Raw genomic sequence first — 144,179 nt, 5'->3', positions numbered from 1 at the left:
TAAACACATTTTAAACACATTTGGTATAATTTTTTGACTCAAGAACTGCATTGCAAAATCCAGAGAGGTGCAAAATGCAAAAGATATTTACATTTCTGATCCGCCCATTAGCCCAGGATGTGCAGATGGGTTCAGTTTGCAGCAGAACTCACAGGAATTGAATTCCTCAAGCACCCCTAGCCCCAGGCATGCCATATAGCAATCAGGGGATGGGAATGGACAACAAGGTCAGAAAAGGAGAATAGAGAGAATCCAGAGGTGTCCTAGATCCTGCTGTGTTGAGAGTTTTAAAGGTTTGTGGCCATTCTCCAGGCTTCAGTCTGTCTCCCCTAGTGGAGGGCAAAGGACTCTCTCTCCTAGCTTTGTTCACTTTCCTTCCCCCTTGGTTTCTTGCAAACCCCTGCTTGTACATCTAAATTACTCCAACTGGAGTCAGAGTTGTTTGGTTTTTGTTTTGTTCTAAGTCCCAAAGTGCTTAACTACTGTTGCCGCTCTCACCGGCTGAGATGAACGAGTTTGAATCAAACAATCAACTGAGTAGCAACGCACAACAAACGTGCGGTTGTGAATGTTGCCAAACTGAGTTCTGTCGACGCTCCAGCCAGAGCCTGTTCCAAAACTGTGAAGGCCTTTTGCTGACAGCTAAGCTGCCAATCCTCTCTGCGCATGGAGCAGCTATTTGCAAAGTGCTTAGGAATGTAAATACAGGGCTTTTGGGAAGTGCTGACTATAAAGCATTATAGTAGATGGCATAATGAACCTCTCTGTGCACAATGAATTTGGCAACCTCCTTGCAAACTGCCTTGTGCTGGGTCTATTTTTATCTTTATCAGTTTGATAGATAGACTAATGTACAAAGTAGGAGGAAAAGAATAAAAAACGAGGCTCTGGCTGTAATGTTCAGATTTGGAATTGGCACATCCCTGCATTATGTGTCTGGCTGAATACTAAGCGGTTGCTCTGATAAGGAGAAAATACTTTATATTAGACTGGGCAAGTGCCATGCAATGTGTGTCTAGCATGTACTGGTTCAACATCACATACGGCCCTTGTGTTTTGCTGCAGCTGATGGGATGTACAGACATGATATCTAGTGTGAACCAAATCCTACATGAATACATTAGTATGTGAGTTGATCCTACTGATGCAATTAGGTAAAGATAAAGGGACCCCTGACCATTAGGTCCAGTCGCAGACGACTCTGGGCTTGCAGCACTCATCTCATTTTATTGGCTGAGGGAGCTGGTGTACAGCTTCTGGGTCATGTGGCCAGCCTGACTAAGCCGCTTCTGGCAAACCAGAGCAGCGCACAGAAACGCCGTTTACCTTCCCGCCGGAGCGGTACCTATTTATCTACTTGCACTTTGATGTGCTTTCGAACTGCTAGGTTGGCAGGAGCAGGGACCGAGCAACAGGAGCTCACCCCATCGCGGGGATTCAAACCGCCGACCTTCCAATTGGCAAACCCTAGGCTCTGTGGTCAAGGTTTGCTCCTGCACCATGTTATGTGTGAGACAGATTGGCTGGGTCCTTGTATGAACACGCCATGTGTGCTAAGGTTCATTCATCTTTCTTTGTGGCAGAGTCACTGTAATACAGAACATGGCATTTAAGGCACAAGGTGTGGCAACTTTGCTGATACTTGCTAGTCAGTGACTGGATGGGAGAAAAAAGTGGAGCCCAAGAAGCTGGCGAGGATGACTACCCAGTGCCTGAAACTGGTGTGCTCACAGATTTTGTTTTTAAGAGAAGTACTTCCTTTCACCTTAAAAAGAAAAACTTACTGCATATACTTTGCCTAAACAACACCACCAGCAAACAGCTGTCAGGTGCATAGCAGGCAACCTCTCCAGTTTCCGCTACTTGCAGGAAAGCCCATCCAAGGGTGCCATGAGGTTTTCAGGAAGTGTAGACACCTGGGGAGACTGCAGAATACAGTGGTACCTCAGGTTAAGAACTTAATTCGTTCTGGAGGTCTGTTCTTAACCTGAAACTGTTCTTAACCTGAAGCACCACTTTAGCTAATGGGGCCTCCTGCTGCTGCTGCGCCGCTGCTGTGTGATTTCTGTTCTCATCCTGAAGCAAAGTTTTTAACCCGAGGTACTATGTCTGGGTTAGCGGAGTCTGTAACCTGAAACGTCTGTAACCCGAAGCGTCTGTAACCCGATGTACCACTGTACAGTCTTTGTGTGACCAAAGGAAGGACATTTAGAAAGCCACATGGCCACTGGCAAAAGAAGTAAGCATAACCAGAAAAACCACACGAAAAACCTCAACCCATATTTCTCTAAAAAAATTCTTTCCAATCTGATAATTTTTGAATGCAATAACTTTTTTTCATAATTTTTGAATACAATGGCATTTTTTAAATAATTGACAGAATGGTTGGGAAAAATGATTTATTTATTTTTTACAGCTCTACATTTAATACAGATGTGATACCATATTTATGCCTAGTAAACTAGATAGCCATAGAGGAAAAGAAGAAAAGAAAAACCTGAACACACACTTTGTTAAAATGTAGCTTGCATAGTTGCCTGCAAGGTAGAGATACCTGTCCCGTTCCGATGCATAAAATTATAAAGCAATTGGAGCCAACGAGCTTGTGTGCTTCCTTCCTTCCTAAGAAGTTGCCTCCCTCAATTCTTTCAACAGTGGGATGTTGTTTTATCACAGAGGTAGCAACCCCCTTCCACAGATATGCAGTGCTCCAGCAGCTGTTTTTCACACTCATCCGCAATCAGCCTCTGTATCTGTTTCTTCTTCTTGTAGCCTAAAGATAATTCATTAAAGTTGCTCCCCTCCCCATTTTCTGATCCACCTCTCCACCTTCTAATACCCCCCCTAAAAACACCATCAATATTTCATAAACGCACAGTGACAAATGTATTTTAATGTGGTCCGCAGAGGACCCGAGATTGATTGGCCTCTCAGAAATATGACACGTTTCAAAGTAGGATATTCAGGCAGTGTTTTAGTGCCTACATTAGTCAGAGAGAGGCAGCACCTAAATTTATCATAGTTATGGCTTTCTCGGTATCTATTTTCTTTTAGCCACTGACAGCAAGTATCTGAATGGTCCCTATTGATTGGCTTTGTGGCTGGGTCCTCAAAATGCCTAGGCTGTGGAAGTTTTCAGATCAAATTAAGCCCTCGCTTCCTGGAGTTAGTATGTAAGTACATCACAAATGCAGGCAAACTGGCTTCATTCATGCTGATTTTCATTCACAAGGGTAGGGGTACAGGAAGGAAGAGTGGTTATTACCTGATCATTCTGTAAGTGAACTTCTCTGATCCAAGGTGAACTTCAAAGTTTTCAAGAGATGCAATATAGTGGGGATGCTAATGGCCCCTGTTGTTGATGCACTTACAGTTAGCTAATGGATACTTGTGTAGTCTGGGGTGGGTGCTGAAATCATGGCTGAGAGTCGCTCATAGATCCTTCAGTTTTCAGTTCTAGGTCACTGATAATCACAGCACAAATTTATAAGTGACTTGCTGTTTTGTCACAAGAAGATTCCTGCCAGCAAGGTCAGACAGTTTGTTTAGGGAAGTGTTTCTCAACCAGAAAGTGCGCCCTTCTGGCAGGGATATATGAAGATTTCAGTGTGCATGTGAATGTTTCCAAAAACATGTACAATAGAAGTTAAAAAAAAATAAAGTCACAAGATGCAAATCTATTTGAAAATTCTCACAAAATAATTATGGGAGTGAGAACCATAGTAATAGAACTATGTGTTTACTGAACTTGTATCCCACTTTTCTTTCATCCATAGGGGACCCAAATCTATTTACAGTACAAGTATAAAAGAAACCAAAGTGTAAAACAAAAATATTTAAAAAATCAATTTTGAAAGATAAAATCAGACCAAAACAATTATGCAAACCTATACTAAATAAAACTTCTTGTGAAAATCTGGCCAAACGAAACCATATTTACCAAAATATCTGTTGCGATGGCTTTTGACACACTTTCCACCCAGGAGGAACAGGGATCATATCTCAGTGATAGAGCCCCTTCTTTGTTTACAGAAGGTCCCAGGTTCAATCTTTGGTACCTCCAGTTAAAAAGGATCAGGGTAATGGAAAGACCTCTGTCAGAGACCCTCAATAGTAGGAGCTGCCCATCACAGTAGATCAGGATAGCCAATATGCTACACTCCAGATGTTGTTGGGCTTCCAACTTTCATCAGCTCCAACTGGCATGGCCAATAGTGAGAGATTATGGGAGTTGTAATGCAGAAACACCTAGAGGGTATCACTTCCATTACCCTTGGAATAAGCAATAATGGGCTGTGTATCTGACTCAGTCTAAAGCAACTGCCTATGTTCTTCAAAGATGTGGTGATGGTAGCTCTTTGTTGTTTCTCTTTAAAATTCAATGCACAGGCTGCTTATGTGAGGACAGACTTTATTGGTCAGGGTTAGAGCCCTTACTTGGTAATAATAATAATAATAATAATAATAATAAATTTTATTTATATCCCACCCTCCCCAGCCGAAGCCGGGCTCAGGGCGGCTAACAACAATAAAACAGTACAAAAGTACAGCATAAACAACAGTCTAAAATCATTCGTTATAAAATTAATTAATTCAAGCCACTGGCAACTATTGGGCCAGAGCTCCGCGAAGATTGCCGAGGGAGGGAGTCAGGCTGTGCCCTGGCCAAAGGCCTGGTGGAACAGCTCTGTCTTGCAGGCCCTGCGGAAAGATGTCAAGTCCCGCAGGGCCCTGGTCTCTTGTGACAGAGTGTTCCACCAGATCGGAGCCACAGCCGAAAAAGCCCTGGCTCTAGTTGAGGCCAGCCTAACTTCTCTGTGGCCTGGGACCTTCAAGATGTTTTTATTCGAAGACCGTAAGTTTCTCTGTGGGGCATACCAGGAGAGGCGGTCCCGTAGGTACGAGGGTCCTAGGCCGTATAGGGCTTTAAAGGTTAAAACCAGCACCTTAAACCTGATCCTGTACTCCACCGGGAGCCAGTGCAGCTGGTATAGCACCGGATGAATGTGGTCTCGCAGCGAAGACCCCGTAAGGAGTCTCGCTGCAGCATTCTGCACCCGCTGGAGTTTCTGGGTCAGTCTCAAGGGCAGCCCCACGTAGAGCGAGTTACAATAATCCAGTCTGGAGGTGACCGTCGCATGGATCACAGTGGCTAGGTCAGGGCGAGAGAGGTAAGGAGCCAACTGCTTAGCTTGGCGGAGATGGAAAAATGCCGCCTTTGTTATAGCTGCAATCTGCGCCTCCATGGAAAGGGAGGTGTCGAAGATTACACCCAAACTCTTAACGGACGGTGCTGGCACTAATTGCGCCCCCGCAAGAGATGGGAGTTGTCCCCCCAATCCCATATCGCCCCGTCCCAGCCACAGGACCTCTGTCTTCGAAGGATTTAGCTTCAACCGGCTCCCACGTAACCATCCAGCCACAGCTTCCAAACATCTGGTCAATGTGTCTGGGGCCGAGTCAGGATGGCCATCCATCAACAGATAGAGTTGGGTGTCATCGGCATACTGATGGCAACCCAGCCCAAAACTCCGAACAAGCTGGGCGAGGGGGCGCATAAAGATGTTGAAAAGCATCGGGGAGAGTATCGCACCCTGAGGTACTCCACACACCAAGGAGTGGCGCGATGACAATTCCCCTCCAAGCGCCACCCTCTGTCCCCGACCAGAGAGAAACGAGCGCAGCCATTGAAGGACTGTGCCCTGGATCCCCACGTCGGCAAGGCGGTGGTCCAGAAGTTCATGATCGACCATGTCGAAAGCTGCTGACAGATCTAGAAGAATCAGCAGCCCCGACCCGCCTCGATCCAGCTGTCTACGAAGATCATCTGTTAGGGCAACCAGAGCCGTCTCGGTCCCATGACCAGCGCGGAAGCCGGACTGGAATGGATCCAGAGCCGATGTTTCATCCAGAAACCCACCAAGCTGTTCAGCAACCGCTCTCTCAATCACCTTACCCAGGAACGGAAGATTCGAAACCGGGCGGTAATTGGATAGATCTAAAGGATCTAATGATGTTTTCTTTAAGAGCGGGCGCACCACTGCCTCCTTCAGTTCCCCTGGGAATGTCCCCGTGCCTAGGGACAAATTGATGATATCCCCCAGGAGGGCCCGCACCTCGTCTGGACATGCTCTAATCAGCCAAGACGGGCACGGGTCGAGAGGACAGGTGGTGGGCTTTCCAGCTCGGAGGAGTCTGTCCACATCGGCTGGGGATATCCGGTCGAAGTGGTCCAATACTGGACCCGAGGACAGTCGAGGGGCCTCCAGTTCCTTTATTGTATTCAAATTGGCCGGGAGGTCATGGCAGAGCAACAAGACTTTCTCCGCAAAAAAGCTCGCAAATGCCTCACAGCTGTGTGTCAAATTGTTATTTAAATTTGGCTGTCCCTCAAGGGACGTTAAAGACCTGATTATACTAAATAATTGTGCTGGGCTAGAGCTAGCGGATGCAATGGAGGCCGAAAAGTATGACTTCTTAGCAGCCTTCACTGCCTTCACTTCATTGGTAATGGATGCATGGAATAATAAAGAAAAACAAACACCAACATACTCTAAGGTAAATTGTTCAAGTGGCACTCTGCAGATCAGCTGATCAAAAGAAGAACAGTGAGAATGATTACAGTTTTGTTGCTTCCCAAATCACACATCAAGAATGTATCCTCTGTGTCATGAACCATTTGCTTTACCAATCAAAAGAAATAGCTCAGGGAGCCCACAGCTGTATTTTAGATGTGATCTCTGTAAAAGAGACCCTGCCAAAGACTCTATTTGAACTTACTGGGGACACACACACACACACACACAATTTATCTCTTGGAGCATTCTGTTTTTTGTGAGCTGTGTCTTCGCTTTTATGAGGAATGATATAACATGTCCAAGACACTGCAAATTTGGACTTCACTGTATGGTAGTATTTGACTGTAGGCAATCATTTCTACAAAGCAAGTCAAAGAAACGATCAGATACACTTTGTGAGCTGAGTCTGTTTGGAGCGCTGATGCTGCACTCCTAATTTCCTTTCTTTCTTATATCCCTCTCTTATTTTGGAAATATCAATTTACATGATGCTCCCTGGCTAAAAGTGGATTGGTTTGAACAATATCAACCATATTATGCACCCTGATACCATACTGAGAAATCTAGGACACTTCTAGGCTTACAAGCTTTTGACTTCAAAGTCTCTGGTATCTGGTAAAGGACAGAGATAGGGTCAATGTCAAATCAGGTCATGAAGCCTGGTGGGATCTAATAGCAGCAGAACAAAAAGGGCAAAAAGATTTGTTTGCTCCTGAGGCTAGTGGGGTAACATGGAGCATAACTGGTCCTTGTGAAAGAGATAAACAGGGAAGTGGAGTGGGAGCAATCTGGCCTGGATTGTTAAGAACAAGGTGAACAAGCTGGTTGGGGTTAGTTCTCCCAGCTGTACCCTGTATTGAGTTCTGCAGCAGCATAGACTTCATGATCAGGGTCGTGTGCAGGGATAGCCAGCTTCCAGATGTTATTGGACTGCAGCTGTCATCAGCACCAGCCACCATAGACAATGGTCAGGGATGATGGTTTGTAACAATGGTCAGGGATAACGTTTGTAAAGCACCATACTGGCTATTTTTGATCTGTAGCTGCTCCCTCTCTGTTTCTAGACTTCCTATCCATTTGTGATGGCCTGGGATCCGGGTTTGGATTCGGAACCAGAGCAGTCTCAGTCTGCACCAGATCCTTTGCCTCAGGCACCATCTGAACCAAGTCTGGGGCCTGATCCTGAAGAGTCCCAGTCTGCCCAGGTTCCCCTGCAACAAACACCAGCTGGTCCTGGCTCCAGATGCAGGGATTACCTCATTGGCTTGAGCTGGGCCATCACTTACAGCTGCTCCACTACCGGTTTGGTCAGGGGAGGCTGAGGCGGCCCCTGGGTCTAGTAACCCACCGACATCTCCCGAGCTGCAGAGACTAAGGTCTGAGAGAAGGAGAGACCTGATACTCGCAGGAGGAGTGCTTGCCTTCGGGCGAGACAGGGAGGTGAGTCACCAGGGGATCAGGACCGGCCGTTACCCTGACAAAGATAAAAGGCTGTCGGACCTCACCCCAGGTTGCGGGAGCAACATTGCTGTATGCCAGATCCTGCCTGAGATCCTGTACCTGTCCTTGCCTGGTTTCCTGCCTCGTGTCCTGCCTTGAGTCTGTCGGACTGACTCCTAGCGAAACCTTTGGATTCTGGACCGGACCTGGACCACACCATTTGACTGACAGTTTATATCTTGTGTTGGCCACTCAGGACAGATGAGGGGTTGTGCTTGACTGGATGGAGGTGGTATTAGGTTTAGTGCTGGGAACTCCCAGGATGGTTTTCCTGTGTAACTTCAACATTGTTGCCAGGACAGCTTTGTTCAGGGCGGCCCAGGACTTCATGGCTACTTTGACCATCATGAGATTATCCCAACATGTGATTGTCCCAACACATATAGCAGGACACATTTCTTAACCAGGTGGAAAGCAAGTGATCTGAAAGTGTTCTTTCAGCATCCATTCCACTCTCAATGGTCAGATCACTTCCTCTTGTGATTTGGCCTTATGGTGTTCTTACTATGTTGCATGGGTTGGTACCTCGTAGAATGATCTACCCCTGAAGACTAATGAAATCTGAGAGATTCCTGAAGCCTTGTGACATTTTCTGGCTCGTTTGGCTGGTCCTACTGTTGGAGCTCTAGTTGCTCCATGGAATTCAGAGATGACTCAGGCAGTTGACATGATTGCTCCCAAGTGCCATCTTTTTCTGATACTGTTCACCCTGCTGGTCTAGGCTCAACAGAACCAGTGGTTGTGGTGGGTTAAGGAAGTTCATACATTGCGTTCTACAGTCTTTTAAGCAACGGCTTATGAAATGATTACCAGGAACTGAGCTCAGACAGGGGAATGAGTGTACAACAATGTCTCTTTCTTGACATGAACTCTGGAAAGGAAAAAGTATTTGTTGTCTCCTGCCAGTATATAACTTAACACAGAAGATAGCATCTTCAAGCAAAAAGTAATTTTGAGGATTGTTCTTTTTCGTTCAAACTTTTTGTTCAGCTGAAGGATTACAAGATCACACTAATGAAGCAGATATCCAGGGAGTATCGTGAATGTTGGCATCTCCAGCCTGTTCTCCGTGGAAGTTATTGTGCTACTGAAGAAGAAGAAAATATTCTGGCACCTCTCAGACACCTTGGATCACACGTGCTTAAAGTTATGCTTTGTGTGAGGTACAAACACCCACTTAACACATGAAAACACAGCTCCTTTAAGCTTGGGAAAATATCATACAACCATGCAGAGAGAACCACAGATAACAATGGAAGATTCCCCCAGCCCTTCACCATCACCAGCGTGTTAATTCTCAATATCTGTTACTTACAGAGTGAGAAGTGATTCTTAATCATGCGATAAATGAAGTGATATTATTTTGACATTTTGCCAGATGGCAAGGTTTTCCCCCTTTTTTAATTGTTGTAATGTTGCAAAGAGTTTGGTTCAGGGAAAGCTGGAAGGAAGGGCAAATCAAGTAGGCTGAAGCATTTGAAATCTGCATATGCTTGTGTGTTGTGTGTGGCCTTTTTTTTTTTTGCCCTCCAGCTGTCAGGCATGAAGTGGGTACGGGAGCATGACAGAGCCATGTTAAGTGTCAGTCATCCCTAGAGCCTCCAACAATGAGCAAGGCTTAAGCAAGAAGATGGGGGGGGGGGAGATCTTTGTGCAGCTTTAAATAATTCATACACATTGCATCTATTTCCCTATTCTCTGCATTTAAAAGCAAGATACAAACTGCTCTTGCAAGCATTTTCTTCCTTGTTGTGATGTGAAGGGAAGTAATTGCAAGGCCGACTACCTCAACTTAGGGTTGCTACCCAATTCTGCCTGGACTGGAACTTGCGTTGGAATTTGGGGTTCTGCAAAATGTTTGGGTGAGTAACAGGCAAACCTATACAGAGCTTTGCTTTTTATAAACCTGTCCATGGTCATCCAAGAGATGGTTTCTCTTGTTTAAATTTAATACATCTTTAATTCAACAGCACCTATGGTACATTGGCCCAATGCAATCATATGTCAGTATATTAAACCACATTATGCACAAGCCTTTTGCTTCTTTGCTCCTGTCTATGTGTGAGTCATGATTAACCATCGTTTCCTGTTTCATCTGAACTGGAAAACTGTGGTTATTAACTTTGGAAGAAGCAAGAATATGAGAACTAATTAAAACTGTGGTTTAATATTTTGGCTTGTTCTGAAGTTTGTAATCACAGTTCAGAAAGGGACTATAATTAGAGACATCCTGGTTTAATTGCATAATGGGATGCATGAAGGGACAGTGTGTGCAGGCAAAAGGCTTGAGCATATCTTAGTTCAGTAAGCTGAGATACGATTGCCTGAACATGGCCGCTGCATAATCAAACAAAATGGAGAACTGTATGGATGACTAAGCAGATTTAAAACTACAAAACCCATGATGCTTTGTAACACCAAGTTAATGAATGTGATCAAATACACCCAAGGATTCAGATTATAGAAAACAATTCTTAAAAATAATTTAAGGACGAGATTTCAAGTCAGGTAATGGTAGTCAAAACAGAAAAATTGAATTCGGTCAGTAGGCTTTGCAGACCATTACCTCAAATATCTCACATAAATAATTACATAATTTTTCCATCAGAAGAAACAGCTGTTTACCACGAGATAGAGGGCATAGCACTCTAAAACATTTACCCTTCTGAGTAGCCACTGCATATAGAGAGGTGCAAGAGATTTGTAGTTGGAGTCAGTGAAAGGGACAAAAGTGATGGCATTTGTAGACAATTTCAGGCTGAAATCATATGCATGTTAACCTGGGAGTGAGCCCCACTGAATACAGTGAGACTTCTCTTCCAGCTGGTAAACAAGCTGTTAAACCTAATTGTCCTGATCTGGAAATCCTGGCCAATGCCACAAAGGTCTCTCTCCTGTGAAACAAGTGGTGATCAGCATTATCAAACTGACTGATGATTGATTTACAAAATGCATAGCCTACACCTCCAACAATACAGTGTTTCCAGGGTAAGTTACACATACGATAAGCAGCAACAAAATTAAGCAGTAGCGGTACCCAACAGACACAACTCAAAGGGGTTTTAACATTGTTTCAAAAAGAAGAAGAAGAAGAATAGTTTGGATTTGATATCCCACCTTATCACTACCTGAAGGAGTCTCAAAGCGGCTAACATTCTCCTTTCCCTTCCTCCCCCACAAGAAACACTCTGTGAGGTGAGTGGGGCTGAGAGACTTCAAAGAAGTGTGGCTAGCCCAAGGTCAGCCAGCAGCTGCATGTGGAGGAGCGGAGACACGAACCCAGTTCACCAGATTACGAGTCTACCACTCTTAACCACTACACAACACTGTTGGAGGGAGGAATAGGTTTCCAAGAATCTACTGGTATCCCCAATAGTGCTGAAAGTTGTGTGTGCTGAGAGGTGTAGCAAGGCTGCGAGCGCTCCAATTGGAGAACAGCCTTTACCAAAGGTGTCATGGGCTTTGAAGACACTTGAACTCAGGACGCAAGGGAGAAACAAGCTAAGAGGAAGGAACGTTTGGCAAACCCTCACCATGATCAACACATGCCCAGAAACCCATGTCCCCACTGTGGAAGGACTTGTGGATCCAGAATTGGCCTCCACACTTACTTACAGACTCACTTTTAAAACCATGTTTATGGAAGACAATCTTACTCAGCTACGAGTGATCGCCGAAGTAGAAGAAGAAGAAGAAGCAACCTGACCCTCCCACAGAGAATAAATTGGAGTTTTCTTGACAAAGAATCCTCCTGCAATTTTGTGTAGGTCTCTGTGTTTGTGTAAAGTCCAGAAGGGTGGTAAAAGCCTTTTTTCTGGACCAGGTTCTGGACCATTTTTTTTCTGGATCAGCGTCTATGTCTGTTATGGGAAACATGGGGCCTTTCAGACATTGTTGACTCTAACTCCCATCCGTCTTAGCCAGCATAGCTCAATAGTCAGGGATCATGGGAGTTGTAGTTCAAGAGCATCTGGAGATCCAGAGGTTTCCCATTCCTGGCCTATACGGTGCTGGCAGGTGTCCAGAAAATTGTAATTTATGCCCTGTAGAAAATTCCAAGTGGGTTTTACTTAGAAAATTATTCCAAAAGATAACAAAAACATGAAGGAAATGCTTCTTTGGAAGAAAAAGAAAAAGGATTGAATAGTTGACCTCTTGACAAATGAATTAATCATCCAGACTAAAGATATTCCATATGCTTCCCAGTGGTCATTTCAGTACATTTTTCATTGACAAAACGTAAGTGTTAATGATGCTGTAAGTCTCTTAACTAGGATGAAATCATTCATTTTTACATCCATTTTTTGTTTTTTGTTTTGAAAAAAGGATAACATTTCTCTCTCCCTGCCTAACCAGGCACTATTACTATTATTATTATTAAACCCTAAAGTGTTTTATTTTAAGGATTGGTACTTGTCAACCATTTTTACTTCTCATTGGCAAGCAAAATATATTTTCTTTTTGCTGAAATATTTAGATGCAATAAAAAAAGTATTCTTCATGGAAACTGGAACACTTCTGGTGTTAACACAGTGATTAATTATGGTAATTTTGAATGGGTCTTTACAGACAAACTCTTAAGAGAGAGAAAAAGGCTATCACAATTATTTTTATCCACACGCAACATTTATGCAATCCAAGAGAGAGATCTGTAAAGAGGAATGGGATTTTATGCAGGGGAAAAAAGATAATGATTCATTGATTATTAATTGTGTTCCTGACCACAGGGGCCTGATCCAGGTCACCATTAATTTAGCACCATTCAAATGGAACAAGATACTTGGTGGGTAGGTGCTTCGCTTCATATTTATTTGATCCCACAGTTGCCTTTTGAGAAGAATAAAAGTGAATGAGACAATGTGTTATCAAAGGGTTAGAATGGGCTGGGGGTGTTTCTGTTGTTGTGACATTGTGGAAGTGTCAAGAAGGGGTTTTGACTGTCCAGACATGGGGACACTCATATATGCCCAGTTTTTTGATCTGGGAGACAAGATGCAAGGCCTATCTGTCCATGGGAGGAATGAAGATGCGTCAAAAAAGCTAAAGGGCACATTCAGATATGGTGGGAGATCCGTGATTGGATCACCTGTGATTTATTTATTTTTAATGCTCAATGCAGCCACTGCCCCCCTCCTAGATTTTTTTAAAATTTTAAAATAAATTTTCATTTTTACAATTTCAAACAAACATTTTACAAACTTTAAAATATCCAATTACGTCCCTTATTCTCTTCCATGGTTCATTTTACATACCATACATCCCTGCATATTTTGCTATAACCATTCAAATAGGTTTTCCACTTTTACATCCATCAAAAATGATTTACTCTGTTGAATTTATCTCAATGCTGCCAGCGTTTTCAGCTGCATACAGTTATTTTCCAAATATTCAATAAACCTTTTTCCAGTCTTCATTAAATGGATGTTCGTCTTGCTCTCTTATTCTATATGTTAAATCTGCAAGTTGTGCATATTCTGTCAACTTAAGTTGCCAATCCTCTTTAGTTAGGACCTCACTCACTTTCCATTTTTGGGCTAACTAAACATGGGCCGCAATTGTTGCATACATAAATAACCTTTTCTGACACCTGGGAATTTCAATCTGGGTTATCCCCAACAAATAGGACTCTGGTTTTCTTTTTGAAAGAAGTTTTGAATATTTTTTCCAATTCATTATGAATCATTTCCCAATACACCTTTTTACATGTCCATTCCCCCACCGTCCTAGATTTAGATTGGAATTGCTGTGCTGGGAAATGAGGGTTTTGCTGAGTCCCCCCCCACCCTGAGTTGTTCAGGGGAAAAACAAACATCATATAGACTGAGCTCCATAGTGGTTGCATTTAGTCTGTGGTTCTATTATTCACTTGCCTGGGTGTGTGCATGTGTGCATTGTAGCACTAGATACCCGTGTAATGCTTGATGTGGTGGGGGCAGGGCAAAAATGAATTCCTGAAAGACAACACTCCATTTACTTAACCTGAAGAGAATTTGAGGTGGAACTTTCCGTATTATCTTAGAGGGAAGCATTTAGTTCAGAGCTGAATTTCATATCTTACAACCTGCCTTATTAAAATATATATTATGCCTTTATGAATCTTTAATAACAAGCACTTAGTAAAGTCTGCATAATAGACTCTATCAAGCTTACATTTTGAGCTGTTTGATGAACTCGTTCATGGGCTTCATATGGAGAGTGCAGTCTAGTTGGGGAGAAGAGTCCTATTGGAATGGAATAATGATGAATTGATTATTAATTGCCTTCAGGACAGACATCTGGGCCTGATTCATGTCCCTTTTAATTCAACACCACTTAAATAGAAAAGAAAAATTACTTGTATTTCACTCAATAGCCAGTGATCCTGTGGGAATACGAGGAGGCCTTTGGGTCTGTTTTAGTGCTAGGATATGTAGTACTTTCATTAGCGGCTGTGAACATAGGTCCATGGGGGCATTTTTACATTTCTCTAGGGGACAGGGAAAAAAATCCTCTTTCCTTTTTGGAATTCTTTTCAGTACTGGGACAAAATGAATTTGGGACTGGCTTGCAGGGTTGGTCTATGCTTACTTCAGAAGGTGTATCTGAAAGCAGGATTTTATTTTTTTATTTTTTTAGTAGAATCATTTGGTGATAGGTCATTCAACTCATTACTCAGCAAATTGGTTCCTTTCCAAAGTTTAGAGAAGGAAAATGGAGAGAATGCATTATCTGAATGCAAACCATTCTCAGCCCAATCCCTATTGTACAGTCTGGCCTGGCACGACAATTACAAAATATCTGTTTCTGGGAAATTCAGATTACATTGAGTGTGTGCCTCAAGAAAAAGAGATGGAAATGGCTTAACAAGCAGCCCTGAGCATATCATTGAACTCATTTGGAATTAGGGATGGGCAATTTTCTGAATTTGGTTTATCTGAGTTTCTCATTCTTCCAGTGTTAAGTTCAATTATCCACATTTCCACATCAGTTTAGAGTTTATTTAAAGTCCTCATGAAAATTCACTAGCATTTTAGTGTAAATTTATCTGTATACATGCTTATTTGTATGAAATTTTGCTTAATATACATGTTTCCAAAGCACATTTTCCTGATATGCATTTTGTACACTATTTTCACTAATACGCCTAGTACATGCATTCTTGTACACATTATTGGGCTTCACAACTGCATTGCAAAATTCAGAGAAGTGTGAATTTTGACGATTGGCTGTGTTTCAGTTGGCATATTATTTCTGAAATTGTGAATAAGGTAAGTTTGCATTCAAATGCAAGCTGCATTGAGTTCTTCCTCCATCCCTAGTCAGAATGAACATGCTTGGGATCAGACAAGCATACGATAACTGAGTATGGGCCTGGCTCGGACGGAGTTGCTAAGCTGTAACCCAGAGAATTGCTCTTTTCCTTTATGTCAACTGTGGAAGCAGGAGAAGAAGCAGACATGCTTTTATGTGCCTATACTTCCCCCTCACTGTTCATGTTTCTCCCACTCACTGGAGGCCCAAGTATGCATTTATGTAATACCATGCAATTCTAATATTGTGAATGGTGGTAGTGGTGGAATTAGCAAGGCTATACTTCCTGGTCCTGAGTCATCTGTTATGTCCCATGGGCTGGAAGGTATGCTCTTAAATGAGGAGTCCATTTTATAAGCGTAGGCTCTTCACATGGCTGGGGTTCTACATTGTACAGGGAGTCTGCATGTGTAGAACAGGCTTCCCACTTCTGATCTCTCCCGCCACACCCCACAATGTGTTGATGATGGCAGGTCTGGGTGATGGGAACACAATAGAGGATAGTGAGCCAGTGAGCAAAGCCCTTTCCTCTCATGAGACTGGAATTGGGTGAGGAGGAATGTCCAAGCGAAGCTCAAAATAAACAGAAATCCAGGTATGCCACAGAGCAAATGGGAAAGTGGATCAGGGGAGGGAACAGGTAGAAGAAACAGCAGTTGATTCATTTCACCACATCGTCAGTGGACTTAATGGTCTGGTTCTAGCCATGTAAGCAGAATGAAGTACTAGAATCCTGAGGTGGGAGAGTGGATTACTCCTCCATGTAAAACAACTCCCTGAAAGTAAAAGGAAAAAATATAACATCAAGGCTCTGGCACACATTCTTCTCTACGGAAATAAGATTCAGACTCGCAGGTACCGTATTTTTCACCCTATAGGACGCACTTTTCCCCCTCCAAAAATGAAGGGGAAATGTGGGTGCATCCTATGAGGCGAATACAGGCTTTCGCTGAAGCCTGGAGAGCGAGAGGCTCTCGCTCTTCAGGCTTCAGGAAGCTCTGCACAACCCTCCGGAGCCCAACGCCAAGCCGTGCCAGCCTCCGGAAGGTCGTGCAGAGCTGCCTGCACTCCCGGGCTCCGCGCAGCTCTGCGCGACCCTCCGGATCCCGGTGCCAAGCCGCGCCGGCCTCTGGAGGGTCGCGCAGATCTGCCTGCCCTCCTGGGGTCCACGCAGCTCTGCGCAACCCTCCGGATCCCGGCGCCAAGCCGCGCCGGCCTCCGGAGGGTTGCACAGAGCTGCCTGCATTTCGAAGCCTCTTCAGCGCGCCCGGGCTTCGCACAGCTGTCCGCAAGCCTGGGGAGACCGGCACGGCTCCCTAGGCTTGCGGATAGCAGGCTGTTCTGGGGGCTGGGGTTGGGGGAAGCTCGGGCTTCCCCCGCGCCAGCCCCGTGCCTGGGGGGGGGAAATAATTTTTTTTCTTTATTCCCCCCCCAAAAAAACTAGGTGCGTCCTATAGGGCGGTGCGTCCTATGGGGCAAAAAATACGGTACATTTTAACAACAAACACAGTAACCAATCAAAACTGTGGTTCCCCCTTGCAATCTGTAACATCACCATCTCATTCGGCTGCATCAGTAGACCAGACAAAAGGTACTAAAGTTCGAGCCTCTCGGTTCTGAGTTGGCAATCCCTTGGCCTGGCTCTGTCAGAGCTATAGGTGTCCTTCTCTCATCAACTGGGCCATTTATGTACTCAGAAAATGTTGGTGAGGATTAGTAAAGGGTTAATTAAAAGAGATAGATCTGTGCAAGGTCTTTCTGTTCAAGAATATATTTTTGGGCTCTTTTCCCTCCAGTAACTGTGATAGGGCAGATCTCATATGCTCCCTGACACCTTACTTCCTTGGCAATCTTGGAGAAGGGAGGAGAATGAGAAGGGGGGGGGGGAAGGTAATGGAGGGAAAAAAAAGAATCCTTACCTAGGCTTCACCAGGAGCAACATGAGCATATGCAATTATAAGATAGCTGGCAGATGACAGAGTTAGTTAATGTAACAAGCCCTGTAAAGCATTTAGCCACATTCCAGTGTTTAATCAGCTGTGTAAAGTGCAATATCTATCTTTCAATTTTATGCCATTAAGGGAGACAAGATTTTGATTAGGTACTTAATCTGGCCAAGAGGAAAACAGGCCCACAGCAAGCCCACAATAGGCTGTGAAAAGGGGCATTGGACGGAGAATTCGATAAACGAGAGAGACAGAAATTTAACATAAAAGAGAATTAGTGCAGCTCCTTTCAATTTAGTGCACAGGTTTTTATGGACTAATCAATTAGAGGCTGTGGCTGTGCTGCTGGGAAGTGGTGCCGTGTTAGTGGCTTTGCCATATTAATTCTGTTCATTATGCTGAGGTCAGACGGAGTGCTTTGGGGGAAGCCACCATCGCGGAGCAGGTCACATCCCGGGCATTTTCTCCATGCACTGGGGACAAAGAAAGGAAGCTGGACACTGGGGTGGAGGAACCAACAAGAACATCATGTGTGACGTAGTGTTCTCTCTGTTCTGGCATGTACCTGCTGGTATCAAAACATGGCAAGCATAGAGATCCTGCTTGAGAATTTTGGTGGTCCCTTGGTTTATGTCTGGGGCTCTCTAGACCCTATGGTTTCAAAGCTGGAAAAATGGCAAAAGTGGTTTTTCAGCTGAATTTGTAAAAACACAGACTACACATAATTTTATAAAGTTGTTGGATGTAAATTGCTTAATTTGTATTATCACAAGGGGGATTCATTTCTTTTAAAAAGAGAGGTGCTGGTGTTAACCTCCCCCGAAAGTTCACATTTCCTCTTAGAAGATTAACAACTGAAAAGCAAGAAAGCAATCTGTGTACACCCAGAGACACTTTCATCTTATTATTTTAATTATTACTATTATTTATATGCTGCTATTTGGCCCAAAGGTTCCCAAAGCACTGAACAGAGCATCAAAACATAATATTCAGTAGTGTACAATCAAATGCTACAAATCAGTCGGGAAGCAAAACAAAATAAAAAATGGAACAAATTAGATCCAAAAGAAAGTATTCCCAGGCCAGAGGATTAAAAGGTGCTCTCACTAACCATACACCCAACACTCTTACGGGCTAGAAACTTGAAGAGATAATAAAAAATACTAAAAAAGCTGATGCCAACAAGAATAATTAAGGGTGTTCTCAACTGCCATCATGTTGAAGTGATTAGTTAACACTAACAATGAAAATTGCTCCCAGTCTTGGTAGTCTACTTTAGTCAGAAGTCTGATGGCCCTATTGGGGGCTTACTATATCTGCAGATCTTGCTTTAACTGGTTTTCAGAAGGTGGTAAATGCAAGATCTTGCTATGTGGAGGCACTTTCAGAAGTAATAGTTGTTGTTTAGTTGTGTCCAACTCTTTGTGACCCCAGAGCACGCCAGGCACTCCTGACTTCTACTGCCTCCCACAGTTTGGTCAAACTCATGTTGGTAGCTTCAAGAACACTGTCCAACCATCTTGTTCTTTGTCATCCCCTTCTCCTTGTGCCCTCCATCTTTCCCAACATCAGGGTCTTTTCCAGGGAGTCTTCTCTTCTCATGAGGTGGCCAAAGTATTGGAGCCTCAGCTTCAGGATCTGTCCTTCCAGTGAGCATTCAGGGCTGATTTCCTTAAGAATGGATAGGTTTGATCACTACACATGTATCTCCAGAAAAAGGGAAATGCATCACCAAAAATAAGAATATCGATTTGCAAAAATTAGGCACATGCTGGCACATTTGCACATGCTAGTTTATCTGCATAGATCTAAACAGAAATGCAATGGGAGGAATTCAACATAGCACTAAGAAGATTGTTGCAAAAGCTCAAATATTTCTGCTTCCCAGATGGAACAATCCCCCCTCTCCTTCCCCCACATGCTGTTCTGAGAGTTCCACAAGCTCCCCAAGCCAATATGGGGAGCAGAGGTGGGTGGGAGGAAAGCAGGAATACCCCGCTGTGCTAGTGGAGGTCCTTTCAGTAGGCTTCTGCTAGCTAGATATGTTAGTTGGAACGCTTGCATTCAATTTAGTCCTACTCAGAGTGGACCCACTGGAATTAACGGGTCTAACTTAGCCATTTCCATTAACTTTGATGGGTCTACTCTGAGCAGAAGTCACATTGCATAGCACCCAATATACCTCACCATACTGGGGAAGACTCTAACGGGTGGACTGTCTGTCTGCTCAGTTTACTGTCCATGTGCAATTTCAGGGCTTAGTTGCCTACTCATTTCAGACATCTTCAAACAGAGAACTATCCTCTTATAAGGCAGAACACTTTCCACCCGCAAATTCAGAAGAAACACTCGCTGTGACAAAATGGTAAGTAAAAAATTTAGCCTCACGGTAAATTTACTATGTGAGAAATTATGACTGCTAGGCTTAACTAAAAGAAAAGAAAAATATTGCATAGCCATATATTTTGAGTTAGAGAAATTATTAACATGGGATAACGCGTCAAAGGGAGGCCATTTCTCATCCCACATGAAAGAGACGACTCTTTGCATCCTAATTGACTCTCAGGGTGCAGAAGCAATATGTAGCAAACTCTTCTGGGATAAGTCTGGTGGTTTTTTTTGGCTGTCCCACCAAAGCCAACAATATGGCAGCTTATCTCTAGATCTATATGCTTTACAGGCTCCTTTTTGCCTTCTGTAGAAATTGTTTGTGTCATCTGTAGTCTTTTTGCCTATTTTAATGAACGGTGGTGACATGGCAGTTAAAACAGCATGCTTAAGCCTTCCAAATCACAAGAATAATACAATGCTTCATCTCAGATTGCTGTTTGGGGTGTGTCCACTGTGTTTACTCTCTGCTGTGTGGTGTGCAGACTGAACAATTGCATGCAAAAGTCTGCATGCAAATACTAAAGCATGAAATCACTTGCAGTTAGAATTCTCTGAAATGCTGCGAAAGAAAGAAAGAAAATCTAGTGGTGGGTTTTTGTTGTGGTGGTGGTTTTTTGCATTCATATCCCACTTTTCTCTCCAAGGAGCTCAAGGTGGTGTATAGGGTCCTAAAAGTAAAGGTAAAGGGACCCCTGACTGTTAAGCCCAGTTGCGGATGACTCTGGGGTTGCGGCGCTCATCTTCACTTTACTGCCCGAGGGAGCTGGTGTTTGTTTGCAGACAGCTTCCAGGTCATGTGGCCAGCATGACTAAGCTGCTTGTGGCAAAACCAGAGCAGCGCATGGAAACACTGTTTACCTTTCCGTCGGAGTGGTAGCTGTTTATCTACTTGCACTTTGACGTGCTTTTGAACTGCTAGGTTGGCAGGAGCAGGGACCGAGCAACAGGAGCTCACCCCGTCGTGGGGATTCAAACCACCGACCTTCTGATCGGCAAGCACTAGGCTCTGTGGTTTAGACCACAGCACCACCCACATCCCATAGGTGTCCTACTCCTCCACATTTAATCCCCCAAACAACCCTATGTGGCATGTTAGGCTGAGAGGCAGTGACTGGCCCAAGTGAGCTTCATGGCTGAGTAGGGCTTTTTCTCTGGGTTCCTAGGTTCAAATAGTAATATGCCTCCTCTTTAGTGGGGCATCGTGCCAGAGGTCTCTGCTCTAGCAGTGCGGCTGTACTTTACAAACCAGTACCTCCTCTGCCTCCTCACTGCCTGGCAAGTACATTGGCTCCTGCTCCTTTTCTTAGTTGCCACTCAGTTGTGGAAGCCAAGCACAGCATTGTCCTATGTGGAGGTCCTCAGTGCCACAGGACCTCTTATTTGAAGCCAGATATTCCCAAAATAGGGCCTAGGAGGGGAAATGGGACATTATTTCCTCATCTGTCCCCCAAATTTCTGATTCAGACTTACGGAATCCTTCTCAGAAGTGTGTGGATGCAAGAGGGCTGTGCTTCAGTTCGAGCTCCGAATGGAAGAGGCTGGTAGACAATCAGACCTGACAGCTATTTATAACTCTCAGATATCAACCTGAGACCCTTTTATGGTGACAGCACATAAATCTGAAGGGCTACCTTGAGCTGCTGAATCATGTCAGTCTAACAAGACCTTTTGCTGCCTTGAGTTTTCCAGCCATTTCAGGCTCTTGTTATAGGAGGATGCTATAAGGGTATTCAGAGGTCTCAGTGGTAATATCCTTGTGCGTCTAGAGAGGCTTGTAACGTGACATCCTGGATTGCACACTCCATCTTCCTGTGAGAAAAACATAGATCTCCCCTTGATTAGCTCAGAAGCACTTCCTTGCCCAGCACAAAAAATTTGGAGTAACTCAGCATTGTCACAAGTTTTGCTTAGCCAAGTGCTCAAAACAAGAAATAAGTCAGCTTCTGCTGTTAGTTGTTAAAACTGCAATTCTAGACACACTCACAGAGCACTACTAAGTACAGGAAGCTGGAAGAATTTGCACTGGCTGAAATTAAGCCATCATAAATTACCCTGCTCCAAACTGCATTAAGGAACTGAGCTACTGTTGGCTGGAAGGGACTGTGAGGCTCATCTAGCCCAATACACTGAGATGTAAGAATCTCAAATACATCATACATGGATGGCTGTCCAACCTCTACTTAAACACCAACAAGCAGCACTGCTGAGTTGCACACAACATTGGGGGGGGGGGCTGTTGCACGTGCATGATGTCACACACGTGATGTCCCCCCTTACCTTTGCACAGGGCACATCCCTGGTGATTGTCAAAGGGATGTGCGGGGCAAAGATCCTTCTCCCTGCGCATTCCAGGCGATCCTCAAACTGACGTGAGGGGCTAATGATGATGATTGTATTGGGTCCCTTTTAAAATATTATTTCTATGCTAGCACTCCACTAACCAGGCAGTAGATCTCGACACCCTTTTAATTTCTCACAATGCACACAAACCAATGTTGCTCGAGGCATTCTGGAAAATAAAAGGGGAGCTAAACTAGGGGTGGATCTATCAGTTTTTGTTTCTCATTTTTCCAGTCTTTACGGGCACTTTGCATTTTTGTTCGCATTATTAGGCTGCAGAACAACACTGGGAAATTCAAAGAAGTGTGAATTTTGAACTGTAGTTGTGTTTTGGTTTGCATATTGTTTCAGAAAGTGCAGATTAGGTGAGTTCGCTCCCAAATGTGCACTGAATTGAATTTCCCTCCCATTCCTAGGCTTAGCATGTCCCACCCAGAGCTGAACCCTGCTCCTTCAGCAATGTAAGCCTGCCAGGGTCCTGTGGCAGAGAAAGGGCCCCAGCAGCAGAAATTTTGCCCATAGTGTCATCAAACTTGAAGCAACCCCCTGCATGTGGTGGGGAGGGACTTTTGCCTCCTCCTCTCCCCTCCAAGGCATCCACATGCTTCCCAAGAGCTGAGAAGACTTGTGAAATTTGTTAGCTGAAATTAGTGAGGGCCCCTCTCTAGCTTTCAGGGTTTTTCCTTTCCTACCCTGAACCCCTTTTTACCCCTTTGCAGAGTAGTGGCTCCTCTAAAACATGGAAATGCATGTCAGCAGAGGATGAAGTGACGGAGTATATTAGTTTATGGTAAGCTGCCGAAAACTTGAACTCCCTGACTGTTCAATTCATGCAGAGTTATGACAGGTTATGCCCGCAGGCTGCGAGTTAGGGAAATTATTTTCTGTTCAAACATTTCATTTCTCTGCTACTCTATAATTTTCTTTCCTCCCCACCCCTTCGCCCCCTCCCCTCCACCTTCTGCAAGGAAAGCTCTGTGATATGAAACACTCGGGCTCTTGATTGCTTCTTCCTTGCATCCATGTGTGAGGCTGGAGAAACAAGCCCCCTTTCCCCCCTTTTAATCATGCAGCCATCCTGTTTGCTAACCAAGTGCATCTTAGGGGCACCAAAGCTGAAAGGAAAAAAAGCAGCATCTGCCTTTTAAATTCCTCTGGGTCTGCCAGGATTTTGACACCTGGAGAATACCCTAAAAGAGCCACATGAAGGGGTTTCCTGCCGGGAGACTTCAATTAGTGCACTAAGGCATATTATCAAAGTAAGGAAGTCGAAGCTTTATTAACAACAGCCAGCATTTCTGGAAGGCTCCCTATAAGTGGCTGGAAATCTAAAGAGATATAGAGACTAGGTTTGCATCAGTTTCTTAAAAAACAAAATCAGATTATTCATTTCAAATCTCTTGATCTTCTGTGACAGCATCACAACAATTCTACATGGTGGGGGGTTTGGAACTATAGCTTTCTATACCTGCTCACGCTTGGCCTTAATAGCTAAAGATGATATATTTGGTGACAGGTTGCATTTTGTCACCGGCTGGTGTAACTAGGATGGGGTGAAGGTGACAAGGCTGCCTGGACCTGGACAGGAAATAGTGATGGGGACAGAGTCCGTGTTTGGATCCCAAGACTTCAAACTGCTGTATCAAAAGCCCTGTTTAATTCTTCAGGTGGTAGTGCAGCAGCTGCACACTCAGTTGGCTCATCCTCTTCTGACCCTGAACTTGAAACTGAAACCATGATAAGGGAAATGTGTCATTTTCCCATTCCTTCCTGCTAAGTGGAGGTTTTGAAACTTCATGGCACATATCACCTCAACCCTAATCCCCTCCACTCTAGGATACTTATTGCAAGCTTTTTGGGCTTTGGCATGTTGATTCTCTCTTCTACCCCACCACTCCATTTTATTTTCTTCCACCTCCCTAAACTGACACTTCATCATATTGGGCAACATCTAGACTAAATTTGTCATGCTTGCATTAAGTTCAATAGGATGATGAGTCATGACTAAGCTAAGTCCCATTGATTCACTGGGACTAAAGCATGACAAACTTAGTTCGGAACCAAAATTCTGTACTTTCTGGAAGCTCATGGATCCTTTTCAGACTACCTTTTCAAATATTTTAATTTGAAAACATAAATGCTTACCTGCTTAACTAGGGAACCCATATGCATGTATGTGTATCATCGCCTTATTTTGTTTCAAACTGTAGGCACTCAACCAGCTGAGTTTGTTATAGGAGGGAATCACTGAACAAAGTCATGGGTGATAAAGCTAGCAATGGCTATTAGCCATAATAAGCTAAACAGAACTTCCATCTCCCATGACATTATGCCTAGGATTCTGGAGTACCAGAAACTAGGGAGAAGCAAGAGGGGTGAACAATTCCTTTCCTGGTCTGCTTGCAAGCCTCTCAGAAACATCTGACAGGCCGTAGGTCTGAGAGATGTTGATACTATCCAGAAGGGCTGTATGGAGTCATAGGATATAGTTACAGAAGGCATCAGGTCCCCAGGGGCAGATAAATGTTTGCTACACTGAACACTAAACAGAAAGGTGGTGATAATGTTCCTGTAGGGTTTGTGTAACATGTGTTGCCACAGCAAGTATCAGGATGAAGCTCATCAGAAGATGCTAAACTCCTGACATGCATTTCCAACATGCAGCTAACATATGGCAGAATAGAACACTGCTGGAAGGTTTATATTCAGGCGGCAACAGTGGGGAGGGGAGGATGGAGTAGAGGGAGCGTAGGAGAATAGTTATTAAAAATAATAAAACTGCATGATAGGCTATATGAGCCTCTCGGCATGAGAAGCCGTATGATACTCCATTAACGTTATTAACAACCCTATCTACTTTTATTGAAAAGATGCTCTCTGTATCAGAATTTGCCACTATTTCAGCCCATTTATTAAGCCTGGAATAGCGGGAGTCACTTCAGACCGTATTTATTATTATTATTTGCAGGGTGAGTGCTGTGACTATTGCACTCGTGGGGATTCGGGGAGATAAAGTGTCATCTCTCAGTCTACAAGGTTTCCCCAGGGAGCAATGGGGAGAATGTTCTCTCTCTGTCTTTTCCTATTAGATTTCCCTCTAATTTCTATTAATGGGGTTCTTAGACCTGCTCTAGCACTTTGAAATTTATCTTTCCCGTTTCAAATAGCAATATTTAACAACCTGTTACAGTGTGCTGAGATTATTTTTCTTCCCCTCTTCATACCTCTCTCTGTTTCTGCAGTGCATGATACCAATGGCTGCTCCGTAGCTAAACTTCTATTATATTTGAAGGTTGTTTGAGAAAGGGGAGAGCTTATAGGTACCCATGATGGAGAAAGGTGTCTGCATTGTATGTCCTTTGAGATAACAGCAGTTTGGCATTCACATAATCATAGAATTGTAGAGTTGGAAGAGACCCTGCAATGCAGGAAGCTGTCCCATACAGAGAACGAATCTGCAACCTTGGTGTTATCCACACCACATTCAGGGGCACTGAACTGCCCCCCCCATTGGGGGGAGGGTGCATCACGTGACACATCACATGACACATCACGTACGCTAAGGTTACCAGACGTCCCCGTTTCCCAGGGACAGTCCCTGGATTTACACATCAGTCCCCATACAAAATCCATTGAAGCTGAAAAGTGTCCCTGGATTCATTGAAAACTTTACATAACGCCCCCGCCCCCATATAGCATCTGAGCACTCATGCGCCAGGCCAGGACACACAGGTGTTCTGTCCCCACCGCCGTGATGGGGAATGGGGAATGTAGAGCTGGGCTCCTTTTCCCTGCACAGCATCAAGTGGGGAGGAGGATGTGGAGTGTGGCTGAAGACCTCTCAGCCCCAACCACTCAGCGCCTGACCACGTTGTAACCAACCAAGTAACAGTGTTAATATTTTCTAAGGCCACCTCAGTTTGAAAGATCCAGTGGACTAATCTGCTGAAGATCTGTCTTAGCCTTAAGCTGTGGAGAAACACTCATATTTTTTGCTAACACTAATTATTGCCATGGTTGGGTATGGGGAGTCATGGAGAATTGGGCTGGGAAGAAAGGCTTAAGCTTAATTCTATTGGACCGACCCAGTAGTCTCTTCTGATGTTCTTATGGCTGCTCATTTTTACTGCTCCTCATTTTTGTTGCCGTATGTAAGGGATTTCAGATCTTTCAAATCTTTTGCAAACTGCTTTGGATTCTCAGAAGAGGAGTTCAAGGAGTGCTTACAGTTAGCTTCTCATTCACTGATTCTACCCGAACCTGTTATTGGTGGCAGTGAATAAGTGTGTTGGACTAACCCTATAAAAATAACATAGTTTTTGTGAATGTAAATGCTACTTACTCTCAGAAGACATTAACTTTAGATATCTGCAAGATCTAAACTGCTCCAAGCCTGCTTGGCCATCCCTTCCAAGCCTGTTTTGTCAGCCTCTAATGTAAAAATACTTCAAAAAAAGAAAAAAGAAAAAAAACACACCAAAAAACCCTGGATAGCTTTAAAAAGTCATTTCCAGGTTTATATGTACTCTGTTCATGATTATGGGATTAATCTGGGTCAAGATTAATGTGCAAATAAACAGTGTGGTATGTGAAGCATTTGTTTTGTATGCTCCCAGTTTGTCGGTTTCTTTGTTTCATTCCTTTAAGTGTTCCTTCTTCTGTTCCTTTTGAGTTTAATTGAATAAGATAACACACACACACACATACACACACAAAGCACACCAGCAACTGAGTAAACAGAGAGACTCACAAACGCGTGTTGAAAGTCTGGCAATGGACTTCCGTGCTTTCCTGTGCAGGAACAGCACAGACTATATCTGGAAAATAGATATAGAGTTAATCTAAGAGCATTGTTTGCAATGTTGAGGCCCTTGCATCTTATTCAGTCATGCTGGGAAATGCCAACAGGCATCTGATTGACACAACTGTTAAGCATCTGGTTGAATGAAAGAATCCAACCAGGATGCTGGCAGCCATGTTGCACCAGTGAGGACCATACAATTGGGGCTGAGCTGGATTTAGGGGCTAAGCAAGTCCCATAAACCAAAGGCAGATGTCCCAATGCATGGCTGGGGTCAGTCATGCCCCTGATGTCACACATGCCAAATGGTCCCAGACCCTGACATCTGCACAGATAATATGAATATCTGCAAGTTGGGAGCCTTCACACATACAGCTGTATACATGGAGATTCCTCTCTGAGGACATTTCTGCTGCTCACATGGAAGTCAGCAAGTTAGGACCACCCCACTCTTCTACTGAGACAAATCATGAGGGCAACATCTGAATTCAACTAGTGAAAGCAGTGAATGGTATGCCGCAGGATGGGCCCAGGGCAAAACAGATTAGTGACAATGTGGCAAATGCAGAGAGAAAAGGATCAAAATGCTCACCGGTAGAACATCAAAGGCTGGGGATGACTTGAATTGGAGCAGTTCCAAATGTGAAGAAAAAGAATTATGCAACAGAAAGCTTAATCCTGAAAAGAAAGCTCCCCGAAATGGAGCATTGATTAGAGCTGGCACGTCCAACAGGTAGATTGTGATCTAACAGTAGATCACTGGACGTTTGTGGTAGATCACTGGTAGATCACTGGCTCCCCCCAAAGAAGCTCAACAACTTTGCCCCCCCCAAAAGCTCAACAGTTCTGCCATGCACCTCCAAAAGCGGGGTTTTCCTCCTTCCTAAAAAAAGCTCTAAAAGGGGGGTCGATCACTGGCAGTTTTTAACTCTGTGAGTAGATCGCAGTGTCTTGGGAGTTGGCCACCCCTGGATTAGAGGGAGCATTCAAAATGCCACACCTGAATTCTGAATAGAATGCCTTGCTCTGAGGAAAGGCCTCCCTGGGTCTTTCCTAGAGTGAGGAAGCAGCTGGAGCTGAAAGGTCTCTCCCTCACTGTGCCTAAAGTGGTCGAGAAAATGTAAGCTGAGGGGAAGGGAGCTCTGCTACCCAGGGCCAGCCCACCCATGAGCCAAGGTGAGGAATCCACCTCATGTGGCTAGAACGACAGGGGCAGCAGAACCAACTCTAGATCTTTATTCCCCACCTTGTTCCTGATGTAGATATTTATTCACCCCTTCTTCCTTGGTAGGGAAAGGGATGCCATTTTGTGGGTGGCCCTGCTGCTACCACTGCCATTATGAAGAGGATGAGGGGTGGCAGAGGGAGAGACAATGCAGAGAAGCAGTGGCAGTGGCGTGGCAGTGGTGGTGACTTAGGCAGCACAAGTATTTATGCCAGGCTTGCCTCCTAAAATCATAATACACTAGTGCAAGGTTTCCCCAAATTTGGGTCACCCGCCATTTTTGGACTACAATTCCCATGATCCCTGACTGCTGGTCCTGCTAGCTGTAGTCCAAAAACTGCTGGAGAACCAAGTTTGGGGAAACCCTGCACTAGTGCTAAATATTCAGTAACTAATAATGTTAATAAATTAAAATGCATACATTATTCTACCTGGTCCTGCTAAATGTATGCCAGCTGTCATTTGCTGAAGGCATCTATAACATAATTTGTGTGCCACTGAGCTGTTAATCATCACATACTTGAAACTTTTTCAATGGTGTGTAAAATCAGGGCTCCTGCTCATTTAATAGTTCATTTACTGAACTATTCAGACAACGCTTTCAACATGAGCATAATGCAATCCAGGAAGGGAAAGAACCAAACGCAGGCTAACTGGTCTAGTGAATTAGCCCTTGTTTCAACTTGAAATAATACCCAAGAACATGGGTGACTGTGCTCACATTTTGAAAAGCTGCTTGAAGGAACTCAATAATGTGAAACCTACTTTTGACAATGTTCCAAAGCATTTTTTCATGGTTGAAAGATTTCCACACATATATACACACACACACCACCAAGTACACATTGTGATCAGAACTGAATGTGTCAAATGCCTCAAAACATATTTTCCCTCTGTCAGAGGTTCACACGGTTTGAACAAATATCCACCAAACTTCCTGAATGCCAATAAAAAGTGGAGCACTTTTAATTTGTCAGGTTCAAAGCCCGTACTTATGGGTTCCAGAATTGTGCATCTTTCAATGTAGTTCTCTTTTACTTCCCTAGCCCAACATCTTCCGAGTTATTCATCCTCAGAAGTATTTGTACATGATTTCAATCTCTTGCCTCTTCCTTCCTTTCCATTACTGCTGGCAATGGGCTTCTTCAAAAAACTGAAGGCAAACTGAACTTATAAGCAAGCTCAATATATTAAATGTATAAATAATGTATTCTGTGATCTTATTTATAATGCAGCAACATTGCTTATAATATAAATGTTAGTATTCCGCCCCCCCCATCCAATTTGACCCTTTCATCACTGAGCATGTTACCCTCAGCTGTTTCAGAATGATACTGCCATTCGTTTAAATGAAGGTTCCAAATACGTTGATGGGATGCATTTAATTGCACTTCAGGGGAAAAGGTGTGTTTCATTTAATAGGAAAACAGTTTAATTGCGAAAGTTCATTGGAAACCTATATGGATAGAGTTTTTCAAGAGAGTGACTGTTTTGATAAATATAATGATTTTGGGCTCCAGGTCTAAAGATGTACAGTAATAATGTCGCTGTTCACTTTCCTTGGATGAAAATATCTATCTTTGTATGTTTGAATGTGTAAATCGAAAGGTTTGGCTCACTACAACAACTGCCATCGAATTATTTCTGGTAAGTTGCTATAATGGTAACTGGCAGTGGCATGCAGTGGAATTTTTCATTGGGGAAGAGTTAGGGCGAGAGACACCATCCTGCAATGGTGATGGGGGGGAACAGATGTTGTGCCAGTGAGCATTGCACCTACTTGTGTGTCAAGGCCCCTAAGCCACCCCCAGGAGAAATAAAGACACAAGGACACGGAATTTTAGGTTAATGTTAATGGCCAAATTTAGGCCATAACTTTATTGGTTACAGAATGTGAGCGGTATTGGCTTAGGCATTGGCATCCATATCTGACTCCTGCCCGCCTTGCAGGAAGTCTGTAAGGGTAAACCACCAGTAGGGGGAGCCCTGCCAATGTGGATCTACTCAAGCATCCCCTGGGTTCCCGAAGGGGTCGTGACATGGCCCTAGCCGCTTCCCAGGCTTCGGACAGGATCCACACCCCTGGATTCCTGTAACAGAATACCCTTCTGCATGGAAGGGAAGGTGATAGCCGTACCTCCCCTCCCCCACATCGCTATTCCAATGCCTAACTGCCAAACCTTACAAAGTTGTGACAACTGCTATGAGGTAGGCGAAAACCAAGTGGCTGGTGCCAATTTGCCAAGTGGAAAAAATCCTACCAGGCCCCTTAACAGCGGCCAACTGAAGTTGTAGAGGTAACGCTCTGCTTTGCGAAGGCAAACCTCGCACCAGACATGCAACAGTATGTCCAGGAGCATTAAGCCTGCTTTCCCTGACCTTCTTGGCTAGAAAACAGGGTTCCCCCCCTGACCTTTTGTCCTCTCACAATTTGTTTGTTAGACATAACGCTTGGCTGGAGCATGACTGGGGACGCAGATGTAATCAAGTATCGGGGGGAACATCTGAGGGAAACACCTACTGGCACGTATATTTGCTAATGCTGGAAATGTGCTTAGATGGAAATACGTTAAGTTCAGGGTGGTTTCACTACTGTTTCCAATTGTTGACTTCTGCTAATAAAAGGAGCCTTGGGAGAGCTAGCTGGCAGCTTGCTTGGAGCATGCTTGCCAGCATGCTTCTGCACAGCTCACCTGCATCCAACCTCCTGTCATCTCCGTTACTCCTACACGAAGTCCATAGCAAGGCCAATGACACAACCTGAGAAAGGGACCTAAGAAAGGGTGGGAGGGTGGGAGATCCGTGGTGCGAGGCTGGAAAGAGGAAGCTACAGCATCACGCCATGGTTTAAATCGGGCCCGGCCATGTCCCAAAGAGAGCTGATTGGCTGCAAGGCCCCATGGCATTGCTGGGGTTGCTCCAGCATGACGCGGGTGTCCCCACTTGGAGGTGGAGCAGAGTTCCCTAAGCTGGGCAGAAGCTTCCCAGGCTTTGGGAAGGAGGAACCAGGGGAACATTTAGGGGATTAGCCTCTTCCTTCTAGTCCAACAACCACACGCCATTGGTAACTGGAAGCATCTAAGGCTACATTCCTAAGCAAATCTACCTATAAGCCTCACTGAACAGTTTGAATAAATATGCATAGGACTGTGCTGCAAGTGACAGGAAACATTTCTGTAGTGATTCACTGCTATTCAGGCAGCCAGCAGATGTCCTGAATACTTTCTTGCATGCACAGCCACCTCGGCCCACTCCCAATGATCTCCCAGAGACCTCCCAGACAGAGGTGTACAAAATTATGCATGGTGGAGAAAGTGGATAGAGTAATAACTTCATGAATATGAGTTGGGGGTGGCGGCAGGTGTAGGAAAACCACACAGGTAATGCACATTGGGTGAAAACATCTGTGTCCTCTCTTTGGTGTGTACAGCAATGTGCAAATACTACTTGAAATGCAACAGGGAAAAATGATACTTTTGTGTTTTAAGCCACTAATGTGTACACAGCCACAGGGATGGGATCAAGGGCATCTAGTTAGTTTCATGGCAAGTGGAGATTTGAATCTGGGCTTCTGGATACCATACTGGTTTTCTGTACAATATGGCTCCCTGCTCATGATCTGCTGATTGCTGGCTGCAATATTTGTCTTAAAAATCCTTTTTGATATGCCACAAAGGCAAAACTGCAACTAAAAAAAGAGAGACTCCATCTTCATACATTCCAGTATGCAGTAGTATACACCTTTAGACTCCAGGCAAAAATGTTTCTCTTTAACCAGGCCTTTGCCCGATTCAAAATGTGTTGGGGAGGGTAGTTGTTTTTGTTTTTATTATGTATTTTGTGTTTTTATATTGTGATTTTATGCTGTGAACCACTCTATAACAATGGTATAGGGTGGCATGCAGATTTGATAGAATAATAATAATAATAATAATAATAATAATAATAATGATGTCAGGAGCAGCAGTCAGTGATCCCTGAAGATCTGGGCTTCTATGATTATTTCCCCCTATACTTGAAGTTCATATGTTTTATATGCACAGAGTACAATTCTCCTTACCCCCTGCCTTTCTTTGTTGACTGGCTCAGGAGGGGGGGGGGAACCCATAACAATGAAGTGCAAAAAAGACAGAGACTTCGTAATCTCTTATTTAAAAGGCTGTGGAAATTTGAAAGGAAAGGAAGATGATAGCATCGGCCATACAGAGATGGCAATTATAAGTCCCGGGAGGAAATGTAATAAAGCCTTATTGAGTAGAGATAGCCGTGGCGGCTGCAGGGCGAGTGTTCTGTAAGGAAAAGGCTGGAGGAAAGCCTTATCAGACCTTTTATCCTGTCTCCGTCATTCCCATACAGATTAATGAGCTCCAGGATGCCCTCGGCCATGTTCAGACTAGTCTCCGTTTCCCAAAATAGAAGGAACCGTCTTGTGCCAGAGTGTCATATTCCCAGGCTATCAGCACCATTGTGTTTTATTACCCCATTGTATTCAGGGGTTACATCCGAACTTTTCCTCTTAGGTTCTTAATCCCTCGTTTTGATGGATTGATTCCCCGAGAAGAGGCACCGAAACATCTGACCCGAGTTACACATCATGTATAAAAGAAAGTGGCATGAAGCATTAACTCGTGGGTAGTTCCGCTGCCAGGGGGATCCGTGTGCAAGAAATCGCTTTCCATAGCCAGGGCAAGTCTTGTTTAGTGCTTTTTTGAGAAGGTCCTTGATAGACCAGGAAATCGACTGAGGCTTAATCCTGACAAAAGAGAAGTAACTGTTGTTGGCAAGTTTGATTATTAGTTGGGAGAGTAGGTTAGAGTTTTTCTGTCATGCAGCTTAAAAGTTCTGCTGGATCTGCTATCGCCCCTGGACCTCCCAATTAGGTTGGTGTCAAAGAGTGGCTCCCCCCACCCACATCCCGTTTGGTAAGGCAGTTACATTGCTACAGCCATATCTGACCCAGACCTTGCCATTTATTATCTGCACTTCATGACAATGCAGTGTACTCTGAGTGGGCTGACCACCCCAGGTGACACATACCAAATGCATTTAAGGTGGAAATGACTGATTTATTTAACATATTTTAATGTATTTATATTCTATATAATGGCCCCTGAGAAGATACCCTGGGGTCTGTGCGACAGTGCTGATCTCCCTTTCTGCAGACAAGCAGAAAGATCCATCTGTGTGGGAGGAAGGTCTGATGATGGAGGCTTCCCAGCAGCAGAAAGATCTCCTCCATCTCCTCCAATGCTAGAGTGGTATAGGGAGAAACAAGAAGGCATTTGGGGGACATATTGGAAGCAGATCGCGAGAGATGCACCCGGAATGGGGAGGCAATATGCTAGCCCTGGGGCTGTTGTATGGTTGCAACGGGAGGGAAAATAATTTTCCTAAGCTTCTGAAAGGAGGGGCTGTGGGAAGATCAACGCTTCTCTAATTTCCACCCTGTTGGCATGAGCCCAGCTTGTCTTGTGATTCCCATTATGCCTTCTTTATAGCAGATATTAATATTGCGCATCTTGAATCAGTAGGCTGAATAAAAACTGGCTCCTTTTGGAATAAAATTGTCCAGACCCCAAATATGGTTTCAAAGCTTTACTAGCAGAACTTATTCCAAAAACAGACACAAACCAATCAGTGTTACATCCAGATAGTTGCATAAAGCATATGGTTGTCAAAGCACAGGATCCACTTCTTACAAACATAGAATAATTACAATCAGAGCTAAAAACAAAGCTCTCTCTCTCTCTCATAGCCTGCACTCCAGCCTAAGGCATTCTCTTCTCCTGAAGAGAAACCATCTTCATATCCTTTGTCCTCTGTGGCTTTCAGAGAAACATACACACACACACAAAGGCAATTTGCAATTGAATACCTGGTCTATTTGCAATTGAATACCTGTCACATGGTCTAAAGTTAAACACCATGTGAGAAATAGCAGAGAACACCCTAAGTTAATTATCAACCCATTAGGCATTCAAGAGAGTCCTTCTTAGCTTCAGTGGAATTTCCCCAGTTAGCAATGCACATACAGTGGTACCTCGCAAGACGAATGCCTCGCAAGACGAAAAACGCGCAAGACGAAAGAGTTTTCCGTTTTTTGAGTCGTTCCGCAAGACGAATTTCCCTATGGGCTTGCTTCGCAAGACGAAACGTCTTGCGAGTTCTTGCGAGTTTGTTTCCTTTTTCTTAAAGCCGCTAAGCCGTTAATAGCCGCTAAGCCGCTAATAGCCGTGCTTTGCAAGACAAAAAAACCACAAGACGAAGAGACTCACGGAACGGATTAATTTCGTCTTGCGAGGCACCACTGTATAGGCATATACAGAGTTATTTTCCATTTCAATGTACAATTAAACAATTATACTTAACATTCCTTCCCCACCCAGTAGGGTTTTTTCTTTTAATATAAATTTTACTACTGGGAGAGCAGCATTTGTTTTTTGTCAGATTCCACAGGCATCTGGTGGATGCTGTTTATATGAACCAACCACAGTCAGGCTAGTGGCAGACCTACATTTTTGTGGCCATGAAGCTTGAACTGTTATGGAGGCCCCTTTGCAACCAGCACTGAGGTCTGGATAACCATTGTTATCTTCTTCAATGGGGTTGTTTACAACAATATATGGGCTACTAATGAGGGTGAAAGAGGAGAGCGCAAAATATGGTCTGAAGCTCAACATCAAAAAAACGGAGATCATGGCCACTGGGCCCCTCACCTCCTGGCAAATAGAAGGGGAAGAAATGGGGGCAGTGAGAGATTTTACTTTCTTGGGCTCCATGATCACTGCAGATGGTGACAGCAGTCACGAAATTAAAAGACGCCTGCTCCTTGGGAGAAAGGCGATGGCAAACCTAGACAGCATCTTAAAAAGCAGAGACATCACCTTACCAACAAAGGTCCGTATAGTTAAAGCCATGGTTTTCCCAGTAGTGATGTATGGAAGTGAGAGCTGGACCATAAAGAAGGCTGATCGCCATAATGCTTTTGAATTATGGTGCTGGAGGAGACTCTTGAGAGTCCCATGGACTGCAAGAAGATCAACCCTATCCATTCTTAAGGAAATCAGCCCTGAGTGCTCACTGGAAGGACAGATTGTGAAGCTGAGACTCCAATACTTTCACCACCTCATGAGAAGAGAAGACTCCCTGGAAAAGACCCTGATGTTGGGAAAGATGGAAGGCACAAGGAGAAGGGGACGACAGAGGACGAGATGGTTGGACAGTGTTCTCGAAGCTTACAAACATGAGTCTGACCAAACTGCGGGAGGCAGTGGAAGACAGGAGTGCCTGGCGTGCTCTGGTCCATGGGGTCATGAAGAGTCAGACATGACTAAATGACTAAACAACAACAACAACATGTGCTACTAACTCTCAAACTTTGGGAGTGTTGAAATCTATACAAAAAAAAATAAAAATAACCATTTTGAGTTATGCAACTGAAACTGGGTCTCCTAAATCCATTTTTTAAGCGATGTGGACTAAAGTTATTACTGGGGCCCCTCCAGGATTTGGGACCCTGAAGCTTAAGCTTCATTTGTTTCATGGTAGATCCACACCTGGATGACCTCCAATCCCTATATATTCTGACCATTGTCTATGCTAGCTGAGGCTGATGGGAGTTGGAGTCCAACAACATCTGAAGAGCTTTAGGTTAGATGCCCTTGCTACACACACCTACCTGAGAGTAGAGCCCCATTGAGCCCAATGGGTTTCACTTCTGATTCTGAGTAGGCAAGTACAGGACTGTGCTGTAAATGAATTCTAACATTTCAGAACCAAGTTAATTTAAATCACTGGAAGGTTTGCAATGACCTACTCAATCTTCAAATATTTCGTACTGTGTAAAAAAAACACACACCCCAAAATATGTTTTATCTTTGCTCCCCCAAATTGTTACTAGATGGGCAAAACAAGTGTCAAAAAGCAAATACAGATGTTATTACATGAGTAAAAATTCAAACGTTCTTGTTAAATAGCAATTTAATATATTTTTCGTGCAGGCAACTCTACATCAGGATTCATATAAAAGTAGCCTCTCCAAAATAGCATCCATAGTATTTCTTCCCCTACTCCTATAATATTGCTAACCACCCTTAGGCTAAGCATGGAAATAGGTTAATTAATACAAATTGTACTGTGCAATGAACACACATTCCCCTCCTTTTTCAAATAAAATAAAATAAATTTACTGATCATTCCAGAAGAAATCAATGATGGATCTATATGCTCAGAGAATCCACATTCCACCTCAGAATACTGGTCCGACTATGATCCTTTTGAAACGATGCCAAATAATTTAATCGAAGTGCCGCAACATCTCTGTAGGGAAAAAATGCTTTCATGCAGTTGTTTCCAAAGGCTCCTGAATGCTGTGCCATTTCCCTGCTTCAGTCCTGGGGAATTATCCATATCTCTGACAAGAGAATAGGTTACTAATGCACCAACACAGCTGTTTTGACACTTTTGATGAATAACATTCAATACTATTAATTGGAACAATTGCTTTTCATTTAACTAAATCACTAGAATTGCTAAACTAAATTGAAATGGAATGTAATTTTGCCTCACTCTCCTTTAATATGGGCCTCTAAATGTCTTCTCCCTGAAGGATTAGTAACTTAATCACCTAACAGTGATAACTGTTTCATAGCCCTCAGCTGGAAGGCTTTTCCTGCTAAGCAGTATTGCACGGGAACAGAGTGTTATAACAGGGAGGGGGCAAAATCCCATCTCCTTCCTTTCTTCCCCTTTTTGCTGCAATATTAATCATATTAAAAATGATTCTTTGCTTTCTTTTTTCCGCTCTCCCATCCAGATCTTTATATATCATTATAATTTCAGCCTCCCTCCCTTTCATTCGGCTTGTATCAATCACACACATCTAACTGTGTGCGGTGCAATTATATCTGTCCATTTTGTTAAGAGATAGATTTTCACTGTCATTGGCTGGAAAATAGGCTTGGACCTATACATATATATATATATATATATATATTGCATGTTACCGGTATACAGTTGCTAGCCAAGAGAGAGAGCACACATTGTAGCCTCATTGTGTACATGTTGGAAGTGGGCCTTACTAAATTCGGTGGTACTTTCCCCCAAGTAACTGCATTTAGGATCACATCCCTAGTCTAAAAATGTTAAGAAGTAAGCATTTTATGAACTTATTTTTTATTGTGTGATTATTCTCTCTCTCTCCTCCCCCTAATTTTTGTATAATCTACTACCTTTCATCCAGGTTGATCCTCAAATGTGATATTATTAATCCCACTATATCTGATTATGCACATTTCCTTGTCGAAGATCATCTACAGCTCACCCAACAGCTGCCTTTACTCTTGTGGTAACAGAAGCTCCAATAATGTTTTATTTACTCATCTTGCATAATTACTTGGCCAGGCTGAGAAGAATCTCACAAGGGCAAGTGTGAGTATAAAGCAATTACTGCAAGTCATACAGAAACATAGCATTTTACAGATTAAAACTCGAACTTTCAATAGCTGGCAACACAAGTAAGAGCGAAGGTAAAGAGTAAGCACCCCAAACACAAAGTGTGTGCTTTGAAGGGTGCACTGTTTGACTCTTTTGGCTAGCCCTAGGGACACCTATCTAGTAGGAAGTTCCTTTGAACAATCATGCACACAGTTAGGAAGATTCTATGGTGTTACGAGTTTGGGATGTTAAACTGTGTGCCAGGCTCCTCTAATCCCTGGATCCCGCACAATGGGATGAACTCCCATTGCTCTGTCCCAGCTCCTTGCCAACCTAGCAGTTTGAAAGCACACCAGTGCACGTAGATAAATAGATACTGCTGTGGTGGGAAGGTAAACAGCGTTTTCATGCGCTCTGGTTTCCGTCACACTCTGGTTCCATCAACTGCGCCAGAAGCAGTTAAGTCATGCTGGCCACATGACCCAGAAAGCTATCTGTGGACAAACGCCGTCTCCCTTGGCCTGAAAGCGAGATGAGCACCGCAACCCCATAGTCGCCTTTGACTGGACTTAACTGTCCAGCGGTCCTTTACCTTACCCTTTTTTTTTTAACCTAATCCCTGGATGCATAAAGTGTTGTTAGAGCACTTCTAGATTACAGCTATGTTTGAGTTTACCCAACTGCATACCAGCAAATTACTTCCCCAAAAGATGGGACATTTTCTGATAAGAAAAGTGACTGGGAAATAATGCACTGGAAGGTGTGGGATAATGCTTGATGCAACCTTGTCTACCTCCTCACAAACAAATTGGAAGGAGTGCTCAATAAATAGCCAGTATCGTCTAACCTCCCTGCATACAAATCAGGACGAAAGCTCAATAAACAGATCATCCGGAAGCAGCCTTTGGAAACTTACACAATGACCCACAGCTGGCTACTGTTTTAAAAAACAGTAACTGCATGTACACAAGTCAGCTTCAAGCAGCCTGAGACAGTCAGAGCAAAGGGAGTCACAGAGGCAGACAAAGCAAATGCCGAACCCTTCAGCAAGTTGAAATGTGGCTTCCATTTTGGCTGCAGAAAAGCTGAAAGCGATGCAGTTGGGAAAGATGAGTGCTCTGTGAATTGGGGGCATCTCAGAGGAAGTAAATCTGCCTCCTTTGGATCCAGACTGAAGATTGGCTGAAGGGGCCTGGGTAAATAAGAATCAAACTTCACTAGCAGACATTTATATGGCCGTGATTTATCGGTGCTCTCGGTCCCTTTGAACCTTCGCAGCCCTTTGGGGGGAAATGGTGTGTTGCAGCAAAAAGAAAAAGGTGTTTAAATAAATAAATAAGTTGCCTGTGGCTGAACAAAAAAAAAGAAAGCAAAACAGATTCCCCCCTCCCAACTGCCCCCACTCTATTGTATCATTTGTTCCAACAGCCTTGACATGTTCGGGGTTGTTTTCCTAAATTTGATTTTTTAAAAATAGGATTTTGGCCAGTCAGCCAACACTGTAGGAAATAAAACAACAGTTTGACAGATTCTTGCTTCTAAGCCCCTTCCCAGCAACTTCCTGCTGCTGGTAAAGAGAACTGAGCTGCAGGATCCTGATGGAAAAATCAAACAAACTTACAGAGCATAGCTGAGGAATAATAGGAGTCTCCTTGAGTCTCAAGGCCTTGCCAGTGTATGATGATCACACGGTTGTTATTCTTGTACCACATACACGATTTCCTTCCTTTTTATTCACCTCTTAAAATGAACATCCATGACATAGTGCTATATGTCCATGCTCAAACAGCCTACAGTATGTCTTTGGGCTCTGGGAATGGGCCAAGCTTCTGGTGGCAGCTTGCTGGTGGCCTTCACTCTGTTGCAACTGATGGGTCACTTGCATAGAAGGGTGAGGATCATGGAATGGGTAGAATGCAATTGGTAGATGCTTTGGGTGATATATTCAGGAAAGCTCTATATATCACCTTGTCTGGTAGTAACCACTGCTGTCTTTAAATCCTTAGACCCCAAAGCTGCCCTTAGTTTGTCATTCTCTAGTACATCCCATTTTCCTTAGAATAACTCTGCAATCTGGCAATTAATGAGAAACGGTAGAAGTTGTGTCCCAGGGGATGATTAAACCCCACAAGCCAATTAAAGGGAGTGTAATTGCCCCTGCTGTGCAAGTTGTTAAACAAGCTAGAGGTTATTGTCCTTCAAGTCAATGTACTGGAACAGCCAAGAATAGCCTATCAGGAAAGTAGGGAAATAGCCTACCAGTAGGGAAACGCTACTAGGACAGTTTCGTTTGGCATGAAGCTTTGTCTTGTCTTGGGGGAACTCAGGAGCTGCTACAAGACTAATATGGCAGTCTTTGCTACAGGAAGCAAAATACTTAAAGCAAAGAAAAATAAGGGAGGCTGGGGAATCTGTGTATTTTAGTCTTCTGGGCAGCTAAATAGAGATATTGACAGTCTTCCCCCATGCACTACCGCCAGCTGAGAAGACTGGAAGATCATACAGCTCCCATAACAAAGTTCTGTCAAGCAAACTATGCTTGTAGAATTTCAGCCATGCTACTCTTGGGTAAAACACCATGGTGGGTTATGACTGGAGATATTTGTTTCCAAATCTATTGAGTCGTTGATGCTGCTGTTTATTTTTCTTTCTTTCTTTAATTTATTATTATAATTAAAAATTGCAAATATATAAAAAATCAATATATAAAAACAATGGTATATAAAAATGAGATGATTGGATATATAATTGGATAATAGACAGCTGACTGGTTTGGAGAAGCTATATGTTTTAGAACTACTGCACTTAAAAAAAAAGAAATCAGATCACTTGGGATGAGATTTTCTTTTAAAAAAAAATCTTCATTCCTTTCCTGAAATTTCAAAGGTCTGGAGAGATCATTTTTAGAGCCATTTCTCATATTTTTTCTTTTTACTACAATTTACAAACAAATAGAGCAACTGTATCAAATTATGCCAGCCATGGGATATAGCATTGCCCCTAAATTCATCTTCACTGCTAGAGTACAGCAAAACTATATGGGGGGAGTTGGGAACTATGCTGGCTTATTGACATCATTGTGCTAGCAGATTACTGCTGGTACAACCTGATTGGTAAGGCACCATCAGCAAAGAGGCTGTTGTATTCATAGAGGCTCCCAGCACAATTTAAAAAAAGCCCTGCATAGCCATGCTACTAAATCTCATGGGAAGTCTCAATGAGTACACTGGGCCCCCTCCTCTGCAGATACTTGCCCTCAGTCATATGGAGGGTGGTGGCGATGAAGATGCAGTAGAGCTAGCACTGTGGGTTCCAAACCTTTCTCCCCACAGACCGCTTGAAAATAGCTGATGGTCTTGGCAGACCATTGAATTGTTTTCTGACTAGTAGCAATTGTGCTGTGCTGTGCTAGACTAAGTTTGATTTTTCATTGTATTTTCATGCTTCTTTTTTTCCCTTTTATTGCATTACAATTTGCATTCCGTAGAATTCAAATTGAAATGTGATAGCATGCAATATAAGAAATAAAAGAAGCAATAAAATACAATGGAAGAAACAATACAGGCAACTCCTGATTGACACACATCCGTCTGACACGCGATCGTGCATGCACCGTGGTGCTGAACCTGGATGTGACAGAAGACATCACTAAATGATCAATAAAAGGGCAAAACAGGGGTGGAATGCTTTACACAGGCCCCACCTATGTGCACAGGAGTCCAGAATGTAACCCCCCTCATGCAAAATGAAGTATTAATATTACATGTGGACATGCCACAGACCACTTGAATGACGCTTGTGGACCATTGGTGGTCCACGTACCATGGTTTGGGTTTGGGAACCCCTGAGCAAGGAAGTCCTTGAACTCCCCTTCATTGATTGCAGACAAAAACGCCTGTACAGTGGTACCTCAGGATACAGACGCTTCAGGTTACAGACGCTTCAGGTTACAGACGCTTCAGGTTACAGACTCCGCTAACCCAGAAATAGTACCTAGGGTTAAGAACTTTGCTTCAGGATGTGAACAGAAATTGTGCGGTGGCAGCGTGAGGCCCCATTAACTAAAGTGGTACCTCAGGTTAAGAACAGTTTCAGGTTAAGAGCGAACCTCTAGAACTAATTAAGTCCTTAACCCAAAGTATCACTGTATAGCTTAAGACTTTCTGGAGCAGTACAGTACCTCAACTAGGAGCCTTCCAGTACAGTACCTCAACTAGGCTGAAACAATGGAGAAAAAGTTTATGCTCAATTTATGAATGCGGAAAACAGAAGAAGCAAACGATCTGGTTGGAGAACCATCATACATCAGCTCCTCACACAGGTCCATATCCAGAGGCCTTGTGCCTGTCATTGTTTTAGGTAATAGATCACTATTGACTGCCGGTGTGGCAAAGCTTGGAGTGAAAGTGTGGCAACTGATGCATGTTCAACATACCGCCATGCAATTAACTCCTGCTAGTGTTCAATAACCCTATTCCACAGCTACACTTCAATAGCTGTGTGTATGTTTTATGGAACACCCTCACTGAGCAGGTGCATTTCTTATGTCTACCCATCCTTCATGGATTTTTATTAAACCAAACTATAAGTGGATTGATTTTAGAATACTCTAGTGCATTTTTATTTAATTTAGTTTGGTATTCGAGGTATTGTCTCAATGTGAATCATGCTGGTGGGGCATGTCAAAGAAAAGACAAAGGAAGAAACAAAAATAGTATCAGCTCACCTGGGCCCTGAGATCAGAATGGGTTGCCTTCTTGCTGTCGCACTGCTACATGCAGCTTGCAGGATAAGACCTTCTCTGTAGTAGCATCCTGAAGCCATCATCCCCTTGCACCTGGACACCAAGATGGCAACAACACTGATGGTTTTGTATCACCAGGGGAAAACTCAGTGATGGTTACCGTATCTTATGCAGTTGAAAATGAGTGGATTCAATCAGTTCTGCTTCACTATTGTAGCAACCAGTGTTTTTTGGGGGGGTGGGAATGCAGGGGTACGCATATCTCTAAACATTTTGTGAAAATTTATACTTTTGTCCAATTACTGTATTTATTTTTCCTGATTTGAACTATAAAATTGTGGTTTTCTTGAGTCACAATGGGAGTACCCCTAAACATTTTTTTTAAAGGGGGGGGAGCACTGGTAGCAACTTCCCGATATTCCTGGTGTTCCACTCTGTGTTCCAGGAGGAATTATAGACTTTGGAAGGTCCATGACACATTTGCCTTTAAAAGAAGGGTTGTACCACGATTTGAAATAGGATACTATGGGAAGGGTGATGGAACAGCACATTTTTTCCCTCCTAGCAGCCACCATTCTGCCAAAGAGACCTCCAGCTTATTTGTTGGTCAAGGGTTTATGTGTTATTTATTCTTAAATACTGACACCCAGGATTTACATTTTTTAAAATTCTTACTGCAGTTTCATACCTGTGGGAACATTAAAAACAAACCAATTAAATTTCTGGGTATTGGTGTTTTTTCTTTAATTGTCAGTCATCAACCTCTTCCTCCTCCTCCTCCTCCTCCTCCTCCTCCTCCTCCTCCTCCTCGATGTACCATTGCTGGTTTTCTAATGTCAGGCAGAACAAAAAATTATTATGAATTGGCATTCCTCCTATGTTATGATATACGATATACGATATCTTTATTGTCATTGTCCCATGCAGAACAATTAAATTGAAAAACTACATAAAACTACATAAAAACTACATTGGGGCATTGGGGGATTTAGAACTCTGATCTTCCATGGTTTTAAATCACATCAGGAGGCTCCCTGTTTTAGATGTCCTCCCTGTAGTCTAACACACATAGAGAGAGAGACTGGGGTGGCAGTTGGTGGGGGGACAGGGTTTAGCTAGCTCATCCCTCCTTTCCCTGCTTAGGAGTTGGTTTTACCTGCAAGTATAAGGCTGGTATCTGGTTTGGAATAAAAAAGCAGCCTTCTTCAGATTATCCTTGAAAAAGATTAGCAAGCAATTCTCTGGTGTATTAAGAAATGGTTGGAACAAGAGAACATAAAGAAAGACAAACAAGGCAATCTTACGTTGGTGGCTGACCCCACCTGACTGGTCATGGCCTTACTAGGACTACATTTCAGTTCCGAGTTCAGATGAATCAGTGCATTGGCATAATACCGTGGTGGGGGGAAAAATTGTTGTGAAATATGAGATAGTCATTCATTTGCAAATGCTTATTAATACCTGGGGGGAAGTGTGTATGTGAAATGGAGGCAAGAGAATCTAGAATAGGGGTGAGGGAAGGAGAAATTCTAAGGAGCCTTCCCATTGATTAATCACTTGCCCAGGGATAAATATAGTCCATTTGAGCTGGGTTAATGTGCTAGTCGCTTATGGGTTGCAAGAGAAAGAGTCATTGTTCCTAATGGAAAGCTATAGCATTTATCAGCAAGCAGAAGTGGCAGCCTACAAACTAATGACATGCCAGCTGATTTGTTTATGAAATCATGATTGTTTAACACTGTCACTTTTGATTAGGATTAAAAAGAAATATAATATGAAACAGACCAATGACTTTGAGATCGGCAGAAAGAATATCAGAGGCATAGAAAGGGAGGCCTATCAGGCTATTAGAGAAATGCAGTACATTTAGGCAATGCCAGATTGAAGGAAATGGATGCACCTTATTTGTACTAAATCAACAGGCATGGTCTCACTGCCTTGACCCTTTTAACATTTCACTTTGTTGTAGGTTTACAAGAGACTGGCTTTGTTTTCTGCAACAGAAGAAATCAGTATCCAGCTAGTGAAGATGGACATGGGTTTTAAGAAGGCATCACCCAATCTCACAAATGACAAATGGATCCACGTATTTCTTTTTTATGGGATTTTTTTTAAAAAATAGGAAATAAAGAGCTTTGAGTGTGAGCTGTACAATATGGACACTGCAGCTATCCTCATGGCACTTAGGTGTTGCATTATGTGGTGGCCCATGGAATTCATCTGGTTCCTGTTTTTGGAAAAAGAGGGAATACTATTTTTCCCATCCAAGAAATGGGGAGAGCTTGGCTACGCTGAAGGTTTGTGTTGAGCACAGAATTAATGCTGGAACAGTTGATTAATTGCCCATGCATTCAGATCATGATTCTTTTTTTAAAAAAGTGATATTTATTAAAGTTTCAAAAAATACAAGAAATACAGAATACAGAAAAAAGAATAAAGTTTTTGTAATATAACAAAAAAGTAAAAAATAAAAAGAAACATATAAAATAAAACAGTTTAAAAAAACCATTAATTTTCCATAACCTATCTTCCCTATACTTATTTCCCCGGACCTCCTCGTTCCTCCCTTTTTTGTATTCCATTTCAGTTTGTTAGTTCAGCAAATCCTTACCATTAAGCTTTTACCCAATTGTAAACCTTTTTTCATATCTCTTAAAGCATTACAGCTAAAAACCTCTTAGTTTCTATCCAACATCCTTCTAACATTCATTAATTTTACAGTATTTCTGTAAATAGTCTTTAAATTTCTTCCAATCTTCTTTCACCGACTCTTCTCCCTGGTCTCGGATTCTGCCAGTCATTTCCGCCAATTCCATGTAGTCAATCACCTTCATCTGCCATTCTTCCAGAGTGGGTAGATCTTGTGTCTTCCAATACTTTGCGATGAGTATTCTTGCTGCTGTTGTAGCATACATAAAAAAGGTTCTGTCCTTCTTTGGCACCAATTGGCCGACAATGCCCAGAAGAAAGGCCTCTGGTTTCTTCAGAAAGGTATATTTAAATACCTTATTTCATTATAAATCATCTCCTAGAAAGCCTTAATCCTTGGGCACGTCCACCAAAGGTGAAAGAATGTACCTTCAGTTTCTTTACATTTCCAACATTTATTATCGGGCAAATGATAGATTTTTGCAAGCTTGACTGGTGTCATGTACCACCTGTATATCATTTTCATAATATTCTCTCTTAGGGCATTACATGCCGTAAACTTCATACCTGTGGTCCATAACTGTTCCCAGTCAGCAAACATAATATTATGTCCAACATCTTGTGCCCATTTAATCATAGCAGATTTCACCGTTTCATCCTGAGTATTCCATTTCAACAGCAAGTTATACATTCTTGACAAATTCTTAGTTTTGGGTTCTAACAATTCTGTTTCTAATTTTGATTTTTCCACCTGGAAGCCAATTTTCTTATCCAAATTATATGCCTCCATTATCTGGTAATAATGAAGCCAATCTCTCACTTTGTTTTTTAATTTCTCGAAACTGCAATTTCAATTTGTCTCCATCTTGTTCCAAAATTTCCCAATATTTCGGCCATCTGGCCTCCATATTGAGCCTTTTCAGAGCTTTCGCTTCCATCGGTGACAACCACCTTGGAGTTTTATTTTCCAATAAATCCTTATATCTTATCCAAACATTGAACAGTGCTTTCCTAACAATATGATTTTTAAATGCTTTATGTGCTTTGACCTTATCATACCATAAATATGCATGCCATCCAAATACGTTGTTAAAACCTTCTAAATCAAAAATGTCTGTATTTTCAAGAAGTAGCCATTCTTTCAACCAGCAAAAGGTTGCTGATTCATAATAAAATTTAAAGTCTGGCAGGGCAAATCCACCTCTTTCCTTTGCATCAGTTAATATCTTAAATTTTATTCTGGGCTTCTTGCCCTGCCAGACAAATCTAGAAATATCTCTCTGCCACTTCTTGAAACAGTCCATCTTGTCCACAATTTGCAATGTCTGAAACAAAAACAACATTCTAGGCAATACATTCATTTTTATCACAGCAATACGGCCCAGCAGTGAAAGCTTCAAATTTGACCAGATTTCTAAATCTCTTTTCACTTCCGTCCAACATTTTTCATAATTATCTTTAAATAAGTTCCCATTTTTGGCTGTCATATTAATCCCCAAGTATTTCACTTTCTTTACCACAGTCAATCCTGTCTCATTCTGAAACCTATCTCTTTCAATCGGTGTTAAATTTTTCTCTAAAACCTTAGTTTTTAGCTTGTTCAATTTAAAACCTGCCACTTGACCAAATTCTTGAATTAATTCTAAAACTCTTTTAGTGCTAGATTCTGGCTCCTGTAACGTCAATACTAAGTCATCTGCAAATGCTCTCAATTTGTACTGTTTAGCTCCGACCTGTATACCTTTAACCAACCGGTCCTTTCTAATCATGTTTAGCAGGACCTCCAGGACCGATATAAAAAGATCATGATTCACTGTTCCCCCACAAAGCTTGTTCAGAGATGTTGTGGTGAGCTGCAACCTGGAAACTCAGCACCACACTCAACCTATTTGGCATGGGTAGGGTTCAATATATAACCATAAACCCAGTAACCCATTAAGAGGATCCCGTGAAACGATTCAACAGTTTCTTACTTTTGGATAGCTGATATGGGTGGAATCTACCACATATAAAAAACGTTGTGAAAATTCTTTTTTTAAAAAAAGTTTTGAAAAATATATTGAATTTGTCATAGCTTACAATCGCTATCTTGTGTCATATTTGTATAATGCACTTTAAAAGGTAAAGGGACCCCTGACCATTTGGTCCAGTCGTGGCTGACTCTGGGGTTGCAGGGCTCATCTTGCTTTATTGGCCAAGGGACCGGCATACAGCTTCCGGGTCATGTGGCCAGCAGGACTAAGCCGCTTCTGGAGAACCAGAGCAGCACACGGAAATGCCATTTACCTTCCCGCCAGAGCGGTACCTATTTATCTACTTGTACTTTGACGTGCTTTCAAACTGCTAGGTTGGTAGGAGCTGGCACTGAGCAACAGGAGCTCACCCCGTCGCGGGGATTCGAACCGCCGACCTTCTGATCGGCAAGTCCTAGGCTCTGTGGTTTAACCCACAGCTCCACCCACGTCCCCATAATGCACTTTACAACACACTTAAAACATTTTATTTGCAGCCGTATTGCTGAGTCCATGGTGCATCTGAGAATCCTTTTTAGGTGTTGTCAACATAGATGTTTGCTGTGGATAGACTTAACTTGAGAACATAAGAAGAGACTGCTGGATCAGGCCAATGGCCCATCTAACTCCAGCATTCTGTTCTCACAGTGGCCAACCAGATATCTGCAGGAAACCCACAAGCAGAACCTGAGCACAAGAGCACTCTCTCCTCCTGGGGGTTCCAGCAATTGGTATTTGGAAACATTACAGCCTCCAACTACAGAGGCAGAGCATAACCATTACAGCTAACACCCTCTGATTGCCTGATCCTCAATGAATCTGTCCAATCCTGTTTTAAAGCCAAGTTGGTGGCCATCACTGCCTCCTGATAGAACAAGTTTCCTAGTCTGAATATGTGTTGCATAAAGTACTTTATTTTATTCATCCCGAATCTTTCATCATTCAGCTTCATTGGCTGTCCATGAGTTTTAGTATTAGTGACCTCTATGCTGCACAGTCTAACACTATCCTTATTTTTGTTGTGCCCACAGTTCAAATAACTTTAAAACAAAAGAACCTGCTAAAGAACACAAATAAATATCAAGTCATGTTATTCATTCATTCATTTGTTATATTTATATACCACTTAATCTGAGAAATTTCTAAGTGCCTTACATAAAACACAATAAACTACTGTGTTTTTCTAAGTGGAGAAAAATATGTATAAAACATTGCAAGGCAAAGTAAACAGAAATAAAACAGAATCCATCAATAAAATATTCAATATGGTATCAATAAATACAAATATCTCCCTCCCTCCCTCACACACAAACACACACAGTTCATTCGCAATCCAGAGCTTTTTGTGCTGTGGTGGAGAAGAGCAGATTTCTCCCCATTCAAGCAGGGAAGGAAAGATCCTTTGAAAGAGGAGATCAGGTGGTGACAAAAAGCTGTTTGGGGGGCTGTGTGGAGCATGATCCACACAGGGGCGGGGGAAGGTGCTCAGGGATTATTCCCACTGCACACATTCCTCTTCATCACAATTGCATAGAATTCAGAAGAAGCAGGGGATGGAGGTAACTCAGTGGTGGTGGTGAACAACTCAGACATCTATTTGGGCCAGTTTGCCTGCATGTGATTGACAGTGAAGGGACCTTTCAGAACCTTTCCTGTATCCTCAAGTATAGCTTTCTTGCCATGGAGAAGTGTGTGTGTGTGTGTGTGTGTGTGTGTGGCTAACAGGGAGTGAGATGTAGCATCAGAAAATTAATTGAGTGTTTTGATTGTTCATATTGAATGCTTGAAAAACCCTTTGAGGGTTTCTTTCTTTCTTCATTTCTTTTTTTTTTTTTTAGCATTCAACTGGAATACTCATAAAGCCCAATTCATTGTCAGCTTGATGAAGATGGCGCTCACACATCCCAAATGTAAAGAGCCATTTAATGTAAAATAATACATGTAAAGAGGACATGCACAGAGAATTATGCAAACCCAGCTCCGGGGAAATGGCCATGAAGCATCCTTCAGCCACAAGAAACAAAAAAGTTTTCTAGGAGGTGGCAGAAGAAGAGAAGGTTGTGTCAAAACGAGGAGATGCCATGAAAATTAAACAGGTCCATAATAGGCCAAACCAGTTTACTGATCTGAGAGCTGGAGGAGAAGTATAGCAAAGTGTGAGAGTGCTGTAGGATGTGGGCATGTGAGGCTGTGGGTGTGTCCGGTACCTGCATGTAGGTGTGCAATTCCCCCTAGATGTATTATGCAATGCGGCATTGAGCTATGAGCTGGGTTATTAGGCAAAGGTACGTTAAAGATGCTTTTGAATTGTGGTGCTGGAGGACTCTTGAGAGCCCCATGGACTGCAAAAAGATCAAACATATCCATTCTGAAGGAATCAACCCAGAGTGCTCCCTGGAAGGACAGATCCTGAAGCTGAGGCTTAAATACTTTGGCCAGCTCATGAGAAGAGAAGACTCTCTGGAAAAAACTTGGATGTTGGGTAAGATTGAGGGCACAAGGAGAAGGGGACGACAGAGGACGAGATGGTTGGACAGTGTTCTCGAAGCTACCAACATGAATTTGTCAAAACTCTGGGAGGCAGTGGAAGACAGGCGTGCCTGGCATGCTCTGGTCCATGGGGTCACGAAGAGTCGGACACAACTAAATGACAACAACAACATTAAAGATAGACATGTATAAACGACTAAACAACAACAACATTAAAGATAGACCTGTATATTGCATAGTGCATACAGAATCTAAATAGGGTCTTGGGTCCTGCCCCAGAGCATGTGGTTTAAGAGAATCTGGGGGCATCAGCCACCAATGGGCTGATTGCCAGTTCTTCCTCATTCATTTGGAAGCTGCTGGCCCATATGCTGCCTCTGCCCTCCATCCTCTTGTTTTTCTGCACAATCCTTCAGGCTGGCAAGCTCCATAATAAGTGCAGATAGATGAGTGTATGCACCATCTCCATTAACATGACTGTGCAGGCTAATGATGGGACCACCCGCTGCTCTCCGCTTGTTTTCTGTTGATTGTTATGTAATGTTCTGCAGCAGGAGGTAAATTCCTCTCCAATTCCAAGGCCTGTTCCAAGACGCAAACCCCACCATGGGGAGTTTACGGTGATTGAGCTTTCGAATCAGGTCCCATGCTGACAACAATAAATCAGCCTTATTATAAAGCCGGGGAAACCTTTGTGCAGCAGAGTCTAGGAGCCACTCAGGAGTTTATTCGGAAACACGGAAGGGGCTGCAGGGCGATAGTTTGGGGGCTTTTATTTCCAATGGATGTTTGTGCTCATGCAGATAAAGGGCTTGAGGTGGTCTGGCAACTGCTAGTCTCACTGGGGTTTTTATGGGAACTCTTTGCTTTCCATATACAACCTTAATGCTTCAAGATGGAAAAACTTTTTGTTGTTACTCCAATACTGCTCAGTTAGTACCCTCTGTAGCATATGATCCCAGTCAGTTGCAGCTTTTTGTGGAGCTGCAGTTTGGTTAAATTGCAAGCAGATGGAAAGGTTGCTTCCTTCCTGATGCTATTTTGGCAAGGTGCTTCTCCTGCTCAGGAACTGTAGGAGGAGAAAAGCTACACTGGAATGTAGCTACACTGGAATGACGGTGAGAGATTGTGGTCAAGAAGCCTGAGGAAGGAACTGAGGAGGAGGCTACCCTTGTCAGTGGTGTAGCAGGGATGGGCACACCGGGGCACTTGCCTTGGGTGCAAAATTGTTAGGGGGTGCAAAATTTCAGCACCTGGTGCTGCTTTAATACAGCGTGTGCTTCCATTGCTGGGCTCTGTTGAAACTGCTTCTCTATGCAAACCAGAAAGTGACCTCTTCAGACAATGGAATGACTCTTATTTTCTCATCTCTGTGGCTGCAGTTTTCTTGGTGACATGGATGCCATTAGGCAGTTGAATGTACATCCATACTCTGTCTGTTTCCCTCCCACCCACCCCCACCCTCCTCCTCACAGCTCTGGACACTGGCAACCCACGCTACTCCACTGATCCTTGTCAAAATCAGTAGGGAGGAGGATGGGACAAAATTAGAATTAGTTGGTTCTGCATGTGAGTGGCCCAGTCCCTGCATTCTGCCCCATCAGCCTCAATGGGCAGCAGCAATACTGAATAGCTGGTGTATGGGGATCTTAACACCTCAATATTAAGGAACCTCTTACCCCTTGCCACCCTTCCTGGCAAGGTGGATGCGTGTCTCCTACCAGCAGCCTTCTTTTTAGGGGTGGGGATTTGCAGCCTCTCTCCTCCCCTTCCCATGCAAATTAATGGAGAGACTGCCCTGACCCATTCACTTGCACAGAGTGTGTAGAAATCATTCCATCACAGCACTGAGCTTGCTGGAGAAGTTTAAATTAGTGCTGTGATGGGGAAGTCAGCCCATCAGAGCACTGGGCTGAGAGGAGAGGTTTACACCGCTGCTGTTCCACCTCTTCAAAATGACACAGGTGGCAGGATGGAGAAAATTGGAGGCACTTGAAGATAAACTAGCAATTCGTTTTTGCAATTCTTTTGGCATTCATGATAACAATACCCGTCCTGATGGGCTCCTTGGGTGTGAATGCAGCTTTTCAATATGCAATTCCATGGAATTTACACAACTGCTTGGTGCTCATTAAGTCTGCTTTATTGTAAAGCGTTGCTCAGAAAAAGGTCTTCTTGCTGATACAGGGAACTGCTTTTGCTTCAAGTTAACTGCCTAACTTCTGAAATCTGCAATTTTTGTTTGTTTTTGCTTTTGCTTTTTATAAACACTCTGTGCGGTACATTTTTTTTAGTCTATACTTGGGGTCCTCTGCTATGTATTCAAATATGTACACTGATCTAATAGAAGGAAATAAGTTCTCAGAAATAACTGGACTGTTGGGGTGAGATCAGGGAGGGGAATAATTCAGGATCAAGTACTCTACTAAGTCTCTTTATCTATTTTTCTAGGGGAAATTATTGCCTTTTGCAGCTCGAAGAAATGTTGCTCCCAAAAAATTAAAATTAAAACTGGCATTGGCTATTGCCTACAGTTTAACGATTGGTACCTGGTATCTGCTAAAAATGGGCTCTTCCTTCTTCAAAACATCCAGTGCCTGCTGGTCTAGGAAATGGGAACTGAAGTTACACTCAAGTTTTACAGTCTGATCTCCAAATAAACAACTATTGCATTAAAGGAGCATTTCAGTCATTACGTGTAACTTAAACAGTAGATTAGCCACTTTAAAGCCAAATGCAAGTTAATCAGATGCCTCTTTAGGACAGATTTCCCCACTGTTGAGATATTTGTTGACTTGCAAGGGCAGGTGCTACCAGTATGTGAGCTGAAAAATCACCCCATGCTATGAAATGGCAACAAAAATTGCACAAAAGTCGGCATGAAACAACTTTTATTGCTCCCTGATATGCTCTATTCACTCATTTATGCAATTGTCAGGGAGCGTAGCAATCATGGGAGATTGCTAGAAAAATCCTCCACCAGCCAGTTCCCTTTTCCTGGCCAGCTGGTTGTGCTCATGCACCACCGTGCACGTGATTTCGTTTTTGACATGCACTGTTCCCTACTCCATCCTTTGGCATTGTGTTTTAAAAAATAAATTTGATTCAGGGAGGAAAGTGCAGGGATGTGAAGGGGAAAGCCAGTAGCTCAGTGGCACATGCCTGGCATGCAGAAGGTCCCAGATTTAATCCATGGTATCTCCAAGGACTTCAAGGAGCAAGGCTGGAAAACATTCTAGCCTGGAGCATTGGGAAGCCACTGTCAGTCAGAGCAGATCAAGGATGGGGAACCTTATCCTGCAAAGAGTCATGTTTTTTTTCTGAGCAACCTTCCAGGGACCATGTGCTGACAGTGGTCATGGCCATAATAAAAAATGGGCGGAGCAAGGAATGTAAATTTTACTTTGCTCAGTAGGCTAGTTTATATACCCCCACCCTTCTGTCCTTCATCCGGGCAAGCAAAAGGCATCACCAGAGTTCAAGGACACATTCCAGCCAGGCAAAAACACCCGAGGAAGAGGTGAAGCAAGGCTGATGAGGGGAGTAGCCTGGGGACAGAGGGTGTGGCTTAAAAGAGGTCTGGCCTGGGGAGAGTCAGAATGTCCAGATACAGAGCTTCCCCTGTAGTAGTAGACAGTTATGAGTTAGATGAGTTAGATTGGTCAATCCTCCGACTCTGCCTATGGCAGCTTCAAATGCTTCTGGATAGCATGCATGCCAGTGAGCCCTCCAAGAACTGTTTATTTCTGTGCTTGTTCCGCTATTTTATTTGGAAATGGTATACATTGTTGGCATTGTAGCTAACCCATATCTTTTGCTGAATGTGGCAGGCTGCTGATGTGACAACAGATAAACAAGACAAGCTGCATTGATAGTTTTGATTCATTATATGGGATTAACTGACTAGCACTTTCAGCCCCAAATTCTTTCTTATATTCAAGGCAGGAAGGCTTAGAAGTGGGGTAGATGCCCACTTTCCTAGGTAACAGGTGAAAAAAGCAATAATCTGCTTCGTGCAGGAGACTCATTTCTGGATGTTGTGATATGAAGTTTTTTCTTTTTTCAAAAAGTTCTATCCTGTCTTTTCACCATGAGGAGGGGTGTGACAGCAGGAGCGGGTTTACTTGGTCTGATCCCACCCCTTACTTTCATATTGTTGCTAAAAATGGAAGTGAAGAATACCCAAATTAGGGCGGAAGTATTCTAGTAGAGTGTTATTTGACCTTGTCTCCCCCAGTGTTCCTGGACTACAATTCCCACAATCCCCAGACAGTTTAGCCAGTGACCAGGAATGTAGTCCAATTGATCAGCTGCAAGGCTACCTAGGATAAGATCTTCACTAGGTAGCATGCCCTTGACCAGATCCAACAGGACTTGTTCTTATGTTCTTTGTAAACTGAGCAGATAGGGGGCAGGGAGCATGCACACACATGACATGTTTTTGACCTCCCAACTTATGATCAAAATCTGCATTGCAATACTGAATGCGGCCAGTGTTCATTTCTCCAGTGGATGGCATCACATACTGCACACAAATTTCTGGAAAATCTAGCTGCTTTGGGAAGATGCCTGTTGTTGGTGAAAAATGGTGACATCCTAAAATCACTCCACCATCATCTAAAGATACACTAGTGACCAAAATTGTGGAAACTTTTGGAAAAGTGTATTTCTGAGGTCTGATGGCTCATAACACCATTTTTTGTTGGAGTAATACCGTCAAATTGTATATCAGTTGAAAGATAATTTAATGAAGAATGTAATGCAACAATGTTGGTTCAATTATCTGTATTCCATCAAAAGATATAGCCAAATTACCAGAAAAAGGAAGCACAACTTGCTTAGGTTGATATGCAATAGCTTTCCTTCATTTGAATGTGTAGCCAGTGAACATGAGTTCTTAGAGAGCAAATCAGGTGTTATGAGCCATCAAACCTTGGAAATACACTTTCCCCAAAAGGTTTCCATAATTTTGGCCACTAGTGTATGGTGAAATCTAGGTGCTAGATTACAATGCTTGCAAATAGCCCTAAAATGTATAATAATTATTCGATCTCCATCTCTTGTCTGAAGAACCTACTCTTACAGTCATTCCTGATGGAAGCCTGGGGATCAATATTCCAGAGACAGTGAGACCACCACTGTGAGCTCCTTGTTGCTTATTATCATATTAATATACAGCCTCTCAAGTGAGCACCAGGCAAAGGACAGTATATCTTTAATTGGAAATTTAAAGGACTGCTCATGGCCTGGCATGAACTGGGAGGATTTATGCCTCCCACTCTTGATAGGATTGAAGGGAACAGTATGATTCACAGTGGGGCTTGCATGTCACCTGATTTACTGCCCATCATTTACATTCTGCTAAAGTCAATCAGTGCAGAAGGTCATTCCCAACTTGACTTTTTTCCACATTAAATCTTTTTCTTTTTTTTTGCCCCTTACCAAACTCGTAGTTGCTCTGCCACAGCTCAAGCAGCTCTTCTAAGAGAGGTGGCTCTTAGCTTTCATTTTCAAGTTCAGAAGGATGAAATGAATGGTTTGGATGTCTTGGGACAGCACCTTCCTATCTTGTGCAAATCAGCATGGGCTCAAACACCCCTGTTGTACTACAGCGATCCCATGTTTCACCACTGGGGCAATTCTAGGCAGCTATCTTGATCTGGAGCAGCAGAAGCAAATATTGGAAGAGACTTTCAGGCTAGATTCTCTGGACTCCGCCCCCCCCAACCGCTGCTAACCAGCAGGGAAAAGGGTAGAACACTTGAGTTTGTTTCATCGATGTGAGTTACAGTGCATGATTCTCCCTTGGGCAATAGGGCTTTTCCTCCATCCTTCTTCTCCTTCATATGCAGTCCACAACCTCCCCAAATCTGCCCCAGAGGGTTGGGGAAACCCCAGGACAGATTTAGGGTGTGTGCGGGGGGCGGGGGGGGGAGAGAAGAGGGAAAGTTCTGTTGTACAAACGGCAATGGGATGTTTACATAGAGCTTTGCTGAAATTATTATTATTAATAAGGTGTGTGTGTGTGTGTGTGAAAATCTGAAAAATCAATATATACCAATAGCAAATTCAGTTCTCCAAGTGCTATTCCTTGGTATCCTCTGTAATCAGCACTATTCATTCATAAGAGGGCTCAGGAGAACTCAAAGGATTGTGGAAGTGCCAAAAATCCTTAGGACAACACCCATCCCAAAGTGGAGGAAATCCCAAGAAGAATGAGGACTTAGTGGGCACAGTGGGCATGGGATACTGATGAGGAACCCCCTCTCCTCTGTAAACTACAAGGGAATGTGGAGTGTCTAGGGAGCCGCTACCAAATGTTGTTTAGTCGTTCAGTCGTGTCCGACTCTTTGTGACCCCATGGACCAGAGCACGCCAGGCACTCCTGCCTTCCACTGCCTCCCGCAGTTTGGTCAAACTCATGTTCGTAGCTTCGAGAACACTGTCCAACCATCTCAATTTTTTTTTCATTGCTTATTTTTCTTTAGCTTGTTTCCCGGACCTCCTCATACCTCCCTTTTTTGTATTCCAGTTCAGTTTGTTGGTTCAGCAAATCCTTACCCTCTTTATTTATCCTAGTCTTTGGTCTTAAAATAGTAACGTTAAATTTTTACCTCTTAACAACCCCTTTCTCATATTCCCTTAAAGCATTACAGCTAGAAACCACTTAATTTCTATCCAACATCGTTCTAACATTCATTAATTTTACAGTATTTCTGTAGGTAATCTTTGAACTTCTTCCAATCTTCTTCCACCGACTCTTCTCCCTGGTCTCGGATTCTGCCAGTCATTTCTGCCAGTTCCATATAGTCCATCAGCTTCATCTGCCATTCTTCCAGAGTGGGTAGATCTTGTGTCTTCCAATACTTTGCGATGAGTATTCTTGCTGCTGTTGTGGCATACATAAAAAAGGTTCTATCCTTCTTTGGCACCAATTGACCGACTATGCCTAGGAGAAAGGCCTCTGGTTTCTTCAAGAAGGTATATTTAAATACCTTTTTCAGTTCATTATATATCATTTCCCAGAAAGCCTTAATCCTTGGGCACGTCCACCAAAGGTGAAAGAATGTACCTTCAGTTTCTTTACATTTCCAACATTTATTATCGGGCAAATGATAGATTTTTGCAAGCTTGACTGGGGTCATGTACCACCTGTATATCATTTTCATAATATTCTCTCTTAGGGCATTACATGCCGTAAATTTCATACCTGTGGTCCACAACTGTTCCCAGTCAGCAAACATAATGTTATGTCCAAGATCTTGTGCCCATTTAATCATAGCAGATTTCACCGTTTCATCCTGAGTATTCCATTTCAACAGCAAGTTATACATTTTTGACAAAATCTTAGTTTTGGGTTCTAATAGTTCTGTTTCTAATTTTGATTTTTCCACCTGGAAACCAATTTTCTTGTCCAAATTATATGCCTCCATTATCTGATAATAATGAAGCCAGTCTCGCACTTTGTTTTTTAATTTCTCAAAACTCTGCAATTTCAGTCTATCTGCATCTTGTTCCAAAATTTCCCAATATTTCAGCCATTTGGCCTCCATATTGAGCTTTTTCAGAGCTTTTGCTTCCATCGGTGACAGCCACCTTGGAGTTTTATTTTCCAATAAGTCCTTGTCTCTTATCCAGACATTAACAATGCTTTCCTGACGATGTGATTTTTAAATGCTTTATGTGCTTTGACCTTATCATACCACAGATATGCATGCCATCCAAATACATTGTTAAAACCTTCTAAATCCAAAATGTCAGTGTTTTCAAGAAGCAGCCATTCTTTCAACCAGCAGAAAGCTGCTGATTCATAGTAAAGTTTAAGGTCTGGCAGGGCAAATCCACCTCTTTCCTTTGCATCTGTTAATATTTTAAATTTTATTCTAGGCTTCTTGCCCTGCCAGCACTGTCCAACCATCTCATCCTCTGTCATCCCCTTCTCCTTGTGCCCTCAATCTTTCCCAACATCAGGGTCTTTTCCACTACCAAAGATGCCTCTTTTTTCTTGATTATATTTGCTTGATAGAGGGTGCCACCCGGAGGCCACCCTTCACAGAACGTAGGGATTGAGACAGCACATAGGAGAGGAAGTGAGCGATTACTAAGCTATTGCAGCTAACAGACTTATAAGGGAAGCGTGTAGTAGTGATACTTTAGTGCACTGTTTTGACATTCGTTGGGGGGGCGGGATTTTAATCAGGACACAAAAAGCATAATGGGGGTCAAAAATTTTAAAATAATTCTGGAAAACCTTGCAAATTTACTGTAATCTGTCCTCACATTATACACCCCACTAATCTATTTAAAGCCATGTGGAATTAATTCATTGATTTCATCTTTATTTGCCTTAATTGAAACCAGATCTAACTTGGCAGTTTCACTTGAGTCGTCTGTCAAGCAGCTGAGCTAGTCCTTTTCCAAAAAGCCAAGGATCCCAAAGGGGCCCTTGTGGAGCTGGGCATTCTAATCATTCCTGATTCCCCCATGGCTAGTGTAATTAGCTACATTGCTACATTTCTTTTTTTTAAAAAAAAGAGCTTTGCTTTCTTGTTTTTCCCCAAGCCATCAAATTGGTAAACAGCAACAGCCATATTCACTAGGAGTCAAATCTTTGCTTTGAGGTTCAGTTTGGAAAAACAAGAACTGCCTGTCTAGCCAATCAAATACCATGGAATAACAACTCTTGCATGCCAGCCTCTCACTTACGGCAGATCTGCATGAATTTAATGCACATTCAATGCACATTTAAAGCACATGACTTCTTGCAAAGAATACAGGGAACTGCAGTTTGTTAAGGGGGCTGGGGCTTGTAGTTCTGTGAAGGAAAAACTATAGTTCACAGGATTATTTGGGGAGGGGGAGTCATCGGCTTAAATGTATGGTATGGATATGCCCTTGGCTATACATTCAAAGGATGAAGTAGGGTTACTTCACACATTATTCCAGTTGAACCTGGAAAATGTAACATGTAGCTGAGCTCTGAATTATCATGGGATTCTTGAATAATAGCAAGCTTGTGATATTAACTGCCCTGAGATAAGCAACTTCTGAACCATCATCATGTCAACAGGCCCCGAGCTTCCTTGGGTTCATTAGATATAAGAGGGGCAACTTCTAAGCCATTTTAGCAAAGGGAATGCTTTTGGTTAACTGCACCTTTCATAGCCCCTCAGGCAGAGAGGTCACAGAAAGGTTTGGCAAGACCCAGGCTAATTACTTCAATTGTTCCTCTCCCTCTCCCTCCTCCCTCCTCCACCCCCCCGGCCCCCACCCTGGCTCTTTCCATGCACAAGACGTAAATAGAGAGATTGTGAAAATTTATTGAAAATATTGCAGGCAGTTTTCACTGATTGTTTTATGGTTCATTAAAAACAGACTGAAATTGGAATGTGTGTCGTTCAACAGAGATTGAGCTGTTTCTCATTGTTGTACTGTACACGCCACATTTTGCAAGATCTGCAAGTGACTCAAACTCATTAGTGTCTCCCTGGCGGTTTTTGTCCCCAGGGATGAAATCCACCAGCATAATCAGATATAGTATTCTAAATTTCAACACAGCCGAGTTCAGAGTATTGTTTGTGCAGCCTTTCCTCCTGCCGAATGCTTACAGGAGAGTTTCCAACACTTCCAGCTGTGGCTCTGATAAGGTTGTTCGTAGCACTGCCTGTCTACTCTCCTGATTCAAGTATCACTTTTCTGATTAACTTAAGATACTCTTGGAGGTGGCCCAAGGCACTAAAACAGTTCAAGTGTTTTAAGGCAGCTTTAGTGGTTAACATGTGTTAAAACATTTGGCAGTGTCTTAACATTTAAGGCTACCTGTAAACTATAGGAGAGGAATGGGGGAAGTAGAGAGGAATGCAGTTGTAGCAATAGAATCCCTTGTTCAAACACTTGCTCAAAATATGTGTGCAAAGAAAGACTCTAACATTCTTATTATTTAACCTCTGTTCTTAAAATTGAACCACAATTGGGGAAGACTAGCTTTTAATAAAATGGGGCTGCCACATAGGAATCTAAGAAGGTATTGTTTTCTGTTCTGCCTTGTACTTTTTGCATGCAGCAATGTTTCTGTTCCACTAAGTTCATCTTAAGCCAAAAACTACATCATCTGTCCCGCTGATCACTGTGGCAAAATTATGTAACATACATAATGTACATAAATTGTGTGAGTTATGTGGCAAATGGGGAAAAGCCATAATCTATTGTGTATTGTTTGAGGACTGAAAGCAACAACAACAGCAAATTCTAATCATATTCACATGATTGATTTCCATCCTGGACATGGGATGGATAAGTGAACATCAACCTTTTTTGCTCCCGTTTCTGTTTTCGTTGGACTCTTCCGAAATCCCTACTGTCACAACTACTTCTAGTTTGGTCTAAAATATTTGAAAATCAGGGAAAAGATAAGACATTAAACTGTAAGAGTTGACCTCACATGCAAATAAACATGATTTGTATGTCAGTCACCATGCCCACGGTTAGATATGATCTGAGAGCGCAGGAACAATCAAAACCACTTTGATCAAACTGTGTCCCAAATTTGCACACCCCTGTAAGAAATATTGAACATAACAGGGTTCAGTTACAGGCTTTTCTTGTAGCTGAAATCTGTTTAAATGTATCTGAGAAAGAAATGTTAGGTTTATTTTAGCATTGTCCTGCTAACATCCTATTCACTGTCTTCTCTGTAGCTCATTTGAAGCCTTGTATGATCTCAGTGTGGCATGTCAGGGTCCTTAGCACTGAGAAATCGCTGCTTTGATTGGGCCTGAATCATATGGATCTACCGTCAGCTTTCAATGAGGGCCAGGTGCTGTTGTTCGATAAACAGTGGATGTATAGTTGACCTGTGTATAGGATACCCATCAATCACAAAGTGATTGATATGCTGCATCCATAGGTACCAAACACTATCAAGGAGGGGGATCTACCAAGGGCGCCATGTGGCTCTCTTCTATGGTTTAAAGTGAGAGAGCTGATGTTTCTTTTCTGTCTCTTAACATTGTGCTCAGCTGCTGCTGACAATGGATCCCTCCCCACTACCTGGGTTGTTCATGAATTCAGCTGGCCTCCATTTCTTCACTTCCACCTCCCCAGGCAGGTTTATGGCCCTGACTGTCCCCATTTCCCTTTCCACTGCCACTTCTAGTTTGGTTTAAAGTGCTTGGAATTCAGGGAAGAGAAAAGACATAAAGTTGTATGATCCTTTGGCCCTTTGTGGTTTACTTCCCAGATGTGGCCATGTAGTTTAATGATATATAAGATGCATAGCATCTTCACTTTACTCCTTGGCAGTTGAAATAATAGGCTATTGAAGCTCAGGGACAGCCCTTACGTTGCTACAGTTAACAGAGCTAGGGTAGTAGTTTAGCAGGGCAAAAAAACTTGCCTTTGAGTTGGAACTTAGTCAAGTCAGGACCCCTAAAGCCATGCTCCTTGTAGCCTCTCTTTAATGCACAGGCTGGAATAAAAAAGATGTAGAAAATGGGGACATAGGAAGCTATCTTATATTGAGTCCGGCTCTTGGTCCTTCTAGCTCAGTCCTGTCTACACTGGCTGGAAGCATCTCTCTGGGGTTTCATAACTGCATTGCAAAATTTTGAGAAGTGAGAATTTTGGAGGGTGGTTGTCAGTGCTTTTTTCTTTAAAAAATGTTTAGGGGTACTCTCATTTTGACTAAAGAAAATCACCATTTTATAGTTCAAATCAGGAAAAATAAATACAGTAAATGGACAAAAGTACAAAGATTCACAAAATGTTTGCGTCCCCCCAGAAAAAAAGCACTGGTGGTTGTGTTTCAGTTCATGTAGCTTTCCCTTTTTTGTTTCTAGTTCTGTATCTGAACAAGATATATACAATCAACCTCGGAAGTCAAACGCCTTGCGAGATGAATGTTTTGGCTCCTGAACGCCGTAAACCCGGAAGTGATTGCTCTGATTTGCAAAAGTTATTTGAAATCCGAATGTTCGTCACGGCTTCCGTGGCTTCCGATTGGTTCAACTGTATACTGTTTTGAATCAGTGGGAAGGAAATAAACTATGCCAGCTCTACTATAAGCTGGTGTAGTTTATTGCCTGTGGTGGGAGCATGTCAGAGAAACTGGTGGACTGTGGAACATGTGGTTCCACAGTCTCTTCTGCCCCCTCCGCATGTCTCCCTTCTTGCCCTTCCCAAAGTCAGAATGCTGGTTGTTGTTTTTTGTTTTTTTTATAAGATATTTATTAAGATTTTCAGAATATTACAGAATAAAGAAAGAAAAAAGAAAAATACAAAATAAAAATGGTTAAAAACAATTCTTTCTTTCGATTACTTATCTTTCATTTGCTTACTTCCCGGACCTCCTCACGCCTCCCTTTTTTGTATTCCAGTTTAGTTTGTTGGTTCAGCAAATCCCTCCCCTCTTTGTATATCCTAGTCGTTAATCATAAAGTATTGTAACATTGAATTTTTACCTATTAATAATCCATTTTTTCATATTCCCTTATAACATTACAGCTAAAGACCATTTAGTTTCTATCCAACATCATTCTAACATTCATTAATTTTGCAATATTTCTGTAAATAGTCTTTAAACCTTTTCCAGTCTTCTTACATCGACTCTTCTCCCTGGTCTCGGATTCTGCCAGTCATTTCCGCCAGTTCCATATAGTCCATCACCTTCATCTGCCATTCTTCCAGAGTGGGTAGATCCTGTGTCTTCCAGTACTTTGCAATAAGTATTCTTGCTGCTGTTGTGGCATACATAAAGAAAGTTCTGTCCTTCTTTGGTCAAAACAACCAGCATTCAGACAAATTACAAATCAGAATGCTGCTTGTTTTGACCTTTCTGCAGCCTCATAAAAGAAACATAGGAGTGGGATCTCCCTTTCTGTTCTTGGAGAGAGAGATCTGATAAATTCTATGAACCCTAGGATGCCTTCCTACCGACCATTAGCAATATTCTTAAAATGCACTGCTCTTTTTTGTTCTTTTTGTAATTTATTCTTGAAACATCTTGAAACGTATCAAAGAATAGGCCATTTCAACCTTGTACCTTGCTTATCTATCAGATCCTATCACATCTTGGCTATAATATATTGTCAAACGATGATCGCTACCATATAATTGCTGGTGTCAAACACTGTTGCTGAATAAGAGCCAATATTTGGCAAATAACCACCATTCAAATTTTCAAAGGATAGCTTTTGCAAAGATTTGCTTGGAGCAAATTCATTTCAGCTCTGTGCCTGAAAATGAGTCCTGCGCAACCACACCACCCCCTTCCCATTTATTGTACCCAATTACATCATCTTCTGAACAATTCTTGTACCCTGAATCCAACATGCATTTCAGAAAAAAGGGGGAGGATAATAATAGTTTAGCAGAAGTCCCCCTTACTCCCTCATCCCAGTCCTGATTTTTGTGCATCGAACAGACATACTCACATTTTTGAGATTACATCAAAGAGGCAGGGCTACTTGAATCTAGAAATCTCAGCTGCCTAATAATGTTAGACCTCCTAACATTGTTATGACACACTTTCCCCTCCATTCCTTCCATATCTTACGATTCACAGACAATGAGTTTATCCCTTTAAAACCTTCACATCTACAGATTACTACCCTGAGCGTTCCACATGTTGAGAATCTGCAGCATGGTGTGGTGACAGAGAGCTATGGAGCTACTTTTGAGCAGCTATTGGATAAATATCCATCACCAATTGACTGATATGTGACCCACAGGTACCACATGCATTACCTAATGACCAGTCACTTAATTATAGACTAGGTGACATGTTTATAAGGGTGAACTTTAGAGTTCTATTAGAGAATGGACAGATGAACTATACTGATGCCCTCCGGGTAGATTTCACCCAGCCTCTGCTGCCTCGGCGGACCCATTACATGGTAATTAGGGCGATTTTTAAGTAGGATGCAAAGAGTTAAATGACTACCCTTGTTATTGCTTCATTTGTCACGGTGGTAAGTGCTGCTTTGGTAGGGAGCTGGAAGAGAAGATGTGGGGAGAGGGGGAAAGAAAGCAAAAGAGAGTGGACGAGAGAATGAGCATGTAAAAAAGGGGACAGGGATGCTTGTTTTAAATTAATCTTTGCGTGTTCAGACCCAGAAACCTCCCCCCTAAATAAATTCACACTTGACTCAAATTTTGGTTTTTTGCAGAATTTAGGCCACAACTTTATTGATTACAGAAAGTGATTGGTTGCATAGGCTCTGGTTTGACCAGCTCCCTGCCATGCAGGTAGAGCTGACCCAGGGTTCCAGCATAATTCAGCCAAGGGTGAACACCTGGATAAGCAGAAAGCCGGGAACAGGTTATCTCCGCCACCCAAATGGACTCAGGCATGGGCACAACCCCCTCTCAGGGGTTTACCAAGCTATCGAGTCCCTGGATTCCTTTAATGGAATACCCTTCACTTAGGGATGGCGAGAGCATTCTCCCATCCCTATCACCTGAACCAGAGCCTATCTGCAACCTTACAAGTTGTGACGATTTGCTACACGGCAGGCGAAACCCAAATGGCACCAGCCAATCAGCCAAGTGGGGAAAATTCCTTCCGTGCCCCTGTCCCAACGACAGACAACACACTACAGCATAGCAAGGTCAAGCGCAAAGCCCTAAAAGTAGGGAGAGGTGGGCGGGTGTTCTGAATGCACACGCCGAAAGAGGAAGCTCTGGGTCACGTGCATGGGTATAAATAGGTCCCTTGAACCGTTTGGACTGTGTCCCATTGGCCAGATTGCACCCAGCTACAAGGGACCTACCAATTGGGTGTTGTGGCTGACCAATCATACCCACCCACAACACAGGGTGTCGGTTTTCCAAGTCTCACCACAATAAGTGCCCTTTTTAAGGGAGGACCCGATTTCCCCAAATTTGATCTTTCACTAAAAGTCTATTGGGGCCTCCAAAAAGAAAATTGTTTGTAATCCAAAAAAATGGGTTGTAATCCAAAAAAAGGTGGCAAACCAGGACACGCACTTCCGGGTTTGACATGTTTATAATCCAAACTGTATGCAAACCAAGACGTATGCAAACCAAAGAACCACTGTATTATAAACTGCCTGATGGACCGTGTATATATGTTTTAAATAAAGAATATTGTTGGGATCACTATGGACCATATTTGTGCCAAACATCAGCTAGAATCTCTTCACCTGATAAAAATGCTGATTGAAACCCTTCCAAGGGTTTACAGGTGTCTATTGGGAATGGGAAAGAAATTGGTTCAGTCCAGTGGCGTAGCGTGGGGGGTGCCAGGGGGGCCGGCCGCACCGGGCGCAACATGGGCGGGGGGCGCGCTCGCACTAGCAGCTCTCTGCCCCTACTAAAATCCACGGGTTAGGGAGCCCGCGCTCGCTCGGCTTGGCGAGGAGGTCGCGGAAGGGGGAGAGCGAAGCCTTCTGCCGCGGGCAAAAAAAGGAGAGGAAGCCGGGTGGGCGGGCGGGCGGGCTGGCTGGCGGGGGTCTGGCTGCGCCTGCTGCTGCCGGTGCAGGGCAAGGCAAGCAGAGCGAGGAGGAGAGAGAGGGGAAGGGGGGGGAAGCAGCTAGGAAACGCTGCGGTGTGGAGGAGGAATCAATTAAGGAGAGAAAGCGAAAAGCCTTGGAGAAAGGGAAAAAAGGAAAGAAAAGAGGCAGCTCCAGGAGAGCGCGGGGGAAAGAGAAGCCTCGCTGCTGCTGCTGCTGCTTGGGAGAGTAAATTACTGTACTTGCCTTGCCCCAGGTTAGGGGGCGCAAATTATTTGCCTTGCCCCGGGTTAGGGGGCGCAAATTACTTGCCTTGCCCCGGGTGCTGATAACCCACGCTACGCCGCTGGTTCAGTCCTACCTAATTCATACTTTCCGAATGAACAAGTGAACCTAAACACAGCTTTCCTTCAAAACTTGTACTTCTCTGAATTTTGTGATGCAGTTCTCTCTCTGAAAGACACGGAAACTGACAGATTTGTGCATTTCTAGCGGAGCTCTGGACCAGTCAGGTCTAGACCTTGGTGTGTATGTGTTCAGCAGGCATTTGAAAAGTTGTAGATTGATTTCTAACCTTTATATTCTTTTAGTGAGCCTTTGGAGTCTGAATAGTGGCTTATAATCAATTTCAAAAAATGCAGCGTTAAATATGCACATTCAGTCACAGTAAATGTGAAAGATATGCAAGTTCTGAACTGTTTGCAGAGAGGAAACACCTTGAAATGCTCTGGGTATAGCAGGGGCTCTTTATATTTAATATATGTAGTTTTTCTCATTTGTTTGTCTGTCTCTGCAAGTATACCGTTTTTCTCGTGTATTGTTTTGTGGCTGCGGCGGCAGCAGCAGCAGCAGCAGAGAGGGCAGGTGCGTTGTGTTTACCACATGCAGGAGATGAAACTTGTCCTCAAATTTCTCAAAACCTTTCTTCACTGTGGAAGAGACTTTCATTTGAATGTCAAACTCTCAGGGCATTTTAGCATTTATTTATACTTGTAAGATCTTACGCTGGAAGGACCCTTAACAATCCTGAGAGCTAACAACATGCCATGTGGGAATATGTAGAACAGCCTTGATACTATTCTTTTCTTAATGAAAGATTGTGGTACGAAAATTACAAGGAATAAGTGGTTAACCATCACCCCAACCGTCATTTCTTTATTCCAGTTGAACTCCAAGAGTCCCTCTCCCACTGCATTTGAATCCTGCACATCTAGCATCTTACCACAATATGGATTTTGGACCAGATTCCCCCCCCCCCTCGCCCAGGTCTGATTCTACCCTCTCCTTTCCTTTTGTTTGGTTTTTAACTTCTTTTTATTAGCTGTTTTATAATACATGTGTTTTTATTATCCAAACTATCATTAGCTCTTTCAGTAATCCCCTGCTTCTATTTCAAATCCTGCCTGTGACTTCATGTATGGGTGATACTTTGACCCATTGCTCCTTAAACACTTCATCATTAGGCCCTCTTAGTTAATTTCACCATTTCAGCATAGTCCATCAGTGTCATAAGCCATTCATCCTTTGTTGGTATTCCTCTGTCTTTCTACTTTCCACTTCTGTATATAAAGTTGTATTTATTTATTATATTTCTATCCCTCCTTCTAGGGTAAGCCCCCTTCCTACCACACCATGGATAACTGCCTTGGTTCTTGCCCCTAACTCGAGCATAGATTAGTTTTCTGATCCTTACCTAGAAATGTAGACCTTGATTATAGATTCCATTTTGGGTTTAGCTGTCCACAGGTCCAAGACTAGGCTCTAACCTTGCTGAGGTCTGTCAACGCCTTGAAGGCATGGGCTGTTGGTGTAGTCTAAGGATCTCTGATTCTTGGCATCACTGTACTTGGCAAATGTTTCTGCCAAATATACTTGGCAAATGTTTCTACCATAGCTTTTAGTGCAGATGCCTAAGGATCTTGCATGTTTTCTCAGTTTTATCTTCCTTTCCTTGCATGGAAACATTACATTTTAAGAAAGCCATTTTGATGGAAAAAGTTAAATGCTAACAAAATGTTTTTAAGAATGACCCTCCCTCCAGGAAATCGTGTAGTTATACACTGCAAGACTTTGAAGAAGGAAAGAATGACTACATCTAAAACAGATTTTTGTTCACCTGGAGATCAAGGTGGGAAAAGCCTTTCCTGCAGCCTTTAATGTGCCAGAGGTTTAGGGCATGGTATATTATTCCTTTAAAATGTGTGGGTTTTTTGGTGTGTGTTTTTTTAGTGTTTTTAATACATATCAAATGAGTCATGGAGTAGTACCAAAAATGTTGTTTTGTTTTCAAATAGGCACTCTTCCTTTTTCCTTAAGATATTTCATGGGTACTTTAACCAGTGTGTTTTCCTTTTTTCCTGAAAATTAATAGCCTCAGTTCTCTGATTTATACATAAGCCAATGCTAGTTCTTAGAATAATGGAAACCATTCAGAATCATATGATTCATTGTAAACATCAATAAAAACCAAGGTATGTAGAGTCTGTGAGCAACTAGATGTTTCACCAACTTGGGTGAAATTTCATTTCTTTCATTCAGTCCAAAGAGAACAGTAAAGGGGAAAGTAAAATGCTTTTCTTTTCAGGACATTCCCATTTTTCTTTCCATGTGCTGGTATTTGGGTAGGCCAGTTGTTATGCATATTCTAGACCACTTGCCTTTGATTCTGAAATTGTGTTTGATCCAGGTTCTTTGGTACATAAGGAGAAATTTCAAGCTGTTCTTTGGATGCTGTTGCCATTGGGAGTGGATAGAAAGCCGGGGGTGGCAGCTGTAGAATTCTTGACTTCTTTGGTCAAAATGCTTCCAAAAAAATTCAGCAGTGGGGTGTGCAGGATCATATGGGCAAAGGTGGTATTTCCAATTTACTGGCCGCAAAACCATTTCTGGCTTTATGGACAAAAGCCCACACTTTGAATTCCTCTCAGAAACAAACTGGAAGTCAGTGCAGAATGAAATGAAACTCAGGTGGCAATTCAGAATGCTGACTTGCTTTGAGTTAAATCAGGGGCAGCAAAGCCTTTTGAACCAAAGGGCCACACACTATTCTGGGAAGCCTCCCAGGGGCCACTTGCCAGTGGTGAAAGGAGCTAGGGACAAAAGTGGGCAGCATGCTCTTGTTCACTGTGCATGATCAATGAGAAGAGAAAGGAGCCTGGGCTAGAGGCCATTTTAGGAACAAGCACATGGTATAAGGAACAGGTTGTTTTTAGCCACAAGGTACTTTACCAGTGTTGTCTTGGCTACCAATTTGCTTGACCACAGCCTCTCTTGTTGACCACTCTTGTTACTGTCCTCTTTTTCTCTTATCCAGCCCACTTTTGTTTCCTATGCTTGCAGACTGCCTACTATCCTGGGGAGTTTTAGTCTCTAAGTGAAGGCTCCTAGGGGCTGGAGCAGTAATTACAATCAATAGTATATTTGCTAAAAGAAGTATATTAAATAACATGCATGTTACTTAATCACTCATGTGGCTTCTCTATCCACAGTATGTATACATTACGATGCACGGTTTAATGACATGGTCATGTCAGCATGTGGGTTGTGGTCACCCCACTACACCAACTATTCTATAGATTCCCTAGCAGCAAGCGTCTCCTGTCACATGTGTTTATTCATAGCACATTGGGCCCAGATTGATACACAGCATTTCCAATTTTCTCAGGGCTCTTGCCAGTGATGAGCACCACTCAAAATAGCAGGAAACTTCACCCCACGTTCCCTAGCCTTTGCCAAGGAACAGTCCACAAGGCTCCTGTTAGTATACTTTTGAACATGCAGGGTTTGATATGGTTGACACAGATGAAACCAAGAACAAATTAAGCTGCCTTTTGCCTACCTAGTTCAATATTGTCTACTGAGTGGCAGAAACTGTCCATAGTTACAGGAAGCTTTCTCTCCCAATCCTACCTGGAGATGCAGGGGATTTAAATCAGGCTCTTCTGCAAGCAAAACAGATGCTCTACCACTGAGCTGTGGCCCTTCTCTAAGCTACAGAGAGAGACATTATTCCAAAAGTTTCAGTCCTGAGTCATTTAGGGCATTATAAGTTAGGACTGACATCTTGAATTGGGTTCTGTAGTGTATTGCCAATCAACTCAGATTACACACAATCAGAATTCTAGTATTCTGATTAGCGAAACCACTCCAAACGGTGATGGTTGCATTCTGCACAAAGTGCACCTTCTGAATTATCTTCAAGGGTATCCCCATGTAGAGTACATTACAGTAATCTAATTGGAAGGTTACCAGTGAGGAGATTTCACCCCTCCCATATCCAAGAATCTCCTGAGGAGTCTGCTGATTCTCCAGAGAGGAGGAGGCGTGTTCTGCTCTCTACTTATTCTGCTCCAGCACCGAGTCAGTCAGTCAGTCAGTGTCGGAGAGAGAGAGAGAGACTGAGTGTTAGAGATCGTGTGTAGAGATAAGGTTGCTGCTAAGAGCAGCTGCAGACACTCAGTGCAGTGCAGCATTTATTTATGCTTAGACCTATTAAGCTCTGTATATAGTTGTATAATAGTTGTAGATAGAAATAAAGAAGATATTCTACAGAGCTGCTCTCCGAGTCGTTTATATACTCTGCTAGACTCTGCTATACTCTGCTGTGCGACGACTGTCTTCTTGTGGAAGTGAATCCGGTGCTCACAACTCTAAGCTGTGAGTCCACAGCACTTTGACATGTTCCTGTGCAGAAGGTGGTCTCTGGAAGTGCTACCCAGCTCGCCTAGCCCAGTCGGGGCTGAAGTGGATGAGTCCAGTTGGTGGCACTGGTTCAAGGGCGATGCTGACAACCAGATCATGGATTATCATGGGAAGAGTACCTCAGTCCAGGAATGACTGCAGTGCTCAAACCATCTGGAGCTGAAAATGTGCCCCTGATGCCACCTGGGTCACCAGTGACAATGCTGTCCTGCATGCAAGGGCTGTCCTTTATTTTTGCTATTTGGCTTTTTTTAAAAAAAAGCTTAGCCTCCATTTCAGCAATATAGGCAATTTAAAATGTACATAGAATGTACCTATTTTATTGGATATATGCAAAGAAGAAATAGCTCTTTATCAGTTTGAGGGACATCAACTCAATCAATACATAAGATTGGATGATGGAAAGACGGACAGACAGGTGGCAGTAGAGAGAAAAGCAGCCCTCTAGATCTGGAAGCTTTGCTGCGCCTGAGATCTTGAGTCTTGGGATAGCTTTGGTCCATCTTAGAAACAGAAGATAGGGCATTGGAATGACTCTCATGATGGTGCCGGAGTTACAAAGGTGTATAGAAAGCATGTTCCTTGAAGATGGAGAAGACTGAGGGAACATTATCTTCCCATACCTGCACCAAAATTTGTTCTCTGATGCCCTAGAAGGCAGGACTAGATTTAATGGGCTTAAGTTATAGAAGGAGAATCTTCTTAATGATGAGATCAGCTTGGCAATGGAACCAAGTACTTTGAGCAGTGATGAGTTTCTTGAGTGATGAGGTTTTCAAATGAAGGCTGGACAGTCATCTGCTGGGGAAGCAGCACTGGATTTTCTGGACTGAGAAACCTACACCTTAACCTCCAGCTCTAAGATTCTGTGATTTTTGCCTTGGAGTCAATCAATTGCAATGTACAGCCTGAGATTGCATGTGAAAGGGGGCAGCAGTGGACCAGCGGCAACAGAGGAGTTGGTCTTCACTTTCACAGCTGACAGGGCAACAGCCTGGTGGTGCTGAGAAACCTGTAACATAAAGATTGAAACGTGTGCAGCTCCACCAGGAAATTCCATGGCTAGATTGAAGGCTGGTACCCAGGAATGTAGGAGTTGGGAAATTAATTTCAGATGGCTCTGAAATTTGCCTGCTAAATAAATAGTCTGCCTATCCCAGTATAAGCATGTAATTTAAAACAGCGTGGGGCTTTCAGGGAATTAAGAGTAAAGTGATTTCTTTTTTAGAGTAACTTGAAGCAGCCTTAAAACTGAAGGCAAAGTGTCGACAGCAAAATTCAGGCAGTTATCAAGTTTAAGAGTGTCAATGAAGTAAGGTAACAAAAAAAGCACACTGTGTAAAAGCTATTCTGGCTCACTTGATAGACACATTTGAAAGGCAGTTTTGCACAAGAGTATTTAGTGTGAACTGGGTCTTGACAAAGGCTTTAAGGGCTGACCTTACTATGAGCATTCAATTGACAACGTTTTTTAATTTCTTGGTCTTCCTACAAAGTTGGGATAGCACCCCCCCTTATTTGCTTGTTTTATTTACCACTGTTTCTACTCCAACTTTCAGTTTAATACCAAAACCAAGGCGGTTTTTAAATGCACAATAAAAATAGTTAACAATACAACCATAGCAAAAGCAGTACTATACCAGCAGATACCCCACTTAGCACTGCATTGAATTCCACCCCAATGCTGCAAAAACACAGCTTGCAACATGTTGCATGCCCGTCCTATTTGTGTCATGACTGTACCTCCAAATCCAATCTATCGTTAGACCCATGTCTGGTTCACAAGAAGCCTTCAACTGGTGGTGCTTTTATGAATGAGTGCTGTGCTTCTTCCATCTGAGTCATCCCCATCAGAAGATGAATATCAGAGTCTCAGGGCTGGTTCAGATGCAGGTTGGCACTCAAGACAGAAAGACAAGCAGAAAAATTAGCTCTCTGTTCAAGAAAACAAGGCAGCAATGCCTACAAGCAGAGCTGGCCCCAATGAGACAGTTGCCAGGACTGAAGGCCTTTGCCTTCTACTTCCCTCTAAGTCTCCTCCCCAGCCACATGTTTTCCAAGCAGCCTCAGACTACATCAGGGGAGGGGTGGGGTGGGGATCTGAGCCCATCATTCTGCTACATGCATAGTCCTCATTGTCCTAGGAGTAAAGAGGATCAGGGCAGCTTAGGACATTAGGAGCGACAAGCTACTGGGATGCTTCTGCAGCATCTGTCCCCTTCTCCTCTGCTTCATCAGCTGGCTAAATCCTGTTGCCTCTTCAACGTCCAACCATTCCTTCCCTCCTGCGCCCTCTGACCTGTCCTCAATGTCCCAACACCACTCGCCTGGCTGTGAGCCTTCCTCCTCTGAGGTTTCTCTAGAGGGTTCCCCGGCTGGTGCCTCCCATTACTCCTCTTCATCCAGCTAGTCCCTTACATGGAGCCATTGCTATTCTGCTTCACCTGTACAAGGCAGGATACAGACACATGCCCAGCAAAGTATCCTTGATACAGGAGAGAGCTGAGGATGAAGGACAAAGTGTGACTAGAAAACATTGCTTGTATTTTAAAATGGGGTTAATTCTGAAGGTTAGGAGCATCTAAGGGAAAAAAGTGGATATTAGAGAAAGCAGAATGTAAAGATTTAACCTTTGCAGTAAACTACCTCACCCCTCCTCATTCTGAACTTTTATCAATTTGTTGGAATGAGCTTCCAATCTGTCCCATATTGATCACCAGCACCTTGTCGATATCGGCTGTTGTAAAGGTGAGCTAAGCCCGCAATTCAGGTTAATGGAATTTATGTCTCACTAAGACATGAGAATGAGACAGAAAAACATGCACATATGCACTTATGTGTGCAGATATATGGAGGGATCTGACTTCTCTGTATATGACAACATGATTTTTTTGGGGGGGGGGGGGAAGAGCACATCTTCAAGCACAGCAGCTTTCAGCCTGGATCAAGAAGCAATTTGACAGCATCAGCCTAAGCCATTTTGAAGCCTGGGGTGCCAAAATAAATAAATAAGTGCCTCTGTATCACTTCAGTCCATTGTATCAAAAAGTAATTACCACTACCACCCTCAAATTTATCATTTGATTAATGGAGGAGGGCTGTGGCTCAGTGGTGGAGCTTCTGCTTTCTAGCAGAAGGTTCTGGGTTCCATCTCTGGCATTTTCAGGCTGAGAGAGAGCTCTGCCTCTTGATCATTTTGGCGGCTCTTTCTGAACCTTTTCCAACTCAACAATACCCGTTTTGAGCTGAGGTCAGGTGACCATGAAGTGGTTTCATGAGACTTTGGTAGGCATTCTGAACATCACACACAGAGAGAGACTCTGAAAGAGCCGGTATGTGGGAGCCCTCGACATCTGACAATGTCTGATAGACCCTATGCACACTTTTCTGTGAACAGGCCCCACGATAGAGGAACTGACTTCAAAAGAACAGGCATAGGTGTGACAATTAGCTTCAATCATTCCTGCAATTCAATGATGGGCAGACATGGGATTTTCAAGTAAAAATGCTGTTCTGGTGATAATTCCAGGTGATAATTTTTAAATTTTCAAACTTCGAATTTAAGCAACTTTTGAAATCTAGTGATGTCAGGGCTGCCTCAAGTCTCAGCTCACAAAAGACCAACGCCTTTCTTTTCTTATATACAAAAGTGTTTATTGCAGTTCATTGTTTGCTTAAGATCCGAGGCGCGCAGCCCTACGTCTGCTAGGCTTAGACCGCTGAAGTCCCTTCTGAATCCGTCCCTCCCCTGCACCAGCTTAAGAGGCTTGCGCTGCTCCACCTCTTTCTCTCTTTCCTTTTCCGCAGGGTCTTTCTGCCCGCTGGGGTTTCGCCCCTCCTGGATTCCTCCGACGCGGAATCAGACTGCTCTTGCCCCCTCCTGCGGGCTTTGGGACCTGGCCCCTCCTCCGGGCTCCCTGTACTTCCGCGCGCCTCTACATTTGAACTTGGCGCGCGCGCCCAACCTCTAACTTTCCTTTTGACAGCTACGCTACTCCCTTCACTACTCCCCTCCCCTTCCGGGAGGGTGGCTTGCTCCGACCTCCCTCCTTTCTCTACTGCCGGAGCCGCCTCCCCTGATACACTGGAACCTCCACCCCCTTCGCTGCACTCTGGCGGGGAGGCTGGTCCTGACGCCCAGCTGCCACTTTGGGATCCCCCGCTGGCCCCCTGCTCCTGACACGTCCCCCCTGGGGCTCCCCTGGCTTTGACCACTGGCGCCCCCTTCTGGGAATCCTCTGATTCGCTGGAAAGACTCATGGAATCTCTTGAGTCATTGTCATCCTCTTCCTCGCTGTCCTGGGATTCATCCCCATCGCTCTCCATCTCCTGCCTACCCTGTGCCTCTGTCCCTGAACCCCTGACAAGTGATGTTCCTCTTGTAGCTCTCATGAATTCCCTCACAAAGGCGCAGGGTTAGAGCAACTCCTGAACGTTGAAATTCTGGTTTTGTTTTATGTGCAGAACAGGCAACTTTCCTTGGCCATGCTAATTAAAGATTGATCACTTAGGTGGCATGTACTACCACAAGGTCTCCCACCTTGGGCTTTCAGTAAAAATGATCCACAATTAATTAACTCTGTGTTCAGTCTATCTGACATCTACTCTGGCTTAGCATAAAAGGGGCTTTTAGAGAGACCACATGCTGTGTATGTGAAGGAAGTGATGCACTAAGCAGTTTTTATCCTGGCAAGGCATGGGCTTGTGCAGGTTGTGGCCACTGACACCGTATAACCAAGCCACATCTCTCACAGTGCAAAGCTAAGCTAAGTCTAGGCCTTCAGAACTGTTTTGACATTTCTCCACTTAGCCACATCAGAGAAACGGCTAGGATCTAGGGTGGCCATGTGTCCTACTTTACAAGGGACCGTACTCTATTTGAACGACGCTTCTGTTTGAAGGGCTGTCCAGTCCAAGTCTGGTTTGAATATAAAGAACCATCAGCGAGGAGAGCAGGGATTGTGCTGGAACCCATCAACATCACCTGGAGAGCAGGTACACAGGTCACATGGTCATGGCATTGACTATGATGGTGCAATGCATCGCATAACCATAGTAGTTGTTTCTAATTTTTCATCTATACATATAAATCAGTACATGCAAATCTTATGCAAATCAATATCCCATTTCCCCCCCTTTGTTGGATGATGAATATATAAGAGACCATGTTGCTAGGCTCTCCAGATAAAAAAAGGTGGTGCGTGCCTTGTCAATAACAGAGAAATAAGTTTCTTAGAACAGCTGACATGCTATTAAAACACACGTATACTTCAGTTAGTGTTTTAACTGTCAAACATTTTAATTCAAAATAAAGTTCACTTTTCTGTGAACAATATAATTCTGACATTTAGTTGGCCTGTAAGAACATTTTAAATGGCTGTTTCTAGTTGATTTTGTTAAGGTGCCAATAAAACTCTTCAACATTTGTGACATCGGGGTAGGGGGCAAGACAAGCGGTCATGGGTTAGCAAACGAAATGGATAACTTTGCTGTGCAGGAACATACGAGTGTGAGAAGGAAAATAATAATAACTGATACCACTTACTTTCTGTATATCTTGTAGTGGTGTACTGCATAGATGTTTAATTTGGCATTGGTCTATTAATAGAATGACATCTGGACTTGTTAATGGGATTGTTTTTCTTTTTTAGTTGTCTGATCTTCAAGGCTGTATTTAATTGAACTGAATGACTTCATTTGTGGATAGTGATGTTTGCTCTCCCCCCCGCCCCCCCCCCCCGTTCTTGTTGGAAGAGGTTTTTTATATGGAAAGATTAATAAATAAAGATGTTTTCAAAATGGAATTTAGGAAGATGTCTTGCATTGTAGTTGCCAGAGAGCTTTGTGGAACCCTATGAGAGCCTCTTGGCAAAGCAACTAGAAAGCTGCATGCAGGTCATAGGAATATAGGAATCTATCTTATACTAAGTCAGACCACTGGTCCATCTCGCTCGGTACTGTCAACACTGACTGGCAACTGTTCTCAGAGTTTCATGCAAGGAGTGCTTATAATTGTGAGCAGACTGGGCCTCCTTCCTTGCTGATTTCCTTGAAATGTATTGATGATCAAAGTGCAACTCTTGTATTGGATTTCTCTTCTGATTGGGAAATCACAATTAGATTACATCTCACCCTCTCTGACAATCTCAGGAGATTTGGTGATTAGAGAGAGACCCCTGCTTTCTTTTGACAAGCTTTCTAATCAGCAACATATTACTGGGTACCATAGTGCCAATCTAATCCCTCCCTCCCATTTACACATTCATTGACCTGTGTGATGGTTCGCTATAATCATAACCAAGTAAATTTAGTAATAGGCACTGTAATTAACTCCGTTCTGTGTACTTGGGCCAGTACTTCTGTAAATATCAAGCATGTTGTGCTCGGTTTCTTTGCGAATGAAAGAAATTGGGTGTGCATATTAGGGTCAATTAAAATTAATTCTGTTTGTATCGACTGCCTTTTTGCTTATGCAAAGATTGTGCAAAGCAAGTGTGCAGCGAGGGCTTCCTTCCCTCTAAAATCCATAATGTTTGCGTTTGGAGCTGGGAGGAGGAGAGAATAAAAATCACAGGCTGTTTGAAATTTAAATCAAAGCAACTCTGGTCAATAGAATCAAGGTTACAGTGCCCTGGAAGGTTTTCATTGGCCAGTACCAAGATGCATCCTGGGCAGGAGTGACATGAAAGGTCAATTGACAGGTGTCTGAGGGGCAAGCAGGATGGATGCTCGGATGGAAAGGCTGGTTCTTGCCTATTCATGGGAGTCATCTGGGTTTGCACGGAGGTGAAATTAACCTTCATGCGGGAGCCCAGTTTAAGCAATAAATACATAATAATTTTAATTAATAGCTGAAGCTCCACTCTCCCCCCTTTTTTTGAAAAAGGCATACATCTAAGTGGATGAGAGGAAAGCAGGCAAAAATGAGATGAGATTGTGGGAAAGTGGTGAAAAAACCTGGGAGTCCAGTTTCTAGTTGATGCACAGGCCTGGAGCCGGATTTGAATGTTATTACAATCGTAACTTGGATCCTGAACGCCTTGGTACTTGGACGTTTTGGCTCCCGAATGCCGCAAACCCAGAAGTGAGTGTTCTGGTTTGTGAACGTTCTTTGGAACCCAAACATCTGACGGGGCTTCCATGGCTTCTGATTGGCTTCAGGAGCTTCCTGCAGCCAATCAGAAACCGTACTTTGGTTTCCAAATGTTTTGGAAGTTGAACGGACTTCCGGAGTGGATTCTGTTCGACTTCCAAGGTGCAACTGTACAAGGAAACACAGAGGAAAAACAACATGTGGAATTATCTTGTGAAATAAGGGGAAAGACAAGCTAACACATCTGATTCAGAAACATTCATGCAGAAGGGCAAATTAGGAACGTAGATACTTAGGAATCTGCCTTATGTCAGGTCAGACTGCTGATCTATCTAGCTCACTATTGTGTATACGAACAGTATTTCTCGGGGTTTCAGATGGGGCATTCCCAGCCCTAGCTAGAGATGCCAGGGACTGGACCTGGGACCTCCTGCATGCAAAGCAGATGCTCCACCACTTCCCTATTGGTGTTTTTGGGATGGCCTCTACCCAGTATACCTGAAGGAGCATCTCCACCCACATTGTTCTGCCCGGATGCTGAGGTCCAGCACCAAAGGCCTTCTGGCAGTTCCCTCACTGCGAGAAGCAAAGCTACAGGGAACCAGGCAGAGGGCTTTCTCGGTAGTGGCGCCTGCCCTGTGGAATGCCCTCCCATCAGATGTCAAAGAGATAAACAACTACCTGACATTTAGAAGACATCTGAAGGCAGCCGTGTTCAGGGAAGTTTTTAATGTGTGACATTTTAATGTATTTTTAATCTTTGTTGGAAGACGCCCAGAGTGGCTGGGGAAGCCCAGCCAGATGGGCGGGGTACAAATAATCTATTATTGTTGTTGTTGTTGTTGTTGTTGTTGTTGTTGGCAAGTGCTTTCCTGATACCTGTGTATTCACTGAATGTATGAAAGTGTTCTTATGAAAGGCAGTCTCTCTTTCTTGATTTTTTAAAATTTCTGATCAGCGTGTTTTATCCCTAGCTCTTTTCCTATTAAATTCAGGGTTGTTTCTCTACCTCCCCACCTCCCTCCAGATGTCAGCCTTTGATATTCTGTGGACTGCAAAATGTGAGTGGAAATGGTCAAAGGCAGGAAATGGAAGGTTTGGGTAACAAGGTAGGGGACGGACGCATGCAAAGTACAGGGAGATGTGAAAGGCAGCTCTGAAACCTAGGATAAGGATGCGCAGACTGCCTGTAAAAACAAACAAACAATAACAGTCCAAAGTCCTCAGTTTCCTTTTTTCACATCTATGATGAGAGCGTGTTCCATTTGGCTTGCAAAATGACCCTGCACCTACTAAGGAAGGAGGTGAAAGACATGGGGAATATTTTCCCATTAAGCTTGGCTTTTCATCTACTTCCCTGACAAATGCAGTTGATGCTGATGGTATTTTTTCCATTCCTATCTAATCCCTAGTAAGACTGAACTATAGGCTGCTGTCTTGTGTCTTGGCTCAGATAATGTTTTTGTGCTAACATAACATAATGCCATACAATTAGAAATTATATGTTAGCTCTTAGTCATAGCCCACTGAGTTTACATTAGACAAAGGAAATTAAACGGGAACCAGAGGAGACCTAGTAAGTGCTGTGTGTTTCTTTTCTACTCAAGGAATATTACGTTTCTATTGATGAGCACATCGTTTATGTCTACAGAAAGAAAGCTATCTGTGCTCTGTAGGTAGGAGGTTTCTTGGATTCATATTGACTTGGCTTATGCTAGTAGCCTTTATCTAGTTTCAAGAGGACTTTTTTTCTCAAAGAAAAGGTATGCTGTTCAATTGAATTCATTTTACATAGAAGCAAATCCCACTAAGCTCAGTAGGGTTTACAGGGCCAAAGTCATTTTGGGCTTTAAAGGTCAGCACCAACACTTTGAATTGCACTCAGAAACATACTGGGAGCCAATGTTCTAAGACCAGTGTTAGGGTCAGCTTCCAGTTACCAGTCTAGCTGCTGCATTCCATGTTAGTTGTAGTTTCCAAGTCACCTTCGAAGAATCTGATGTTTTATTTAAGTTTCTATAATCATGTATTGAGAGTTTTCTGTCACTACTGGTTTATAATCCCAAAGGCATTCTGAGCAAGCAAGTACTGTTGTTTTTTGTGAAAGATTAAGATTTTTTAGTTTCATTTTTGCAGGATTAAAATATTAAGTTCATTTTTTTTTTAAAAAAAATGTATATCCCATTACTTGAACTTGGAAGATAGGTAAACAAATGCAAACATTTTAAACTCTCCAGACTCTGAACACACACACACACACACACACACACACACACACACACGTACACATGTGCATTATTTTTACATGCTCATAATAAGCAGATTGGCATGCAATTGTTTTTATTCTATTTTCCTTCACTTTGTTGCATGTAGCCAAACCACAAGCCATTTCTGTTCCTGATTACATATAGAGGCATGTGCAGCAAGATGTCAGGTTGGAACATCAGATCATCAGTGCACTGCCTCAACAATAAGAATCCCCCCCATCATTCGTCCATTAGGCATTCAGACTCTTTCACACATCCCCCCATCTATCCTCTCTCCCCCCCTCTCTCTTGTGAGAAGCTGGTCTTTCCAATGCTTGGTATTGGTAGTAGGAAGCAAGTGAGTTGGTGGGGGCAATAGCTAGTGAGTGGGAGGTCACAAGCTTTGTGAATGCCTGACTCCTGATGAAGGAATTAATTTTATTATTATTTATTAAATTTCTGTACCACCCTTCAAAGATCACAAGGAAGCACTGGAAGCCATGGTTCTGCCACAAGGAGAGTGAGACAGACAGACAAGACATACTGTTTGATGCTTTACTGTGTTTGATATTTTAATTTTTTGGAAGCTGCCCAGAGTGTCTGGAGCAACACTGTCAGATGTGTAGCATAATAGAAGAAGAAGAAGAAGAAGAGTTTGGATTTGATATCCCGCCTTTTACTCACTTTAAGGAGTCTCAAAGCGGCTAACATTCTCCTTTCCCTTCCTCCCTCACAACAAACACTCTGTGAGGTGAGTGGGGCTGAGAGACTTCAGAGAAGTGTGACTGGCCCAAGGTCACCCAGCAGCTGCATGTGGAGGAGCGGAGACGCGAACCCGGTTCCCCAGATTATGTGACTACCGCTCTTAACCCCTACACCACACTGGCTCTCAATAATTATAACAACAACAACAATAACAACAACAACACACATACAAGCTTGGAGGTCTGGCACTGGATCACAGTGACTCAAACATCTTTCTGAAGAATGCAATACAACTTCAGCTGCTGTGCTCTGTGGTAGGTCCATTGAACTCAAACATGTGTATGCCTGCCTGCCTGCAGGTCTCCCTCTTTTTCTCATTCTCTTCATGGTGGCTGCAGAACTGTGGCAAGGAAATGGAGTATGTGTGCTGCAGAAAAAGGTAGGAGCTTGCTGCAGGGACAGAGCAAGGGATGGAGGTTGATGGGATGCAACCGATGGAGGACTAGTTACATGTCAGAACAGAAAGGTTTGTGGGCTTAATCTAACTCAGAGGACAGCATTTCCTGTTCTCCCTGGCCGCTGAATAGCAGTGTTGGCAACAGAGAGCTTTCCTGCACAAATGAGGTACCATAAGCAAAAATGACCCCTCTCTAGTTATCACCCGCTTCATCTCTGACAAGAAGGAGACAGAGAGAAAGGCCTGCTTTGATGATCCAATAATAAGTGCAGGAAGGTACAGGACTTCTACTGGCACCAGGGTACCAAGCCATGATACCCTGGCTTATGATAACCCTTTGAAATGGCCCTGGAAGCAGCTAGTTCAGCACTCTTTAGCACTGAGGAGGCAAAACCTTCATATGTGATACCCATCAAAAGCCTGGAAGTGGTATTCTGCACCAACTGAAGCTAACAGACAATATTCAAAGACAGCCTAGTATTAAATTAATCCAAGCAGCAGGTTAGCAGGTCACGGGTACATCCTTGAGTTCAAGGGTTCCCAATGTCCACCCTACTGCAAGGCTTCAAACATCTGCAGCTACTTGGCAGAGGGATGTAGTTGGTGTCAGAGTTGGAGGAAAGCAAAGCAAACTTGGAATAAGCTTTTCCCATTAAAAAAAAAAAATGCATACTCTTGATATGTAAGGGAAATTCTGTTTTTCAAAGATAAGCAGAAAGCTGTTCTTGGTGAACTTTGAAGGCTCTCACAATCAAGACCTTTATGTTGATGGCTAAGTAAAGCTCCCTCAATGTCCTGTTTTATTTCCTAGTCTTATGTCTACATAGTGGGATCAAATCACGAAAGTCTCTCTCTCTCTCTCTCTCTCTCTCTCTCTCTCTCTCTCTCTCTCTCTCGTCCTGCCTATATATCCCCAACGCCATGCTGTTTAAATAACAGTGGAGGAATGTGAGGATCAGACCATTCAAAAGAAAAATAATTTCAGATCAGTGGACGAAGTGGCAGGACTACATGTGCGGCAGCAATAACAATTACCCAGGACCAGTATGCTTATTTGTGCTGGGGGCTCTCTTGAATGTTTGGGAACCATGGAGCCAAAGTTAACATATTGCTGAGATGTAGATAGTAAGATAGATTTGCAGGGCCTGGAAGTCAGGGGGTTGGGGGTTGGTTACAATAATTTTAGGAGGCCCATCAGTTTTATGTGGCAGAGCAAACAAGTCGCAACAAATCTGTGTAGGGTAATATCTATCAATGCCAACTAGAGATTGATGTATTGGTCAGTTTTCATTATTCCCATCTTAAGTTTAGATCTCTACATCAATTTGCAATTTTTAAAAAAAGGTTCTCATGAAAATTTTGTCAGGAGTTTATTGTGTATTTCTCTCAATGTACACATCTTTGCAATTTTGCCTAATATGCACATTTTTAAAAGGATTTTTTTTCTAATATAATGCTTTTTTGCATGTTGTTTTCACTTACCCTAGTATACTTCATTACTTGGCTGGAGAACTGCATTGCAACATTTGGAGAAGTATGAATTTCTAGGGATGGCTGTGTTTCATGTTGAGTATTGATTCAGAAAGTGTGAATTTGATAGGCTTGTGTTTAAATGCAAACTGAATCACATTTCTCCCCTGTCCCTAATGGCTTGCAGTCATGCTGGCTATATATTACCTCCAGTATCAGAGGCAGCATGCCAGCTTTTGGCTAACATGAACAGGAGAGAGATTTTGTACTCATGTTCTGCTTGTAGGCTTCACACAGGTTGGCCACCAGGATAAGGAAATACTGAACTAGATGGGCCATGTGTATGATCCAGCAAGGCTCATCCTATCTTCTAGTGTATTCTTAGGACCAGAGCTTCCCTGTTCAGATTCAGCATACTTCTGAATATAGGTTTTTGAATACAGGAGAAACGCCGTAGGGTCTTTCCTGTGACAGTATCTGTGATGGAACTCCCTTCACTCTGGATTAAAGCTGGTCTTGGGCCCTCTTTCAACACCAATTTAAAACAGATTTTTATTATCCCAGAATTGTAGTCGGCACCATTGCCCATCTAACCCATGGGAATCTGCCCAGGCCACACCCCTCACTAGGCCACACCCCTCATAGAATCATTGAATTGTAGAGTTGAAAGGGACCCCCCCCCCCATCTGCAATGCAGGAATTTTAGCTAAAGCATCCATGACAGATGGCCATTCTCAACAGGCCACACCCCTCACTAGCCCTTCACCAAGCCCTTCTTGAGAACTTTTCACCTGACTGGAATCTTGAATTGTGATAATGTCTCTTCCTTCCCTGGAGGGAGGATAGAGAGGGGTGTGTGTGTGTGTGTGTGTGTGTGTGTGTGTGTAGAAAATCTGTCTTTTGCTTGGAAGAAATATAAACTAAAGTACAAGTCATATTCATTGCTCCATCAACTGTTTACCTGTGGTCATGCCCACTAGGGCCGAGAGAGAATTCCCAGCCTAAAGGCACCTGCCCATCCACTGATGGAGACATAATGCAGTTAACACAACTCATCTTGGATACCATGTAGCACCCAAACATGTCTTATGCTAGGTCCTTGCAGAATCAGAAGACCAGTTGGGTAATTGAAGGATCAGCATGGATGGTGCAGTCCATATCAGGGAAGGATGCATTAAAAACAAAACAAAAATCCATCACAGTAACATTTAAATTGTTTGCAGAACTTGCAGTGATTAAAAATCTGACACCAACTTTCCCAGTAGGTAATTTGTTTCTGGGCTTTTACCAACTTCTTGCTTTGGTTAATCAAACCTCTTGAAGTTCTAGTTGATTTTGGAAATGCTGTCCTTCCCTTCTAACCATAAATCCTTGCAAAAACATCCTAAGGGGTTTCAAGCAGCTGTCCTCTGTTGACAATATCGCAGCTGCATTTCAGTATTGGATACGTTTCCCTGTGGGACTGTGATATCCTTTGTTTTCTTTGGAATGGAAGGCAACTTGTGAATAAATTATCAGCTTCAATGCTACGTGGAAATGCATAATTCAAGTTCATTTGACAATGACTCTAAGGTCAAAGATTTGATGCCCACTCTGGATAGGTACTGTTTGATTTTCAGTTTAGCCATTTGATGACCATCTGTCCTGACGCTTATCACAAATGAATCCAAATGAAATGTCCTATGGTTCTCTAATTGTGATCCATATGATATGGGTGAATCTACTTCAGGCATAAGAGGTGGGTGGAACATCAGGGTCTATCATGTGTTCTACTCTTCAACAGCAACAACAATAATACTAAAGAAATGGGCACACATTATTCTCATCCACCTTTGGAACATCACTACAGTGGGAGTAGAGAACAATGGGTCCTAGTGAGTGGTGAAGTCAACAGTTTGGTATGAGGCCAAACCAAAAGTGCTATTGGTAAAATCACTTTAGCTACAAGTATGTGAACTGTCTAGCATCTGTTTGCCTCTTGTGTTTTCAGATTCTGAGAATACTCCAAGAAATAAAAGCCCTATACTTCAGGTTACAGACACTTCAGGTTACAGACGCTTCAGGTTACAGACTCCGCTAACCCAGAAATAGTACCTCGGGTTAAGAACTTTGCTTCAGGATGAGAACAGAAATCATGCGGTGGCGGCACAGCATCAGTGGGAGGCCCCATTAGCTAAAGTGGTACCTCAGGTTAAGAACAGTTTCAGGTTAAGAACGGACCTCAGGAACGAATTAAGTTCTTAACCCAAGGTACCACTGTATTTATAAATGTGTAATACCGGAAGCGTTGATGATCATAAAAAAGCAAGGGTATTTTTTTCTGTATGCTATAAACCACTTTTGGCCACAACTCCCAATGAGGCTGAGGAGGCATCTGGGTGTAACCCATCTTGAGCAAACCAATTAAAAGTTTCTGTGTTGGTTCACTTCAATATAAAAAAAACTTCTCTGGCTACAATATTAATGTTTATATCTGAAGCATCCGATACCTGCACAGACAACATGTATGTACAGAAGGAATGTGTACTATAGAACAGTGTTTCCCAACCTTGGGTCTCCAGCTGTTTTTGGACTACAACTCCCATCATCCCTAGCTAGCAAGATCAGGGATGATGGGAATTGTAGTCTGAAAACAGCTGGAGACCCAAGGTTGGGAAATACTGCTATAGATAATGATGTGCATAGCAGGGAGAGAGGGAATTCTACTTGCTGGCTCTGTCCTGATCTCCAAATGTTCATCTGAACAGAGCCTACATCTGCAAGGACTGGCCTCCAGTTTCTCAAAAACCTTTCATCCTCATGTGAAAGAGGCTTCCATTTTTCTTCTTCTTTGTCACAGTGCTTTAGAATTTCTTTAGAGCTTTGGTGAATGTGTTTTTATTTCCTTTGTACATTTTCAGGCTTCTATGAAGCCTATCTAGAATGATGCCAGAAGCCCTTCACACTGTTGGCTACCTGAATCCGTGCATTCTCTGGGGAACCTAGATCAGGGCCTCCAAAGGTGAGATAAATGTGGTAGAAGGTGATCGTTCAAGTGATCAGGTCCCAGTCATTTGGGGCTTTAAATGTTAAAACCAGCCCTTTAAATGGTACCTGGAAACAGACTGGATTCTAAATGAATATGGGCTGTACGTGAGACGGCTTTGCTCAAACCGAACATGTGGAAGTTGGTGACAGAAACAAAAGGCAAGATTCTTGACACCCGTTTCTTCAATAGTTAAACTGTGGAACTTGCTTCCACAGGACACAGTAAGGTAGATGGCTTTAAAAGAGGATGGGGCCAATTTATGGAGCAGAAGACTATCAATGGCTATTAGCTATGATGACTATGCTTTTCCTCCACAGCTGGAGACAGTAATGCATCTGAAAACTGGTTGCTGGAAACCACAAGAGCACAGAGGCTTCAGTGCTGCTTGTGGCTTTCCCACAGGCAGCTGGGTGGCCCTGCAAGAACAGAATGCTGGACTAGATAGGTCCTCTTATTCTGTTCTTAATCCATACATTAATTGTTTGTGCAGATGTTGTCTGGGCTACTGTAGTAGTTAAAGGGAGAAGCAGGCACTGTGCTTTCATGTCTTTATAGGTGTTTTGGTCAACTGGCACAGGATGAGGCTGAGGAAGGTGATAATAATTCCTAGTATTTCTAAAGGGCTGCATGCAGGGGGAGCATTATGAATTGTTTTGGAACTTGCTAAACCCTGCCAAATTTTAATTGTTGCAAAATGGCCTGACTCTAACCTTCCAGCACTCAGAAATGGCTTTCAGACATTTGAAATCTGGCCTCCTTAATGGCTGAATTGACTGTAAAAGTCTGCCTACGTGAGGTCAAATAGAAATGCAAAATATTTGGAAAGACTTGAGCTCCATTTATTGTTTATATAAACAGTAACTGCAAGTTGGACATTCATTGCCACGAGGCCTTTTCTCTGCTGTTATAAAGCTACCCCCCATTGAATACATTTGTTTGTTACACAGTAAATATTTGAAAAGGAATACTTTGTAATTAAATAGCAAGTCTCCACATATGTGATTGCAGTATGATTTCTACAGGATAAGAGAACACACTGTAAAGCCAATGGCCTCATCCTTTGCACCAGCTCTGATAGATATTGTTGCCCAACACCCAAGTGGTGTGAAATTCCAAGGGTTTCAGAAGCTTAACCAGGGTTCGTGTTTTCTTTTGGATTTGTCTTTATGATATATGGCTTATTTACACCTATACACAACCTGAGCCTATGATGGAGGGGTTCACAGTATTAGCACCCCAAAAGGGTCTTGTTTCTCCCACAGCTGCAGCCTTGGATTCAAACATAAATCAACATAAATCAAATCTGGATTTGTTCTGAGCTGGCAGAATACCCACACCCATTTGCCGTCTCACACAGAGCCCCTTTCCTTTGTTCCCCTTAATGACCCATCACCCGGGCTGTCACCTCAACACAGGAAACTAGCCTGGCTTATATTTTGACACTGGCCAGATCCAGGCGTTAGAAGAACCTCACATACAGCCTACTTCCTCCCACCCAAATTCATAACAATATGTTCATAATACATGCATTGGTGCTTGCTAATATGAGACTGCACATATCTCATGTGAGACGCATAGACTCACAGACTCAGACTCATAGAATTGGAAGGTTTCCCAAGGGTCATCTAGTCCAGCCCCCAGCAATGCAGGAATCTCAACTAAAACATCTAAGACAGATGGCTGTCCAACCTCTGCTTAAACACCTCTAAGGAAGTAGAGTCCACAACCTCGCAAGGGACTCTATTCCACTGTAGAACAGCTCTCGCTGTCAGAAAGTTCTCTTTTCTTGTAACTTGCAGCCATTAGTTTGAGTCCTATCCTCCAGAGCAGGAGAAAAGAAGCTTGCTGCATCTTCCATGTGACAGTCCTTTAGGTATTTGGAGATTGCTATGATATCTCATCTCAGTCTAATCTTTTCCAGGCTAAACATACCCAGCTCCTTCAAGTGTTACTTATGAAGCTTGGTTTCCAGACCCTTGATCATCTTGGTTCCTTTCCTCTGCACACATTCCAGCATGTCAATATCCTGCTTAAATTGTAGTGTCCAGAACTGGACACAGTATTCCAGGTGTGGTCTGACCAAGGCAGAATGGAGTGGTACTATGATTTCCCTTGATTGGAACACTAGACACAGCCTAGAATACCATTAGCCTTTTTTGCAGCTACATCACACCTTTGACTTCTGTTAACCTTGTGGTCCACTAAGACCCCTAGATCCTTTTCACATGTACTTCTAGTAAGCTAGGAGTCCCCCATCTTATATTTATACATATGATTCTTCCCGCCTAAGTGAAGAACCTTACATTTGTCCCTATTGAAATTCATTATCTTAGTTTGGGCCCAGTTCTCCAATCTGTAAAAGTCATTTTGCATACTTACATCAGGCACCCACAAGGTATGCCTTTGAAGTATCTGCATTGATGCATATATCAACAGAAACAGAAGCTCTGCTGTTAGCATCTTTTCATAATATATGTTCTGGTGAAGTGGGACATCAGTGAAGGGCTTGCTAAATGAATACACAGAGCTGGCTTAATTGCAAAAAGACTCTTCCTTCAGAAGTGAAAGTCCGTAACATCAATTTTCATTGATTTATGGCAAAAGAAAATTGGTGGGAGCCTGCTTTATACAAACATGATATGACAACAAGGAGGCACTTACCTAATCCATGCCATTTGGACTACTTAGGGACACCTTTGCTTAATTTGGGTCAGAATGGCTAATGGGTAAACTTAAATATTACACACACACACACACACACACACACACACACACACAACAAGGAAACCAAGAAGATTGGGGAAATGAAAACAGAAGACAGGCTGAAAGGGAAAGAATGTGTCAACTGACAGTGTATTGGGAACCAATGGTTTGGTTAGCATGTCACATTAAACCATACTAAAAAAAATAAACATGGTGAAATTGCCTGTGCTTCACTTCAACCTTGCTTCTGCCATAATAATAATAATAATAATAATAATAATAATAATTTATTTATACCCCACCCATCTGACTGGGCTTCCCCAGCCACTCTGGGTGGCTTCCAAAAAAATATTAAAATACTATAATACATCAAACATTAAAAGGTTCCTTAAACAGGGCTGCCTTCAGATGTCTTCTAAAAGTCTGGTAGTTGTTGTTCTCTTTGACATCTGGTCGGAGGGCATTCCACAGGGAGGGCACCACTACCGAGAAGGCCCTCTGCCTGGTTCCCTGTAACTTGGCTTCTCGCAGTGAGGGAACCGCCAGAAGGCCCTCGGTGCTGGACCTCAGTGTCTGGGTGGAACGATGGGGGTGGAGATGCTCCTTCAGATATACTGGACCGAGGCCGTTTAGGGCTTTAAAGGTCAGCATCAACACTTTGAATTGTGCTTGGAAACGTACTGGGAGCCAATGTAGGTCTTTCAAGACCGGTGTTATATGGTCTTGGTGGCCGCTCCCAGTCACCAGTCTGGCTGTCGCATTCTGCCATGCTGCTGGTTTGGCTTAGCCATGGTCTGGCTTAGCATGATGTCTCAACTTTAACTCATGGTTTGCATCTCTCCAAACGACAAGCAGTTACCAAGGTTAGTTCTTACCTTACCATTTGCAGTTTGTGTGTGGGAAATACAACTTAAGTTCAGATTCAGAGGCAATGCTAAGCCAGTCAATAATAATAATAATAATAATAATAAAGTTATATGCCACCTATTTGTCTGGGTTGCCCCAGCCACTCTGGAACAGCTTTCAACAATTATAAAACCACAGTAAAACATAATAAGGCATTGTTTTCTATTCCACTCTGTATTCATCACATGCAGCACCGCTTCCATTCTGCTGCAGTTTGTTTTCCACCAAAATCTCTGTAATTTGTCTTGCTGTTCACTGTGCAGAAATTACATAACTTATGGAATTAATTATGTAAATTACAGTGTCGTTATGTCATCCAACCCCATTCATTTCAATGCAAAGGGAATGCAATGCAAAATGGTTGGGGAAAAGTAATCAGCTATGTATCATTTGTGGACAGAAAGCAACAGCAAATGCTAATCACATTCACTGGATTGATTTTCATTCTGGAAAAACAAGTGAACACTGGCAATTTCCACTCCTGTTGCCATTCCCACCAGAATTCTCCAACATCCTTAGCTGAAGTGCCAGATACAAATAACTTAAGCAAGCAAGCAAGCAAGCAAGCAAACAAACAAACAAACAAACAAACAAACAAACTGTGTCACTGGTCCTAAAACCACTGCACTGGGTGCCAGTGAGGTACCGGGGCAAATTCAAGGTGTAAGTGCTAGTATATAAAACCCTAAATGGCTTGGGACCTTACAATTGCAGGTGAGGCCTTGGGGATGGTGCTGCCTTTGGTGTCTGCCCTGTTGGCACTGACCCATGATAGGGTCTTTTCAGTGGTGGTTCCCCAGTTATGGAATTCCCTTCTGAGAGAGGTGCATCTGTCTCCCTCATTAACTTTCAACAGAAATTTGAAAATATTTATCTTTACTCAGGCACCTGATGTTTGAAAGACACTCTCTCTGCCAACCTTGAGATCATTAGTTGAAAAAAAAATTTAGCTCGTTTTAGAACATTTTAAACTTTTTTTTTTTAATGCTTTAAAACTTTTCTTTTTAAAAATCTTTTATCATTGCTGTGTCTGCTGGCCTGGGCTTCTTTGGGAGGAAGGGTGGGTTATAAATCAAGTAAGCAAATCTTTTTTTAGCATATACATGCATCAATTGTAAATCTGACATTTGGGATACGGGGCAAAGTTTTGGCTGTTGTACTGGCTGCTTAGGACACGCGCTGCCAATCTGTCGTAGTGCACAGGACACATTTTCTATACATTTGCAAATTCTCAGGTGAAGAGATTCCAGTATACTTTCTACAGGTGTAAGCTAGAAGATCAACAAAACATCCCAAACATATGTCCACACGCTGTATGTCCACACACATGATTGAGAAGTTGTGGCTTGTATTGAAAGACTGTCATTTCTGGAACTCCACCCTCCCCTATTATTGGCAGTTTTCCCTTACAGAGGCTTAAGAGCTGCAGGACATGACTGCACTACTGGGACAGCCTTTCACAAGACTCATTCCATGGGATGGGGGTGGCGTGGGGTTCTGACCTCTTGTGTTCTCTGACATTGGCTCGAACAAAACATTGCCAGTCTCTCATAGACATCCTGTACATGCCCCCCTCTCTCCCCTCCCCAATAACTTCTAATGCCCTCCATAAATAAATTGAATGGGATGCCTGCTTGACGGCGCTCTCAAAGTGCTTTTGACTCAGCTTTCGAACCCTGTAGCCGCTTTATTGAAACACAGCTGGATCCTTCTGGGATGGTCTCCAAGACACTCCTTTGATATAGATGAAATGCAGCCACTAATGAGCTGTTCCCATCTTTTCTTGGGGAGGCCGTCCCTCCGTTTTACATTTGTGCTACTTTAAAAAATAATAATAATAAGCAGCAGGGTTGGGTTTTCCCTTTTATTTAAGGACTGAAGAAAGGGGAAGGGACTTGCCTACAAGCCACCTTCCCTTCCTTCCTTCCCTTCTCTCTGTGGGAAATGTGAATGTTGAGATGGCCAGGCCAAAGGATTTTTATAGAATGGGGTGGAGAGGTTTTTAGTCCCCCCCCTTTCTTCTCTCCTGGTGAACACCTGGGCCTTCCCAGAGGGATTTCCTGTCAGCTGCAGGCTCTGAGGCTGTCCACATTTCTTGTTTGTTTTGCTTTTGAATAGCATTGGCCTTGGCCTATGGTTCCAGTATACTTTTCAAGTGCCCACAGTGTAGTGGTTGGCAGAAAGCTAGAAAGGCTCGACAGGAGAATGAATATTTTTATATTCCTCATTTGCCCTGCAGAATATTTGTTACATGGTCAGGGCAGCTTAAGGGTAAGCAGGGAGCTGGAACGGCAAGTCTATCCACTCAGTTCCACCAGTGAAGGTGACCAGTTACATACCCTCCAACATTTCTCCGATGAAATTAGGGACTGTCCTGGAGTTAGAGTGGCCACCAGGCCAGTTAGAATGAGGTAATGTGCATGTGGATTTCCTGGAAGAGTGAATAAATGCAGGAGGGGCCATTTGTACTCCATGTCCCATTAAACTTTAATTAGTTTAATGCTAATCAAATGTCCAGTGCGCTTCCGATGCGACAATGTCCCATTACAGCAGAGCATTTCGCACAGCGGCTCAAGAAGGGCTGGAGAGTCAGCATCTTTTCAATAAAGGGATCTTGGAGCAAGCGGTTTGAAACTCAAATAAAAGGTTTATTTACACAAAACAAAAAACCCTGGTGAAGAATCACACATATCAGCAAACACGCCCCAAAAGAAAAGGGAAGGGGGAGGGGACAAACACACGAGTGAGCTGACTATTTATACAAACTCACATTCCTGGAAGCTTAACGACCTCCAGCTGCTCAGTGACTAGAGCGTCTTGATTAGAGCTTCTTAACCCTTTAATACCAACACCCCCTCTCGCTCGTAACACTGAGCTGTACCAACCTTAATTCAAATTTAAACCTGAACAGAAATATTTATGAGATTGCGGACTCAAAGCTTTTGTAAAACCGTCTGCGAGATTTTCTTGGCTTGGACAATACTTTAGTTCAATTAAACCTTGTTTTACACTTTGGCATACATTTTGATAACGGATATCCAAGTGTTTTGTGTGTGCCTTGAATTGACCTGATTTAGCTAGTTTAATACAAGGTTGATTGTCTTCCCACACTCTGATAGGTAGGGAACGTTCTCCAAACAATTCTTGTACCAGTTGCTTATAAAATTCCAGTTCTCTACATACATCTGATAATGCATTGAACTCAGATTCAGTTGAACTTAAAGCTATAAGTGATTGTTTTCTTGATCTCCAACCAATTAGTGCATTTCCAAATTTTATCGCCATTCCTGACACTGATTTTCTATCTGGTCCAGCATCTGCCCAACTGCTGTCGGCCCAACATTCAAGTTGTGTGCTGCCCTCTGCTGATAGTTTTAAGCGAAACCTTTTGGTAGTTTGGAGATACCTTAAAACTCTTTTTACTCCTTGCCAAGCATGCATTGATGGTTTTTCAGCTTGTCTACACAGCATGTTGACAGCATATGTTATATCGGGCCGAGTCCACTGTGCAATGTGGAGTAGACTGCCTATCGCTGACTGATAAACCCCGGGATTACTGAACTCTGCCTGTTGCTCAGTTTGAGCATCCTTTGTGTAACTTAACTCCATTGGGGTTTTAACACCAGCACAGTTGTCCATTTTAAACCTTTCCAGCAACTGCTGGATCTTAGCTTCTTGGCTGAGCCAATAGTTCCCATCTTCATCTTGCTGAATTTTAACTCCTAGATAAACAGATACATTGCCTAGTGATTTTATCTGAAACTTTTCTCCAAGCTTTGTGGCAAATTGTTGTGCAAGTTTATCGTCCTTTCCACTGTATAATAAATCGTCAACAAATATCAAGACTGCTTCTTGTTCACATCCCGAGCCTTTTAGATAAAGACACGCATCTGCTGCGCTCTTTCTGAACCCCATGCTCTCTAGAGCATCGTTTAAGCAGGAATTCCAATTACGGGCGGACTGTTTCAACCCATAAATGGATTTGTGTAGGCGCCAGACCTGGTTTGGCTTGTCTCCTTCAAAACCTGGTGGTGGCGTCATATAGACTTCCTCCTGTAAGTCTGCATTTAAATAAGCCACATTGACATCAAAATGAAACAGCTTATTTCCCTTCTTAGCTGAAGAGGCTAAAAGCATTCTTAATGACTCCGATCTTGAAGTAGGGGCATAGATTTGAGAATAGTGAACTCCTTTGCGCTGCGAAAACCCTTTTGCAACTAGTCGGGCTTTATATTGCAACTCCTCAGTAGTTGTGGGCTTTAAACGATATACCCATCGACAACCTACAGCTTGTTGCCCTTTTGGAAGCTCTGTACTTGTAAACACACCGAGAGACTTCATTGAAGCCATCTCTTTTTCCATTGCTTCCTGCCACTTTACGGCTTCTGAGCTTGGAAGCTGTTGTACCTCTACATAGCTATCTGGCTCACACTGTGCCATATTTACGTATACACTTGTCACCTTAAAACGCTCTGGCGGCTTGCCCTTTGTGGCACGTTTTGACCTGCGCAATTGCTCCTCTTGTGCCCCCTCTGACTGTTGGCTGTCAGAATCTGTCTCAGACTTTATGTCTGGACGTGCCTCTAGGGATAAAGACCTCCGTTTAGATACCTCCCTTGGGCTTGGTGTTGCAGGCGACCTGCTTCGCTTTTGCTGTCTGCTAGGCCTAACGACTGGCGATGTTGGAACACTCTTAGATTCTGGCTTTTCTACCTTAGGAGAAGAACCTTGTGCCTGGTCAGAATCTGCATCTGAACCATGTGCACCGTCCCCTTCTGGCTCATCACCCTCTGGACTTTCTTTCTCAGCATAAATGCTTAAATCATCTCTCAAAATGTCAGGGTTAGCATGTAAGTGAGTCCATCCGGATTGCTCACAAAATTCAGCGCTCCTACTGAGGACCACTCTTGTAGTATCCCCATCTGGGTTCACGAACCTCCAAGATTTGGCGTGTGGTTCGTACCCACAAAAGATGAGTTTCCTAGCCCTTGGACTTCCCTTTTTCCTTAACGCTTTTGGGATAAGTACATAGGCTTGAGATCCAAACACCCGAAAGTAATTAACTTTGGGCTTCTTTCCATATAAAGCAAAATATGGCGTAGTATCAATTACTGAATTATATACTCGGTTCAGAACATGAGTAGCCGTCTGCCAGGCTTCCGCCCAGTAACTTTGAGGAAGTTTAGCATCAAACAACATAGAGTTTGCCAACTCTTGCAGAACCCTGTTTTTACGTTCGGCCACACCTCCTTCTTGGGGGGAATAAGGTGTAGACAGACAATGCTTAATTCCCTTTTTCTTAAAGAAATTCTGCAACACAGACCCGGTAAATTCTGACCCTCTGTCTGTCTGAAAAGCAAGAACTCTAGTACCAAATTCAAGTTCTACTGCATGAACCCAATTTTTAACTGTTTCTGCAGTATCTGCTTTTGTTTTGAGAGGAAAAAACCATGTAACCTTTGTTTTGTCATCCGAGAGACACAGTGCATACCTCGAACCTCCCATGCTAGCAACAGGCATTGGGCCACATAGGTCCATATGCACAAGTTGGAATACTTTGTCAGATTTCCTATTTGAACTGGGATAGCTGCATCTATGAACCTTCGCCCTTTTGCATGCAGTACAATCCAAATACTTAGTACATTTGTTCAACTTGCACCCTTCTGATAATTCAGGTTGCCTTTTAACATACTGAAAATTAATATGTCCCAAACGGCGATGCCATAAATGAACACAAGAATTATGGGTAGGCGAGTTCACACAACCAGCATGAACCTGTTCAACTTCATCTGGACTTGTCTCAAAATAATATAACCCATCTCTGCATTCCACCTGCAAAAGAGATACGTTATTCTTTGAAATAGTGCAAACCCCATTTTCAAACACAGTTTTAAACCCATTTCTATCAAGTTCTGACACAGACAAAATACACCCCTTCATTCCCTTTAGCACGTAGGCATCAATTTCTGTTTGCAAACACTTCAAAAACACTGTGCCTACGGTCTCTAAGGAACGTTTAGTTGAATCTGCCATTGTCACAACTTTAAGGGTTTGCAAATGTCTGCAATTCTGCAAACGGACACTAGATGGCGCCACCAGGTGGTGAGATGCACCACTGTCGATCAACCAGCGTAGATTGCTGCCTTGGCCACGCCCTTGCATCAACGCCATTGCTGAAGCCATGTGCTGTGTGCTGTGGGAGTAGCCACGACCACCTCCTCTTCTTCGACGTCCCCTGGAACTCCTTGTCTGGTAACTAGGGGTAACGGCCTTGGTGCTGTCTTGACCAGGTTCACGTGTACAATTCCTGATTAAATGGGAAGAGGAACCACAGCGAAAACAGTGTCTAGCTGCAAAAGCATTTACTGTGTTCTCAAACTCAGCATCCCCACTCTTAGGCACAGCATAACTCCCCTTTGAAGACAAACCTCTTTCTCTTTGCCTTTTATCCTGTTCATCTGCAAGTCGAGAAGAAATGTATTCAAGGGTTAATTCAGTTGAAGGCATAGCTTCCAAAGTTAAAGCTAGAGTCTCATAGCTTTTATCAAGAGAAGACAACAATATGTATGACTGCTGCTCCATAGAGAAAGGAATGCCCAGCTGTCTTAGTTGATTAAAGGCAGACACCATTTTGGCAATATGTTCTTTCACACACGCTCCCGGTTGGAGACGTAAATCAAACAAACATCTTGTAGCATGGATCTTGGCCCCCGCAGTGTTTCTGGAATTTAGCCGCTGCAGAACCGTCCAGACCTCATGTGTGTTCTTTAACTCAGAAACATAAGGCATTTGCTCTGGTCCCACTGCCAAAACTAGTAGACCTTGGGCTTTCCTGTCGCGTTTCTGTGAAGCTGCCGCTGCTGCTTTGTCTTCTGCAGACGCGTCTGCAGCTGCCTGTAAAGGCGGTGCTTCAGTACAACTCCACAACTCTTTTGCTTGCAACCAAACCCTTACTCTAGCCTTCCAATCTTGCCAATTTTTCCCATTGAGTCGCGTAAATGGGACAGTAAAACTTTCCTGGGACTCTGCCATCCTCCCTGGGGCTTAGGAACGATACTCACAGACCTGTAGACCGTCTCCCAGCTGCTGAGGTGGCTCCTCGAGGAATAAGACGTCTTCCAGCGAGTACAAACTGCGCAGTGCCTCTTTAAAACTTTTCCTAGGCACGTTGCAGGACTCAAGCTGCTTTGAAGGCTTTCGTTGTCGGCAACCGCTTCTGTCTTCGCTCCAGTCCTTTCATAAATCACTCTGAACTGCACTCCTTATCTCCTTCTTGACGTACAAACATCCATAACCTGTCCCATTAAACTTTAATTAGTTTAATGCTAATCAAATGTCCAGTGCGCTTCCGATGCGACAATGTCCCATTACAGCAGAGCATTTCGCACAGCGGCTCAAGAAGGGCTGGAGAGTCAGCATCTTTTCAATAAAGGGATCTTGGAGCAAGCGGTTTGAAACTCAAATAAAAGGTTTATTTACACAAAACAAAAAACCCTGGTGAAGAATCACACATATCAGCAAACACGCCCCAAAAGAAAAGGGAAGGGGGAGGGGACAAACACACGAGTGAGCTGACTATTTATACAAACTCACATTCCTGGAAGCTTAACGACCTCCAGCTGCTCAGTGACTAGAGCGTCTTGATTAGAGCTTCTTAACCCTTTAATACCAACACTCCAGAGGTAGCATGGGAGGAAGAATACCTGGCTGCTGTTTGCTTTATTGATAACATGGCTGACTGCCATTAGTGGATATAGGCTTCCATTGAGTTTTAAATTCAAACAAATGGTTAATAATAATAATAATAACAACAACAAGAATAAAATTTATTTGTATCCTGCCCTCCCCAGCCAAAGCCAGGCTCAGAGCAGCTAACATCATATAAATAAGACAATATGCATAATACAATATACAATATGCAAATAAAATAACATTCAATAACATTCAACATTCATTAAAATAATATAGAATGGTTAGGTCCCTTTAGTAAGTAGTTATGTCTTTTCTTACCCGAAGCCCAAAGATACCTGTGGCTATCTACCACAGCACAGAGAACAGCCTTTTTTTTTGAAAGGCTGTTGGTCCTTGCCTGGTTTAAAGATAAAGAACCATAAGAAGGGAGAGCAGGAGGGACCATGAAGTTGTCCACTAGCTGTTAACAGCTGGATAGCAAACTAAGCAGGCACACAACCTGGTCACATTCATACATGCTATGATGAGATGAATTGTATTTCTATTTAAATGTCTTTCTAAATTTGCACCTATTTGTGTAGACATACAAATTAGCACATGCAAATTTTATGTGACTTGGTCCACTCTCCTTTTGGGTGAAGCTTAAGTAGCTACTGTGCCAATTCTGCTGAGCTGCACTCATCTGAAGCGCTGTGAAGCCACACTGTTCTACCTTCTTTAAGGTGCATGCACAGGCGTTTTTGAAATGCAGAAAATCTAGAACAAGCTCTGATCAGGGAAATCACTACTTCAGTGCAACCTCAGCCATGAACTCATGAGGGCACTATTCATATAATCCACGCCTCCCCCCCCCCCCCGTTCCAATTATTGGTTCAATAGGATTGACCTACTGTAGAGGTTTTTTGTAATAATAACTGCAATACATGTATGGGAAGCTCTTTGAGCATTTATACATTATTTCCAGGGCTTCTAAAGTGGGTGGTGCTACACCCTAGGATGTGGAAGGTGGTTACATACCGTCCAACATTTCTCCAATGAAAATAGGGATGTCCCATTCTACAATGATAATTTTACTATTTATACCCCACACATCTTACTGGGTTGCCCCAGCTTCCAACACATATAAAAGCATAATAAAAGAGTACATATTTTAAAAAGCTTCCCTATACAGTGGTACCTCTGGTTACGTACTTAATTCGTTCCAGAGGTCCATTCTTAACCTGAAACTGTTCTTAACCTGAAGCACCACTTTAGCTAATAGGGCCTCCTGCTGCCGCGGCGCCACCAGAGCACGATTTCTGTTCTCATCCTGAAGCAAAGTTCTTAACCTGAAGCATTATTTCTGGGTTAGCAGAGTCTGTAACCTGAAGCGTATGTAACCTGAGGTACCACTGTAGAGGATTGCCTTCAGCCGGCTTGGGTGCTGGATAACTCCATACCCTCCAACATTTATCCAATGAAAGTAGGGACCTCCTAAGGAAAAGTGGGACATTCTGGGATCAAATCAGAAAATGGGACAGCTTCTCTAAATCAGGGATGTCCCTGGAAAATAGGGACACTTGGAGGGTTTGTGGTTGTGAAGGTGCCAATGACTTGAAAAGCTGGTAATACTGGATCAAGTTCATCATTTTTGTTGAATTAATTAAACTAAACAGTTTAATTCAAATTTAGACAAATGTATGATTAACTGTTACTATTTATAATGTTTGTGTGCTATTATCTTCCTTTGTGGGCCATGCAAACCATTATTCTGAATAATACTTTTTATGGTGTAGGGGGCACTAGGGATGAGTTCATGGAACCAAGTGGGTGGTGTCTGAAAAATCTTTGGGAACCATTGTGCTATATCATTGAGAAATACAGTGGTACCTTGGTTCTTAAACTTAATCCGTTCCGGAAGTCCGTTCCAAAACCAAAGGATTCCAAAACCAAGGCATGCTTTCCCATAGAAAGTGATGCAAAATGGATTGATCTGTTCCAGACTATTAAAAACAACCCCTAAAACAGCAATTTGACATGAATTTTACTATCTAATGAGACCATTGAGCCATAAAATGAAAGCAATAAACAGTGTACTGCAGGCACACAATCATTCAGTCAGTAGCTGAACTGGGTTCCACACAGTCAGGAAAACAAAAAGAGCCGCAAAAACAAAAATGCAAAACAAATAGCAAAAACAGTCAGACCTCAGCGTAACACTCAAAACGGAAGCGTGGCACTCAAAACAGAAGCGTAACACTCAAAACAAAGCACGTTCGGCTTCCAAAAAAAGTTCGCAAACCGGAACACTTACTTCCAGGTTTGCAGTGTTTGGGTTCCAAGTTGTTTGAGTACCAAGGCATTTGAGAACCAAGGTATCATTATATTATATGTATTATATGTATATGTACATATTTATATGTATTATAATTAAATGCCCCCTGCTCAGTGTGATTCACAAAGGAAATGCACAATTTTCTTTCTTCGGTGATTATCAATTGGTGTCTTTCAAATGTCAATGGTACCCTGTGCAAGGCCAAATTTTGGTGCCCCCCACCTCTCGCCTTCTGTTCTGCTCAACGTATTACATTCTAATTGTGATACCTGGCAGCACCCCTTAGTCTTGGCACCCAGTGCAGCAGAACTAGTCATGCTGCCCTAAATCCACCACTGGTGTCCACAAGGGTGGGATTCAGGTTTGGATCTGTGTAATGGAGTGTCTGTTGTCTTTGTCCATGGAGTTTTCTTGGTAGGGATACTGGAGTGTCTTACCGGTTCCTACTCCAGGTGCATCACGTTCGGTCAAAACTCTCCACTATGACCTGTCTGTCTTGGGTGGCCCTGCACAGCATAGCTTATAGGGTACAAGGAGAAGGAGACAACAGAGGACGAGATGGTTGGACAGTGTTCTCAAAGCTACCAACATGAGTTTGACCAAGCTGCGGGAGGCAGTGGAAGACAGGAGTGCCTGGCGTGCTCTGGTCCATGGGGTCACGAAGAGTCAGACACGACTAAACGACTAAACAACAACAATAGAGTGTCTCATTTGAAGTCCTGCCATCTATGAACTTCTCACTACCTATTATCAGCCTTGCTGCCACTAGACTGTGCTCCTATGGTTCTTTGCAACTGCTGCCATTTTCTCCTGCTTTGATTCATAACTCCAGCTCAGGTTTGATGATGAGAGGTAAGTCTCTTCTATTATTCAAGAAAAATCTATGCCTTCTGACTGCCACCTGAGCTCCTCTCCAACACAGTAAACTAGCAATACAGTGGTACCTCGGGTTGCAGACGCTTCAGGTTACAGACTCCGCTAACCCAGAAATAGTACCTTGGGTTAAGAACTTTGCTTCAGGATGAGAACAGAAATCGCGTGGCAGCGGCGCAGTGGCAGTGGGAGGCCCCATTAGCTAAAGTGGTACTTCAGGTTAAGAACAGTTTCAGGTTAAGAACAGACCTCCGGAATGAATTAAGTTCTTAACCTGAGGTACCACTGTATGTATAAAATAGTTCTGATTACAAAATACATGTGTGTGTGTGTGTCTGTGTGTGTGTGAATGAAGTATATGCACTAGACAGTGGATATTTCCAACCTGCCCAGCCTAATGAAGGTTGTATTTTCCTACTTTTTTGATGTGGTTATGATCACAATGCTGTAGAAAGACAGGCTGGGACAAGATACAGCTGCATCTGGAGTGGGGGAGGCATTCTTTTCTGTGGTCGTCTGATGGATTATCCCAGTCAACTCAGAAGTAGTTTGGGGTCCAGGACTTTGAAAGTGAGAGATTCCCTCCCCCTGCCCCCACCTTCTGTCTCCAGCTCTCTTGGGATTTTTATTTGAGTCACATTACACTCACTGCAACTTCAGATCAGTTGTAATCTGGCTTTAATAAGGACTTTATTTTTATGGGTATTATTCTTGGCTGAGGGGGGATTCCTGAGAGCTTTGTTGTCAGACTCAGAGCAGAGGCAGCCATGAAATCTCAGCGCCGAGGGGAGATGGAAAGGCAAGAGGTGGATGCAGTCATCCCTAAACGTCGGTAGTTGGAAACTCACTCCAGGGTCAAACAGGAGAAGAAGGTCCCACTGCTCTGAATGAAGAGAACGTGGTGAGATTTCCCGTAGTGGAATAAAAACAAGATCAGGACAGGATTGCCAAATTAACATTTTAGAAACAGGGATGCTGTGAAAAGTATGATATGTGTTCCCTATAGTTCTCTGTTGCCACACTCACCAGATTCAATTGCTCTGCATGCATGCTCCCTGTTCTTTTCTGTGATGAGGAATGGTGTGCATATGTTCATTGTGGGCATGGCACATATTCATTCCCCCCCCCCCAGTTCAACATCTGTAGATGAATGAATGGAGGGGATGCTCATCAAATTTTCAGATGGCACCAAACTGGGAGGGGTAGCTAATGCTGCAGAAGACAGAATTGGGATTCAAGATGACCTTATCAGATTGGAGAACTGGGCCCAAACTTACAAAACAAATTTCAATAGGGACAAATGTAAGGCTCTGAATATGGGCAGAAAGAACCTGCTGCACATATATAAGATGGGGGACACTTAGCTTGCCAGGAGTACATGTGGAAAGGATGTAGAGGTCTTAGTAGACTACAAGTTAGATGCAGTGTGATGCAGCAGCAGCAGCAGCAGCAAAAAAAGCTAGTGCTGTTCTAGGCTGCATCAACAGAAGTCTGCTGTTCCAATCAAGGGACGTGATAATGTTGCATTCTGCCTTGGTCAGATCCCACCTAGAATACTGTGTCAAGTTTGGGGCATCACAATTTAAGGAGATTGACAAGCTGGATCGTGTGTGGAGGAGGGAAACCAAGATGATCAAGGGTCTGGAAACCAAGTCTTATGAGGAACAGTTGAGGGAATTTGGTAAAGAGGAGACTAAGAGGAGATGTGATAACCTTCTTCAAAAGGGCTGTCACAAGGACAATGTAACAAACTTGTTTTCTCCTGCTCCAGAGGTTAAGACCTGAACCAATGGTTTCAAGTTACAAGAAAAGAGATTCCGACTAAACATCAAGAAGAACTTTCATGCACATGAAAGCGCATACCAATAACAAACTTAGTTGGTCTCTAAGGTACTACTGGAAGGAATTTTTTATTTTATTTTGTTTCGACTACAGCAGACCAACATGGCTACCTACCTGTAACTAGAACTTTCTGACAGTTAGAGCTGTAGGACATGGGAATGAACCCACTCGGAGAGTTGTGGACTCGCCTTCCTTGGAGATTTTTAAGCAGAGGCCATCTGTCTTGGCTGGCCATCTGTCTTGGAAGTTTTAGTCGAGATTCCTGCATTGACGGGGGTTGGACTAGATGACTCTTGAGGTTCCTTCCAACTCTACAATTCTACGAGTCTAAACTTCTGCTTTTTTGTTGTTCTTTAAAAAACATCCTCATAATTTTCTAGGCAAATGTGAAGTTTTTGGAGTATATGCCAGACCTTTAAAATGCTAACCCTCATTAAAGGGACAGTCATTTGGGAAGCCTTAGGCTCCCCACATTTGACTTTTCCACAGCCTCCTGTCAGTGTTGGCCAGAATAAATATTACAAGAGAAAGTGTAATTTAGACCAGAGGTAACCAACGTGCATTCCCAATCCCTGTGTGGTCCCTGGTGCATCCTGAAGGGACAGAATTTTAGGCTGGCAGATGGCAGACTCAGAAACAATAATAGGTAGAGCCAGAGACAAAAGTGTTATGGGTTAACTAATTGGAATGAAGACTACCCTGCTTCAGTACTGGTTTTGGCTACCTCAGATTAAAATTCCCAGCCATATGCAGATCTACTCATAAATAACTCCTCCTTGTGGTTGATATCTCAGACAACCTCTTTTGGAGCATTCATTCTAGACTGATTGTCAGGCATGTAGACTTAACACTGTGAAAAGCAGTATGTCACTAGTATCTACTGTAGTCCTAAAGATTTACAACTACTTTGTAAGAGAAATGGGTAGCTGAGGACTTCATTCAGTGCACATGGTTATTTAGATTAGTTTAACAGCATGTTTATGGATATGATCCATCCAAGTTTAACACTTTTTAGTACTGATTTCAATAGGAAACATTTAAATGCATTTTTAATTTTTGTATTTAAATACACCAGACATAACAGAAAGTAAGTATGCATGGGATCACTTTGTGCATGTGAGAAAGAAGCAAACATACTTTCTTGCTAACTATCACTTCTGCAACCCTCGTTCTAACATACAAATAAAAAATAAAAAATAAAAAGCTACAGGTGAAGAGAAAAGGTAGACTTTTTCCTGGGCTTCTAAGTGCTTTGGGTTTGGTTAGAAGGAGTCTGTTGGCTAGCTGCAGTATGTTGTGCTTTCGTTTTTTCCATATGTGATCCCAGCCTAGGGTCACTTGAGAACTGTCCAAGTGATGACTTCAGCAAGAGGCTTAAGCAAATTGGGATCAGGCGCTGAAGGAAGAATTCTGGTTGTGGTCAGTCTGTCTGTCTGTGTCTCTGGAAATGAAAACAAGTTAAGAGAAACTGACAACAAATTTAAGATCATGAATTTATTAGTGACAGGCAATGAATTTATTGGGAAAGGAGAAAAACTCCCAAAGATCCTGTATTTAATATTTCTTGCCTTATATGGCCATGCAAAAATATCTTGCTTTTGCTAATGCATCATTTGGGGCTGTTTGCATGCTTTAGAAAATCATTTTTACAGACTTGGAGGGGCATCTGTATCTTTCATGAGGAAAGTTGTGGGATTCATGATCTCACACCTTTTCCCCAACTAAGAGTTCCCATGTATGTACGGGAGACATCTCATCTCTTTCTATGATCAGCATTGATGAACAGATTTTGAGGCACAATGTTATTATTATGTTTGCAGGGCAGGGTGATGGGGCAGGCCTATTCTCTAAGCATTAATATCTCCAGGGCATGGGATTATTGGAAAATGACAAATAGCCAGGCAGGCAAAGAAAATATGAAAACTGATGCAATAGAGGGCCAGCCAAGATTTCTGTTCATATTGCAGTGACCAGAAGAAATTTACATTGGAAAAACCCTTCTGCCTCCAGGGCTGAATGTTATGAACTTTCCAAGGTTTCTTTTTTTCTTTAAAAGAAAAAGGACCAAGACTACAAAAATAGGTAAGAGGGCTTTTCTACATTGTTTCTTATGAAGTATATTTTAGCAGGATAAGAAACAGTGGTGCTGAGTACTGCAGCAAAGATGAAGGCAGATGGACCATCCATGCCAGCACAGTCTACTCTGAATGGCTACTCTCCTCCAATGTCCTGATACCTGAGTTTCATAAAAGTGCAGTCCTATTCTCAAGAACAGTTGAGGTAGTTGATATGTTTTGCCTGGAAAAGATGTCTGGAGGCAGTTTGAGGATGGATGGTGGCTAACAGATTGAGGTTGAATCCTGACAAGACAGAAGTACTGTTTTGGGGGGACAGGAGGTGGGCAGGTGTGGAAGACTCCCTTGTCCTGAATGGGGTAACTATGCCCCTGAAGGACCAGGTGCATAGCCTGGGAGTCATTCTGGACTCACAGCTGTCCATGGAGGCGCTGGTCAGTTCTGTGTCCAGGGCAGCTGTTTACCAGCTCCATCTGGTACGCAGGCTGAGACCCTCCCTGCCTGCGGACTGTCTCACCACAGTGGTGCATGCTCTAGTTATCTCCCGCTTGGACTACTGGTGCTACCTTTGAAGGTGACCTGGAAACTACAACTAATCCAGAATGCAACAGCTAGACTGGTGACTGGGAGCAGCTGCCGAGACCACATAACACCGGTCTTGAAAGACCTACACTGGCTCCCAGTACGTTTCCAAGCACAATTCATAGTGTTGGTGACCTTTAAAGCCCTAAATGGCCTCGGTCCAGTATACCTGAAGGAGTGTTTCCACCTGCATCGTTCTGCCCGGACACTGAGGTCCAACTCCGAGGGCCTTCTGGTGGTTCCCTCACTGCGAGAAGCCAAGTTACAGGGAACCAGGCAGAGGGCCTTCTTGGTGACACCCGCCCTGTGGAACGCCCTCCCACCAGATGTCAAAGAGAAAAGCAACTACCAGACTTTTAGAAGACATCTGAAGGCAGCCCTGTTTAGGGAAGCTTTTAATGTTTAATAGACTATTGTATTTTAATATTCTGTTGGATGCCACCCAGCCAGATGGGCGGGGTACAAATAATAAATTATTATTATTATTATTATTATTATTATTATTATTATTAAGAATGACAGGTCATATGACAGCCATCTTCAAATATCTGAAGGGCTGCCACATGGAAGATGGAGCAAGCTTCTTTTCTGCTGCTCCAGAGGGTAGGACCCGAATCAATGGATTCGAATTACAAGAAAGAAGATTCCAACTAAACATGAGGAAGAACTTTCTAACAGTAAGAGCTGTCTGACAGGTGGCAGGTTCTCTTTCACTGGAGATTTTAAATCAGAGGTTGGATGGCCATCTGTCAGAGATTCTTTAGCTGTGATTCCTGCATTGCAGGGAGTTAGACTACATAACCCTTGAGGTCCTTACAATTCAAACTGTGATTTAAATTGTACTACTCTTAGCGCGATTGTGATATGGATGAGAGCATAAGTCTCCTCTGTGCATAAGTATACTAATCCTGCTCAATAAACATACAGTCATACCTCATGTTACGTTTGCTTCATGATACGTTTTTTCAGGTTGCATCCCTCGGTGACCCAGAAGTACTGGAAAGGGTTACTTCTGGGTTTCTCCGCTCACGCATGCACAGAAGCGCTAAATTGTGCTTCGTGCATGTGCACAAGCACCAGATTGCGCCACACACTTGCGCAGATATGGCACTTCAGGTTGCGGGCTTTTCATGTTGTGAACAGGCCACCGGAACAGATCCCGTTCGCAACCAGAGGTACCACTGTATGTGAATCTCCAAGTGTGAATAGCTGACACCTTGCCCATTACTGCCTGTATTCAGGCTGTAGTCGCTCGTTCTCTCCCTTTCTCTCTCTCTCACACAACAGCGTGCAGCCCCTGACCACCCGCTCACCACCATCTGCAGTCATCAAGGGCAAAAAGTTGCTTAGTTAGGCCTGCTGCAAATGTTGAGCTACTGCAGTATCAAGTATCCAGTAGGGTCCACAGATCTTGTTCTCTGTCATTCCCTTCTCCTTGTGCCCTCAATCTTTCCCAACATCAGAGTCTTTTCCAGGGAGTCTTCTCTTCTCATGAGGTGGCCAAAGTATTGGAGCCTCAGCTTCACGATCTGTCCTTCCAGTGAGCACTCAGGGCTGATTTCCTTTCTGGATAGGTTTGATTTTCTTGCAGTCGGTGGGACTCTCAAGAGTCTCCTCCAGCACCATAATTCAAAAGCATCAATTCTTTGGCGATCAGCCTTCTTTATGGTCCAGCTCTCACTTCCATACATCACTACTGGAAAATCATAGCTTTAACTATACAGATTTTTAATTAGGAATGATTTAATGTTTACCACTGAAAAGCAGTGCTGAGGACATCTTTGTATTGACCCATACTGTAGACAGACAACCTAGCTTCATGTAGTGTATTGTAAGCTCAGAAACACAATGCGATCACTTGAAAATTCTTTCCACAGGATGGAGATCTATCAGAAAGTGTCAGAGGGTTTTCCTAACGTGACCCAGAATCTTGATAATCGACCTCTTAAAGCAATGCACCAAGTGGGTACTAGTAGATAGCTACTATGACTAAAGCCTTAGTAGAATGGAGCAATTAATCTTTTAGATATAGAGACTGTTGACATGAAATTACCCTTCCATAGCCTCATGATGGGTTCACATCACAGCCTGGCTTCATATTTTTCCATTTCTTGAACACCAAATTTGAAAAAAATGAAAGTCTTATTTTTCACAAGAATACTTAAAGAGTGGGGACAGATTGTACAGTACAATTAATCCCACATAGTACATAACTTAATTGGAGGAAATTAAATCAAAGGTTATTTCATGCTGAACTCTTAACACATTTGCTTTTCTTTAAGGTCACAAATCAGTTCTGTTTAATCAGATAGAGCAAGTATCATTTCTGTTGTTTTCCTGAACATCTTTTACCCAGAAAAAGTCTCAGCTCCCAGCACGCTTATCCTAAGATTGACCTAAAGCTGGACCCCATCCCCTGCTTATCCCACAAATAAACCATGCATAGATTTTCATATATCTGATAAAAAAATATTCATGACGGCAAGAACCTGGAATTTTAACAAGCCTTTTTATTATCAAGCCAAGCACAAGCTTTATCTGCATTTTGGGTTATTAATAGGTTTGTTCTAATTCCCTTTTAGCTTGAGGCCTTGCGTGACCCTAATACTATATTTTACAAGGTAGTTTACAATTGTGCTTTTTTTTTTTTTTTTGGTGTGTCTGTGAATTTTAATTCTACTGGCTTCTGTGCTGAATCCATGGGCTTGGATTGGTCCAGTTTCCCCAATAAATAACCAAACAGAGACAGCAACAGAGTGTGGTTTATTCAGATACATGGTTTAATTTCTAGGCAAATGATTTATTGTCTGTACACAGAGACAGCAGCTGGAGAGCAGAAGACCCACTGGCATGGAAAAGGCCAGGACTCACAGACCTTCCACTCCACCTCCATCTGTTGGCCATCACCCTCTTAAGGTTGCTATTTTTATGTCTCAGAATAACCCAAGAGTCAACATTATAAATGAAGTGTACAACATGGAAGGCCTTTGGGGGAGGGAAAAAACCCCATCAAAAACCTTAACCCTGACCACAATTTGGCTGTACGTTCTGTGTTTCTCTGAAGACATTTCACAGCCCATATATACACATACCATACATTTTCAGCCATCGCAGAACATTAACCAGCCTTCTAATATTTGCCGTATCTGCTGTTGTCACATATATTTTACATACTGCACAAACATTTGGCCTTGCTTCTTAAAAAATAAATAAAGATAACTCAAACCATGCTTACATCCCTGTTCCCAGCTGCCAGCTCTGAGAATGCTGTTGTGTTTGTGCACTTCACTATCAGCAGTTTTTCCTCCCATTAAGCTCCAAAGTAAATCAAGATCGGGAGGAGATTGACTTTATTTACTTTGCAAAAGTTTCTGGTTCTTATGCATACAGATAAAAGCTTGACCTGATTCTACTGCGCTCAAAAAATTTCAAGAACCACATGTTAAGTCAAAAGGTTGGGCCAGGGGTAAGGTTGAGGAGAAATCTGATTCAGTTCACAATTTAAAGGTGAACTTTCCTACTTTGCAGTTTCTGAAATGAGATGTGGATTGTAACATAGAGACCCTTCAAAATTCACACTGACTCCTCTGAATTTTGCATTGTAGCTATCTGATGTGAACAGAAATGTCTCTGCTTGTGCAAAGTGTGCATATAAATGCACATGTTTGTGAAACATAACATACCAAATGCATTATGTCAGGGGAAATCGCTTTTTAAAAATGTGTATATTAGGCAAAAATACATGAGCAAATGTGTAAATTTAGAAGAAAAATCACACTAAAATGCTGGTGAATTTTCACGAGTACAATTAACAATGATGGTATGGTGTGGTGCTTAAGAGCGGTGGACTCGTAATATGGTGAACCAGGTTTGTGTCTCCGCTCCTCCACATGCAGCTGCTGGGTGATCTTGGGCTAGTCACACTTCTCTGAAGTCTCTCAGCCTCACTCATCTCACATAGTCTTTGTTGTGGGGGAGGAAGGGAAAGGAGTTTGTTAGCCACTTTGAGACTCCTTAGCGTAGTTTAAGTGGGATATAAAATCCAAACTCTTCTTCTTCTTCAAACATGCTTAGTCTGAATGTGGTCAGTGTTTGGATGGAAGATTGTTAGCAAACCCTATACGCCAACTTGAGATCCACTGGAAGAAAAGTGGAAACTAGCTGTAATCACAGAATAAGTGCATTTTCATTTCTTCTGAGTAATCTCTGGGAAGAATTTTTAGGCCAGGGAGTGGAAGTTCCAGGCAGGTTAGTTTTAGAAATTAAGCACTGCCTGTCATGACTTGTTCACATGTTTTAATAGTAATGGTGGTATTAAATCCTGAGATTTTACACTGCACAGTGCAGAAATATGAACAAGCTCTCAGCTGCTTCTTATCCTTGAAGAAGCATCTACATTATGCAAACTTTCCCAAGCTCTCTTCAGGACTGTTTGTCTGCGTGCTCATTAACACTTACCAGCTCTCTTTCAATAGTCCAACAGCTATATGTGCAAATGGCTTCAGGACATGGATTTTTAGCTGCAATTTTTCACGCTTTCCAACAGCTGGTTTCAGACTATTTGAGGTGTGTGCAGAAGTGCCAGGATTGTTAGCAGTCTTATAAATATAAGGGACAACTCTGGTTCCCCCCTCCCTTTAGTGCACGTGAGTCTAAGGAATGGGTGACAGTTTACATGCACTCCTCCTACAAGTGGGCTGACAGAGAGTTAAACTGTCCAAGTAAAGTGACTATTTATTGGGGACATGAGCAAGGGCTCAAGTAAACACACACATGATAATAGAAGAAATGATTGGGGAAGGACTGTAGTTCAGTGGGAATACATCAATCCTTGGCATCTGCAGGTACAGCTGGGAGAAAAATCTGTCTGAAACCCTGGAAAGCCTCTGGCTGTCAGTGTGGACAATACTGAGCTTGGTGAAGCAGTGGTCAGACTCAGTTTAAGACAGCTTCCTGTGATCTGCCTTGCATGCAGAAGGTTGCAAGATGAATACTCCATATCTACAGGTAAAGGCCCTGCCTGAAACCCTAGAGAGCAGCTATCAGTCAGAATAATGCTGAGCTAGATGGACCATTGGTCTGATTCAGGAAGGCAACTTCCTATGTTCCTATGAAACCTATAGTTTAGATTGCTAGCTTGTGCCTGTATTGTCCACATGATATGTGTTGGAATCTAAAAGGAATGCTGCCTCCATCTTTTCCCAAAGGATCAAGGGACAATGACAACCTAGTGCAAACGTGAACTAAGCAAGTCTCGTTCATGCATACCTGAAGCCTTTGATAAATTACATTGACACGCACAAGTTTATGGTCTAAAATCTTAAGATCCTTCCCTACAGATCCTTTTGGGTGTTAAGATCAGCAGAGGGGAGCATCTTCATACTTCTATTGCCTCAGAGGTTTGGGATGTGTGTGATCTGAAAGAGGGCATTCTCTGTAAGGTAAAGGTAAAGGGACCCCTGACCATTAGGTCCAGTCGTGACCAACTCTGGGGTTGCGGCGCTCATCTCGCTTTATTGGCCGAGGGAGCCAGCCTACAGCTTCCGGGTCATGTGGCCAGCATGGCTAAGCCGCTTCTGGCGAACCAGAGCAGCACACGGAAACGCTGTTTACCTTCCCGCCGGAGCGATACCTATTTATCTACTTACACTTTGACGGGCTTTCGAACTGCTAGGTTGGCAGGAGCAGGGACTGAGCAACGGGAGCTCACCCCGTCGTGGGGATTCGAACCGCCGACCTTCTGATAGGGAAGCCCAAAAGGCTCAGTGGTTTAACCTACAGCACCACCCGCGTCCCCTGGCATTCTCTGTGGAAGCCCCTAAATTGTGGATCACTCTCCACGCAGAGCTGTATCTTGCAACCACTTTATACAGTTTTCAATGGATGCTGGAGACACACCCCTGTACCCTGGCCTTTGACACTTGGATGCATAATTTTAGGAGCTGCCCTATTTTTGTGATTGTAAGTCGTTTTAAATTATCTAGGGCTATGAAGAGAGAGTGGCTAAAGAAAGATCCTAGGGTGAAAATGCCATTGCCTGTGCATGATACAATAGGTTTAAAGGATTCTAACAGCATTCTAGTCTTTCACCAGCAAGTTGACTATTCTTCCGACTACTTGACCCAATAGGCCCAGCTTTCGAGGACATTTATCCTCTAATCCCCTTTCCACTTTCAGCCTTGATCTTGGCATTGCCTTGTGGGCTTTTGTATTCTGGGAAACAAGCACCCTTTGTTTGCAGGGGAAAAGAAAAACAAGATCAAAAATTATTCTGGCCACAAAGGATATGATTTGCCTCACTGCAGCTGCAGGTTTGTAACATGAGCACTGATTTTTGTCTCTTGTTTCTAATTACTATACTGCACTGTATATTATCAGGCAGGGCTATTTTGGTGAATTCTAAGCATAAAAAGTGGAGAAATTAAAGTTACCGTTTGTGAAAATGCCTCTTTTTCAAAATTGATTGGAATAGTCTTTAGTAAGAAAAGACTTCACTCGGAACAGGACATGAGGTTGTAGTCCTACTCAGGAGTACATGCTAGTCCTAAGTCAGAGTAGATCTGTTGAAATCCATATACAGTGGTACCTCGGGTTACATACGCTTCAGGTTACAGACTCTGCTAACCCAGAAATATTATCTCGGGTTAAGAACTTTGCTTCAGGATGAGAACAGAAATCGTGCTCCGGCAGTGCGGCAGCAGCAGGAGGCCCCATTAGCTAAAGTGGTGCTTCAGGTTAAGAACAGTTTCAGGTTAAGAACGAACCTCCAGAACGAATTAAGTACTTAACCCGAGGTACCACTGTACCTAAGTTAGCCATGTTCAGTAACTTCCATGGGTCTACTCTGGGGCAAGCATTGGCTACCATCCATGATGTATTTTACAAGAACCCCAAAAGTGAACAGAGAACCCAAATGATTGATGTGTGTGACTGTCATGGTACTGTAGCCAGGTGATCTTGCGGAACTACAGCACTCATCATCCAGGGCCATTGGTCATATTAGCTAGTACTGATCGGTGCTGAAGTTCAGTGACATCTGGAGGGCCACAGGTTCCTCATCCCTAGCACCACCACCAACCAACCCTGGATTGTGATCACCACCTTACAGTTTCCACATGCCACCACTTTCCAAATCACCTGTCACAACACTCTTCCTCTATTCCATCCTCCCAAAAACTCCATTCATCCAAGCTTTTTATTTGTTGATCCCCAGGCCATTGCCCCTGCCACCACCCTTAGCTGTTGGAAATCTATTGGCCTCCAGGTGTTGATGGACTCCATTCTCAACAGGCTTAGCCAGCTTGGCTAATGGTCAGAATGATAGGGATTGTAGTCCAGCAATATCTGCAAGACCACAGATTCCTCTTCCCAGTTGTAAATTCAAGCAATCTGCAATGCCATACTTTACTGCACTCCATTTTGCTTGCCTCTATCTATCTATCTATCTGTCTATCTATCTATCATCTATCTATCTATCTATCTATCTATCTATCTATCTATCTATCATCTCTCTCTCTCTTCATTATGGTCAATGACCAATATTGGCTTGCCACAATCATTGCCACTTACACTGGTAATCAATAGGGAATGGCAGGCCAGGGGCTGATGTTGTGGAATGGAAATACAGCAGTTGGAAAGATGTACCTTTTTGACCTAATAATGGTACCTAACTCTGACGATGGCTCAGTAATTTGTGTTTAGTTTGGTGGGGTAGAACAGGGTGTATTAAGAACCACTGAAGAGCCCAATAATCCTCCCAGGATTTATGCTTTTGACTCTGCTTCTGTAGGCTTCGATTAGTCTCACTTAAATATCACTGATGAAAACGAGAAGGGTTGTTTGTGAAGCCAACGTTTTCACAGCTTAAAGGGATTGTTACAAATGTCACCCTATTTTTCTCTCTTGTTATTTTGGGGATTTGGCAAAGAGGCCCCCTTAAAAGTAGGCCACCGTGTCCTTTCCTATGGTTCATTATGAGTGGGCTGCTAGGAAAACTCTCGACTGCCAAAGCCTCTATTTTGGTTTCCTTTTTGCAGCATGAGGGCAGAGTTTCCTGGAGGTATCGCTTTAACCAGGGAATTCTCGTGATAGTCTGTAGTATATAATTTTAACTTTGAATAGTAAAAAAAGAAAGAAGAATCATAATCCATAACGTCGCTTTGCTATATGCATTTTCTATAGCTGTGTATAGTATTGTTGGCGTAAGTAGCAACTATTCTATAGCTAAGGCTGCATGACAGTCTTTTCTGTATGGTGCCCTCTTTAACAAAGCACACTGCTTTCCGAGTGGAGGCTGCCTGAAGAATTATTTTTCTTGCAAAACACTGGAGTAGAATTCACTTGGACACTTCTGAATTATGAAAGAATGAAAAAAAAAGCACATTTCCTGTGGGAAGACAAAAAAAGTGCTTGAGACACATACAGCCACAACAAAAACAGCTAAAAGCTTGAAACTGGGCTTTAGGGTTGAAAAGAACCTTTATCTGAAGGGAAATAAACAAGAGGAAACATAGTAGAAAAAAGTGGCAAGTGGGGTGCCACAGGATTCTGTCCTGGGCCTGTTGTTGTTCAATGTCTTTTCAAATAACTTGGATGAAGGTATAGAGGGGATAGTCATCAAATTTGCAGATGACACCAAATTGGTGAGGTGTAGCCAATGCCACAGAAGATCGAATCAGGATTCAAAATAACCTTAACACAATCTTCCTCAACTTTGGGTCCCCAGATGTTGTTGGACTACAACACCCATCATTCCTAGCTGGCAGGACCAGTGGTCAGGGATGATGGGAGTTGTAGTTCAACAACATATGGGGACCCAAGATTGAGAAAGGCTGCAAACTGAAGTTCAGTATGGACAAATATCAGTTTCTACACTTATGCAGGAAGAACCAGCTGCAAAAATATAACATGGGGGACACTTGGCTTGCCAGTAGTATGTGTGAAAAGGATCTAGAGATCTTAGCAGATCACAAGCTTAATATAAATCAACACCCTGCCCTGCATCCCCTAAGCTAGGCTGTTAGCTTGTGCAGTAGATGATGTTGCCCTGCCAGCAGTACTGAGGAAAGATTCAATTGCCATTCTGGAGTGTTCTTCATACATGGAATGTGTGGAGATGGCGCCATCTTGTCGTTTACCCCAGGCAGGAAAATGTCTTGGCCCAGCCATTCACAGCTGGTGGTGCTCTTTCGCTGACCTGGATTTCCAATGTCACTTATCACTACCGGTTACCAAGAAAGAGAGGAGCAAGGCAGGTTGCTGTTGCACCTACACCATGCCAAGCTCCCACTACTGGGTCAAAGTACACTTTACACACTCTTCGGCATTCTTTTCCTTGCCATATATATATTTTTAAAGACCAAGCCAGCTTGGGCACACTGCAGATATTGTTAATATGGTTGCCATATTCACAATATAATAAAAGGCTTTTATTATGTGTAGGGTACTTCTGTACACAGTTTCCCTCGAAGTCTTAACGTGCATCTGAGATTAGAAAGCAACACAACAACTATGCCCTCAGAAACTCTTAAGTTATTCCTGGCTCCCAAGAACATGACTATCCTCATGCTATATTCTGATCCCCATGCATCTGGGTGCACACTAATGCATGCAATAGGGCGCTAAATGATTCACATCTGGTTGCACCCGCTGCATATGTTTGCTTACAAATGCCAGGCAGAAAAACCAATTTACATGTGTACAGCACCAAGCTTGCTCTTTAAAAACTAATAAAACCCTGCTGCATTTCTAAGTTACTGATTGTAGAAAAGACATCTGGTTTCAAAATAATAAAATTATGCTTTAGAACTTTTTTTTTAAAAAAATGCCTAGAAATCATCAGGATTTTGAAAGTAGAACACATGAAAGCATGTCCTTTTCTTTAATTTTATCTTTTGGAGTGGCCCTGTTCTCATCTAGCAGGCTATGTTCATTCTTAAAAGACAAATAGAAAAATAAATGTTTGAGCTCCATTTGTTTTAGTTGTGAAAACAAATGCGAATCCAAATCAATGAGTTCTATGTGGACATTTGCTCGTTTTTAATTTGTTTGATATGTTTGATTCATTTTTCATCTGTTTCCACTGGAATGAGACATTGAAAGAGTCTGAAATAGCCTGTACAAGTAACAGAAAGGTTACAAGGAGGGCAGAAGATGAGCAAGCAAACGGTGAAACTGACAGATATAATATGAGGCCGATCACACAGGGGTGCAGTTTGAAACATGGCAGGCCTGATGCCAGGGGATTAAGAGAATGAATGGAAACACTATGCCATTTGGATGGCAAACAATGAAGGGTATTATTGAAAGTAATGCAATTCTTATGAATGGAAATTGAAACAAATGAAAATAAAATGGCTGGGGGAAATAAATGGGAAAACCTCAACAGGAAATGGTCTACCCATAACAATTGGGTTATAATGCCTTACCACCCAACCAGATCGCCAATGACTACCACCGTTTACAAAACAAAATTGGTCTTCTTGGGAACATTGGGAATGTTGAAATATTCCAGTATGACTATCTCTGGGCATTCCAGTACTACACCTGATACCACCTTAGGTCTTGAGGAGGGAGTTAGGTAGTGGGGTGACAGATGAGATGCACCCACAGAATACCTGTTCTGTTTCTATGAATCAGTACCAAAAGTAACCTCTCAAATCTGGTTCCCAAGGGGACTGGTCTCCTGAGGGATGGAATCCTGATGGATAAAGGTGACTTCCCCGGGAGCACCACACTGGAAGGCTTGCTAATATGATAGCCTAGTTCCCCAAAGTTGGGGGATGAACCAGAGGAAGGAAAATTATTGCAGCATATCAAGCTTCTTCTGATCTGAACACTCCATCCCCTGCACCACACTCCCCTCTCCCTAGGATTGTTGGAACAGGGTTCCCCAGTTGCCTCCTTCCCCACTTCTCTCATTCAGTCACCTGTTCCAAACCTGTTGGCTGCTGAAAATCAGATAAGGAATGCTACCAGAGTGATCCAGCAAAATGGGTTTAAATGGAGTTGAGAGCAAAGCAGATATAAAAATAATGCAGATGTAGGAGATATAGTAAAAAAATGACCTGTGCATGAGATGTAATAAATAATATTGCTTCTTCTTTTTTAATCAGGAGGAGGCTGTTGTAAATTGATTAATTCTGCCTTATAAATTTTCTGTGAAAACACAAGCCTTAGGGGGTGTACCTGCTGTTCACTGTTCTCGGTCTGCTAGGACAAGGGCTCTTTCTCTAGCAGATGGGTGAGTTTTAATGTTGCACAACAGAGGGATGCAATGCAACAGTTGCACTAGCAGAAACCCATTTTGCAACAGATTGCACAATCCACCGTGCAAGAAAGTCACCAACGACTTGCTTATGCATTCTCTTATGCAACAGTTCTGCTAGTGCAAAACATTTCGGCAGCAAAACAAGTGTGTGACAATGTAACCTGAAGTTCTGCTTCCCCTCTTCTCTTCTCTCGCAGCCTTACGTGATCACCGCCTCCCTAAAACCCTTTTGCTCCTTCTTTAAACATCTACATAAACACAGCTCAGAAAATGATTGGGATGTGGTCCAAGTTTTGTGAAGCCAGGCTGGTGGAAATGATTTGACTACAAAGGCTATGGCAGCTTCCCCAATATCCAGTGGCAACATAGCCTTCTCTAAACCAGCAGGAGGATATATTCTAATTTCAGATATGAGGGTGATGGGCTTGATTTGATGGGGCTTTAGAAAGAGACATGGGAGTGTGTGTTCTGCACAGCAGTCTGATTTGCCCAGTGTGGTGCTCCTTTTGCTATGTCTGAACAAAGCGATTTTATTCAAATGAAAGTTTTCAAGCGATCTGTGAATTTTTGTAATGCTGTATTTGCTAAACATGAGCTGAATCTGTTGCATAACAACCTAATGTGAACTTCATTGCAAGTGGAGATGGCCTGAGCAGCCATTTCGGTCCCCTTTCAGTCTCACTGGAACTCAATCGTATGTCCATTCCACTCTGCTCTGACCAATTGTGTGCCATTCTGTCCTGTACTGTCCCACTGTAGGCATTTTGCATGTCTTCTGTGAACATTTTTTAATGTAAAGTACACATTTCAATGTGTTTAATCCATAAAATATGAATTTTTAATGTATCTCTTACATAAAATACATAGTTTTGACCCCTTTTTGTCCACCAAAAAGGCATTGCAAAATTCAGAGAAGTGTGGGATCCGAGTTGATTTCTGATCCACAGGCACACAGGAGTATCAGTCCAAATTCAAAAGCAGACCAAATTCATTCTTCCCTGATTCTTAATTTTAACAGGCACAGCTAGGCAGCTGGGGAAAACCAGCTGGGCTCTGTCCCCTTGCCTGACGATTCACACATAGCTTCTAGCCGGTAGTAGGCCACTCCAACTCTGCTCTGTCAGTGCAAGTCATTGAGCTTCCAGCTCAGAAACAGCATGGTTCTGAAGTCTAGAAGCTGACTTGAATAAGAGAAGACTGCTGTCTTCATGTTCTGCTTTTAAGTTTCCTAGGTGCATTTGGCTGTTGACACTTGGAAACGAGGGTGCTGGTAGATGGCTCAAGACCACAAAATGAGGACATGACAGAGGCCCAAATATCAAATCACCATTGACCCAGCGTTTGCTACAGCAACATCTGTTTTTATGGGACGCAAACTGGTGAGGTTCTCTCTGAGTCACAGTAAGGGTGCTTCCAGGTCATCACTACTTTCAGGTGGTATTCAATCACAAAACAGCAAATTGAAGTTGCACAATTATGAATGATTGGGCAGGGCAAATTTGAAATTGCAGAGGCCTCCAATTTCTCTGATGTTCCTCAAGGAAGCCAGGAAAGATCATCTGTCCCCCTTAATATTTCAATCATCTGCAGAGTGGTTTCTTTGGGCAGGCCATCTGGATTCAACCTCACATCAGCCCCAAAAGAAACTTCTATTTTGTTTGCTTACAAAGCAACACAGTTTGTTTGTTTGTTTGTTTGTTTGTTTTAAAAAAGATGCCCAAAAGGAAATTGTAAAGATCTGGTGCATTTGCTCTGGGGAGTATCTTAAATGAGTTGGGGCCAAGTGGGTTGTGACACATGTACACAACTGGTTGCAGATCAAGAAGGTCTAAAGAAGAAGTGAAAGAATATTTTAAACATTGCTTTCCCCTTTCCTTCTTTTCATTCCATCCTTTTAACTCTGTTGGATGGATATAAGATGTCAGAGTTGAGAATTGAATATTCCAGTGAAGTTGAGGCTTCTTTCATGAAATGTAGGCTGAAAGTTCATAAACTACCAAGTGAAATGTAGCTTACCAGTCATGTGCTGTGGCCAGTCAGGTGATTGAAAGCACACCACCTCATTCTGGAAGTCCAGGCAGGCAGAAAAAGGAGATTTTCTACTGCCAGAGACATCATGCCTCAGAATGCCAGATGCTACTCTATTGAACTCATGTCCAGCTTGCAGGCTTCCCACCGGCTTCTGGTTAGCCACTGTGAGAATAGGATGCTGGATTAGATGGGCCAGTGGGCTGATCCAACAGGCTTGTCTTACATCATTTAGTTCATATGAGATTTATTACACACAGGGTTGACTCATGACATTTTGGCACCTGAGGCAGACTACAAAATGATGTCCTGCCCCCCCCCATTAGAGGACAAGGAGTAACCAAAGATGGAGATCAGGGACAAGGAACATCAGTGCCTCCCATTCACTAAGAGGCAGTGGGCGGGGGGCTGCTGACGAGGTGGCAGGTATGACCTCCAAGGAGTGCACCACAGCTATCAGTGCCACCATGGCAGCAGCAGTGGGTGATGCATTCCTTAGAGGCATGCCCCTGCTGCCCCTATGGATCCTGCCACCTCATACATCTGGGGGACGGGTGAAGGGTTATGTATGGCAGAGGTTATGCAGAGATTACAGAAGAAGAAGAGGAGGAGGAGGAGGAGGAGGAGGAGTTTGGATTTGAGATCCCGCTTTATCACTACCCGAAGGAGTCTCAAAGCGGCTAACATTCTCTTTTCCCTTCCTACCCCACAACAAACACTCTGTCAGGTGAGTGGGGCTGAGAGACTTCAGAGAAGTGTGACTGGCCCAAGGTCACCCAGCAGCTGCATGTGGAGGAGCGGAGACGCGAACCTGGTTCACCAGATTACGAGTCTACCGCTCTTAACCACTACACCACATTGGAGGGCCACTTTACACCAGGAACATGGCATGTTGAAAAAGGGTTATGTCCTCCTCTCCCAGTCTTTTGTTGTCAACACAATTCTCCATCTAATCCCACTGTTAAAGGGAGTTAAAGTTAAAGGGAGTCTGAAGCTGGAGACGATCATTTTTCAAAGAGTTAATGGTTTAAAAAGGAATCACACCTTCTGGTAGGTGGACTCATTCCCTCTGCTGGCCAGTTCCCAGGTTTTTTCACTGTTTCAAACCCCCACCCCAAAAATGTATTGCCTTCCTAACTCTACAACTAGCTTAAAATCATTTTTGTTATTATGTTTAGTGGTTTGTTGTGTGAAAGAGCCTAAGAAAACCTCTGCTGAATCAGGCCAATGGCCCATCTAGTCCAACATCCTGTTCTCACAGTGGCCAACCGGGTGCCCATGGGAAGCCTGCAAGCAGGATGTGACCACATCAGTACTCTTCCCTCCTACAATTTCCAGCAACTGTGCAGGAGGGTTTTTCCCCCCTACAGACCCACACCCAGAATGCACTGTGAACAGACACACAAGTGAAATATTTCAAACATTCATATGTTGGCTAGTCATGGAAGTGACTTTCGGGAGTGTTCCCGTGATTGAAAATTGTAATATGGCTAGAGCAGAGAGAAAGAAAAGAGGGGAGATTTTCACTTAATGTAGCTGGCTGGTAAAGACAGTCAACCTATCCCTTGATACTGCAGTTCCTGTTCTACCTCATTTACCACCACAATCCTCCATAAACCAAAGGGAGCACAACAAGCCTAATGTAGCATGAGGAGTGAGGCGGGGTTAACTCAGCTGAAGAGATTTACAACAACCCTTGAGAATGGTGGGGTTTAGTGAGTAACACCCCCCTCCTTTGCACTGTCACAATCCTCCTCTGTTTTCTCAACTGCATACACACACACACACACACACACACACTGTTGAGGACACACTTTTAAGTCTTTTGTTTTTCCTCATTAAAAGTGCCAAGATGCATGTCAAATGCCTGAAGCAGTCTCTGGCTTTTATAGTTTTATTATGGTACTATTACGACTTGTCTAATTTCTTTTTATTTTTGTGGCTGGGGTGGGGGGTGGGGTGGCAGACTTAATGCATCTAGTGCAAGTGTTTATGTCAAGCAGAGCTAATCTCTTGGGCATCCGTTGATGGGGTGGAATTTTAAAGGGGCATAGCTTAAATTCTCTTTCCCTGTTTCCCAGTGTGAAAAACAAAAATCCAATGTTGGGAGAATCAAACTAATAAATAACCCCTCCTTTTTTTGTAACCTGATGCTGAATTGGGCATATTTAGAGTTGAATTACTAAAATTGAGAAATATTGGTGCATATCTTTTTAATGCAGTTTAATGCTCAGAAGTTATGGTTTTTCTGTTATTGGAATAAGATATAGCATGAGAAGACTCCTGTTGAATCAGACAAGAAAACCATCTAATTCAGTATCGTGTTCCTAACTGTGGCCAACCAGATTCATCTGAGAAGCCCTTGAGCAGGCAACTGAGGCATCAAACTCCCCACATTGCTTGTTTCCAATGTTTAGTATAAAAAAAAACTCTGAAAAGGTGGTTCTGTTAGCTATTATGCTTAGTAGACAATGAGAAACTTATCAAAGATACAACTTACTTTTTTCTGGATCATGCCCAATTTCAGGTCACTTTCACAACCAATACTTCATGGAGAATTTTTCCTTTCCTCCTCTTAATTAGAACTCCAGCCGTGTTCTTCCCGTATTTTTATTTCAAAATAAAATTCCATGTCACACACCCCTAATACTAGCGTAGTGTTTCAACAGTTCAAAGTGTTTTTGATTTGGGTCCAGAGTAACTGAGTGATTACTTTACTCCCTGCTATATCCTGGCTGTTGCAAAGGATCTGAAGGAGAGACTCTTCTCTGTGTCACAACTAGACTGGAGGCATAGCTAATAGCAGCAAGAGATAGGGGAATTGATGTGGGTGACCCCTTCTCTGGTTATATTTTCCAGGTAATAAAGACGTTTTTCTTTTGGCAAGCTTTTACCTGCTTAGTATCTTTTATCTGCAGTTTCCAAGTGTTGTTTTTACGGCCTTTTTTATTTTTGGATTTTGCATTCCTCGGAGCCATAGGATCATGTGGATCTCCTTTTCCAAGGGCAGAGAGAGAGAGAGGGCAGGGGATTCCCCCATGTTGAGAGGGCTGAACATAAGGTCCACTGCCAGTCTGCTCTCCACTGTGCTCCAATGGAGGGTGGCATGGTGGCATTCTGGCATGGACAGGGGAGAGTAGGAGTCCTCCTAAAGACACACCCCTGGAAAAGGGCTCTCACTGCTCCTGGGACGGACATATGCATTTTCCTTCCCATGGGAACCAAAGGGATGAAAAACCTTCAGTTGTTTTTTTTAAAAGAGAAGAGAAGAGAGAGAGAGAGAGAGAGAGAGAGAGAGAGAGAGAGAGAGAGAGAGTTTGGACTTGATATCCCGCCTTCCACTACCCTAAGGAATCTCAAAGTGGCTAACAATCTCCTTTCCCTTCCTCCCCCACAACAAACACTCTGTGAGTGGGGCTGAGAGACTTCAGAGAAGTGTGACTAGCTCAAGGTCACCCAGCAGCTGCATGTGGAGGAGCGGGGAAGCGAACCTGTTTCACCAGATTACGAGTCCACCGCTCTTAACCACTACACCATGCTGGATAGGTGCTTCCTCCTACCCTCCTGACATGAGCTTTGGATCTAACAGTTCATCCTCCACAATGCCTTCCTCCCCAGTCTAGTATGATTGCTTTGCTAATGCATTTTTACTTTAATGTGCTCATTTTATTATACTAAACTGTTGCAAGCCACTCTGAGCAGTGCATGGTGTTGAGGAGAGTGGAGCAGAAGTCTCTATGTAAATAGAACATAAAATAAACAACTGTATATGGTAAAGTCAGTCTAGTTGCCCCTCTTATGGCAGATAGGGAGGGGACTGGGGCTGAGATAGGAGCTTGATCAAGGCCACCTAGTAAGCTCAAGGCAGAGGTGACATTTGAACCTAATTCATAGTACAATTGACTGTGTTAGCAGGGAAAATGATGCTCAGGTTGATACACATGGGATAAATGCTTTGTAAGAGACCATTCTGAATTCTCCTCTATCTTCCTTGTATTTGGGGTTTAGCACAGGTCAGACAGTTGAGATCCCCCGCAGTGGAAAAATGCTCAGTGTAAGAGAGCTACAGTGTTTTTAAAAGCATTTCCTACATGCAACAAAGCCAAATCAGCCCAGTAGCGTGAATTTCCTTTCAAGCAACACTCATTCCTTTAGCACTTGATTATCATTGCCAGACTGAAAACCATAACAAGGAAATCGAGACAGACAGTACATGCAACAAGGCCGGGACCTCAGTTCTGTGACTCATCCTTTTGGAGAGCACTGGCTGCAAATAACAATGAAGCTGCGATGGTACCTCTCTGCACATGGCATGTGAGAGAGGTTCGCAGCCAAGAGGCAAGAAGTCTTTCCACTTGGATGGGAACAAGGGAAATGGACCTCCCTGCAAAGCTGGACTGAAGGTCATTTCAATATCCTTTTTCCGCTGAAGTTCCCTAAGCTGCTGCTCCTGTCCTTCCTTGGCTGACCTTTGGAACACAAAAATCAAGTTGCTTCCTGTTCTTAAAGTCTCAGCACTTGCTGAGTTAGTCAGTCTAGACTGGGTGTGTGTATAAGGTGAATCTGGACCTGGTTCAACCAGGACTATCTCAAATTTTTGTTTCCATCAAAAAATAAAATAAAATAAAAGCTGTCAGTTCCATTCCTGTATTTGCTGACATATTTCTTTTCTTTCTTTCTTTTTTCATTTTGGTCTTTCTGTTTAAATGATTGTGCTGAAATAAGTAGCCTATGCAACATGGGGCATATTTGCTCTCTGAGCAAAATCTGAAAATGGTCTGGGTGATGAAGGGATGAACAATCTGAAGCCCTTCATCTGTTGCTGGACTACAGCTCTCATCACCCCTGAACATTGGTCCTGCTGGCATCCAAAAACATCTGGAGGGTCCAGGCTCCCCAAGGCTGGTGTAAAGGAAATAGTCACTGTGTACCAAAACCTTTGGAACTGTTCCTGACTGTATATGCTGCTGCAAACTACAGAGATCAACACCTAACATTTTTTCTTGAGAAATGTTTCCTGGAAAGTAAAACAGGCACACCACCATCAGCCAACTCATAATAGCTTTGGGGCATTAATTTCAAGGGATCTGCTCTATGAAGAACTAGCATTGACTACAAGCTTTAATGTTTAAATGTTCTCTCATGTGAACGCTCAACTACTGTAGCTAGAATGTTGTTTTTACATGCTAGAAGTGTGTGTGTGTGTGCACGCAGAGGTTATTTGTTTTTAATATCTTGACTGAATATTCAAACATTTGTGTCCCTATCTGCATTCTGAAGTGGTACAGTCCAGCAAGGGAGCATCATATTGGCCCCTGGTCATTTGCCTTAGCTCGCAGTTTCCATTGGCTAGAAATTTTAAAAAAACAACAATAACCTTGGGATACAGACATTAAGAGGTAAAAGGTAAAGGTAAAGGACCCTGGATGGTTAAGTCCAGTCAAAGGAGAATATGGTGTTACAGCGCTCATCTCGCTTTCAGGCCAAGGGAGCTGGCATTTGTCCACAGACAGCTTTCTGGGTCATGTGGCCAGCATGACTAAACCGCTTCTGGTGCAACAGGACACCATGACAGAAACCAGAGCGCATGGAAACGCCGTTTACTTTCCTGCCAAAGCGGTACTTATTTATCTACTTAAACTGGCGAGCTTTCAAACTGCTAGGTTGGCAGGAGCTAGGACAGAGCAATGGGACCTCACCCCCTTGTGGGGATTCAAACCGCCAACCTTCTGATCGGCAAGCCCAAGAAGCTCAGTGGTTTAGACCAGAGTGCCACCCATGCCTATCTAATTGCCTTAATCACAGAAACTTGAAGGCCAATTTATATGACCAAACCAGTGCGCTTAAAATGTGGGTCAATCTCAGTGTGTCTGCGGGGATTCCTGTATTCAGTTCATGTGGTCATGCTTCACCAGTATATATATATATTTCCTGTGCTCACTCATCTCACATGTACAAAGTTACCACTCGATATATTCCTTGGGTAGTGTTATTATGCTGTGGTGAATAAAGGTTGATGCTGGGCATATGGTGGATCAAGCACATGACCACTCAAAAATGTACTGCATTCCGCAGGGATCCTCTCAACCTACATTCTCAACATGCCCAACTTAATTGTGTGAACTGGCCTTTGAGAAATCTGCTTTTCTGTTTTCGTTATTAGTGACTTGACAATACGTTGCGCTGCCGGTGTGGGATCCAATCCTCCAGGGCGCATTCCCGATCAAACAGTTCAGATAACACAAAGACTTGTGTGCCGTTCATTTCTCAGGGACACCCTTGAGGTCCTGAGACCTCAGAACTCTCTAAGTACAACACTGCTATGCATGGACACACTTTCTACTAATCTCAGCACATAAACACTCGGGGGCTCCAGACGCTTGGAGAAATAAACACACTGACTCAGTATTAATATTTTATTGCAACACACTAAAGTTAAACCTCGCTGATCCAAAGTGACCTGCAACCACTCAAGAAAATGTTTCTTTTCTTTTTTAAATAATTTAGCTCTTTATGAGGGAACAACATAAAGCGGAAATGGTCCCCTGCATGGCAGACATAATGCAGATAAGCAATGCAGTCTTAGCCCCAGCAAAGTCGCTTGTTTACGGGGAGTTCATGGAGGACAGCTTGCAAATGTTGGGTCCAGGGATGCAGGGTGCTGTATTGCTACACGTTTAAAGGGTTTCGTTCAATCAAATATTGCCAGCTTGTCATTATTAGGGCTAGCTTATAGTAAAAGGAAGTTGGATGTAAATTAATGACCAATATCATTCAAAAACAACACCAAGAATGTTCCTTTGCATGCTCCTTCCTTTCAGCTTGGAGTGGGATCAAAAAAGGGGGTTCAGATTCAGAAGGGGCTTTCTCTGTGGCCCATGCCCTCTGACTTCAGTTTCTTCCTCCTCCTCTAAGCATTGAGGGAGACTGTCCTTTCACAGATGAAAGGTTTGCCCTATGAACTGCCCTTTTCACAAGCACTGCAAGAAGAAGGTGGGTACCTGGTCCCAGAGGACACTGCCCCTCCTTTGAGTAGTCACCCCTCCCTCTGAATTTTCACAGGTCTCAAACTGTAATGGCTGTCGATTTGTTCTATTTTTAGAACAATGTATTTATATGCTCTTCTTGTGCATTTTCTATGACCCTGGCTGTAGCTCCTTCTCCCCCTGCTTCCTCTAGTGTTTTTACAATTCCCTCGCTGTAATTGATGGCCTCTCGGTACTTTCCAGCTCTGTCATTCTGGAACTCTTGCCTAACAAGACACACAACTGGCCACACAGTGTAAAATATCTCATTTATGTTAATCTCCAGCAGGTTCATTTAATATTGTGTGCAGCGAACAGCACCAGGGAACAGAGCTGGATCCAGAGACGGCCCAAGGTATATATTGGCACCGTAACAGAGATATTAAATGTTACACACATACAAAACTACTGCTTCCCCCAGCATAGAAACTATTTTCCACCAGCTATTTTCCACCAGCAGCAGTCTTTTGCATGGACAAATGTTTCCTAAGTACTGTGCTTAGATCTTTAATCACTTCTCCTTTACAACTAAGTAACATCTTGACTTCAGGTTGGCTGGAGCAAAAGGTCAGGCCAATAACCCTCCTACTTCATGGAAAGTTTGAACGGCAACTCTCCATGGTGTGTGTGTGTGTATTTTACATTGTGGCATGCAACCAGAAGTGGGTGAAGTAGCTCTCCAAAACGCAGGTACTCTCCACCCCAACCCCAATATCTTGGGCCAATCAGATGGGCAGGCAGAAGAGGGCCATAGGGTAGCACAAGCGGTTCAGCTGCACTGGGCACTGGCGCCACAGGGAATGCTGCAACAATGATGTATAATGGAACGTGAGAGTCAGGGGACACTGGATTCTAGCATCACATAGGTTTCCGCTGAAATTTGAGAACCCAAAGTCCATCACTGAGAGGGTGGAGTTCGTCTAGGCCTCAAGCTCAAAGCAGGCCTCAAATTTAGATGCTTGGGTTTTTTTTTAGCATTTGATAATCCCTCTGCACATATCCCTGTTATTCATGTTGTCCCTATGGATGGCTTGCATATTCTGGGTGTCTGTGCACATAGACTCTGGGGAATCAGAGACAATGAACAAATCTGAGCCAAAAATTAATGGCGTGGAGATTTGTTTTAACATTGGATTCCAACATGCAATCTTCCTGTTCCATTGCCTCTTGCTTCTTGTGCTTGACATGTCAGTGAGCTCCAAGCCATGATTGCTTCAGGCTCCCAGCATGTTTTCATGAGCCAGTGTTTCCTCTGGTGCTGCCCATAGCAAAATGTCATTGTAGGCAACCAACCACCTAGCTGGCCCAGAGTAAAAGAAACTGTGATCCTACAAAGAGGGGCATCTACATGGATGGCTGAACATTTGGGGGAAAAGGTGGTGGTCAAAATGTTAGGCTTCCTATACCCTGTGTTTTGAATGTTCCACATGAAATCAGTGCTAGGCAAACAGTAGCATGAAGGCCATTCCATTATTTGGGGTAGGCAAGACCTCTCTGCCCCAAATTAAACCTCTGTATCTGAGTTTCAACCATTGCTTCATCTTTAAAAGTGAGCCGGTCCTATTCTGGCCCACAGAGAATTTAATGGAATTCAGTGCAAGAAAGCAACCAAGATATGTACATTGTCCACAGCAAGGAACACATAGAAAATTAAACCATAGGCTCCAGTTGTGATCCTGTGCCAAAGAGTACTTAGCATAAGAGTTAATCCAGCCCTGGAGGAATGCAATCCCTCTCCTAAGAGTCTGCATCTGCAATGGTCAGTGGGGATTCTCCACACTGACTTCAGCTGGCATCGCATCAGGCCTGAAATGAACTTTGCCTGCAGGAGTGTCTTTTTGAGTCATTCTGGATATAATCATATCACGCAGAACACAGAGACATCAAATCTCTATTTGGCTGTGAAAGTACAGAAAGATGCCTCCCGAGTCCAGCTATGCCGGGAGAGTTCCCAACTAATTTTTAGAAATCCTCCAGTGTCTCACCAGTAGTTGGCAGACACACCAGTTATTTGCATGGACAAATGTTTCCTAAGTAGTGTGCTTTATCTCTTTAATCTCCCATCCTGTACAGCTAAGTAACATTTGGACATCAAGTTGGCCAAGGTGAAAGGTCAGTCCAATAACCTTCTTGCACATTCCTGCATCCAGGAGATGAACCTGAATGGTGAAAAAGTGTAGCTTATTCCTGGTAACTGGATGAACCTTTGCCACCTCTGGCTTACCTTCCCAGTTTTGTTTGTTTGTGTTTTAAATCAGCCCTTTAAAGAATTATTTAAATTTCCCTTCCTTTGTAATTTATGTTATTTTATTTTGTTTGGTTTTAATGACTGCTAAGTGCTCTGACATATGCACATGAAGAGAGCTACAGAGGTGTACAACACTGATTGATTGATTGATTGATTGATTGCTGGCTCACTGGGGGGGTAAGGAAGAAGAGGAAATAGCTTGTTCTAGACTGGGACTGTTCCTATAGTGATGCCACAAGGGGCAGCAGAGAACACTCGTGAGAAGTGTGATGGATAGCAGTACCATTAGCAGTACCAAAATTCTAACAGAGTGTTCTTACAACTAGGGAAGAAGAGTAAGTAGAATTTTAATGCAAACTTTTAGGAGTTAGCTAAAATCAGAATGGTGTGGCTTTGATTGTACTTTGGATTCATGTAGTGAACAATATTTACACTTTGGGCACAACGTAAAGTTAAGAGCAGCTGTGCTTCTAAAATTGCTCTCTGCTTCTTCATTCAAACCCAGTGAAGGCTTAAAGGAACTGTTGTGGATGTTTTCATTAACAGTGGAAGCATGTACTGGTCATTGTTGATGTATACCACACCGGGCCACTGATATCTCCTGAATGATATCTGGAAAGGGTAGCTTTTTCTCTTTTTTTAAATGGAGGATGAGTTCACTCTCTCTGCAGTGCTGCTGCTGATTTTTCACTGCTGTCTGATCCACAACTCTCTCACACACGCAGTTCAGTAGGCTTAATGGGATGGTGGGGTCTATCACCATATCCACAGCCCTGCCACACATGGCAGTTGGGGTGGAAAGTGGTGGGTGGGGGCAGGCAGATTGGTTTGGGTCCAATGCTGTCATGTGGTCGTAGCAGGCCTCCACTGTATTTTCAATGAATAGCTACGCTGAATATCTCTGTATGTCTGCATTCACTTATGATCCTTCCAGACCTGTTAAGCATAGCAGTATTTGCACCTTTCCCCAGAATGAGGTGTCTTCTTTATAGGCATGCATGCAGATCTGAAATGAGGGTGAGGATTAGAATAATGGCTGTTAATGTCACAAAGACACAGATGTTTTCCATAGGCAGGAGAAAGCTGGGCTATAGTATTCTTGTATGCAGTTTCAAGGAGGAAGGGTCTTCGTTCCAGGACAAAGCTTACTGATTCTGACACCGAATTCGATGCTATCACAAGTAAGGTCATGTAGACTAGCAGAAGCGTGGGCCATTATTATACAATATGTGTGAGAGTGCCATTTGTACTGTCCTTGTAACAGCATGCCCTCTTTTACTCCATTGGAACACCCCAACCCTCACTAGCTCGCTTCCTTGCATGATTTTGCTGTTTCTGTACAGCAGAAATACACCGCAATGCAAATATTTCAAAGGGGAAATCATAGAGGCCAAAGCAAGTAACCTCTCTTAGCATATGCTAGGTATCCAACTCAAGAAGGAGCCCAGCATGTGTAAACCTGCGAGACAAAGCAGTGCAGCATCAGAACTGGAGCAGAAAAAGTAGTCAAGCAGCATAAGTGACAGAAACAAAGCCAATGCTTCAGTTTCAGCCAGTGGACATAACCAAGGGAGCACCTGCTGTCCCCCCCCCCCCCCACTTTCTTAACGTTTGAAGTTGGTGAACTTATTGCAGGGCTGGAATTACAAGTGAATATTAATACTAAAGCAGTTCTGATTTTTGTGGATGCAGAGAAAGCCTTTGACAATATTTCTTGGAGTTTTATGAAGAAGAATCTATTGGGGATGGGGGTTGGTAAAGGTTTTGGAAATGGTATAGGTGCAATCTACTCAGAACAAAAGGCTAAATTAATTGTGAATAATGTAGTGACGGAAGAATTTAAGATTGAGAAAGGAACACGACAAGGTTGCCCAATCTCTCCATTGCTTTTTATTTCGGTCCTGGAGGTTCTGCTAAATATGATTAGAAGGGACCAATTGGTTAAAGGTATACAAGTGGGAGCTAAACAGTACAAACTGAAAGCATTTGCAGATGACTTAGTATTGACTTTACAGGAGCCAGAATCAAGCACTAAAAGAATATTAGAATTGATTCAAGAATTTGGTCAGGTAGCAGGTTTTAAGTTGAATAAGACGAAAACTAAAGTTTTGGAGAAAAATCTAAATGAGATTGAGAGAGAGAAGTTTCAGAAGGAGACAGGACTGACACTGGTTAAGAAAGTGAAATATTTAGGGGTTAATATGACTGCTAAGAATGTGAATTTATTTAAGGATAATTATCAAAATGTTGAAGTGAAAAAAGATTTAGAAATATGGTCAAATTTGAAGCTATCGTTGTTAGGCCGAATTGCTGTGATAAAAATGAATGTATTGCCAAGAATGCTGTTTTTGTTTCAAACATTGCAAATTTTGGACAAAATGGACTGTTTCAAGAAGTGGCAGAGAGATATCTCCAGATTTGTCTGGCAGGGCAAGAAGCCTCGTATAAAATTTAAGGTATTAACTGATGCTAAAGAAAGAGGTGGATTTGCCCTGCCAGACTTAAAACTTTATTATGAATCAGCCGCTTTTTGTTGGCTGAGAGAATGGATGCTTCTTGAAAACACGGATGTTTTGGATTTGGAAGGTTTCAATAATGTATTTGGTTGGCATGCATATTTGTGGTATGATAAGGTCAAAGCACACAAAGCGTTCAAAAACCATATTGTAAGAAAAGCATTGTTTAATGTCTGGATAAGATATAAGGATTTGTTAGAAAATAAAACCCCAAGATGGCTGTCACCAATGGAAGCAAAGGCCCAGAAAAAACTCAATATGGAGGCCAAATGGCTGAAGTATTGGGAAATTTTGGAACAAGAGGGTGATAGATTAAAACTGCAGAGCTTTGAAAAATTAAAAAACAGAGTACGAGATTGGCTCCATTATTATCAAATAATGGAGGCATATAACTTGGATAAAAAACTAGGCTTCCAGGTGGAAAAATCAAAGCTGGAAACAGAATTGTAAGTTAAGAATTTGTCAAGAATGTATAACTTGCTGTTGAAATGGAATACTCAAGATGAAATGGTGAAATCTGCTATGATTAAATGGGCACAAGATGTTGGACATAATATCATGATGGCTGACTGGGAACAGTTATGGACCACTGGTATGAAGTTTACGGCATGTAATGCCTTAAAAGAGAATTTAATGAAAATGATTTACAGGTGGTACATAATACCAGTCAAGCTCGCAAAAATTTACCATTTGCCCGATAATAAATGCTGGAAATGTAATGAAACTGAAGGTACATTCTTTCACCTTTGGTGGACATGCCCAAAGATTAAGGCATTCTGGGAGATGATCTGTAATGAAATGGAAAAGGTATTTAAATATACCTTTCTAAAGAAACCAGAGGCCTTTCTCCTGGGCATGGTAGGCCAATTGGTGCCAAAGAAGGATAGAATTTTTTTCATGTATGCCACAACAGCAGCAAGAATACTTATTGCAAAGCACTGGAAGACACAAGATCTACCTACCAGGGAAGAATGGCAGATGAAGCTGATGGATTACATGGAACTGGCGGAAATGACTGGCAGAATCCGAGACCAGGGAGAAGAGTCGGTGGAAGAAGATTGGAAAAAAATTGAAGTATATTTACAGAAATATTGTAAAATTAATGAATGTTAGAAGGATGCTGGAAAGAAGTTATATGACTTTAGCAGAAATGTTATAAATAATTAAGTATGAATAGATTGACAATGGGTAAAGGTGTAAACTTAAGGTTAAATTGCATTAAGATAAATTATGGAACTAAATTTGAGAAAGAGGGAAAGGACTTGCTGGAACAATTAATTGAACTAGAATACAAAAAAGGAGGTGTGAGGAAGTCGAGGAAATAAGCAAATAAAAGATAAGGATATGAAAATACGGGGTCTCTTTTTTTTCCTCCCCCTCCTATTTTTTTTTTTAAAGGTTGGTGTTTTTTAAATCTTTCTGTTTTTTTTTTAATGTTTGGATGTACTGTTGATGTTTTGTTTTATTGTATTTTCTTTTGTTTTTGAGGTTTTGTAACTGTTCATTGCTTGTATTTCTTTTTTTTTCTTTTTGTAATACTTAAACTCTAATAAATATCTTATATATAAAAAAAAAACTTATTGCAGGCTGGGAAACTTATCTATCCCAAGGGCCACCTTCCCTTCTGGGGACCACATGCCAGTGGTGGACAGATGAGAAAGTGGGAGGAGCAAGTAATGTAAATTTACCTTTGTACAACAGGCTAGTTTGCGCGCGTGCGCATGCACACACACACACACACACACACACAGATCCTAATCCTTCCAGACAAGCAGGAGGAATTATCAGAATTAAAGGAAAAACTTCAGCCAGGCTAAAGCATTCCGAAAGAGTGCAAAGCAGGGTCTGACAGGGGTGTGGCCTGGGGAGATGGGGTGTGGCTGGGAACAGTCCCAAAGGCCAGATGGAAAGGCCTGGAGGGCCACCCCCTCCATCCCCCAAGCCTTGAGGTTTCCCATCCTTGATTTATTGTCTGTTTTCCGTGCAATGGAAACCTTTCTTTCTTTGCCCAAAATGTATCCCTGAGAGTGCTAGTTTTTTGTGCAAGCAACAACCTAAGAAACCTATTGTCCTTGCCTCAATTGTAGCTGTGGTTCCCCCAGGCCCTCCACCCACTTACCCACCCACATGCCTTTGGGCCAACTGTAGCGTAGACCTTTGCTGCAAAGGCTGCACATGCCTTTGTGCCTGGAGAAAGCTGATTACATATACTCCGGTACGGTTGCCAGATTTTGCAAGCGGGTGGGTGGGGGGAGCTTCTGCATTCCAGGCAGTAGGGAATGGAGCCCTCCTCCCACCAGCCTGATCCCTTTCCTGCTACTCCTCCACCCCAATTGCAGCTAAATGGTAGGCTTGTTCTTCTCACAGGGGTCCCCTCTCCCTTTGTAAACATGAAATTCCTTAAACAAATATGGCAAGAGACATATATTTTTAAAGGCCTGTGTTTATTAAAAGAGAGCAAGCCAATCCTTGTGTTTATGTGCAGTAGGGTGTGTCAACTTCAGAGCCAACCTCGCTAATGAAATTCATGTGTTTCCACCTTCCAGCTGTAAGGGGGAAGGAAGGGAGAAGGAGAAGAAGAAGGACAACCCCGAACAAACCCCCAACATTATGTGGTTAGGTGACAAGCTGGAAGGTTTTTGTCGTCATTTTGCTCAGAAAGCATCAGGGGGAAGAGATGGAGAAGCGAAGCAGGGCTTGGAGAAGTAAGTGAACTAGAGCAACAGAGGGAAATATTCTCCTCTTCAATTAGAGTAATTAAAAAGTAGTAAAAATAAGCCACCCGAGAGAGAGTCTAGCCAAAACACAGCCTTAATGCACAGTTATGGTTTCGAAGAGTCTGCTGTGGGCCCTCCACCACGTGTTGGCACAAGTCCCTTGCGTCTGCCTCTGACATTAAACAGACACCACCGCAAGAATAAGGACGGGGCAGCGGTTGGATCTCGCGCAGGTATGCAGCCTAACCAAAAGCGGAGCAGCTGAGGCGTGCAGCGTTCATCGCAGAGGCCTGCCAAACGCCACTTACTTTACTGAGGCATTGTAGCGCCAAGCTGAAGTTTAAGTTTAGCAGCCACATCAAGTATTTTCAAGGAATGGTTTTGGAGGCCCTCTTCAACTCAGAGGAGCTGACGGCAGGAGAGTATGAAAACCCCTTTTGAGTGCCCCAGCACCCTCGCCTCAAATATTTTGTGAGCTAAGGCTTAGGGGTATAAGTGTATCTCCGTGGGGGTGAAAGAAGAATCCAGTTCTTGCTCATTTTCAGTCAAAGCACATGCTAGTTTGAAATTGCCCACTGCCCAGCACGGAGACACAGCTAAAAATAAGTGTATGTGTATGTAGCTATGTAGTTTGTCTGTATGTAATTGGCCAAGCTAGTTTCAAAGTGTCAGCTCTCCTGAATAGGGGCTAATTGCTACCTTTCCATGTTCACTCTTATATCAGTGGGAATTTGTGAGAAGAAATAATTGTGAGTGACATTTTGTTGATAAATGTCTCCAGGTTTCTGCTACCCACCAGAGTCTTGCGGGTTCCTCCATAAAGGCCTAGGACACACTATATTGTTCTGGATGTTGTTGGTTCCATATAGAGAAACTATGTCACACACTGCCTAAATCACATGGTTTAAAAATCTCTAAATGCTACTGCTACACATAAAGCATAGGAGATATTCGGCCTCAAGTCAGTTTAATGATCCCAAGATCTCTTGCGCAGCACTGCCAGTGCAACCAGCGTTGGCTCCAGACCTCAAGCTGAGGCCATGCATCCCAATTTAACACACGGCAGTCTTCTTTTTGAAGGGCTGTCCAGTCCAAGACCAGTTTAAAAATAAACAACCATAAGCAAGGAGAAAAGGTACCCCAAAGTTTCTCATCAACTGTTAGCATGTGAATGGCAGACTGAACAGGCACAAAGACATGGTATGAGGTACAGTATTGTATTTCTATTTTAAGTTATAGTAGTTATTTCTAGATTTGCATCTATCCATGCACATGCCAAATTTTATGCAAATCTTTGACTTCTATTGTCTTCTTCTTTTGAAGATGTGTAAAGGGCTACTCTAATTTGAACCCGAGTTCAGTCTTACAGTATATGAAGGGGAAAGATAATGTCCAATCTGAAGAGTGCTCTCTCCTTCCTTCTGAATATTGACCTATCCTTATACCTGGATTTACAAAAGAGTAATTCTAAGTTACAGGCAGCACCTTTCAGACTTTGGTATCTTGTTTTAGAAAGTAAGGAATGGTTTAGCGCATACTGAGACCCTCCTTTTTCTAATGGTTTACAAGTACGCTGACAACATTGCTGGTTTCTTTTACAGGCAAGAAAAGGGCAGTTCCATTGACTGTAGATTTGCTGAGGAGGTGGGACATTACCCCAAACCTTATATGCCTGGACTTCTTTTAGTTCCCTCTTCTACACATGCATTTTCTCTCTTCACTTCCATTTGTTACTCCTGCTCTTAAACTTTAGAACATCCTCTCTGAAGGATGTGCTATATGTGTTGAGCTACATATAGGCTACCATGAATTTTGAACGTTTTCTGGAATAACTATCCATCTAGACTAGGTATCCATTGAAGGATACCAAGGCTATGCACTGCCTCCACAGTGGGAGGCAGTAATGCTTCTGAACACCAGTTGCTGGAAACCACAGGAGGGGAGAGCACTTTGTGCTTGGTTCCTGCTTTCAGATTTCGCACAGGCATCTGATGGAGCGTCTCCACCCCCATCGTTCAGCTCAGACACTGAGATCCAGCGCCAAGGGCCTTCTGGCAGTTCCCTCATTGTGAGAAGTGAGGCTACAGGGAACCAGACAGAAGGTCTTCTTGGTAGTGACGCCCACCCTGTGGAACACCCTCCCTTCAGATGTGAAGGAAATAAGCAGCTGTCCTATTTTTAAAAGACAGCTGAAGGCAGCCCTGTTCAGGGAAGTTTTTAATATTTAACGCTGTACTGTTTTTAACACCTGATTGGGAGCCGCCCAGAGTGGCTGGGGAAACTCAGCCAGATGGGCGGGGTATAAATAAATAAATAAATAAATAATAATAATTGTTGTTGTTGTTGTTGTTGTTGTTGTTGTTGTTGTTATCTTGGTGGACACTGTGACAGTATGCTGGACTAGATGGGCCATTGGCCTGATTCAGCAGGCTCTCCTTATATCTGTCTATCTATCTATCTATCTATCTATCTATCTATCTATCTATCTATCATCTATCTATCTATCATCATCTAAAACTGTGTTCAGGGGAGGGGGGAAACAAATTGATTTTCCACTGAATATCTGCCATATGCATAATTTTCTCTTTTCTTACCTAGTTCTCATTGGGGCAGGGACACGAGATAAAATAAATATTAGCCTTGCATAGTTGACCTTTCCAATTTATTATTAGAGACTTTAAAATATACTAACTGTCTTATTTGTATTATTAGCAGCTTGGAAAATATGCAGGCCCCCATAGACTCCTGCAAGAAGCTGAATGGCCATGCAGTCACTAAATATTAATTCTTGATTGCTTTATAAACAGATCACATTTGATGCTTGTTTAGCTTGAGCGAGAGCACAGAAGGGCAGCAGAGTTCAGAAGCAAGAGGTGCAGAGCATGGCGCAGATGGAAAAGGAACACGATCTCTTCAAGTGTTGTTACCTTTATTCGCTCTCCGTATTGAAACTTGCCAGGAAAACCAGAATTGTGGATGGGCCTATATTGTGTGCACATTGCCCAGAGATATAAACATGCTCCATAAGTTTCACACAATGATTATTGTGCTTAGTGGCTTAAGGTAGTTACTTGTTAAAATGGCATTCCAAAATTCTCCAGGCTATTTGTAGGTGGCTATTTGTAGGTGGTGAAATTGTGTGATGCTGGGGGGGGGGGGGATTTAACTGAATATTCTTTGGAGGCAGAAATTTCCAACAGATTGTGTGAGGGTGAAAAAGAAAAAAACTTATCACAGTCCTGTGACATCACAGTCCTCCTCAGAGAAGAGCTAGGAGGATACAGCCTCAGACCAGTCCTAGGATAGGCTCCATCTGTGGGCAAGGGCTCAGGATCATGTGACAAGGCTGAGAAAGGGCTGTCCGGAAATGTCTGATGGAAACCTGCCCCATCTAGAGAAGTGCCTGACTACAGGCAAGGACTCCTCAAGGAGACCTCTGGAAAGAAGGGATAGGAGGCTGAATTTGGGGTGTGCTTCCAGCAGCTCCAGCAAAAAGCCCCCCAGTACCTGGCTGGAATAGCTGCTGATGCAGCTCTGTACATTGTCTGTGTACCACCTCTGTGCCCTGCCTGTTATTGGATCCCCTGCCTATGCCAAATGTAGCCTTGAACTTATCTGACTTTGCTTCTCACCTGACTCTTTGTTATGGACTTTGCGTATTTGAACTGATGCTTGGACCAGCCCTGGGTACTGCTTTGGTTGTTGCCCCATTGGTGGTGCTTCTGGCAAGGCTCCTGTTTACTCAGTGAGAATAACAGGACATCAGCAGAGAAAATTCAAAGTGTAACTTAATGGTTAATTCTGTTCTCAGTGTCGGTCAACTACCCAAGAGGGTGTGTGGGTGTGGGTGTTGCTTAGCATGAAGCTCATTGAGATAACACACGCTTCAATTGGCTGTGTAGTTCTGAGGAAGTTTTTCCTCTGAATGTTATCTCCGTGCTGTGTGCAAGGCCTGTTCATTATGCACTGGATTGTTCAGCTTCTTCAGTAATCAAGGCTTTTCCCTCTGGACTCCATTTGTGTTATGTAAGTGAGTTTTTTTAAACAATCTGTGCAACAACACTCTTCTGCTCATGTTACCCAGGAACTGGTATCCCAAGGCACATTGTCTCTGATGCTGCAGGTAATATATAGTCACAATGACTAGTAACCATTGAATTTGTCTAATCCCAAGAGCATAATCCACCGTATACATTTTAATATATATATTTTTAGCAATATTATTGCTAAAGCAACTCTTTTTCTTTTTGAGGCAGGGAGATTTGTGCCTTTGGCATGCGAGTTAAAGCAATAGCTTTTCAAGGAACAATAAAACCTGTGAGTTGGCCAGAAATATAGCTGCTTCTGAAGCATTATCACATGTGTTCTGAGACATGGAAAGGAGAGGGAGAATGTTCTCTCTAAGTGCTCCCCTGCCTCCATTGATCTGTTTCAGTTGTGTGACCACTCAAACTAACAATTTCACCTTTGGCTGGCTGAGTACTATATTGGCTTCTGCTCTGTGCTCTGAATTCAGCACCCACTGACCGGTGATGAGGGTGTGCATCTGGTGCTGGGAGAGGCTGCAGCACATTAATTGCTGCAAACTCATTATAATGCATATTTATTTTATATCAGCTGTAGGGCTCTCTGCTTGGAAAGTGCAGCAGCAGTATGCCAAAGGCTGGCATGCGATCGTGGGATAATTGAGCAATTAACTTATGCCACCCCTTCAGTATAAACGTGGCCTTTCTCCATCGCTGTAGAAACGGCAGTCATCAAATCACTTATCCTGGAGCACCCTCTTCAACTGTGCCAGAGCAAGTGGTTTGAGGATTACAGCCAAGTTTCAAATATTTCCAAGCACTTCATGTTCAGTCTTAACAGGAGAGCTGCTCCCGCCTCTCCTTGGTGCTTTCTCCAACTTCCAAGTGCATTAGCTGCTTAATAGCTATTAACACACAATGGTAGTGGGGGTGGGGAGGGGAGAAGAATATTGGTTTCTACGATGGGGGAGCTGTATCGGTGCATTTGATAAGGAGTCTAAATTAAACCAGAGGAGAAGAGCTATAATATTTAAAAATGGCAAGCAAAATAATATATAATTTACAGAAAATGACAGGGTAATGTCAAGGCTATTTTTAAATTGACAGTAAATTAGAATTCACAGAAACCCTCCAATAGGTTTAGCAGATGGCCTGGATCCTCAAATCCAAAACCCACACACTTCATTTCCTAGTACGCTAAGAACAAAATAATAGTAGGCAGCCTTTTGTAACTTGGGCTGAGATTTCAGAACATTTCGTGCTATTAAACTACACGGAAGTTAACTTTTTAGCTAGACTGCAGTGTGCTGGGTATATAAAACTGGCTTCCAGTGTAATCTAGCTGGTTGGGAAAAGAAATGTGGTCTTTGGAACAACCATTAGTTACATCCATTGGATCAAGGTTGAGAATAAAGGTGGTAAAATTTAACTCTTTAAGACAAATGAATTTTTCATCATGATCATCAAGGCAGTTCTACCAGAAAGAGCTGGTGTTGTTTTCAGAACTTATTTTTGTAATATGCTATGATATACTTATTTAATTTCAGAAGCGTGTCTTTCCTGCATTTTTTCAGCAAGAACCAAAAATTGGATATAAAGGGGGTGGGGGGGAATGATCAAGGACTCAACCAAGACCAGGTGGGATTGTTAAATTTTAATCTTCGGTTTGAAGGTGTCAACAATTGTCTAAAAGAGCATGGAGGATGGAATATCCAACCTCTACTCTTCTCTTTTCCTGTCGTGAGATCATCCTAAACACGACAGTATAAGATGCTCTTTGGCAATATTCATTTTGTTATATTGAATGCTCATCAAGCATGTGGGTGCCCCTGAAATGTTTAAGGCATAAGCAGTAAGAGGTTAAAAATAGTCTTTCACTCTTGGCAGTGAAGGCGAAGCTTTTTTCTTCAGCATAGGCTCCAACTCTATGGGGCCCCACCACAAAGTATGCAGGGTTAGGGGGTGAGTCCTTCCAATCTTGAGGAGCCAGGCCCCGCTAGGCCTCACTGTGGTGGCGGAGGGCCTCCCCAGGCCTCACGGCCTCCTCCCTATGTGTGTGTGTTGCACATGTTATGTCACATACACACAACAAGCCCCCCCCCCCATGTCCCACAGATCTCGGCACCTCTGCTCTGCATGGAGATGAAGTAATGATAAAATATGGATGACTGTGATTTGGATGACTATGATTTCTAGGTAAGTTTGACCTACCTCACACACACACACACATGCGTAAATTTTGAATGTGAGCACTGAGGAAGCCTCTTAAGTGTTCACAGCAGTGCGCATGAAGGAAACATGCTTTGGTAGCTGTACCTCCATTATGATACCACACATTCTGGCCACATGCTCAAGCCAACATGCAGTTGCCTGAGTCTGAAGGTGTTCACTTTCATTGCATGCAACATTCACATCCTCATCATGGAAACCATTCATGTGGTGATGAATGGACCTTTTGAACCCAGTTGCTTGTGCATTGGCTTAGGAGTGTGGCCAGCCTAGAGAGGGCAGAGCTAACTCCCGCATGCCCCATTCACATGTACTACCACAAATTCCTGAAGGAAGCATATGCCTATTGGCAGTCAGACTGGAAAGTGTGCAGAAACACCAGTGGTGGAAGCACTGCTTTTCTGGTAATTCTTATATAAACAGTTTGGACATAGAGTTCCAAATGTGCATCTTACTCCTCCCTGAAAGGGGGGACTGGGATTGTGTGTACCTCTTCTCTGGAACTGGTTCCCTCAGGCTGCAGATGAAGGGAATTCAGCAAAAGGCAAAATGAGGCAGTGTGAGGGTAGATGTGGCAAAGGTGTGCCTGTCTTAGAGCAGTGTCGGACAGCGGCAACCAACGGGGTGTATTCCAGATGTTGCTGGACTCCAGCTCCCACAAAATCCAGCCAACATGGCCTTCCATTCCAACAACATCTGGTGGGCACCACGTTGTCTCTTCCTGATGTAGATGTAAGCAATTTATAACTTGAGCAGGAATGCGGAATATCTAGTTTAAAGCTTGGAGGAGGTGTGAGATTTCATAAAATCTGAGAAACACTGCCCTGTGTTCGTATTTCAAGGGAATTGTCCTATTCCAACTCCATTTGCAGTTATGATTCCAATTTGCAAAGAGATACATCCAGTAAGCCACACACACATATGTGGGCTGCTTTGGATAGTGACAGAAACCTGGCTTGTCAGCATATGTGGGCTTCTCCATACTTTAGGAGGGCTGTAGCAAGAGTTGCCTGGAGAATGCTGATTCCACTCCTGCTTTAGCCTTTTATTTTGGTTGGCTGGCTGGGATTGTTTTCACTCTCTGCCAGGTGCAGAGTTGAATGGCAGGCCACACTCAATAGCTTCTCTTTTGCAAATCCACCCATGGTACAGATTTCTGTGTTTATCACACGGTGACATGTAGCTTGAAGAATTCCCCACCACCACCCTGGTCTCTTTAGCTGAGTGTTTCTTTCAAAGTAAATGTGGTTGCAGTTGGGGGAATTTAGGTGGACAAGTTTGAAAGCAGAGGATGGAAAAGTCAAGAACAGTTATCCAGAACTTTGTAGACAGCAAGATGGGGAGAGCTGGTTCCAAAATCCTGTGTAAACTACAATGTATAATGTTATATATGTAATAAGTGAAAGGGGAGGCATTTCAGTGCATGGATAAAGACAAAAAGAGTCTTGATTTTTGTATATAAAATGAAAGCCATGTTAGTCTTCTCTAATAATAAGATGTTTAATGGCACATTGACACTAACTGTTAATAATGTTGTGAGTTGGTAGTGAGATTGGGGCTGGGAGGGAAGGCTGTATTTCTGAGTTCTTTCCAATTTCTGGATCCAGAATTTCTGGAATAGCCAGGAAGTTTATTGGTAATAATTCATGTATGGTCGTTAAGGTAAAACAGGAAGTGGTTCTGTGCCAGAGTACAAATCAGTGATCCCACTCCACTTCCTCAGTTGTCTGTTAGTTGCGCGTCGAGGTCCCTAAGATACCCCCCCAAAGAAAAACACAATTGACACTTAATTTTTGTTTAAGGTTTTTGGCATAATTTTGGCCACAACTTTATTCAAATTACAGCAATGTGAGTGGTTGCTTAGGCATTGGTAGCACTAACTGACCCCGCACGGGGACAGCTCTGACATTCGCACCCCCCGTGAAGTCAGCAAGGGTAAGTCACCTGGGGAGAGAGACGGGACTGGGAACCATGCCTCACCTCTCCCCAGAATGCTCCCAGGGGCTTGCGTGGCCCTAGCCCCTTGCCAGGGGGTTTCGGATAATAGCATGGGGAGCCCCTGGGTTCCTTTAACGGAAAACGCTTGAAGCAGCAGCAGCAGCAGCAGCAGCAGCATTTTGGAGGGGCAGGCACAGCCGAATCCATACCCCTCCACCAACCAATTCCAAGACCAATGCCTAACCGCAAACCTTACAAGTTGTGACGATTTGCCACGCAGTAGGCAAAAACCAAGTGGCACACACTAATCAGCCAAATGGACAAAATTCCTACCAGGCCCCTGCCCCAAAGCAGACGACCCCATGACAGGCATAGCAAGGTCAAGCAAACAGCCTAAAATTAGGGAAGGGAGGGCGGGTAATCCGAAGTAAGCAGCGAAAAGAGGAAGTTCTTTGCTGCGAGCATTGTATTTAACAAATAGGGCTGTCAATCAACAAATGGCAACATCTAGATTTCCCCAGTAACAGCCCGCCCCTGCTTAAAGGATGGCCAAACCATTTGCCTAGTAACAGTGAGGTGTCTTGTCAGCCCCGCCCGCAACATGTGCTCTCCATGAGGGAGAACACACTTTAGAAAGACCAACAGCTGAGGTGTGCAAACTAGAAGCTAGAAGCTGGAGGCTGGGCAGCTGAGAAGCAAAGCCTGATTTCTGCCTGAATCCAAGGCGGTGACTATGGGAGAAGCAAGAACTTATTGGAGTGTTAATGCTGTGAGCTCCTCCATCGTAGGCTCAGGTTGTTTATATGAGTAAATATATCATACAAGAAATACATCATATATCATAAAGACACCACAGTCTCTTATTCCAAGGAAACTGAACCCTGGGCAAGTGCCTGGAACCTCTTCAAGTTAGAACCCCTACCATATCAGACACTGGCCAAGTTTGAGCCATGTTACCAAGCCACATTCCTTGCACAAAAAAGACAGGCTCTGTGGCCAAGGTCAGTGGTGTCCCCACAGTAACTCCATTCAAGAATATGTGGAGACATGGTGAGGCAATTGCTCTTTAAAGAGCAGGCAGAAGGCTTCCTCTCAGAATCTCAACACTGAGCACCGCAGTGCAGAGATTAGGGAGATAGAGCATTTCTCTTTAAAGATGAAGAGTAAAAGGCAGCATTTCCCTCCACCCCACTGCAGAGCTGGTATTGATATTAAACGATGTTTTCCCAACATTGCAATCATGTTTGCTTTGTTCCAGGAAACTCTGACTTCTTAATCTTCACAGATCATTCTGTGAAAAGTGAAAAGCAATGTTGCCCTTCCACCCCCCCCCCCCACCATCCCAGCGGTGTGACTTTGTAGAGCATGCAGAGACAGCATGAGATAGCTGTGGGTGTGCCTGTGAGAGAGAGAGAATGGGAAAAAAGAATGGATAGTGTGTTTCTATGAGTGTGCCTACATGTGATGGTGTGGAAGAGAGAGAGTTGTGTGCCTCCATATAAGATGGGTTTGCTGCATGTGGAGAGAGTGTGCATGAGTGGTATGTATGAATGGTAAATGTGTGTGTGTTGTTTGTGGCCTGGGTAAGCATATATTGGGCATGCCCGCCATTGCCATGTGGCCCCCAGAGGGGTGGCTGACCATCAATGTGGCCATTTGTCACAAAGCTCCAAAATTAAGGTTGTTGAGCCTAAAAATAGAAAAATGAGGAGACTGATTAGTGTAATATTGGCTTATAACATCATGGTATATATTACATAAAGGGTTACTTACATTTGTCCTAGTCTTGCCCTCCATTTACTGAGCAATATGATATAGTCCAGCAAAGGACTTTAAAACACACAAACACACAAACATTATGTCTCTAGCCCTCTGCTTTTGATTATGCATTGCATCACAGGTGAAATTTGGGTTAAAGATAATTGTAAATATGGTATTGATATTAAATGATGTTTTCCCAACATTGCAATAATGCTTGTTTTGTTTGCTGGAGAGTTTATTACTTTTTGATCAATAGTGTGTGAGATTTGTGAGGGAAATTAGCATAGTGAATATCAATTAGGAGGAAAATCAATGGCATTCAGACAAATAAGTGACTTGAAAAAGTCCCATAGGCATGCACATACTCTCAGAGATTCTTTAAAGCAAAATGCATTTCATTTTGAATTCCAGAATGGGGCGGGGAAGGGAAAAGAGAATGATATTGGATGGGAAGGGAACAGCCGCTGATGGAGCTACAAATGTACAGCTAGGGGAATGTATTACCACTTAGTGTTTCTAATTACTTCAGTGCATGGCTCCTTTTCTCTCTCTACTTCAGGGATAGTTTCTCTGTTTCAGGGGGCTGATCTCGGGATCCAATCTCAGAGACCAGGGGTGGCCAATACAGCGCCCTCTATGGTTAAAGTAAAGGGTAAAGGGACCCCTGACCATTAGGTCCAGTCGTGACCGACTCTGGGGTTGCGGCGCTCATCTCGCTTTATTGGTCGAGGGAGCCGGCGTACAGCTTCAAGGTCATGTGGCCAGCATGACTAAGCCGCTTCTGGCGAATCAGAGCAGCGCATGGAAACGCTGTTTACCTTCCCGCTGGAGCGGTACCTATTTATCTACTTGCACTTTGACGTGCTTTCGAACTGCTAGGTTGGCAGGAGCAGGGACCGAGCAATGGGAGCTCACCCCCTCACGGGGATTCGAACTGCCAACCTTCTGATCAGCAAGTCCTAGGCTCTGTGGTTTAACCCACAGCGCCACCCGCGTCCCACGCCCTCTATGGTTACTAGACTATAATTCCTACCATCCCCAACCATTGGCCATGGCTAGGGTTAGGGCTGATGAGAGCTGCTATCTAATACCATATGGAGGCATCACATTGGCTGCCCCCACCACAGGGACCCACTTTTTAACAGGGTGGTTGTTAAGTCACACCAGTTGGTCTCTCTAGTTGGTCCATGCTGGCTGGGACTGATGGGATTTGTATTCCAATAACAGCTTCAAGTTCTCCAGCTCTGCTCTAGGAATTGAAGCTTGAGAAAGAGAAAGGTGTGCCACCTGGTATGGCATACTGTCTTAAGACCTGCATGCCCCATAGTTCCTTAGTGCATGCTGGTACTTCCTATGGACAGGAAGGAGGAGACAACATGGTGTGGATTTTGATTGGTAGCAGGGAAAAGTATCACAATAAATCAGGAACAATGAGATCTCATGGATATGATTTATAGGAGCCAGTAAACAATTTAGGCCTCTGATAATCAAAACACTGATCCTGGACCATAAAGACTAAAGTCATTTGTCAAAATTTGCAGGTCTCTGAATTTTGTAGTTCATTTCGCCAGCAAAATATTGCGTATAAAAATGCACACACAAGGGTAAAGTGTGCAATAAGTGCATATATTCGTGAAAGCAACATACAAAAATGTGTTATAGTAGAGAAACCTGCTGAACAGAAGTGTGCCTATTAGGTTAAATTGCATATTAAAATGCTTGTCTTTGAAGTTTGTACTAAAATGCTGATGAATTTTCATGACAACTTGTTTTAGTAAAAAACAAATTGCAAACTGATCTCGAAATATGGAGAACAGATCTTGATTGAAAAAATGAGAATCTGAAAAAAAACAAAAATTGACAGATTCACCCATTCCTAGTCTGAAAGACACTTGTGTAAAATTTATATATGCAATGTCATACTTTCTTGCCTATCTACAGATACAACTCAGCAAGCCAGAAAGCAAAGGCGCTTAAACAAAGGGAAGTAAAAACAGCTCAAGGATCCCAATCATTCCCAAACTTTTCAAAACTGAAAATGTATTTGTGTGTGTGTCAATTGTTCAAAACAGGCAATGGTGTGTGTTTGTGTGTTGAAACAAGTTTGTACTTTCTTGGGCCCAGATCAGTGATGTGTGGACATTTCTAATCACTAAGCTTATGGCTGTTTTTAATCTCTTGTTCTCAAGAACTAGTACACTTCTAGACCTGCCTCTTTGACATAGCAACCAAGTTGGTTTTCCTTCTGTAGATCTATGCTGTGGTGGTTCTAACAGCCTGGATGTTGGTTGTTGATCATGAATTTTTCAATGTCTCTAATCTCACAGGTGTATCAGCTGGGCTTCACACTCAGTCAGCTGATGGGCCTCACACCCCTCAATGTGCAATGGCCCATATGCGCCAATGTGTGACATCTCCCAGTACTCTGTTTGCCTCTAGTAGTCATCAAACTCAGAAACAGGCTGTGCACGCATCATACATCGAATGTACATTTTAAACCCCACCCAAAACCAAGAATCATAGGAACTGTAGTTTATTCCTCACAGAGTTACAGCTCTCAGCACCCTTAAATACTACAGTTCCCAGGATTGGGTACATGCACTTTAAATGTATGGTGAATACACAGCCAAAGTTTCTTCAGTGTAGTTCCTGCAAAGCAGGGATGGGGATTGCACCTCCCACCCTCCCCGACCATTGGCAATGCTGGCTGGGGCTGATGAGGGCTGGATGCTGACAACACATGCTGTAGAAGAAAGAAGAAGCCCATCCTTTGCTTATAGCTCATATAGAGGTTTGTGTTCCGGTTATTCGTGGCATTTGAAAAGCTCTCCTGCAGTCCTGTTCTGGAATCAATGTTTAGAATAA

The 144,179-nt window shown here is 43.0% G+C and overlaps 1 long non-coding RNA gene across 1 annotated transcript in view; it reads left to right on the top strand.

Annotated features, from left to right (window-relative positions):
• Window positions 1-135,350: 135,350 nt before the first annotated feature.
• The window catches only part of LOC308479013, a 17,450-nt gene continuing 8,621 nt past the window's right edge, over window positions 135,351-144,179 (top strand). The window contains exon 1 of the long non-coding RNA XR_013987427.1: window positions 135,351-135,387. This is a non-coding gene — a long non-coding RNA (uncharacterized lncRNA). The remainder of the gene's footprint in view (window positions 135,388-144,179) is intronic.

Source organism: Podarcis pityusensis, assembly GCF_964106645.2.
Source record: "Podarcis pityusensis genome assembly, chromosome: 6".
In the NCBI taxonomy this organism is placed as follows: Eukaryota; Metazoa; Chordata; class Lepidosauria; order Squamata; family Lacertidae; genus Podarcis; species Podarcis pityusensis.
Note: the sequence above shows the minus strand (reverse complement) of the source record. Positions and strands in the feature narration are given on the sequence as shown.